The sequence below is a fragment of the Salvelinus sp. IW2-2015 genome, linkage group LG7 (assembly GCF_002910315.2).
Source record: "Salvelinus sp. IW2-2015 linkage group LG7, ASM291031v2, whole genome shotgun sequence".
Lineage (NCBI taxonomy): Eukaryota > Metazoa > Chordata > Actinopteri > Salmoniformes > Salmonidae > Salvelinus > Salvelinus sp. IW2-2015.
Window position 1 is genome coordinate 11245781 of NC_036847.1, and position 132650 is coordinate 11378430.

General features: G+C 42.6%; 5 protein-coding genes and 1 long non-coding RNA gene across 7 annotated transcripts; 2 read left to right on the top strand and 4 right to left on the bottom strand.

The window, feature by feature from the left end:
• Positions 1–2158: 2158 nt before the first annotated feature.
• LOC139028033 (uncharacterized) lies at positions 2159–3251 on the top strand. Its single transcript, XR_011480176.1, has 2 exons — positions 2159–2827; positions 2875–3251. It is a non-coding gene; the product is annotated as an uncharacterized lncRNA (long non-coding RNA).
• A 398-nt stretch (positions 3252–3649) lies between these two features.
• efhd2 (EF-hand domain family, member D2) lies at positions 3650–28244 on the bottom strand. Its single transcript, XM_023990973.2, has 4 exons — positions 27706–28244; positions 4505–4652; positions 4095–4229; positions 3650–3811 (listed from the first exon to the last, which is right to left on the bottom strand). Exons 1-4 carry the CDS (start codon positions 27999–28001, stop codon positions 3680–3682), a joined length of 711 nt encoding a protein of 236 aa, XP_023846741.1. The 5' UTR covers positions 28002–28244; the 3' UTR covers positions 3650–3679.
• Positions 28245–34539: 6295 nt separating this feature from the next.
• On the bottom strand, positions 34540–79596 carry fhad1 (forkhead-associated (FHA) phosphopeptide binding domain 1). Its single transcript, XM_023991863.2, has 26 exons — positions 79501–79596; positions 78930–79136; positions 77443–77701; positions 77150–77247; positions 72724–72951; positions 66177–66300; positions 65956–66086; positions 65479–65550; positions 65248–65352; positions 64748–64837; positions 64496–64582; positions 64028–64180; positions 63508–63691; positions 63120–63190; positions 62526–62624; positions 62273–62359; positions 61712–61976; positions 56263–56377; positions 54907–55013; positions 54114–54273; positions 53646–53772; positions 42081–42176; positions 41477–41703; positions 40827–40995; positions 37792–37872; positions 34540–36664 (listed from the first exon to the last, which is right to left on the bottom strand). Exons 1-26 carry the CDS (start codon positions 79594–79596, stop codon positions 36491–36493), a joined length of 3612 nt encoding a protein of 1203 aa, XP_023847631.2. The 3' UTR covers positions 34540–36490.
• Positions 79597–83247: 3651 nt separating this feature from the next.
• On the bottom strand, positions 83248–86676 carry ela2 (elastase 2). Its single transcript, XM_023990974.1, has 8 exons — positions 86585–86676; positions 86165–86253; positions 85805–85902; positions 85500–85625; positions 85006–85142; positions 84526–84671; positions 83678–83830; positions 83248–83328 (listed from the first exon to the last, which is right to left on the bottom strand). The coding sequence occupies exons 1-8, from the start codon at positions 86619–86621 to the stop codon at positions 83311–83313; spliced, it is 804 nt and encodes a 267-aa protein (XP_023846742.1). The 5' UTR covers positions 86622–86676; the 3' UTR covers positions 83248–83310.
• Positions 86677–95921: 9245 nt separating this feature from the next.
• Positions 95922–99370, top strand: ela2l (elastase 2 like). Its single transcript, XM_023990975.2, has 8 exons — positions 95922–96006; positions 96330–96418; positions 96769–96866; positions 97332–97451; positions 98115–98251; positions 98437–98582; positions 98816–98968; positions 99275–99370. Exons 1-8 carry the CDS (start codon positions 95967–95969, stop codon positions 99290–99292), a joined length of 801 nt encoding a protein of 266 aa, XP_023846743.1. The 5' UTR covers positions 95922–95966; the 3' UTR covers positions 99293–99370.
• A 14228-nt stretch (positions 99371–113598) lies between these two features.
• Positions 113599–130631, bottom strand: tmem51a (transmembrane protein 51a). Of its 2 annotated transcripts, XM_070444434.1 has the most exons (4): positions 130551–130631; positions 128919–129533; positions 122428–122880; positions 113599–118878 (listed from the first exon to the last, which is right to left on the bottom strand). In XM_070444434.1, exons 3-4 carry the CDS (start codon positions 122808–122810, stop codon positions 118470–118472), a joined length of 792 nt encoding a protein of 263 aa, XP_070300535.1. In that variant the 5' UTR covers positions 122811–122880; positions 128919–129533; positions 130551–130631; the 3' UTR covers positions 113599–118469. The 2 variants fall into 2 exon arrangements, with proteins under 2 accessions (XP_070300535.1, XP_023846744.1); XM_023990976.2 differs by lacking the exon at positions 130551–130631 and having other exon boundaries at positions 128919–129801.
• Between the last annotated feature and the right edge of the window lie 2019 nt (positions 130632–132650).

Here is a 132650-nt window from a genome sequence, read left to right on the forward strand (position 1 = left end):
ACACAAACGTGACTTTCAACCCATTGCAGGATTGCTTTTCCAACACTTTCTAGTTTTAACAATTTGTTGTATCCTTGGCCATTTTTAGCATTTGCTTGAATTGACAACCTTGATTACACACCAATGATTTAACAAAAACGGACCAGAACTTGTGCACGAGTTCCTAGAACAAATTACTCTAGAAAGAGGCTGAATTGTTAATTCCCACCTACCTGAACTCTGCCACTGCTTCATGAAGAAGCTCTCGTCTGAAAACAGTAACCATCACCTCTACCTGATTGACAACGATACTGTTGTGTGCAGTCACCTGAGAGCAGTGAACATGCTACTCTCATTTCCCAAGCTGTCCTCAAAACTGCACATCCTCATTATCGACACACGAGGGCACAGTTTCACTCAAACTATGGTTAGAACGTGTAATAAAACAATGACAGACAATTAAACATTTGAAAGGGTAAAGGCTGTGACATGACAGGTGTTTAAGTATACCAGTGTTAAGCATTTTTACTGTGGAAATGAAAAGTTTGTTCACTCTAAAATCCACAGTGAAGATAGATGGCAGATCACATGACGTTGAATAAAATGTCAAATTCAAAGGTTAGTTCAATCTCACTGGACTAGAGAGAAGCAAGTCATACACTAACCATACACTGATGAGAAACAAAGTGAAATAACACAAGTAACCAAGTTTCAAATTGTTTATTTTTATTTTTTTATTGCCACAAGAATAATCATACATTTTAGTAAGAAAATCTAAAATAAAAAGGTGTATTATAGAATAGCCACATTTTATCAGCCTACAAGACAATTCAATAACTTTCATCACAACGTAAAACAGACAAATTTTGAGGATGCTTGCAAGTAAAATTACAAACAAAGGATCAGGAAAAATGGAACCTTGAAAAAAGTAGAACAGATCAAAGCGACAGACAAAAACCTGCTGAAAAATATTCAAATAGCCAAACTACTCCAACTTTTGTCCGCTTAAACCAATAATGATAACTTTTCAAACAGAGGCTGGGTCTTAACATGAAGCCATTGAAGACTGACATTTAAAGTCAGAGACACAGAAGCAAGTGGATGTTTCCCAGTCCTACGGTTACATCACTCCTGCTGTATTATCATTACAGCCCAAAAGAGAGGAGCTAACGTATGGTACATTGTAGCATTAATTTACCATAGTGTACCCATCACCAGTTCATCACGCTAAATCTAAAATGACATGGTCAATAGAATGATTTCTCAAGTGTTAAAGACAACAGTGAAATGGTAGGTTGACAACAAAAAACATTTGGCACAATTTCCCCTGGTAATGATGAAGACAGAAGAAATCAAGAGGAATGACAAGAGAAAATTACAGAAACAAGTGTGGACTTCACTGTGTTCGTTCGCACACACCCAATCTCTGCTCGCTGACACTGCACCCTGGCCTGGTCCCAGAACTGTTTAAAGTGTATTAGCCAACTCCTATTGTGAAGGTTAACAAATTTATGCTGATCTGGGACCAGGCTTATTGCACCCCACTCTCACGTCGTCAGAACAGGGTGAAGGTACATCCGAATATGAGAGGAGTGACGTAGTGTGAGAATGCATCATGGAATCACATCTGTAGTCTAGTTTTCACAGGACAAAATAGGACACAGAGCATGGACAAACCTGCATGTCCAAATGGACTGTGGAAGAAACCTACAGGTTTTCACTATTGACATTTGACACAGAATCACTGTTCACAAACTAGTCTCCACATCGGAAAATAAACCTCTTCTTAAAATCACTCACAGAATTACAACTGGCCAATCTCCCATCACCAGGAAGTGTAGTAACCAGTGAACACATGTATTTATTTATTTTAACTAGGAGACCCGCTTGTGTACAACACCCATAATGCAGAACATTTCACAGAACCCCTCACCATACAAAACTAAAAGCATTTTTTTATTTTTATGTATATTGTCATGAAAAAATATTGTATTCTTTACATACAACCTCTCAGTTGTACTGTGGTGTGCTGCCAGATATCACCCGTTGATACCCTTTAATAACACTACGTTGGAAGCTCGCAAACTTATGCTGAAAACTTACAACCATTTCCCTCATTTTATGTTAAACTCCCATTCTGGTCCTTTTTAAAGTAGCTAGGTTGAGTTAAATGCATTACATTTCCTGGAAGGGTACATGAATGATATGACCAAACAGACTACTTTCTACCCCTGTCCAATAAATCGATTAATAAATGATTAGAATTTAGTCTGTTTAATAAAGCTACAGCTGCGTTTGCATTAAACAAGGTTTAATTTAAGCATATCAAAGCTCTGTAAGTCAACCCTTTGAAAAGGCCAAATTGATTGCATATCTCAAACTATGTTCCAAAACGATAATAGGTAGCCATTTACTATGCTACAGAGCATTAGAATGCCACACACTTTATAATGCAACCTCAGTCTATAGGTCAAAGGTGACCTATAGATCACTACAGACAGCATATTTTCACCTCAGAGTATTGCCATGTGCTCAAAGGGTTGGTGTCTAGTTGACAGCTTGTTGCTTTGAGCAAACATTTATTTGATATCAAGTGCATAAATTTACTTAGTTTCAAGCCATAAGCAAAGCTTTGACAATATGGGATTGTTGGATACTGACTAGTCACAAGCAAGGCTCATGCAGTAAAACCAAGCAGGGGCGAGTGGTCGACCATTGTTACAGAACCCCAAGTCCTCTAGGAGCCCTGTATGTGTTGGTTTTGCAAGAAATCTAACTGTCAATTGTCCTCAAAAACCAGGCTAAACAGAAGAATGAACAAACATACACAGGGGTACCCCAGGACCAGGTAAACAGAAGAATGAACAAACATACACAGGGGTACCCCAGGACCAGGTAAATGGAAGAAAGGTTCTCCGCCACCATTTGCCTTCCCTGCCCCCCCGATCTACTCTTCTAGAATGTGATTGAAGGTCTGGAATTAAGTGTGCACAGATTCTCTCACACCGTAGGTCAAACCCTTGTGTCTTTGAGAAGACTTCCTACAGGAAATGACATGTGTAGCTCGAAATCGTCACTGGTACCAAGTAACACAATGGATTGGATAAGACCTCTTCAGAACACACGCTCACAATTCCGATTCACTGGAATCAATGTAAGTAAATAATGTTTGGTTAAAATGCAATCCTAATTGTTCACATCACTAAAAATGCATTTCTATTTTTATTCACGTTCCCTCAGTCACTACAGAAAACACAGAGCTAAAATCCAGACCTAAGCTAGTGGCACATAACCGCATAATCTACAGGAGAGACATTGCATCACAGATCTATTCTCATCATGTATCCAATCCATTGCATCTTCATTTCGGGCATGGCTATGGCCTAAAATCAGTGCCGGACTTAGAGAGGAGCAAAGGAATATTTGTCTACCCAACATGACAAGAACAGTAAAACGGTCTCTGCACAACCCTGAATGTGTAGTTCTTTAGTTACTTGTCAGGTCAAATCAAACGGGGAATCAGCAGAATAGAACAGCTCCTCTCTCAGGGACAGGGACTAACCCTGGACAGACTACCAGCGCCTTGCATATGATGACCACATTTCAAAATGGAGGCAGAAAAATCACCGGGACACTGATAAAGGGACAGACAGAGAGACGGACAGTGTAGGTGGGACAGTAGGGGCTGAGGAAGAGGTGGTCATTTGAAGGCCGACTGGAGGTTCTTGAAGGCGGCTTGCCTCTGCTTCTTCTCCTCCGCCTGCTTCTTCTTCTCCTCCTGCTCCTGCCGGATCTCCGCCTCGAATTGGCTGCCCGCGTTGACGGCCGCCACCTGTCGAAGGGAACAAATGTATTACCACTGCTCCATTGTTATCCTACCCTTCATTTCATCTCATAGGCCTACAAACATCACTAATCAACCAACGTCTCAAGTCAGTTCAATAAAGTGGCTCTATTTTTCTTGATTATTTATTGAAAAGGATCAATGTGAATGAAAAGGCAGATAGAGGGAGAAACAGTGTAGAAGAGCCATGAGAATGGGATTCTCTCTCATGCTTGTGCTGAGGGCGGTGCACAACCAACCTCGGACACGGAGGATCAGAACTTGAACTCACTTTGGCTTCAAAGAAGGTCTTGGCTCCCTTCACTCCCTCAGTGGACACGTCAATCTCTGATAGCCGAGCCAGAACACTGAGACCGCTGTCCTCTGCTAGTTCCCCTGCTGCCGACTTCCTGAAGATCAGGAGGAACTGGAGAGAAGAAGAAGAAAGGACTGTCACTGGAGTCAGAACAGAATCCATACAGGTTCTCTTTTTGTGATCACTGATCAATATTATATTTGATTGTATGTATAAAAAAAAAAACATGCATACATACATGCAGCAAAATGATCACATAAAAAAATATCACTAAACCTGACAGCTTGCACCACTCAGTCATCTTCCACACAAATACAAGTTACAAGTTATAAGATTTAGTAGGAAGAGCGAGTGCTTGGTGCCATGCTGTTTCATTCTCGTCTCACCTCTCTGAAGCTCAGCTTGTTGTCCAGGTCCTCGTCCACCTCCTTAATCATGTTCTTCAGGCCCAGGTGGGTCTGTGGTGCCCCCAGCTTCTCCATCATTAGCTTCAGCTCCATCAGGTCTATGAAGCCGTCCTTCCCCGCGTCATACCTGAACACATGCACAGAGACAAAGACGGGTTAGCCTTAAAGCAGTTAGCCCGGCGTAGGTTAAACGTGTTCAAGGATTTGTATGATTTCAGCTAGTAGTTTTGAAAGTAGCGCTCAAGATAAAACGGGTCCCCCAAAATTGTGCACAACATCATTAATTTCATGTGTTACAGCCTTTATTCTTTTCATTTTTGCAATCCATATGATATGTTACGAATTTCTAAGTACTTCACTTAATTGAAGCACGTTAACATGTTGAGTATTATGCACTGGAATAAGAGTTGTTTGATTCCAAATTGCTGTCAATGGACTTTTTTTAATTCATGGTTTGCGCGTCATGCTACCGATGACCACTTGAGGGGGGTAGAGCGTAATAAAAAATAGAGCGCCTTTCATGTCAATCTGACTGCTTCCTTCTCCTGAGCAGTGCTAGCCTCTTCACTGTTCCTCTGAAGTTGTCTATTTGTCAAACAGTGTTAGCCAAGCTACATGATAACAATCATCCTCGGGTGAGTTGCATCTGTTGGGAGGCAGACTGTCTTAAAAAGGGTCCTCTGCAGTTCAAACAAAGCAGTCAGTCCCGCCACCTTTTGGGGTAAACAGCTTAGGGATGGGCCTGGAGAAATGTAACCCGTTTCAAATTCAGACATGGCTATGGATGCAAGGACTGACCATCCATGATATCAACATGATAGTTTGAACCATGTTTTGAAGCTATACAGTGTTTGTAAACAAACACTAGAGCTAGAGAGTTGAAAAACTCATGACGTATTTATAAAATTCATGATTTTGAAGTCCAAAAATTGATGTAGCAAATGCAGAATGGTCCTTTAAAGAATGCATTTGACTTGGAAATCTTTGGGGGGGGAAAGCTCTAACTGAATATCCTTAATCCATAACAACAAAAAATGATCTACTGGCTAGTGGCTCATATATGCAGATCTTGGCCACATTGTTAAAATCTTATTTCAACTTTGTGTTAAAGGCCAGTGGTCAGCTGTGTCAGAGGAGTAGCCAGCAGATCAGACCTGCTTGCTTCCAGCTGCACTAGGGTCGGACAGCATTCCTTTGTATAGTAAGACACCGGAGCTGGGGCAAGATATGGCTCGGAAAACATACCTCAATCCAGGGATGAGAAATGCGTTGTACACCGAATTGTCCCATTATCCTAACTGCTACACGAGAAGATTTAATGACTACCATTTCTAGCAGTCGTTCAATCTTCTCAAAAAAATAAAAAGGACATTGAATATCCTTTGGACCATGGTGCAGTTCTTAATTACACTTTGGATGGTGATCAATACACCCAGTCACTACAAATATTCAGGCGTCCTTCCAAACTAAATTACAGGAGAGGAACGAAACCACTCAGGGATTTCACCATGAGGCCAATAGTGATTTTAAAACAGTTAAGAGTTTAATGGTTGTGATATGACAAAACTGAGGATGGATCAACATTGTGGGTACTCGCAATACTAACCTAAATGGCAAAGTGAAAGAAAGGAAGCCTGTGCAGAATAAAAATATTCCAAAACATGTATCCTGTTTGCAATAAGGCACTAAAGTAATACGGAAACAATTTGGCAAAGAAATTAAGTTTTGTCCTGAATACAAAGAGTTACTTATGGGTCAAATCCAATAACACGTCACTGAGTGTCACTCTTCATTTTCAAGCATGGTGGTGGCTGCATCATGTTATAGGTATGCTTGTCATTGGCAAGGGCTAGGGAGTTTTGGGGGGGATAAAAATAATCAAAAATGGAGCTAAGCACATACAAAATCGTGGAGAAAGATTGTCAGTCAGCTTTCTAACAGACACTTTCAGCAGGTCAATTACCTAAAACACAAGGCCAAATATACACTGGAGTTGCTTAACCAAGCCATTGAACGTTCCTGAGTGGCCTAGTTACAGTTGACTTAAATCTGCTTTAAAATCTATAGCAAGACCTGAAAATGGCTGTCTAGCAATGATCAACAACTAATTTTACAGAGCTTGAAGAATTATTTTAAAGAACGGACAAATATTGTGCAATCCAGGTGTGCAAAGCTCTTAGGAGACCCAAAAAGACACAGCTGTAAATCGCTGCCAAAGGTGACTAACATTTGTTGAATACTTATCTAAACAAAATAACACTATTTTCCATGAGTTACAAAAAAAAAAAAAAAGACAGTGTATTGTGTAGATCATTGTCAAAAAATGACAAATCAATTTGAATCTCACTTTGTAACAACAAAATGTGGAAAAAGTCAATGGGTGTATACTTTCTAGTTCACTACTCCCAACACTGGTGTTAATATACACAGGAATACGTTCCGACCCTAGTACAGCTGTAAGCAAGCGAGTCGGATCTGCTGGCTACCTGAGGAGAGGCCTTTAAAGGCGAGGGGGAAATATAATGAATGGGAGAGATGGATAAAGAGAGAAAATCAGACCCCCAGCCATTTTGTCCACTCAGTCTAAGTCACTTACGTTTCCCAATAAGAAACCAAAAATCGTCGCTCAACTGAAAGAGGGAACTAACAAATGGGTGGCTACTTGGAAAAATTTCAAATATAAAATATAATTTGATTTGTTTAACACGTTTTTGGTTACTACATGATTCCATGTGTGTTATTTCATAGTTTAATGTCTTCACTACTTTTCTACAATGTAGAAAATAATACAAATAAAAGAAAAACCCTTGAATGAGTAGGTGTCTAAACTTTTGACTAGTACTGTACATTAACTGTTTGGACAGGGAAGCATACGGTAAGCTGTACAGTCACCATACACACACTTTCAGTCTGACGTCCAGTGAGTTAAACCATGTTGAGTCACACTTTTACAGGAAGCGGTTTGACTAAGGAGGGGTGGGGGTGGTAATCTTACATATTTAAGTCATACGAAAGTTTCCCCACAAATAAGCCAGCCTATACAGCATATCAACCTCTGTGCAACAGAAAGAGCACCTGCTACATTTTACAACTTCCCTGACCTTTACCTTGTCTATGTAGGCTATGCAATCTTTCCTTATCATACCCTGCTGGCCTCTGCTGTGAGTTGTTCTAGACAAGTGCAATTGCACAATGAGGAAATTAACATTTGAGACATGCTGCCTACTAAAAGTGCATTCTAACTAGATTTCAACTGTTAGATGACACACACACAGAAAGAGACAAAAGAGCGCGGACTAAACAAAAAAAGGGGAGTTGGACAGGAGCTAGCTGTGTGCTTATCAGTACATAGAGGCTGGCACTGGCAGCCCCTCTGACCCACCAGCCCAAGAGCGGGGGGCCAGTGTACACTGCTGGGGAAACTCTGGGTCCAAGCCAAGACAGGGTGGGGTTTGGCTCTGTGTGTGTGTGTGTGTGTGTGGAGGGGGCACTCTTCCCTCCAGACATCAATGCCCCAGGGCAGTGAAGGGGACATTGCCCTGCGTAGGGCACCTACCTTCTTTCGGATGAGACTTTAAAATGAGTGTCCTGAATCTGTTTTTAATAAAAACCATCCCATGGCACTTATCGTAAGAGTAGGGGTTGTAACCCCGGTGTCCTATAGTGTTGTGCAGATCACAAACGATTTGTTCTTTTTGAACGACTCTTTTTACTGACTCGGGAGTCATGATTTGTTTTTCTGAGTGACTCGTTCGTTTGACCTGCTAGAGCTGGCTATAATGAGCAGGATTAACACCTCGGTCAAAACAACTGGGAAAATCGGCAACTTCCGACTTAAGTACGTTCAAGAAAACGTACTTAAGAGTAACCAGTTGTCTTGAAAGCACTCTAATACACACACCTCTGGCTCAGTGGCTCCAGAGACGTGCGCCGACCACCAACAGTCTGTCATATGCGCGCAAGAAAGCAGTGAAGGAGGAAGCACTTTGGCTAAAGGATTGGCCTCTCTTTTCCTCAGTCATTGTCTGAAACCACCTTCTCTACGCTCTCGCTCTGAGATGGCGTCGCCATGGCAACAGGCACCTTTCACTGAAGATCGCAGCAGTCTGGGGTGAGGCACCTGCAAGCAAGTCACGCTTTCTTTTCTCCTTCCTCCTCGCTCTTTCTGTAGCGTTAGCACCAACTAGCTAACTGCACATGACAGTCATTGTTAGCCAGAGACATATGCTGTTCTCTCAGAGTCCTTCTTTTCCATCATTCTTGGGTTGTAGTGTAGACTACAATGCGAGTCGTGTCAGCAAATATTGATAGCCAATTAGAGTCCCTCCAGAGGCATACATCCGGTGAAATGGAGGAACGAGTGGCTTTACAGCAAAGACCCCCCCCCCCCCTAATAGTCTAATAAATCCATGTAATATAGCCTAGATCTTCTCAAATCCATTCTTTTTTTTTTTTAGACCGGTCTAAAGAAACATGATAAGAAGAAAATAGTCTATTTCAGAAGAACAGAATAGCATACTCTGAGTTGTTCTTACTTTAGGTCCTGATCTGGCTATGCCATATGGCTGTGGGCTACACTAGTTAATTTAGCAGACAAGATTTGCTTAGAATTCCATGGCATTTGATATTATAGTATGAAGAATACAATTGAACAAAGCTGAATAAAATAGAAAGGATAGTTTCTCCAAACGATGAGGAGTGTGCACATTCTGTGTTGAGCGGTTAAAGAAATAGGTACTTATGCTTCATTTAGAGTTATAAATGCAACTGTGCAACGTTCTACAAACGTTGGGCGATATCCAGGCTGCATCACATCCGGCCGTGATTGGGAGTCCCATAGGGCGGAGCACAATTGGCCCAGCGTCGTCCGGGTTTGGCGTCAATGTAAATGAGAATTTGTTCTTAACTGACTTGCCTAGTTCAATAGAATCTATTAAAAATAAAATATATTTAAGGCTGCATGATGCAACTAATGTTGACTTGAAAAAATTCCCTTGAAAAGCTCTGCTTTGTTATTTTGCGCAGGCTGTACACACTTCGTCAGTCTCTAATTCATCATTTGAGAAGCACTTGATAATTTCTGGAATTTCCCAGCGGCATCCCCTTTGTGTGGCCATAATGCATGCAAAATAAAATCCGTGACTTTTGCAGCCCTTCTCCGTAAATGCTGCCCGCTCCGAAGCACCTCATATCGAACTCACACGGCTCTCCATCACGTGATCGGGTCTTTCTCCGTGGCTACAAGTGAAGACCGACATGTTGGGGACGCAACCTCGCGCGTCCTTATTCAATTTCGAGGTGCATATTGAAGATCTTGGAAGAAACGTCTACATTTACTTCTCGTCACCCAACAAGATTAGTAGGCCTAACGAACAGCAAATGCACTAGCCTATGTCAATCTACTATCCCCATAGTACAAAAGTTGACCTATTCTATTGGAGAAAATAAATATTCCCAACAGTCTGGGACAGTTGTGGGATGCATAGATCCCAAATTAGTACAACCACTAGCATCAACATTTTTTGTTTTTACACAAAATGAGGCTGATGCACCAGATCAGAACAATTAGCTTAAAATCTTGATCACCTAATAGTTTACTTATTCACAATTTAATGCACAGCAATGCACACACGGCAATAGGCTTTATCAGGAAAACACCATTCTCAAAAGTGACCTCAAATGCAATTATTTTATTATAAAGTATATTTTTATGGTGAAAATGATCTTCCCCAAACTTGACTCACGTACTGCCAGTTAGGCTCTACACCCATTGTAAAGCGGATTAATGTGCTTCACTTTAATTAGTTATTTTGCCACATTAGTTAGAGCCAAACCTTAACAAAACATATAGGCCTATGGGCTTGGCTACATGAGATGTGTCACTGATTCAAAAAAGTTAAAAATAAAGGCATTGTTTCTTGCCTTAAGCTGGGCATCATTCACAAGTGATAATAAATATAATTCACAGGTGATAGGATAATATTGTCACCTATCAGACTATTCTTAATTGAATCTTGTTTTCACATAAATTAAATAAGTGTGAGAAATTAATTTTGATTTAGAATGGACCATTATCAAGCACCTGTCTCAAAACAGGAGCAGGGAAAAAAAACAAATGTAATCTCTGCACTTAAATAGCAAAAGGAGGACGGTTTTCCTGTCAGCCAGGTAGGCTATACTCCTGTTGTAAAGACGAGCAATGTACTTAATATTAGGAAAGTTGAGAAATAAATATAGTAGGCCGAGCCTACAGAAAGCTGATGGGATCCTCCTCTTTCTAATAGAGGCCATCACTCTGTTCTCACGCAATTGCATAGCCTCTTGAAATATTGCACAACATGAGCTCATGAAGTGTTTGATTAGATTTGCGAACATTTGCATCAATGTCAGAGTGATTAGAGGGACAATAGAGTGCTGAGTACCAGGCAGTTAGCAAGTTCGGTAGGCTACTAATGACCATTAGCAGCATCAGAGCTTGGAGAAGCCTAATTAAAGTGACTAAACAGTCACGTGGAATTTGACTGCCTTTAATGACTCATGACCGCCAGTGTGGCGGTAATACGGTCACCACAACAGCTCTAGCTGGGGCCTGATCCTTGATCAGCACTCCTACCTTACACACTGTGAATGGGCCCTGAAGTTAAGGTCCAACCAACATTTTAACCCCGCATTCCATTGCAGCTCTGAACATTCATGGCAAACGTCTTGAACACTACGGAAGTGATTTCAGCAACCAACGTCAGTGGCAGGACGTGCACAGCATGCAAACTCTTACCCCGGCCTAGATTCCATTCCTCTTCTCATTAACAGGGTGTGTACCATGACAAGTTCCATTAAATAGCTGTGAGGCTGGTTAATGGGGTGTTTACTGCCATAGTTTACATTGATGAGGAAGTTGAAATGTGTCATTCTGTCGTAATAGTTTTGCTCCGGGCGACAGATGGAGGGAGAAGAGGAACTAGTCTGTCGTGACTGCAGGCAGAGATGAGAGAAGTTGGGGACTACGCAGATCGATACAAAGATAAGAGAGATGATATCGGCCTGTTATTTCCTGTGACAACCCACCCCTAACAGCTTGACTTTGATATTTTTCGCTCAGAATAAGACCATAACATTTTTACGTTTGTGCCTTTCCTTCTGAGAAAAGCACTTAAAATCCTGCCTACGAGAGAGAGATGGTGTATTATGAACACGATCTATTACTAGGTCAGGATGTGTGTAGCAGCATTGCACAGTACTGTAATTGGCATCCAGCTCAAAACGACTGGGTTGTGGGAGTTATACAATAGGCCTTGCACCGGTCAAGGAGGAAAGCAATGAATGAAGGGAGTATTTTAACAGCACTATACAGTAGATTCCCCTTGTCTTATAATGGGAGGGGGGGGGGGGGTTATTCAAAGGCCACTCAATAACTGTGGAATAACTACCTTATTGCTATGTGCTTTATTGAGTAGGCAGCCACAGTCTGAGCTACGGGCTGACTTCTAGAGCCCTGGGAAGCAGTCTGTCAAATTTAATTTGAGCCGATGTGAAGACCAAGGGGATCATCATTGCTCTGTCCGTACAGTATGATGTAATGACTTCTATACATAAGGGAAGGTCCATTTGGATTAGAAGTTTTAGCTAATGGCAAGGACTTTAGAGTTGCTAGTACTGTTTTTGGGCCTGATTGTAGGGCTTTGAAAGTTGATAAGGATTACTTTGAGCTCACCGGACACTAGCCTTGGTTGTGCCTTGTAGTTAGGAATGTAAACGAAGATGTCCGCAGTTCACCTATAAATAATACTGCTATGAGCGAACATGCATGTCACTGGTCATTTTAGGACATAATTGGATCACAAACCACAGGGTAGGCTAAATAATTGGGGAAACCTAAAAGATATACCCGCTTGTTCACTTTTTGCATCCTTCAAGGTACTGTTGTCTCGTTCTCCTATCCCTTATTGTTGCCCTTTATGCTCGGTTACATCATACTCCCTCTATTTCCCCCCTTTCGTCCACGCAAGGCAAAATTGGGCCTATCTTCATGGCACAGGAAACTTTCAGCATATTCTGTTACTGCCCTAAGGGGTGGCCCCAGTGAAAGCTAAACACTCGCTTATTACGCTCATCTCTAGAGACCCATTGCCTGTACTCACGAGAAACTACTGTATAGGCTAACATTACAGGTTTTTAACGGAACGTCCAGGCCTATTGCTTTCCCTCAACTGAACAGACATGTTCAGATTCTTTGCGTTCCATACATGTCCATGCTTGTCCAGCCTGTGTAAAACCTGCATCTAGCTAACTCTATGAACGTATAGTACAGATATGGGTTTAGATTACTCCTACAGTAAAAAGTAAAGCCATTTTTAAATTGGGTGTAGGTTTGCTCTAAGAGTTTCTTTGCTGAACAACGGACGAGGAGAGAGAAAAGGTTGCTTGAGGTAAAAAAAAAAAATCCCAGTGAAACTAGAGGACTTTCCCCAACTCCCCACGGGAAATGGACTTCCTTTTGTCAGCAGGAGTTATCCTCTGAACTGTAGCCCAAGTTATTTATCTTCCATGACAAGTGAATCAGTCAAAATTCATTGAATGAGAACTTATTGCTCAAACTAGAACTTTTGTCAATGCAAGCTGAGGAAACACCATGAAAAGAGGTATGATGATGACGAGGTGGTTGAAGAATCATATGCTGATGATTTAAGCAATGAGCATCAACTTTCAGTTGACTCTCAGACCATGGCCTTTAAGACGTGTCTGAGCGTTCCGGGAAGGAATGAGCTACTTTGGAAATGACTTGTCCTCAGCAAAAGAGGACGTGCAAATAGACCCAACTTCCTTAAATCGCAGTGGTGTTTCTGGCAAATGTGGAAGCAGGAGGTAAGAATATCCATATTTGGGCACGCCCGAGTCCCTCGTCTGCACTTACAAATTTCAAAGGTTTAGTCAACGCCAGGGCTTCACAAAATGTCCACATCCACCATTACCTTTCAGAGCTAAAAAAATGACTAACAGAAGTTTACTACAGTAGGTACTATACTGTAGATGCCTCCAGTCTAAATCTCAGCCTACACTCTTCTCCAACTTAACCAAAGAAAGTTACACACCAATGACTTGGAGCTGAAAGTTTGCCCCAAAAATGTGAGGCTGTGAACAGAGGAGTTCATATGATTATGGTATGTGAGAAGAATGAGAAGTAAATAAGGGTGAACTGAACTGTCATTTACAGTACGTGTGTTACACATTGACCCGTGAGAGGCCTGTAAGTCTAGGTGAAAGCGAAACGCTTTGGCGTGAGCTTGACATACTTAACACCCCTACTCCAAGGAGTTGTGACAAACAGGGAAGCAGTAATCTCTTGGGTAAATCCAGGAAAGTCCACAGACCCTGGTGAATGTTAACAATGTGTTGTTTCAACTCTTACTGCACGTGTTGGTTTAGATAAAACAGGCAAATTACAATAATGTTTCTTGCACCAGACAATAGCGCATGGATGCCATATGACAACCTATTCCTGGAAATGATAAAGCCATGTACAGCTACAATAAGTAAGAAGGCCAAGTATCACGTTTCCAGACTACACTCCAGCTGCTGCCACCTATGACATTCCCCTCTGATGGCGTTTTTTGTAATCTCTATCCGCCATCTATCCGTGAAATATGCCTGTTCCTGAAAGTAGAGAAGTAGTGGCCAAATGAGTCACAGTGAAGGTGAGTATGAATTAGGGCAAGTTGCACAACAATGCATTCAACCGAAATTTGTCTTCCGCATTTAACCCAACCCCTCTGAATCAGAGGTGAGGGGGGATTCCTTAAAAAAAAAAAATTGACGTCCAAGGCGTTGCTTTCCGGGCAGCAGTTGTTGTGGGGGTTAACTGCCGTGCTCAAGGGCAGAATGGCAGGCTCGGGGATTCGAAAAAGCAACCTTTCGGTTACTGTCCCAACGCTCTAACCGCTAGGTTACATGCCGCCCCTGGATAAGGCACGTCAGAGATCTAAGTGTATATGGAGTGGTGTGTGTGTTTGCATGGTGTAAGGTAGTGGCATGTCTGATATTGTGAGGTGTGTGTGTCTGTCTGGGGCTCTAATGAGCCGTGTTCACCTGGTATAGGGGTTCTGCTCGGCGGCAGGGCTGGAGTGGAGTGTTAAACCCTGGGTGAGCTGTGTAGGACAGAGAGCCCACGGTAATCAACACAGCACACTCTCTTAGGAGTGACAGAACAGACACCAGTCAATCACAATGAACAACAACAACCATAAGTTTGAATGAGCAGAGGCCAAAAAAAAGATTTTAAAGAAGAAACAAGACCATATAAAAATGGGTGAACGTCTGGATCTGGGCCTTGTTCAAATTCTAAATAAAGCTGGACATTCTGGAGTAGAAGTACTACTGGTTCTACAACCTGCTTTTAAAAGTACAGTAGCACTTATGCTTGCAACTTGGCACAAAACAAAATCTGGAGAATTTTGCAGACAAAAAACGAAATAAAGAAGGATTAGTTTCTTGTAAGGTTGTGAGATAAGGGGCTTTCTAATTAAAACCTTCATAACACAGCAAATCAACTGGTCAGACACAGACGAATGCCAATGAAGAAAACATAATCGTCTCCATTCTTCTGCAAAACCATGGACAAAATAATACAAGCCGCTTACAACAACTACCGGGCTACATAACAATCCAGTCACAAGTTTACCTTCAAAAACTTTAGTCCGCCGTCCAATAAATTCACTCTGATTAGGTGAAGATATGGATGTACTGTGTCACACATTAGGAATGTGACCAAAATAGCTTTTTAACCACCTGAGGAACATTGCCAAGGTGCGGCCGTTTCTCTCTCAGACTGATACAGAGAGACACATCCATGCTTTTATTACAAGCAGGCTTGACTACTGTAATGGTCTCCTGTCTGGTCTACCCAAGAAAGCCATTGGTCAACTGCAAAACATACAGAATTCTGCAGCACGGGTACTGACCAAGACCAGATGGAGAGCACACATTACACCTGTTTTAATGTGCACTAGTTGCCTGTTTTAGAATTATTTTTAAGATTATTCTATTAGTTTTTAAATCAATCCACGATTGTGCACCCCAATACATGTCAGATATGCTTTTAGGTCCTTAGAGTGCTTTGCCTTTCCTTAGAGTGCTTTTTAGTCGTTCAGTTTGTCATTCTTTCATCGTTTTAATCTTACGTTTGTTGTGTAGTAAATATTTCAGCTTTTATTTTCATCGTTTATTTGCTTTTTTCCCTGTGAAGCACATTGCGTTGCACTCCATGTCAAATGTGCTGTATAAATAAAGCTTGAAGCGAGTAGTCTATGTACTTGCCTGCAAATAAATCATAACGAAGCCAAAGCAGCCTTGCATTTTGCATCTGAAACTGGCTTACGATATCAATACTGCAGTCACAGTAAACCCATGTTTCCTGTGGCTAACCTACCTCAGTGTTATTCTGGAAATAACCAGTTCACCCACATACTCTAAATATAGTCTCAATTAGATGCAAACGTAGCAAAACAGAATGCCATAAAAGGAATGAATTACGCTTCCAATGATACGAACTTCAACATAGTGACAATATATATCCCATTTCTCTGGGGTTATATACCTATGGTTGCAAACCAACTATAAGCTCATGCAAAACCTTGGAATGCATGAAACACCTAAACCAAAATACAATCGCAGGCCTAGTTTAAAGGGTTGATTACACTTTCAAGTGAGGAGCTTAGCTAGACCGTAAAGGACTACAACATTGAGTTGCTAGAACACAAAATCATTCAACTGAAACATACTGTGCAAGTCAAACATAACTGTTACGTAACGGCCTTACTACTCCTAAACCAGCAGTTTACAGAGATCTACTTCATTCCAGGCCACTCCCTCCCTCTGTCTTCTCTCTGCCAATCTTCTTGAGTCCTTGGGGCTTAGTCCCAGTTATGTTGCTAGACAACAGCTAACCGGAGCAGGCTTGGGGAAAAGCCTCTCTCGCGCCACACTACAAGCCCAGTTATGACGGCACACAGACACACGGCATGTCTGATTGACTAAGCATGTATGCGTGCTCGAGCCCTGTACGGGAATTAATTTTAAGTCCAAGCCCTACCCATGCCCGCAACGTTCAGGCCCTACCCAGGCCAAATTGCTTCTACCAGATTTAAAGATGAACAGATTTTTTTTAAAGGTGATTTTGATAACAAAATCTGACTAGTGTGCCGCCATCTTGATAACATGTCAATGACATCACTTGACTGGTTCGTCTGACAGGCAGCCCAGATTACAATGCATGCTAGTAGTTCTCATTGAGTATTTAATTTATGAAAACAAAACACAGGGTATATTTACATCATTGTGCAGTGTCCACAGATGCCAAGAAAGTCTCATAGAGTATCCAGAGCCCTCAGGCTGAGGCAACTGGGCCAGGAGATCAAAATGCAAACAGTGAAGCCTTGAGTGCTCCACATGGCATCACATCCTCCACAATGACATTATGAAGCGCATTAAGACGTTGTATGTCCACAAAATATTTACTGTCGCTGCGGCACAAGACGAGCTAAGACAAGTCTAAGTGGGGTTTTCGCCATACTGCTTTCACTTAGCCAGCTCTTTAAGAAGATCCACGAAGAGGGGAACTCAACAAGGGAATAGATCAAGTTCTGGGATTTAATTTCAGTGTTTGCTATAAAATCGCAGAGACCCGCTTTCGAGTGTCATGTGACTTTGTGGACTTCCGGCCAGATGCAAGCTGGGACGGTCATAGTATGCTTGGTCAGGGTCATGGGAAACTGGAGAGCCCGGTTTAGCTTTGGCCTCCACTCTTCGGCAGCATCTGCATCGAGTTAAATGAGAGAGTGCTTAGTCAGCCTCTAGTGTGACATGACGGATGAAATTGAGTTGGATAACAAACTGAGAAGTAGAGCAAGTGGCTTTTTTTGGTTGGAGTAGAGACAAGTGACTTGTGGTACTCCAGAACCTCTCATATTGTTTAGATGGGGTTCTCTATGGACCACATTTGTGCAGTCAAAATGAAACACTACTGTAGTAGCAAATAATTCTAAGATTGAAGATTATTATTATTTTTTTTTTAAACATCCATGAAGTGGCTAATTGTAGATTTATGACAGTTCAACCCAAGAGGAAGAGTCACGCTCAAGATTAACTTTTACTCTTAAGTATCTCTGGCGATACAATATTGATTTAGCTACATTATTCTTTTGTCTTTGACTAGGCCTTTTCATCCATTTCCTGTCAATGCATAATAGGTTTGAGCTCCAAATCGATCCAGAGTATGCACACAGAATGAAAGCTCTCAAGCTCTCCAAATAGGATCATTTCTCAAAAGACCAGGGGCAGTTCTCTCAGGTAATAGATGGTTTAGGCCTTGGACACGGTTACTTAAAGGCTCTGTGAGATGGACGTACTTCACGTCTGGATTTAGTAGCCAAGATAAAAACAAATGTGGAGGGAGGTTGATCATTAGCCAACTCAAAATATTAAGGCATTCCTACACCGATAATAACACGGACTCAAGAGCATCACTACGGTGCGTTTAATCCAGTGTGCGTGGTGTAAGCACTGCCCTGGTCCCGGGTGAGTTTGGCATCCACTTCATAAAAGGTTAATGATGGGATTAGAGTTGGAAACCTGACATCACCTGTTCTTATAGTCAACCTCTGCCTAGAGTTTCATACAGAATCGCCACCATGAATGTCAAAAGGCAGTACGAGAAAGAGGTTTCTGGCTCCGGTTCCCTTGGTGACAGATGTTCCATGTCACAGCTGGAAATCGGATACGGGACAATCCATTTAGGGCAAGAGAGAATGTGTTTGGGTAATACCCTGGGAATGGCACACTCCTCTCTGGTACCGGCTCTCCCCTCTCCCCCGGATGTCAGGGGATTAATGACCAGGTGACTAATTGTGATGCTGTTAAGCACACCGATTGGATCAGCCCAACGTGGTTACAGATTGACATTATCTGAGTGGTTATTTTTAGCATGGTGCTGGGCTATGAAAGCGTAAATAATGTTGGCATGTGGGATGGTATTGTGATGTTCAGGGCAGGACAGTTAAGAGCTGTGGGCATTGCACTTAGTTGCATCCTATCTCGCAGGGCACTCGGAGGGGGTATAGGTTTGGTGGTTAGCCATTCCCTCTCCATTGTGTTTATATTGCTGTTGACAGGTTACACCATTAGTCTATGTGATAGTGTATCAGTGGGAGGTCAGCTTCTAAAAGAAAATATGCAATGCTGCCATGAACTAACTACCATGTTAAAAACTAAAGCAAGGGTCAGGGATAAAAATAAACAGCGGTCATGGAGAAGTACTGAAAATAAATGGGCCTATATCCCTAGACTCAAAAATAAGACTTTTTGCTCCGCCGGGTTGAAAAAGGGTATATACACTGCTCAAAAAAATAAAGGGAACACTTAAACAACACAATGTAACTCCAAGTCAATCACACTTCTGTGAAATCAAACTGTCCACTTAGGAAGCAACACTGATTGACAATACATTTCACATGCTGTTGTGCAAACGGAATAGACAACAGGTGGAAATTATAGGCAATTAGCAAGACACCCCCAATAAAGGAGTGGTTCTGCAGGTGGTGACCACAGACCACTTCTCAGTTTCTATGCTTCCTGGCTGATGTTTTGGTCACTTTTGAATGCTGGCGGTGCTTTCACTCTAGTGGTAGCATGAGACGGAGTCTACAACCCACACAAGTGGCTCAGGTAGTGCCGCTCATCCAGGATGGCACATCAATGCGAGCTGTGGCAAGAAGGTTTGCTGTGTCTGTCAGCGTAGTGTCCAGAGCATGGAGGCGCTACCAGGAGACAGGCCAGTACATCAGGAGACGTGGAGGAGGCCGTAGGAGGGCARCAACCCAGCAGCAGGACCGCTACCTCCGCCTTTGTGCAAGGAGGAGCAGGAGGAGCACTGCCAGAGCCCTGCAAAATGACCTCCAGCAGGCCACAAATGTGCATGTGTCTGCTCAAACGGTCAGAAACAGACTCCATGAGGGTGGTATGAGGGCCCGACGTCCACAGGTGGGGGTTGTGCTTACAGCCCAACACCGTGCAGGACGTTTGGCATTTGCCAGAGAACACCAAGATTGGCAAATTCGCCACTGGCGCCCTGTGCTCTTCACAGATGAAAGCAGGTTCACACTGAGCACATGTGACAGACGTGACAGAGTCGGGAGACGCTGTGGAGAACGTTCTGCTGCCTGCGACATCCTCCAGCATGACCGGTTTGGCGGTGGGTCAGTCATGGTGTGGGGTGGAATTTCTTTGGGGGGCCGCACAGCCCTCCATGTGCTCGCCAGCGGTAGCCTGACTGCCATTAGGTACCGAGATGAGATCCTCAGACCCCTTGTGAGACCATATGCTGGTGCGGTTGGCCCTGGGTTCCTCCTAATGCAAGACAATGCTAGACCTCATGTGGCTGGAGTGGCCCGCCCGTTCCCCAGACCTGAATCCAATTGAGCACATCTGGGACATCATGTCTCGCTCCCATCCACCAACGCCACGTTGGACCACAGACTGTCCAGGAGTTGGCGGATGCTTTAGTCCAGGTCTGGGAGGAGATCCCTCAGGAGACCATCCGCCAGCTCATCAGGAGCATGCCCAGGCGTTGTAGGGAGGTCATACAGGCACGTGGAGGCCACACACACTACTGAGCCTCATTTTGACTTGTTTTAAGGACATTACATCAAAGTTGGATCAGCCTATAGTGTGGTTTTCCACTTTAATTTTGAGTGTGACTCCAAATCCAGACCTCCATGGGTTGATAAATTTGATTTCCATTGATCATTTTTGTGTGATTTTGTTGTCAGCACATTCAACTATGTAAAGAAAAAAGTATTTAATAAGAATATTTCATTCATTCAGATCTAGGATGTGTTATTTTAGTGTTCCCTTTATTTTTTTGAGCAGTGTAGTTCAACTCCCATTAGCCAGGCAAACGCTGCACTCCTTAACATCAGTGGAAGTCTGGCTGTGGCACTTCAGGGCAGATAACCATGGCAGCCTAACCCGAACCCTAATTCCAATAACCTTCCAGCAAACCCCCTAACTGGGTTGTGTTCATTATGGCATGGAACCGACAAAGTCCTTGGTAGTCCCTCCGTTCCAGTCAGTTTTCAGTTTGGTGCCCAATGAACACGACCCAGTTAGGGGGTTTGGTGCCCAATGAACACATCCCTCTATACTATACGTGGTTTGAGGAGTTAGCAAGGTAACTTTGGTCAACTCAGAGTTCAACTCGGGATAACCAGTACCATGAAAGCGGCTCACTTTTTAGCCAGGTAAACTTATATGGCAACAAATCTTTTAGCCCTGAGTTAGAACTAACCTGCTCCGGCGGCAGGCTAACTCCATCTATCCTGAATGAAATGTTTAAACTGAGAGTTGAGGACCAATGAAACTCAGATTCCCTCCCTATCGCAAAGACTGCATCATCAGCCCCTTAACTTGAGGAAGACGGATTAAATATTTTATTAAATGTTTGTCAGTCATGTTACAAAACCTATTACATTACACATTTAGTCATTTGAAACTTCACGCATTTTAGAAAATCGATAGGACTGGGGGAAAAAAGGTGCTTGTGCATATTGCACACCAAAGACGGCACTTCAACAAGCCTATTTCACACCACAGCCTGGGGAATTTGTAAGATTATGTTTATCATTTTGATTTAGGCACAAATAAAAATGTGGCACTGACTTTCAGAATTGTCTCAGCGTTCAGCATTCGACTAGACACGTGCGACATGTACGAGCAGTTACAGGCCTGCTAGAGTTAGCGGTAGTACGGACAAGTAATAGCCACCATAGTAGAAACAGATGAAGCCTGAGCAGGAATGTGAAGAGAACTGAAGCTGGCTAGCCTTAGAAAACCTTAAGTAGATCTGATCATAGTATACCCCTCAGGTAGGCTGGGAGTGAAGATGAGCTACATGGAGTAGGGAGGGAATTTGGTGAAGGGGTAATATAATGAAACAGCATTGAAAACAGTATTGAGCTAATCTCTGGGGAGTTGGGAGGGACCCCCCCACTTCATTACGGGGAATAGAACCAGCAGGCTCTCCCCGAAAAGACAATAAGCTCCCCTTGTCTCATATGTGGCCACAGCAGGTGGTACAGGACGAGACCCTATTAGACGAGCAAGAAGGTAACGCCAGCTTGACTCTTGTGATGGAGTCCTGAGGCACAAAATGAAATGGTGATCCCATGCCAATGCAATGGATCATTAAGCTAGCAGCTTTCGTCCTCAGGCATTTGTTTTGATTTGACAGCAGCCTGTCATGTGTCAATTGATTTTCTTTTAAAAAAGTAGACAGGCTTGGGAGGTTGCCTTTGGGTTCTATTGCTCCCCACTGGAAAAGGCCTGTAGGTGAAAAAGTTGAAATCTCTTCGGTTTGGGCAAATCTTGAAGGGTCTAGCAGTGAGCCAGTTGAGATCAAGTTACAGAGGTTTGATAGCTAACTACACCCTCATCTTTTGGTTTGCACAATACATTGAGCTACAGCCTACAGAAACTTCTGTTACTCATTGCTGAGGCCACAAAGGCATGACTCATCGTACAGTGCCCTTTTCAGCAGTGCCTTCTATGTATGTATGTATGTATATATATTGCTACAGCATTCTGACAGATCTACCCATACCACCCACTGTTTCAGTACATTTGCTTCTCTACTGGTATAACAGACAGTCTGCCAGCCAGTATTTTTCCTGTCTGTCTATCGTTATCTGCTTACTCTCTGCTAGACAGGGAAGGGGGTTTAATACCATCTATCAATCTAGCGACCAGCCCAGCGGCACCTCCATAATCCCTACCAGATATGTGGATAGAACAGCAGATCAGGGGTGTATTTAGGGAAGTGTAATACTCTGAATGTTTCATATAAAAATACCGTCAGAGCTGAAACGATTCACTATTCTGACAATTTATGTTATACACAATACATTGCCACCTGAACATTCTGTATGCTAACGTTATGTCCATCTGAACAGACCCCAGGTCTCTGAGGCAGGTCCAGTGCTGTTTGGCTGTACTTTGATCACTGGTAGCCGATTACCTGGATTGGTTGCTGGGCGGTAGCAAAGTAATTATCACTGCGAAATAAGATTGAATTGGTGCAACATAGGCTAGCCCAACAGTAGTAGGCTAAAAGGAAATGTAAACCTATACCTTGCAACATTGTGGTCGATGCAATGTGTGCCTGTACAATGAACTGGTACTGTAGGCCAGTGAATAACTGCCTACTTGACAATACAATTAAGGTAAAAGCCTGGAGGCTCATTGATAAAACATTAAATGTAATCACATTTTTAAAAAGTCACTGGTGATCAAAAATTAATCAAGTGAGAATCAATAATGAATATGATTCAAAACGAAGGATATTAATTGTGTTTCGGGATGATACCAATTATGTTGTCACACTTAAAAGCACAGGAAATATAATTGCAGGTGTCAACTTCACCTTACCGGGAAGAAATGGGGGACATCAGAATAGCAGAGGAGCAATTCCACGTTAACAGAGTGATGCTGAGATGGACTGCAAAGTTAAACCATGCTCCTCTATGCACAATGACTACTTTTAACAATTTCCACAGATACATTTACAAAAACACATTTACTTGAAGAACAGTGCAGATGCAAAGTTTGGTAACAGAATGACGGTTTGTGCTGTTGGTGCAGTCATTCTGTTACCAAACTTTGCATCCGAGTCTCAGCATCATTCTGTTACCACAGACATGAAAGGAGAACTGCTATAAAAAAACGTTTTTCTTTTTTTTCTTTTTAAATCACCTGCCACACAGAGCTGTAGGCCATATAGAGAAACAGGAACTCAATTGTAGCCGTGAGTTGCATATAAAGTACCAGTCAGAAGTTTGGACACACCTACTCATTCAACGGTTTCTTAAATTTGACTATTTTCTACATTGTATACTAGTGAAGACTAGGAAACTTGTATACTAGTTTCCACCGGTCTAATGTCCATTGCTCGTGTTTCTTGGCCCAAGCAAGTGTCTTCTTATTAGTGTCCTTTAGTAGTGGTTTCTTTGCAGCAATTCAACCATGAAGGCCTGATTCACGCAGCCTCCTCTGAACAGTTGATGTATCTGTTACTTGGAACTCTGTGAAACATTTATTTGGGCTGGTAACTAATTAACTTATCCTCTGCAGCAGAGGTAACTCTGGGTCTTTCTTTCCTGTGGCGGTCCTCATGAGAGCCAGTTTCATCATATCGCTTGATGTTTTTTGCGACTGCACGTGAAGAAATTTTCAAAGGTCTTGAAATGTTTCCGGATTGGCTGACCTTCATGTTTTAAAGTAATGTACTGTCATTTCTCTTTGCTTATTTGAGCTGTTCTTACCATAATATGGACTATCTTCTGTATACCACCCCTACCTTAACAAACCTGTTAATTGAAATGCATTCCAGGTGACTACCTCATGAAGCTGGTTGAGAGAATGCAAGAGTGTGCAAAGCTGTCAAGACAAAGGGTGGCTACTTTGAAGAATCTAAAATATTGTTTAACACGCTTTTGGTTATTACATGTGTTATTTCATAGTTGATGTCTTCACTATTATTCTACAATGTAGAAAATAGTAAAAGAAAAACCCTGGAAGGAGTAGGTTTTCAAACTTTTGACTGGTACTGTATATGTTCCTAACACTATCATTATCCCAAAGGTGTATTGTCAATCAGATCATAATAAGGAGTGAAAAACAGACTGTTTATTTCTATCTGAAATGTCAGCTGTTTGGCGACCACAAGAGAAGGCTTGGAAATAGTGACTGACGACAAATCAACAAAATGGCTCTCAATAGGGTCTTGCAATATAGTTAGGCCTATGTGGTATTGTAAGTACCAAGCAACAAAGACATTCATGTCATTCTGGTTCAGGTATCACCATGCTTGAGGCAACAATGTAAATTCCTGCACTATCAAAAATAACCATGTGTAATGAAGTCAGAGTTGATGTGTTAAAAGCTTTATATTTCAAAACGGTCCTATTAAGTTATAATCAAAAAGGTGCGAGTGTACCTCGTCCAAGTGTTTTATCAGTCTTAAGTCAAGGACAATGGAATGCAGCCAAATAGGGTTGCCAAAGCTTAAAACGTAGATGAGGGTGAATATAACCTACTGTACTGTATACAGCAACCAATGACAGTGACCGCATATTGAGCACATAAGAAGAATCAGGTAGACATTGCATTGATTGGACTGAAAATATGGAGTACGTAGTGAGTAGCCTACACTGAGTATCAAAGGCGTAAGTGTGACCTCTTTTTATAAAAAAATAAAAAAAAAGTGGTCAGGGCAGTATGCCAGGACTGAGTGAGAGTGTGCGTGTGTACCCCATGCTATCCTATGGATTCCCATACTGTGTCCCCTGTAATACAATTTCCTTCTGCTCTCTAAAATACAGACAAGCCATAAGGTACAGTAGCAATGCTATGGGCTCAATTATTTGCAAATAGCTGTAAGTAAGCAGAGTCTCTTAGACTTTAGTTTTGATTTACTGACCAATTCAATGGTGTCTGAAATGTAAACAAATAGGTGCTGGCTCAGCGCCATTGTAACTGTTAAGTCCTGACAGATCTTGTCAAGCACTGCTTAACCACCCACACAGTTACTTTAATTTTTTGAATAATAAAAACTTAATGCCACTGACAGGCCTGTGAATTTGTTTAGCTGATTCTGCAGTAAGCACAATGGCAATGAGGGCATTTCCATATTAAAGGACCTATGAGCACCAATGTGAAGTTTATAGGCTCATGTCAAATCTGGTGTCAAATGAAAGCTAACACTACTTTATGTTTTATTAAGGCATATAAACATGTTTCAACCATTTCTTATCCTAAATATTTGGAATAAGGTATTCTGGAATTCTGGTAAAACATGGAAAAAGGGTCTTGATAACACCTACAAGAAAAAGTCTTAAGGCATTAGAATTTAGACCCTTGCCAACTAATAAACATTTAATTCGGGGGAAATGATTTGCCTTCTGTAAGTTTAAGAAATATTGCCTAGTGTCTTGTCATTCTGTTACCAAAAATCAACAATTTCTCTCCCTCATGAGGGAGGGTTATAAAAGTAAAAGGAAGACCTACCATTTAGTTCGTGTTTTCACTGATCATTTTGTTTAGGAATTCATAGTAGTCACAAACCACAGTAGAGTACTGTACAGTAAAGAAAAGTAGAGTATAGTTCAGATGAGTAGAGTACAGTATAAAGTAATATACCCCACGCTACGTTTCTTTACTGCGCTCTACTGGGCTGTACTGTGACGCCCAAACTTGTGAAACAGATGTCTATGATTGGTACAGATTTGGTCCATTTCGGACCAACCAAATGTTGTCTTGTTTGGGGGCAGAGCTCATTAGAATAATACCTAAACATGCAAAGGAGGATATTACATTTTTCTACCTTTGTGTACCTATTCAAGATATCACCATGAAGAGAATGCATTTCTGTATAGTACAGATCAAGGACCCATGTTATTATGTTGCCGTCATTAAGTCAAGGTGTCATAATAGCTGACACCCCATTCTGTCTGCACACATCTTTTTAAATCTTCATTCTGAGTAGATATTTAAGAGTTTTGGGGGGAAAAATGAGGCCACAAACTGAGGGACACAACTGTCATTCTGTTACCAAACTTTGATTCTGCACTGTTCCTCAAGTAAATGTATTTTAGTAAAATTTCAGTGGTATTTGTTCAAAGTAGACTTCTGCATATCGGTGTATGGTTTGTTAAAAACTTTGAACAAACCATGTTTGGCATAAATTGAATTGTGAAACAAAGTCTTAGTGTAATTCCATTCCTGTGGAATTGCCCATGGTCCGGTCCACTGTATTTTCCACAATAGGCCTACTACAGATTCCTGGGATAATCAATTTGTAATCATGTCAAAAGGCAGGAGTGGCAGCATTCAGTGATGAGACTGATTTTTCAGGTCCGATCTGACACTCGCATATCTCTTGACCATGTTCTATTCTTGGAACGAGTTCTTCATTCATCGCTGCTCATTTAACAAAGGGGCTGTTGTTGCTGTGGCCATGGGGAAGCAGAACTAAGTAGTGTGGGACAGTTCCTCTCCCAAAGTTCCCCCTGACCAGTGCACCAGCAATCCCTCTCCCAGACTCCCTAGTCTTTGTAAAGGACAATCTGTCATCGGGTTGGCACTGGGAAGTGGGAACCGACGCCTGAACAAGGGACTTCGGGCACCAACCCCAGAATGGCTTTAACCAAAATCCCCCTAGCCCGCCCTCCCCCATTTCAGCTTTCAACTCCCGGTAGGACATTTGTGTGGTTTTCTATTGGAATTAGTCAGACATAATTGGCGCGGCCACAACAGTACCCAGTGCAACAGTGCCGAGGGGAAGGACTGTATGTTTGTCAGCTCCATAGTGCTTTGTGACAATCCCTTACTTACCCTTGTGACATAAGAAGTATAGTATAAGTGCATCAGTATCATAAAAGGCATGTATATGATCATGTACAAAGTTATGGTGTACATTGGCCTGAAAAAGGTTTCAGATGGCATATCTATACAGGTTTTTCACACTAAAGTACATGCATGAACCAAAGTATGCCGATAGTTGAGACTAAATTAGTTAGCATGAAAAATAATGATACTATCACAATGACATCCTATACTATGGGTTTAGGCTGTCATGCTACAACACTCACAAATTGGAGAGGAGAAGAGAGAGAGACAGAGAGAGACTGGGTGGGGCAGCACTGACACAGCTCTATGAATTCATGAAAAACTTGATCACATACACTTGTTCAGAGAATCATAGCTTGAGCTGTTCTAGAGTTTGTTATTAGATAGAGGTTATCTTGTGACCCAATCAAATTTGATTACATTAAATAGACATTCAAGGGGAATTACCAATTGTACAGTGCATTGCTCAACAAGTGTCAATCAACACCTCATACCTGATTGGGAAAATAACTGAGTTTGAGACACTGCACTTCTGACATTCTACTAAACCAAAGCCAACTAGTTAGTCCAGGGGTGGGCAACTTCAGTCCTCGGGAGCCTGAGTGTGACACCACTCTGCCACCCAAGGACTGGAGAAGCCCATCCCTGAGCTAGCCGTTTGTAATTCTAGGGCAGGTTGTAAAATGAAGAAAAATAAAAGTAATGCTGATATTTTGACAACATGAACTCACTGTTTGAACATTTTCTCCATATCTTTGATTTGTTTCCTGGAGAATTCCTTGAACTCAGTGTAGGGGTTGAAGACCTTCATGCTCGGCTGATGGTGTTCACCCACTCCGTCGTTCAACTCCCCCCGCCGCATGAGTTTAGCGCCCAACTCAGAGTCTGCGTTCGCTGTGGCTGCCTTCTCCTCACCCGCTCCATTTTCATGTCCCTGACCACCCTCATCAACGGCCACCGGTTCCTCGGCACCGTCTTCTATCTGCAGCCGACGGCTGAGCTTTGACGACAGCTCGTCTGTGGCCATTTTAATGTGTGTTTCAAACGCTGCTGTATCTAACGTTAACTACAAAACAAATGAGACACCGAGAGCGCATACACCACGGCAATATCTGCGGTCCATAGGCATGCGTCTGTCTCGTGCGTATTTACTCCTGTGTAGACAGTCAGAATGATTCTGGAATGCTAATTACCCTGGAAAATATCAGAATCCTCTTCCAGCAAGCAAGGACAGTGTACGATTGTACAGCGTCAGCGAGGCGCACGAATATCGCAATCGGGTGAATATCTCCACTGAAGTACGCTGACAGCTAACTACGTAGGTTGGCTTTCAATCCCGTCACCACGCCTTTTAAAGGGACGCATGACAAGAATTTCCAACGTCACCAAACGTAGATTATAGCACATTTATTGCATATTCCTGACATATGTGTCAAAAGCTCTTTACCGTTCACAGGGGTTTTCACCTTTTTGCCACAGTGTGCTATGATGACCGTGCGCCTACAAATACAATTCCATGACCCAAAAAATATAAATATAGTCCACGCATTGGATTAAGACCATATCCCCATCCTTTACAATAATAAAATGTTGTGTCAGGCAGATACAGAATGGTTCACTTCGGACCGCCTACTTTACTCACAAAGTGTGTCCTAAATTAAGTTATACCTGCCCCACACAGGTGTTTAATATGGGAACTTTGTCTGACGCTTTACATGCAGGTTATATAGGTTATACCTTTGAATTGTGTCATGGAATCACAACACCAGATTACTCTACTCTGCCTACTCTATTCATAAATGGCCAGCCAAAATGATCACTTAGTTTGAATACACTCACTTTTAGTAGTATACAAATCTCACTGCCCATAAACGTTCAAAGCTACACGCTTGAAATACCTAAACAAAAATAGAAATGAAACATGCAATAAATTCAACTATTTGACTGAGTTGCAGTTCATATAAGGAAATCAGTCTATTGAAATAAATTAAATAGGTCCTAATCTATGGAATTCACTTGACTGGGCAGGGACGCAGCCACAGATTGGCCTGGGAGGGCATAGGCCCACCCACTGAGGAGCCAGGCACAGCCAATCAGAATGATTGTGGTTACACGTGGTCTGCGGTTGTGAGGCCAGTTGGATGTACTGCCAAATTCTCTAAAACAACGTTGGAGGCAGCTTACGGTAGAGAAATTAACATTCAATTCTCTGGCAAAAGATCTCGTGGACATTCCTGCAGTCAACATGCCAATTGCACTCTCCCTCAAAACTTGAGACATCTGTGGCATTGTGTTGTGTGACAAAACTGCACATTTTAGAAATGCCTTTTATTGTCCACAGCACAAGGTGCACCTGTGTAATTATCATGCTGTTTAATTAGCTTCTTGATATGCCACACCAGTCAGGTGGATGGATTTTCTAGGCAAAGGAGAAATGCTCACTAACAGGGATGTAAACAAATTTGTGCACAACATTTGTAGATTTTAAATTGATCTAAACTGGCATAATTGTACTGTGTATTAAACTGTATTATAATATTGCAGCGACCTTAACACAACATCTAGCGACCTCATTAAGCAGTTCCTACCTGATGGCGTAATGGTTAAGGTGTTGGCTTGACAATTGATGGACCTGGGTTTGAGTCCCAGTCAGAGCTACCCTCTGAATTCACCACAATATAGTAACAGATTAAAGAGTTAGCTGCACTGACAACATATGGGAGGTATTGTAAATCTGTCTTCGAGGTTTATAGTCCAATCTCTGTCTGCCAAGCATATTTAAATGACTCAATTACTTCCCCTCGCTCCTTTCAAATAATAGCTTAGATCTGCCATTCAGTAGCTCTGTACACAGAAAATCTGGTCTACATTTGTGCTCACAAGTGGAATTACACATTTTAATAGATCAGCAGTGGTGTTTTGTGCAGGTAAATAATTGAAACCCATAAGCAGACTGAGGTCGTGTTCCCCTGCTCAGACGTTGCATCCATCAACCAATGGTTGCATGCCACTTCATCAACTGTGTCGTCAACTGACAGCTTGCTATAACATTTGATGTGGTTAGCTGATACAATGTCTGGATAGGTATTTTAAGATCTGTCAGGCGTCAGCCACGACTGAGCAGAGGAACGCACCCTGAGTCATGTGATATGACTCACGCATGGGAGGCTTGGCTTCTCTGAATCTCCTCTGTTTTCTGTGAAGGAGGGGCTGCCTCAGCCAGCAACACCCACTCTACCTGAGTCACACCATATATGGAGCGAGACGGGAGAGAATAGAGCTGTATCGCATTAGTGGAAACCAAGACTGTTCTCAGGGCAGGTCTGCCGGTTTTTGAGTAGCACAAGTGACTTTTTGTAGCAGGTTAGGAGAACTTACACAGCAGGTTAGGAGAATTAATGTGGCAGATTAGGAGAATTAACTTGGCATGTTAGGAGAATTAGGTTAAGGTTAGGAAAAAGATTAAGGCTAGATAAAATGCTAATTTTTTCACTGACCCGACTCAAACATAAAGTATCTAGCTACAACCAGGCCTGCCCTGAGAACAATCTTTGTTTCAACTAATGCAATGCAGCAAGAAATAGAGAGGATTTCCGGCAGAGGAAAGGGAGATGGGAGGAAAGATCAAAGCTCTTCATAGCATGGTATCAAAATCACTGTCGGATGAAAAAGGAATTTAGCCATTATGACAAAAAAGCAAGGAAGTCTTGAAATGTAACAGCTTAGTAACAGCTTATAACATATTTAATCAAATGACAGTGATTGTCATTTAAACAATCTCTAAGTGCACCACAAAGAGATGAACAAACAAGTATAAGTACTGATTAAGCAGACAGGGATGAATACTATCAATAAATTGCAATAATAATAGTGATACTAAATGGAAAAACGATAATCATAAATCAACTGAATGAAAAAATGGATCCAAGTACCACAAGCAAATCTAGTATGCATACTGTATTCTCCATGACCCAGTGCAATAACAAACCGTATTTAATTTCAAACAGTAAAATAAAAACTAGACACAGTGATTAATGAACACAACAGGCTGTGCATGTTCCTATATCTTTTGTCTAACAAAGCCAAACTCCCCAAAATCAACAATATCAAGGCACAGAGGAGCAACATGTTCAAACAAATGAATGTAGGAGATTCATTTCTGCAGAGTACATTACACTCTTAGAAGTAAAGAAGCCTGGAAGAACATTTTGGAATTCTAAAAATTGCCACACAGAGGCCACCTTTCCGATTCAAAAAGGTTATTTGAGGAATCCCTGTGTAAAGGTTCAAACCGTAACCTTTTTGTGATGGGAGGGGTTAAATGTTGTACCTTTTTACAATGAACAAAAATATACATGCAACATTAAATAATTTCAAAGATTTTACTGAGCTACAGTTCATATAAGGAAATCAGTCAATTAAAATAAATAAATGAGGCCCTAATCTATGGATTTCACATGACTGGGAATACAGATATGCATCTGTTGGTCATAGATACTTTAAAAAAAGATAGGGGCGTGGATCAGAAAACTAGTCAGTATCTGGGGTGACCACCATTTGCCTCATGCAGCAGACGTCTCCTTAGCATAGAGTTGATCTGGCTGTTGATTGTGGCCTGTGGAATGTTTTCCCACTCGTCTTCAATGCTGTGCGAAGTTGCTGGATATTGGCGTGAACTGGAACACGCCTTCATACACTCTCAATGGTTGACATGTCTGGTGAGTATGCAAGTCATGGAAGAACTGGGACATTTTCAGGTTCCAGGAATTCTGATACCGATTCTTGCGACATGGGGCCATGCATTATCATGCTAAAACATGTGGTGATGGCGTCGGATGAATGGCACGACAATGGGCCTCAGGATCTCGTCACGGTATCTCTGTGCATTCATATTGCCATCGATAAAATGTAATTGTGTTCGTTGCCCGTAGCGTATGCCTGCCCATACCAAACCCCACCGCCACCATGGGGCTCTCTGTTCACATCGTTGACATCAGCAAATCGCTCGCCCACATGACACGCTGTCTGCCATCTGCCCAGTACAGTTGAAACTGGGATTCATCCGTGAAGAGCACACGTTTCTAGTGTGCCAGTGGTCATCGAAGGTGAGCATTTGCCCACTGAAGTCAGTTACGACGCCAAACTGCTGTCCCTGGTGAGGACAACGAGCACGCAGATGAGCTTCCCTGAGACGGTTTCTGACAGTTTGTGGAGAAATTCTTTGGTTGTGCAAATCCACAGTTTCATCAGCTGTACGGGTGGCTGGTCTCAGACAATCCCAAAAGTGAAGAAGCCAGATGTGGAGGTCCTGGGCTGGAGTGGTCACACGTTGTCTGTGGTTGCGAGGCTGGCGGGACGTACTGCCAAATTCTCTAAAATGATGTTGGAGGCGGCTTATGGTAGAGAAATTAACATTCAATTCTCTGGCAACAGCTCTGATGGACATTCCTGCAGTCAACATGACAATTGCACGCTACCTCAAAACTTGCGACATCTGTGGCAGCTTCTTAATATGCCACACCTGTCAGGTGGATGGATTATCTTGGCAAAGGAGAAATGCTCACTAACAGGGATGTAAACAAATACATTTTATTTCAGCTCTTGAAACATGGGACCAACACTTTACATGTTGCATGTATATTTTTGTTCAGTGTAATAATATATTGTTGAAGTGGCTGCTTATCAGAAGATTGGAGGCATGGCTTATTTGAAGCTTTCAAGTAGTTATTTTTGGCCACCAAAATGTATGTAAATGTCATTCCTGTTCATCATGTTAAGTTTGTACACTGCAAATKTGTATTTCCCTTGAATATTTATAAAGTGGTAACTATTCCAACTTTGGGATTTGCATAGGATCTTGAGGAACTCATACACCTCTGTAAACCCAATTGAAGCTACAAATCTGTCAGTGTTCAACCTTAACATTTGATGACAATACAACAGGACACATGAACAGAAGTGACACGGGTGGCCTTACTCCCACCGGTGGCCTAAAAAGATCTATCTGAAAGCCACACCTCTACTTAGCCACGGTTCCAGTCCAGGGTTCATCCAGGAACTCTCTGCTACATTTAAACGTGAAAGGTTCCTCCAAGAAGCCCTCAACAAACCAAAGGTGCCAATATGAACCTTTGACAAGCAATGGTTTCTTGAGGAACTCCAGGGGTTCCTTGAGTCACCACTAATTCTAAGAGTGTATGTCATAATTGAATAGATAATAATATCCTAATTCAATGAAGAAGAAAAAATATATTGCTAATCATATCCTAATTCATTCATATTAGGAGAAAGTACAGACACTTTTGGGTGATTTGGTGAATCGGATCAAATATCATGTAATGAAACCCTTATACCAACATTAAATAAGACAATGTGGACACTATACTGTTCAAAGCGTTTTAAAAATGATATTTTCTATAAAATATTTGTGTACCGCTTCTCCTAACATACCACCTCACTTCTAACACACTCAGCAATGCAGACTGCCCTTGAAAATAGGAATAAGGGTATGTACCTATAGTACGCAGCAGTCTGGAAAGATACAGTAGGTGGTTCCCAAGTGTTTTTGTATTGTGATACATATACAGTAAAGCATTTAGGATGTCTCTTGACCAGTCACAAACACAGTAATATTTCTAGCCATCGCCCCAGACAGGTATACTGTCATATGTATACTTTATACTTATTTATACTGTCAGATGTAGTTCAACTGAACCTCAATGCTTTTACAAACTCTGTGTGAATGAATCTCAACACAGATAGCCTACATTATAATAAAACAAAACAGAATAGTCTTTAAGTAAATGAGCAGTGAGGAGAGGTCAAGCTTGACTCAGCAATGCTAATGGAAGCCACTGAGACTGTGGCTGAGCTAGCTGTTCGCGAAGGCAATGGTGCGAACCAGGGGCACTCTGCTGATTATAAAAAGATGAAAGCCAAAATCTGGTGTTTAGTTTCAGCCCAAACAGTAGCATTGTGACTTAAGCTGAGGAATGGGAGCTGGATGAATGGAACCACTGCCAACTTCATAGGCGCAGCTACGAATGTAAGGACTAACGGGCCATAAAATGTTTAAGTTATATTCCTCAAGAACAAGATCATGAATTGACGTTACCACTGAACAGCAGGAAATATCCCAGATTGTGCCTTTAAGGAACACACTGGAATCTGCACAGTGCCAATTAGCTGGTTGTGTCCACTCAGACTGAGGAGGAGCAGTAATTGTTGAGGTCAACACATATAATTAGCAACAACTCAACACAGCACTGTGGACTGCCAGCTGAAATCAAAGGCATACCAATGCCAGTGAGTGACATACTCATGTTAAAAACAGACATAATTGATCCTGATTAATGAAAGCAGACCACCATTTTCCGTGGTGAATGAAACCCCACCTCTTTAAGGAATACCTAGGATAAAGTAATCCTCCTAACCCCACCCCTCCCCCTTAAAAGAGTTAGATGCACTATTGTAAAGTGGTTGTTCCACTGGATTTCATAAGGTGAATGCACCAATTTGTAAGTCGCTCTGGATAAGAGCGTCTGCTAAATGACTTAAATGTAAATGTAAATGCAGACAAACTATAATGGCGTCTGGAGATAAATCAGTGGTTTTTCTGTGATGGTCCAGACAATAAAAACAAAAGTGCATAGAGTGACAAACATGTCTGAAAGACACCGAAACAAGTAGTATTGGGGTGAAGTTATACTGATGCACATGGCCATAGAGGTAGGTAGACCATGGCAAACATCAGAGAGGAGCAATGATGACGGACTAATGCAGCCTTTTGCCTGGAGGCAACAAAGAAACATTGTACCATCACAAAATTGTACCATCTGCTTGTATGCACTAAAATACCAAATCTGGGTCAGTGAGTGAGGAAGACAAGAAGCTTTTTTAGGAGTAGCCCTCATTATCTCTTACGACAGGGATCATCAACTAGATTCAGCCGTGGGACAATTTTTTCTTGAGCAGACGGTCAGGGACCCAGAACATAATTAGAAATCATTTGTACACTGCAAATTGATCGCAAGAAACCCAAACAGATATCATATTTCACAAAAGCATAATCATTTCAAACCTATATTTGTATATGATAACATATATCTTTCCATTATGCGTGAGATTACTTTGGAACAGATTTCCAAAATTAAAATCACTTCGAGCTGAGTTGCTGGTGTTTTTACAGTCTTTAATGTCTAACAATAAAAACAATTATAAGAGAAAACTTGGGGGGCCAAATAAAATCACTTGGTAGGCTGCCAGTTTGGGAACCTTGCCTTATGGGAATTGAGTCAAACAAATAGAGAGAGAAACCAAACCATGTACTGGCTCTATTATCTGTGGCATCTGCTTTATGTAGAACAATGGAGGATTAATATCCTGAATAATAGATTTTGCACATGCACAAACAGAGACAGACTCACACATAGGCCTACTCACTCAGACACGTCATGAACACTGCCACACGTCACAAACACGCACTCAAAACAACACACTGATGCGCATGCTCGCTCACGCTTGACCCTTTCACACCTTCCCACATACACATACACACCTATACACACAAACCACTCTCTCTCATCCTATGCTCACGTGACTGTGTTTGTGACGGTGTGTGCTGCTGTGAGGAAGAAAAGGCTCTGATGATGAATAAATGAATCAGCTTTTCTCTCTGCCCACTGCGATAACGGACCACAACAACCTCGAGGCATAGCGAGGAGGGCGGGAGTGGGGGAGGAGGTCTACTGCAGATAGAAGGAATAACAGACTCCTTTTTTCATTATATCTGCGGTTCAGGGGCATATTCCTGTTGTTAGTGTAGCACTCACACTCCAGAAATAGCCGCTCAAATGGGCGCCTTGGCTATTTTCTTTACTGCTGAGATATCGCAATGACGTGTCAACCAAAATATTATACTGTATCGGCAGAAAAGTCTGCGGAAGAACGCATTTGTATTGTCGTGCATAAAGACTGCCTCATTTTCCGTGGTGAATGGATGAACAAGAGCAGTGAAGTGTTCCGGCTAAAATAATATAGCTGTGGCAGATATAGCCCGACAGACTTTTTACATTCAAAGCTCAGAGGGAAGCTGAGAAAAGCTGCCTTTGAAACACACATCATTAGCACCCACATGCTCATGCATTGACTATTCCATCATCTCTATAGGTGCATTCACTCATTACGATGTGGTGCAGAGCTATACAGTATATAGAACAGATGGCTCTGATGTGTGGTAATATACAGCCCCCAGCAGAAACTTCCTCATGGCCAGAAGCAGCGGTACAGTACGCGTGATGCAATGAAATAGACTGACGCTGACTTGAATGGGAAGGTGAGTTCTAGTAGACCTGCTGTGCTRTATTTCTAATTCTATGGTGTGACGCACACTAGCAGTGTTCGCTAGTCTCGTCGTAATGAGTGTCCTCCGCTGTTCAAGTCAAAAGGACCCTTGAGCCAGTCTCCTTGCCCCTGGTGTSCAGTCACTCCAGTGTAGCGGGGCAGGATTACAGTACATTAGGAGGGCTCTGTCAGTGGTGGGGCCTGTTGAGGATGCTGCTGTACAATGGCCAGCTCCAGCTTGGAGGCCATGTTGCCAAACTCCTTCTTCCCCAGCTGCCTCTTCAGGGTCTCCACCTCGTACTCCCTCTTCTTCAGCCTCTCCAGCAGGCTGGATGTCTTCGCTGTCGCCTGTTCAGAAGAAGAGTACTTAATTATCCATTTTCTATACAGTCCATGGAAATGTGTTTTTGACAGAGGAAGACAGGGGCCCTGTTGGAATAGCTTCAAAATGTAGCCTTCGTTCCCCTCTTCCTTGAGGTAACCATTCATTTGATTGGATAAGTGAAGGTATGKTTTCCACCCTACTGATTTCTCCAATCCAACCATATCAGATACTCTGAACTAGCCTCCCTCCTTATTAGCATTAGCCGCTATAATTGACACTTCTGGGGGCTGCAATGGTAGTGTGTGTTTGTGTGTGCGTGTGTTATGTGTGTGCGTGCGTGCGTGCAGTAACACAGTTTTGCAAGCAGAGAGAAAAATGTGCAGTTTTATAGCTAATCTCATGCTATTCTATACATTTTGCCATGAGGCTGAGAGAAAATGTCGCAGTTTTAAAGATAATAACGGGGGCTGCTGGGGTGTGTGTTACACCTCTGTGTGCATGTGAATTATTAATAGGTGACCGTGAGATTTCTATTGATCTACAGATTATGCTAGTGTGGTAGACGGACTCACGCAGCCAGTGGTTGAGRTAATGAGGATCATGAAAAGAGATAGCCTACTGGAGGTACAGTTAGATGGGTATGTTAACTTCAAACAACAAACTGGGATTTTTGTGTGGAGTAGCAGCAAGTCAGAAGCACCAATTCTTTTTTTGGTAGGACTGGAGAGGAGAGACCATATAGGATGACTATACTATGTTAAATAATCATTCATTAAATATCACAAAGTTAATCTGAAAGCCACTTCCTTGGAACAGAACCAAGCAGACAAGCAACATATGCTAGTAAATTGTAAATCTAGGATGTTAACGGTTTGTGGACTAAAACAGGGACATCACTGCGTGTAGAGTGAGGGAAAGTATGCTGGGTGGACCAGTATCTGTCAGGAGAAGGATAGGAGGCCAGGATACAGCTGTTTTATAACACCATTGGGTTTCATCTAATGGGTTTTCACAAAGTTCCACAATGCAAACGTGTCYTTCTGTATTGTGTTCATACTGTCAAATAAAAAATGGAATTAAAAAAACAGTTGATATGAGTAGCAGAGGAATAGTGTGTCTGTTTGTCTATCCAGCTGTGGCTCTGGCTCACCTTGTCGCCGGCCTCAGTACGGACACAGCTGTGAGAGGCTGTCTTCCCACTCCTCCTCTGGACTTTCTCCACACTCACTGCCTGTGGAGGGAAGAGAGAGAGGAATGGGAGGTATGAGACAGAGGGGAGGAGAGATGAGAGGGATTTGAGAGGGAGAAAGGAGGGAGGGAGGTTAAGAAGGAATTAGGGAATAGAGGAGAAGAGAGGGGAGGGTGCAAAGGGAGGAGAGCAAACAAAGGCTGCGTTTAGACAGGCAGCGCAACTCTGTTCTTTTTTCCACTAATTGGTCTTTTGATCAATCAGATCAGATCTTTTCACMTCAGATCTTGCCMTGAAGATAGTGCTATTAATATGAAGCTTTTTATGCTTAATTAAGGTTATGCTGAATACTTGCTATATTATGCTGAAAACATGCTGCTGATACCAATCCTCACCCTGATTCATAATGACACATTAAGCTGAGTCCATCTTAATCATGGATATGAGATATTAAGCTTAAACACACAGTGAGACAGACGGGCCCGGGGTGCCACAGTGTACTTTTCAATTACTGATCTGTTYACTTACAGTATATTTACATGAACGGCACTATGCTAACAAACAACCAGAGAATGGCCACTATGATGACTGGAATCAAGGTTGTTTTATTAACATGACTGTGGAAAATAAAAGTTTGGCCACTCTAAAATTCACTGTAAAAGCATATTGCCTTTTGGCACACACAGTATCTGCTGTTGAATAAAATGGCTGTTTTAAACATTAGTTCACAATCACACAGGATTAGGCCATGTCCCATACTACTCATACACAGAGTATAAAGCCTTTTTAAAGTGTCAAGTTATGACACCCTACTGTCCACTGTAAGACATGGCACAAACTGTCATTTGACACATAATTGCTGTTGCATAGAATACCATTTTGGACTACTATATCCTCTACAGGATCTGTGTCCCCCCTGCGGGATGGTTGAGCTAACGTAGGTTAATGTGATTAGCACGAGGTTGTAAGTAACAAGAACATTTCCCAGGACATAGACATATCTGATATGGGCAGAAAGCTTAAATTCTTGTTAATCTAACTGCACCTGACCAATTACAGTAGCTATTACAGTGAAAAAATACCATGCTATTTTTTGAGGAGAGTGCACAGTTATGAACTTGAAAATGTATTAATAATCTAATTAGGCACATTTGGGCAGTTGATACAACATTTTGAACAGAAATGCAATGGTTCATTTAATCAGTCTAAAACTTTGCACATACACTGCTAGTGGCCAAAATCTAAATTGCGCCTAATCTGGAATATTACATTTTGCCTTCCTCTTGCATTTCAAAGATGTAAAAAACACATGTTTTTTCTTTGTATTATTTTTACCAGATATATGTGTTATATTCTCCACTCCTTAAAGGATGGCTGTGTTACATATTCTGTAAGAGCCTTCGGAAAGTATTTAGACGCTTGACTTTTTCCACATTTTGTTACGTTCAGCCTTATTCTAAAATGGATTCAATATTTATTTTTCTCTCAGCAATCTACACACACATACCCATAATGACAAAGCAAAAACGGTTTTAAGAATTTTTATCAATTTATTCAACCTAAAAAACAGAAATACCTTATTTACATAAGTATTCAGACCTTTGCTATGAGACTCGAAATTGAGCTCAGATGCACCTGTTTCATTACATATTGAGATGTTTCTACACTTGATTGAGTCACCTGTGTAATAATTGATTGGACATTATTTGGAAAGGCACACCTGTTATATAAGGTCCACAGCTGACAGTGCATGTCAGAGTAACACCAAGCATGAGGTCGATGAATTGTCCGTAGAGCTCAGAGACACGATTGTGTCGAGGCACAATTTTTATGCAGCATTGAAGGTTCCCAAGAACACAGTGGCTCCATCATTCTTACATGGAAGACGTTTGGAACCACAAGTCATTATGGGGTATTGTGTCTAGATTGATAACGGGGGGAAACGATTTAATCAATTTTTAGAATAAGACTGTAATGTAAGAAAATGTGGAAAAGGTCAAGGGGTCTGAGTATTTTCCGAATGCACTATATATGCTTGTATGAAACACTGGTACTGTAGATGCTATTGACTCATACTGTAATGTAATAATGAGCCTTAGGTTAGGTTCAGCCTACGGTCAATTGCCATTCTGCGTCCAATGAGACACCATCAGCATCTCCTAAGATTGTTCCAAGTTAGCTTTCTATCTACTTGATTATACAGTAATGGAGGAAATTTACTTACTTAAGCACTTACTTGAATTTTGATCAATCCATACATGCTTGAACGCACCACAAAGCCTGAGGAAGGGCCCAATAAATGCTTGTCTGTCTGTCTGTCTGTCTGTCTGTCTGTCTGTCTGTCTGTCTGTCTGTCTGTCTGTCGTCTGTCTGTCTGTCTGTCTGTGTCTGTCTGTCTGTCTGTTCTGTCTGTCTGTGTCTGTTGTCTTGTCTGTCTGTTTCTGTCTGTCTGTCTGTCCTGTCTGTCTGTCGTGTGTGTGGGTGACTTGCTTAGTGGGAAATCGACTAGTCATGTCCATTTTCAATGGACTCAGCATAGCTTGTCTGAGGGTGGGCAAATTACCTGGAACAAAAGTATGAGGTTCTTGTATCTGTTCTGTTAATAATGGCCCCAGGTAAATTACACTATTCCATGACTGGGATTCAACGGCAACGTCCGTAAGAATTTTACCACAGCTGTTATTTTCCAAATACTACCTACGCATGCATACCTGGAAGTAGTAACATTGATGAAGCAGAAACAGTCAGGTACCCAGCAAAGTTTAACTAGCTGGACTAGATAGATTTTAGGTGTTACAAAGCAAATCACCCCGTGGGTTGGACTGTTGAACTCCGTTCTACTAGGCTACTTTCTATACCTTTGCGGCTCTTTACGGCCCTGGTGTTAAGGCCGATCTCCTGGTCCAGCCTATTGTACATCAAGGTGAATATGTGTTACAAAACAAATAGGCCCCTGGGTTTGTTGAGTGTTTCACTCCCCTCTACTACTTCTATACCTTACGGCTCTTTACGGCCCTGGTGTTTACGTCTATCTCATGTTCCAGACGACTCTGGGTGTGGAGCAAGGCCTCGCGAAGCAGGGAGCTCTCTTGGCTCTCCGTCTCCAGCTCGGTCCTCAGCATATCCAGCCTGGACTGGAGTTGCTGGCCCGCCACCTGGCTCTCCCTGGGCAGGGGAGGGGAGGGAAGCAGAGGGGCAGGACAGATGTAATACAGACACTTATCAATGATCAAATCACCCTAACTACAATCCTGTTTCAAGTCACTTGAGGCAGGTGGGTTTTCTAATCATCAATCAAATGAGTCAACACATTACGTAAACATCAACCAATAAAAGTAGGCAAAATAAATAGTTGACTCTTTGTGTTGCTCCAACAGTAGCATCTCTCTTATAACTGAATTACTATTGAAGCAGCTAGCGGGTGATTGGTTGGTAAGAGTGTGGTGCTAGCAATGCCAAGTTATTTGGTACAATTTCTGCAGGGATTACATACACATTATAAAAATGTATGCACTCACTGTACTGTATATTGCTTTGTATAAAAGTGTCTGCAAAGTGGCATATTTGTAGTAATTTAAATGAAAATTCACTATTGAGGAAAGGGATCTATTTCATGGCCCTGTATTCCCTTCTTTTACTTCCCTACCTGAGAGTAGTCATTTCTCTATGCTGCTGCTGCAGTAGGGTTTCACTTCGCTGGGCCTGGCTGTGCTGTCGGGCCATGCAGCTCCGGAGCAGCTCCAGGTCTGCATGACGCAAAGAAGCCAGACTGGCCCTCTCCTCCTGGGGCAGGTGCTGCAGGGACACACAGCCCTGCAGCTGGCCCTCGCTCAACTCCAGAGCATCGCACAGCGCCCGTGCCAGATCCAGGTACTGAGAGAGAGAGAGGGAAAGAGAGAGTGAGAGAGAAAGAGAGAGAGAAAGAGAGAGAGAAAGAGAGAGAGAGAGAGAGAGAGAGAGAGAGAGAGAGAGAGAGAGAGAGAGAGAGAGAGAGAGAGAGAGAGAAAGAAAGAGAAAGAAAAATAGAGAGAGAGACAAAGACAGAATGAGAGGAGTAATTGATGATTATTTGAATCAAGTAGGTGCTGGGCTAGGACAAAAACCTGCACACCCTGTGGCTCTCTTGGGTTAGAATTGAAGAACACTGCAGCCCAGTCACCCGTAGATGGCAATGGGGATACATTCTGCTAAATGTCATATAGCTGTCATAGCCACCCACACTCTCCCCCTGAGAACATCCTTCCACTCACTGTCCTCTCGCTGAGGTCCAGGGCGTCTGATAGGTCCAGTCTGGCTGTGCGCTCCAGGGTCTCCTCCCCGAATGCTCCAGGGAGTGGCCAGCCACTCTAGATTGAAATGATCATGTAACATATGACATTACACAATACGTTGATAATCATAGTCATTGGCATTAAGATGAATTTCTCAGCAGAGTGAGTATTGGGACGTGTTCATTGGGTGCATTTAATGAAAAACTTTTAATACATTTTGCAATGGAAAAAGAAAATAAGTAACCATCTGTCTTATGTAACCATACCAAACGTAACATATCATACTAATTTGAGTTCCCGGATTTACGTTTACTATGTTACGGTTAGTCTATGAGACCAGGCTGGGTCAGGTGCTTACCACTGCAGACCTCGGTGTGCTGAGTTTGCTCGCCTCACTCCCTGCTTGTTTCTTAGGTGCCCCCTGCTGGGTGAAGCGCTCTGAGGGAACAAACAGTTACCCAAATATCAGAGAAGAGGAACACTTTGGAGGACACAAAGTTTTATAGTCTCCTAAGTCATTTAAATACATATGTAGACAATGTACAATGACATTGACCAAGGCATAGAGATAGGGAGCAGCACAAAAACAGCACATWAAAAAAATATATATTTTCCCTACTTAACAAAATAAATTTTTATCTGAGATAATCTGATATGGGGTCTTAGGGCCCCTGGTCCCTGCCCTAATTATTCCTGCAATAGCCTTTGCCGTGTTCAATTATATCACATGGGAGCAAAACATGCTGTGTGCAGGCTTTCTTTCTATATTCATAGAGTTTTGACCTTGCTTACTCAGGGGCCATGTTTGCTCCAAGGCTCCGATCCTGGCCCTCATCTCTGACAGAGCCTCCCTCTGATGCTGAATCACCTCCTTGTGTCGATAACCTCTGGACTTTGACCCCTGCTTGGCATACTCCCCAGGAGCAGTGACAGTGGCCATTTCCTGGACACAAAGGGAGAATAAAATGACATTTGAATCATATTCTTAACTCATGATAGGGTCTAGAGTTTTCCTCTGAGAGGTTCAGCTCAGGATTTCACAACTCAGAGGTAGAGGTGGGGGACAACACTAAGTGGACTATGGTTGTAGCCAAAAAGTCAATTGACATGAAGGAAGAGCTGGATGCATCACCAAATGATTGAGTATGTGTATAATGCTGAAGAGTGGTAAGTACAAAGTAGGAGGATGAGTTGAGCCTCTCACACTGAAAGGAAGACCCCAAAGGTTTAGAATGCAGCTGGACACATATTCAATCTCTCCCTGTCCCAGTCTGTTGTCCCCACATGCTTCAAGATGGCCACCATTGTTCCTGTACCCAAGAATACAAAGGTAACTGAACTAAATTACCATCGCCCCGTAGCACTCACTTCTGTCATCATGAAGTGCTTTGAGAGACAAGTCAAGGATCATATCACCTCCAGCTTATCTGTCACCCTAGACCCAATTCAATTTGCTTACCGCCCCAATAGGTCCACAGAGGATGCAATCGCCATCACACTACACTGCCCTATCTCATCTGGACAAGATAAATACCTATGTAAGAATGCTGTTCATTGACTACAGCTCAGCATTCAACACCATAGTGCCCTTCAAGCTCATCATTAAGCTTGAGGCCCTCAACCCTGTGCAATTGCGTCCTGGACTTCCTGACGGTCCGCCCCAGGTGGTGAAGGTAGGAAACAACATCTCCACTTCGCTGATCCTCAACACTGGGGCCCCACAAGGGTGCGTGCTCAGCCCCCTCCTGTACTCCCTGTTCACCCATGACTGTGTGGCCATGCATGCCTCCAACTCAATCATCAAGTTTGCAGACAATACAACAGTAGTAGGCTTGATTACCAACAATGACGAGTCAGCCTCCAGGGAGGAGGTGAGGGCTCTCGGAGTGCGGTGTCAGGAACATAACCTCTCCCTCAACRTCAACAAAACAAAGGAGATGATCATGGACTTCAGGAAACAGCAGAGGGAGCACCCCCCTATCCACATCGATGGGACAGCAGTGGAGAAGGTAGAAAGTTTTAAATTCCTTGGCGTACACATCATGGACAAACTGAAATGGTCCACCCACACAGAGAGTGTGGTGAAGAAGGCAACAGCGCCTCTTCAACCTCAGGAGGCTGAAGAAACCCTCACAAACTTTTACAGATGCACAATTGAGAGCATCCCGTCGGGCTGTATCACCGCCTGGTACGGCAACTGCACCGCCCACAACCGCAGGGCTCTCCAGAGGACGGTGCGGTTTGCACAACGCATCACCGGGGGCAAACTACCTGCCCTCCAGGATACCTACAGCACCCGATGTCACAGGAAGACCAAAAAGATCATCAAGGACAACAACCACCCAAGCCACTGCCTGTTCACCCCGCTAGCATCCAGAAGGCGAGGTCAGTACAGGTGCATCAAAGCTGGGACAGAGAGACAGACAAACAACTTCTATCTCAAGGCCATCAGACTGTTCAACAGCCATCACTAGCACAGAGAGGATGCTGTCCACATACAGACTTGAAATCACTGGCCATTTTAATAAATAATAATAATACATTTAATAAACACTAGTCACGTTAATAATGCCACTTTAATAATGTTTACATATCTTGCATTACCCATGTATATACTGTATTCTATACTATATATTGCATCTTAGCCGATGCCGCTCTGTCATTGCTCATCCATATATTATATTTATATATTCTTATTCCATTCCTATACTTAGATTTGTGTGTATGAGGTATCTGTTGTGGAATTGCTAGATATTACTTGTTAGATATTGCTGCACTGTCGGAACTAAAGTGGCAAGAAAAAGTATGTGAACCCTTAGGAAATATCTGGATGTCTGCATAAATTGGTCATAAAATTAGATCTGATCTTTATCTAAGTCACAACAACAGACAAACTAATAACACTAATTATTGTATTTTTCTTGTCTATATTGAATATATAATTTAAACATTCACAGTGTAGGTTGGAAAAAGTATGTGAACCCCTAGGCTAATGACTTCTCCAAAAGCTAATTGGAGTCAGGAGTCAGCTAACCTGGAGTACAATCATTGAGATGAGATTGGAGATGTTGGTTAGAGCTGCCTTGCCCAATAAAAACCACTTGCAAAATTTGAGTTTGCTATTCACAAGAAGCATTGCCTGATGTGAACCATGCCTCGAACAAAAGAGATCTCATAAGACCCAAGATTAAGAATTGTTGACTTGCATAAAGCTGAAAGGGTTATAAAAGTATCTCTAAAAACCTTGATATTCATCAGTCCACGGTAAGACAAATTGTCTATAAATGGAGAAAGTTCAGCACTGTTGCTACTCTCCCTAGGAGTGGCTGTCCTGTAAAGATGACTGCAAGAGCACAGCGCAGAATTCTCAATGAGGTTAAGAAGAATCCTAGAGTGTCAGCTAAAGACTTATAGAAATCTCTGGAACATGCTAACATCTCTGTTGACGAGTCTATGATACGTAAAACACTAAACAAGAATGGTGTTCATGGGAGGACACCACGGAAGAATCCACTACTGTCCAAAAAAAACATTGCTGCACGTCTGAAGTTCGCAAAAGAGCACCTGGATGTTCCACAGTGCTACTGGCAAAATATTCTGTGGACAGATGAAACTAAAGTTAAGTTGTTTGGAAGGAACACACAAAACTATGTGTGTAGAAAAAAAGGCACAGCACACCAACATCAAAACCTCATCCCAACTGTAAAGTATGGTGAAGGGAGCATCATGATTTGGAGCTGCTTTGCTGCCTCAGGGCCTGGACAGCTAGCGATCATCGACAGAAAAATGAATTCCCAAGTTTACAAGACATTTTGCAGGAGAATGTAAGGCTATCTGTCCGCCAATTGAAGCTCAACAGAAGTTGGGTGATGCAATGGGACAATGACCCAAAACACATAGTTAAATTAACAACAGAATAGCTTCAACAGAAGAAAATACGCCTTCTGGAGTGGCCCAGTCAGAGACCTGACCTCAACCCGATTGAGATGCTGTGGCAAGACCTCAAGAGAGCAGTGCACACCAGACACCCCAAGAATATTGCTGAACTGAAACAGTTTTGTAAAGAGGAATGGTCCAAAATTCCTCCTGACCGTCGTGCAGGTCTGATCCGTAACTACAGAAAACGTTTGGATGAGGTTATTGCTGCCAAAGAAGGGTCAACCAGTTATTAGATCCAAGGGTTCACATACTTTTCCCACCCTGCACTGTGAATGTTTACACGGAGTGTTCAATAAAGACAGGAAAACGTATAATTGTTTGTGTGTTATTAGTTTAAGCAGACTGTTTGTCTATTGTTGTGAATTAGATGATCAGATCAAATGTTATGACCAATTTATGCAGAAGTCCAGGAAATTCCAAAGGGTTCACATACTTTTTCTTGCCATTGTAGGAGAACAAGCATTTCGCTACACGCGCAATAACATCTGCTAACCATGTGTAACAGTATAACTTTAGACCGTCCCCTCGCGAACCAGGGACCCTCTGCACACATCAACAACAGTCACCCACGAAGCGTCGTTACCCATCGCTCCACAAAGGCCGCGGCCCTTGCAGAGCAAGGGGAACCACTACTTCTAGGTTTCAGAGCAAGTGACGTAACTGATTGAAACACTATTAGCGCGTACCCGCTAACTAGCTAGCCATTTCACATCCGTTACACTCACCCCCCTTTCAACCTCCTCCTTTTTCCGCAGCAACCAGTGATCCGGGTCAACAGCATCAATGTAACAGTTTAACTTTATGGCGTCCCCTCGCCCCGACCCGGGCGCGCACCACCGCTAACTAACTAGCTAGCCATTTCACATCCGTTACACATGTGTATGTGACCAATAAAATTTTATTTGAATTGACTACGACAGTAGGGAGGTGTCCTTCTATTACCCCAAAGATATGACACACATCTACACCCTGTTACAATTGATCACTAGCTTTTAGATAAAGCGATTCATACACGGGTCGCGAACACATCTCACTAACAAATTATTCATTTAGAAAAATGCACATTTATATTTTAATCTATTATATTTCATTCTCCATTCTCTGGTGTCATGGCTATACATCCACTAATATTCCTTTATACAATTAAGGTTTCAGATTTGTGTTTTGGACTCATATCAAGCAATGGCGCTTCTGTTAATGCGCAAATCATTTGACTGCTGGCATCTTGCAGGTTGAGATTCTTTTTGGCTGTGCTTTATGAAAAGATCCAAGCTGTTACTAGACTATGACGTGTGATTTCTTTGTGTTGCTATGAGTGAAATCGAAGGAAATTATATTGACTTGTCAAAAATGCATAGAAATGCACCTCCATTGAGTTCAATGACTCGGTGGACGTTGACTTGAGCTCCTTTCCAGCCAAGTGTCCTTGACTGCAGATCTGTGGCTGATCGTATGAAACACACTCAGGGACACAACGCTTGTCATTGTGGTCTGTTGTGTGAGTCAGCAAGTTCGAATGCATCACCTACTGACACAATGCAATGTTCCCGAGCCTATTGACTATAACACGGGTACTAAAACAAGAGTCTGAATGGCTATTTTGTAGAAGTGAGTGATTGAGTGACCAGCGCACGACTTGCGCACAGGACAGACGGACGGACGGACGGACGCGCACTACGCACGGACGGACGGGAGGACCGGCACACACAGCGGACACGGACAGAACAGACAGACAGAACAGACACACCACACACAAAATACAGTTGTGTAACAACACAAGCCTAAATCAATGTCTGGGCAGTACGAAGCGTTGAGGCCCTCTATTTTCCATTAGAGAGACAAACAGCCAGATAAATGAGTGTCCTGCGGAATACAGAGGAGTCGTATCACTAATCCAAGATGGCGTAGCAGTCGGACGTGTGTTTGTCTTTGTCCATGTAAATAGCCGGTTTCGTCTTTTTTCGTATATATTTTTATCTACTTTCACTATGATCTAAAATATACTTTCCGCAACCCGCTCACCAATGTGATACGGATCTGCTATTTTTATACGTTATAACTGGAAACTCATCAGCAGCTAGCCAGCTAACTAGCTACTAGCTAGTAGTAACTGTTAGCCACGGCTAGCGGTCTTCACCTTCAGCTCGGACACCAGCCAGCTTAACAGCTGATATCAACCAGTTTATTGCGCGATATCAACCCAGAGCATATCAGACTGATTCTTCCACCCACATCACCGGATTCCTGACGCAAGCTCTGGACAATTACAGCCGATCATCGCAGCTAGCTAACTGCACACCGAGTAGCTATGCTGGCTAACGCCTCTGTCCCGAGCAAGCACCAGTTAGCCTTGACTAGCCTCAGAGCTAGCCCACTAGCTGCGGCTAGCGCGAAGAGGTCTACCAGCGAATTCTGGGCTACAATACTCTTTTTGCAATTGGACTGGACTTTTTTTTGGCCGACACAAGAGCCCTGCCAACATCCACAAACTGGTCTAAATCAGCTACAAGCTAATTTAGCCATTTTTGCGCTGCTAGTAGCTTTTACCTCTGCACAGACACCAGCCCTGTTATTAGCCTGGATATTACTCTACCATTTACCAGCATCGGACTGTCTCTCGACAACACGCGCGGATCCTGCCGTAATCCTGAGCACTACTTCTGATCTCACAGCTAGCTTGCAGCTAGCGCAGCTAGCGCCACTGCACGAAGCTAGCACCAGTTAGCAAACACAACCTCTCTTTCGCCACCGCCATCCGGCTTGGATTCTCTGTCGACACGACCACGTCTGAGCAGACCCCTCCGTCTGAGGCAGACCTCCCCCGGGCTACTAACTTTAAACGCGGCGGCGTAGCTGCTAGTGGAGCCTCCCTGCTCCATCTACGGGCTGCCCCTGGACACCTATGATCACTTGGCTACATAGCTGATGCATGCTTGACTGTCCATTAATTCACGTACGCATCTGTTATTTGTGTTTTATCTGTCGGCTTGTGCTTTAACTCAGGATCTGTGTGTAGTAATCCGACCTCTCTGCCTAGTCGTCGCCATTTTTACCTGTTGTTGCTGTGTTAGACTAGCACCTGTTTTTTGCGGCTGTTATCTTACCTGTGTTTTAGCTAGCTTGCCCAATCAAGACTGCAATCACTTTAGCCTTACTGTATGTCTCTCTCAAATATCATATGCCTTGCATACTGTTGTTCAGGCTAGTTATACATTATCATTGTTTTGGTTTGCAATGGACCCGTAGTTCCACTCTCCGTACCTCTGATACATCCTTTGCCCACCCCCACACACATGCGGTGACCTCACCCATTGAGACCAGCATGTCCAGAGATACACCTCTCTTATCAATCACCCAGTGCCTGGCTGCCTCGCTGTACCGCCCGCACCAATACCCCTGTCTGCACATTATGCCCAGAATCTATTCTACACGCCCATAAATCTGCTCCTTTTATTCTTTGTCCCAACGCTCTAGCGCGACCAGTTTTGATAGCCTTTAGCCGCACCCTCATCCTACTACTCCTCTGTCTCGGGTGATGTGGAGTGTAAACCAGGCCCTGCATGTCCCCAGTCACCCTCATTTGTTGACTTCTGTGATCGAAAAGCCTTGGCCTCATGCATGTCAACATCAGAAGCCTCCTCCCTAAGTTTGCCTTACTCACCTGTTAGCACACTCTGCCAACCTGATGTCCTTGCCGTGTCCGAATCCTGGCTTAGGAAGGCCACCAAAAATTCTGGGATTTCTATACCCAACTATAACACTTTCCGTCAGAATAGAACTGCCAAAGGGGGAGGAGTTGCAATCTACTGGCAGAGATAGCCTGCAAAGTTCTGTCATACTTTCCAGGTCTATGCCAAACAGTTCGAACTTCTAATTTTAAAAATTAATCTCTCCAGAAATAAGTCTCTCACTGTTGCCGCCTGCTACCTCGACCCCCTCACGTCCCCAGCTGTGCCCTGGACACCATCTGTGAATTGATCGCTCCCATCTAGCTTCAGAGTTTGTTCTGTTAGGTGACCTAAACTGGGATATGCTTAACACCCCGGCAGTCCTACAATCCAAGCTTGATGCCCTCAATCTCACACAAATCATCAAGGAACCCACCAGTACACCAAATCCGTAACATGGGCACCTAATAGACATTATCCTGACCAACCTGCCTCCAAATACACCTCTGCTGTCCTCAATCAAGATCTCAGCGATCACTCATCGCTCATTGCCTGTATCCGCCACGGGTCCGCGGTCAAACGACCACCCCTCATCACTGTCAACGCTCCCTAAAACCATTCTGCGAGCAGGCCCTTTTCTAATCGACCTGGCCGGGTACCCTGGAAGGATATTGACCTCATCCGTCAGTTGAGGATGCCTGGTCATCCTTTAAAAGTTACTTCCTCACCATATTAGACAAAGCATGCTCCGTTCAAAAAATGCAGAACCAAGAACAGATATAGCCCTTGGTTCACTCCAGACCTGACTGCCCTCGACCAGCACAAAACATCCTGTGGCGAACTGCAATAGCATCGAAGAGCCCCCGCGATATGCAACTGTTCGGGAAGTCAGGAACCAATACACGCAGTCAGTCAGGAAGCAAAGGCCAGCTTTTTCAAGCAGAAATTTGCATCCTGTAGCTCTAACTCCAAAAAAGTTCTGGGATACTGTAAAGTCCATGAAGAACAAGAGACCTCCTCCCAGCTGCCCACTGCACTGAGGCTAGGTAACACGGTCACACACCGAATAAATCTCCGTGATAATCGAAGACTTCAACAAGCATTTCTCAATGCTGGCCATGCCTTCTCCTGGCGACTCCAACCTTGGCCAACAGCCCCGCCCCCCCCCCCGCTGCTACCGCCCAAGCCTCCCCAGCTTCTCCTTTACCCAAATCCAGATAGCAGATGTCTGAAGAGCTGGAAAACCTGGACCCATACAAATCAGCTGGGCTTGACAATCCTGGACCCCTATTTCTGAAACTGTCCGCCGCCATTGTCGACCCCCTATACCAGCCTGTTCAACCTCTCCTTCGTATCATCTGAGATCCCAAGGATTGGAAAGCTGCCGCGGTCATCCCCTCTCTTCAAAGGGGGAGACACCCCTGGACCCAACTGTTACAGACCCTATATCCATCCTGCCCTGCCTATCTAAGGTCTTCGAAGCCAAGTCAACAACAGATCACTGACCATCTCGAATCCACCGTACCTCTCCGCTGTGCAATCCGGTTTCCGAGCCGGTCACGGGTGCACCTCAGCCACGCTCAAGGTACTAAACGATATCATAACCGCCATCGATAAAGAACATTACTGTGCAGCCGTCTTCATCGACCTGCCAAGGCTTCGACTCTGTCAATCACCATATTCTTATCGCAGACTCAGTAGCCTCGGTTTTCTAATGACTGCCTTGCCTGGTTCACCAAACTACTTTGCAGACAGAGTTCAGTGTGTCAATGGAGGGCATGTTGTCCGGTCTCTGGCAGTCTCTATGGGGTACCACAGGGTTCAATTCTCGGGCCGACTCTTTTCTCTGTATACATCAATGATGTTGCTCTTGCTGCGGGCGATTCCCTGATCCACCTCTACGCAGACGACACTATTCTATATACTTCCGGCCCTTCCTTGACACTGTGCTATCTAACCTCCAAACGAGCTTCAATGCCATACAACACTCCTTCCGTGGCCTCCAACTGCTCTTAAACGCTAGTAAAACACAAATGCATGCTTTTCAACCGTTCGCTGCCTGCACCCGCACGCCCGACTAGCATCACCACCCTGGACGGTTCCGACCTAGAATATGTGACATCTATAAGTACCTAGGTGTCTGGCTAGACTGCAAACTCTCCTCCCAGACTCATATCAAAACATCTCCAATCCAAATCAAAAAGAATCGCTTTCTATTCCGCCAACAAAGCCTCCTTCACTACGCGCGCAAACTTACCTAGTAAAACTGACTATCCTACGATCCTCGACTTCGCGATGTCATCTACAAAATAGCTTCCAATACTCTACTCAGCAAACTGGATGCAGTTATCACAGTGCCATTCGTTTTGTTACTAAGCACCTTATAGACCCACACTGCGACCTGTATGCCCTAGTCGGCTGGCCCTCGCTACATGTTCGTCGTCAGACCCACTGGCCCAGGTCATCTACAAGGCTATGCTAGGTAAAGTGCCGCCTTACTCCAGTCACTGGTCACGATGGCTACACCCACCCGCAACACGCGCTCCAGCAGGTGTATCTCACTGATCATCCCTAAAGCCAAAACCTCATTTGGACCCTTTCCTTCCAGTTCTCTGCTGCTGCGACTGAACGAATTGCAAAATCTCTGAGTTGGAACTTTATCTCCTCAACAACTTTAAAAATCTGCTATCCGAGCAGCTAACGATCGCTGCAGCTGTACATAGTCCATCTGTAAACTACCCACCCAATTTACCTACCTCACCCCCATACTGCTTTTATTTATTTACTTTCTGCTCTTTTGACACCAGTATCTCTTCTTGCACATGATCATCTGATGATTTATCACTCCAGTGTTAATCTGCTAAATTGTAATTATTCGATTTATTGGCCTACGCTCATGCCTTTTGCACACATTGTATATAGATTCTCTTTTTTTTTCTTTTCTACCATGTTATTGACTTGTTTATTGTTTACTCCATGTGTAACTCTGTGTTGTCTGTTCACACTGCTATGCTTTATCTTGGCCAGGTCGCAGTTGCAAATGAGAACTTGTTCTCAACTAGCCTACCTGGTTAAATAAAGGTGAAATAAAATWAAAAWAMTAAAATCATGTTGTACTGTACTGTTGTTATGGTTAACGACAAGGTGCTGCTTTACATGCGAGTGTGTTGTCAGGATGCGAGGCACATGCCATTAAACATAGTGATGCACAATGTCATATAATGTATCTCCTGCTTCTCCAGTGTCCTGATAGGAGGGGGAATAGGAGATGGTCTCTTCCTCTGAGTGTTGATTGTACTGAGTAAGAGGCGTGTCACCACAGCACAAGATCATTATCAGCAGAACCTGTTCAAACTGGCTTTTCTTTGAGGAAACAGAGGCACCCTCCAGCGTTTACTGAACCAGACAGCTAAATATCAGACCTCTTTTTTCAGTAACGTATTCAAGTGTATGTGTGGTGAACCTATGATGCTGCAGATGTTTTCCATATTGTTGTGTGCCTCGTGCTTCATTTGATTCCTCTCTTGCCTTCAGTTGATCAATGCGGTTGGAGAGTGCAATCCTCTTAGCCTGGTCCCAGATATGTTTGTCCTTTATAGCATAGTCAACTCCTATGGTTGTTGTCTGGTATGATAACCACCGTATGAGTCGATGAGACAGCACATACACATCTGGGACCAGGCTACAAACACCTGGTGTCCCTGGTCTAAATCTAAATCAACCAGTTCACCAAAAGCCAGGAGACACGGCGGCCCTCGAGGACCAGAGGTGTACACCACTGGCCCTGTATTCCTAAAGCGTCTCAGAGTAGGGAGTACAAGGATCAGGTTCCCCCTTGGGTTCACTCATTATAATCTAAAAGTCAAAACTGATCCTAAATCAGCACTCCTACTCTGAGATTCTTTGTGAATATGGGCCTTTATGTAATTCCACTCGCCTTTGTGTGTGGTGGTATGCAGGTGACAACAGAGTAGTGGACAGGCTGGGTCTGCTCTGGGTTTGTCCTCTGTTCCTTCATCTCTCTCTCTGCCCTGAGACTCTTCTCCAGGTCCACCTGACAAAGCCTGGTAGGACACAACACATTAGATAAAATCAAATCATATCATAAAATATACGATAGGACACAACGCATCAGCCCTTCACTACATGCTGGCTGGCTGCTTGCTATCTTAATGACCCTAATATAGCTACTACATTACTTTGTACTTATGCCATTTCAAGGTAAATATATATTTTTTGCTCAAATTTTATTATATCGTGGTTTAAATGTATTGGTTCTTCACATTTGTACACATATGATATTACATTTGAGGATTCCACATTACAAATCCAATGTAACCGATGGGGATTGGTAACCTCACTCCTCAGATTCAAATGTCTCCCCCCGCACCTACCTCAGACCTACCTCAATTCATCCCTCACTTTCTCAAGCTCCTCCCCTTTCTGCTCCACGAGTTGTGACATCAGCATTAGCTTCTGAGTGAGAATGCTCAGTTGGACCCTCTGATCCACAACCAGAGCCTTAAGCTGCTCCAACTGTAGTTTCTGCTGCTCACTGAGCTCCCCTGCAGAATACACACAGTTAAGCATTCACACACACACACACACGCACACGCACACACACACACAAGCGCACACAATGTGAGACTGCTATGTTATCAGACAAAAATGTGCTTCTGCTGAATGTGATCTGACATATCCAGGTAACTGCCAAAATAAAGGAAACACCAACATAAAGTGTCTTAATAGAGCATTGGGCCACCACGAGACAGAACATCATTTGGTGTTTTGTTGATGGTGAAAAACAATGTCTCAGGCGCCACTCCAGAATCTCCCATAAGTGTTCAATTGGGTTGAGATCTGGTGACTGAGGCAGCCATGACATTTGGTTTACATTGTTTTTATGCTCATCAAGTCATTCTGTGACCACTTGTGCCCAGTGGATGGGGGCATTGTCATTCTATGGGGGCATAGCCTTGGTAGCCAATGTAATGGCCGGCCCAGCATTTTTATACATGACCCTAAGCATGATGGGATCTTCATTGCTTAATTAACTAAGGAACCACACCTGTGTGGAAGCACTTGCTTTCAATATTCTTTGTATCATTGTTTCATTTACATACTGCCACTATTTTTTAATACATTTGAAAACCATAATATACTGAAGGGATGGATCAACAGAGATTGTGAGATTGCACCTGTCATGTCTGTTATCCTGGCATTGGCTGCAGCCAGGTCACGACTCAAAGCCACGATGAGGTCACCCTGGCTACATGTTTCCAGCTGAGACTGGGCCAAGTCTGCCCTGGAGAGATGAGAACAAGGAAAACAAGAGGAGGGTATTTTAGTTAACAAACTAGAAATATGGAATGGTTGAACAAAAAGTAAATCTGTACACGTTTTGACCCCAAACTGGGGCTTCCTCAGTAGAATGTTCGACCATGTTTAGCCTGATTAATCCACTTACTCATAATTCCACAGCTTCACTACGGACACATGCACATGCACCCGCACGCACACACACGCAGTCCCTAACCCCTAACCCGTACCCTAACCCGTAGCCTAACCCTAACCTGAAAACCTAACCTTAATCCTAACCCTAAAACTAACCCTAGTTCCTAACCCTTAACCTAACACTAATTCTAACCTTATCCCTAAACCCCTAGAAATAGCATTTGACCTTGTGGGGACTAACAAAAAGTCCCCAGTTGGTCAAAAAAAAATGGTTTACTATTCTTGTAGGGACTTCTGGTCCCCACAAGTATAGTTAAACACATCCACACACACACACACACACACACACACACACACACAGACACACACAGACACACACAGACTGAAACAAGGCCTTCTATCACCATATTTGAAAGAGATAACTGTGGTAATATAAATTAGCTGTAAAAAATAAGTCTGCATGATCATTAATCTAAGATTTAAAAGACACATGCTGCACTGTAGCTGTACTATACTGTGTTTTCAGAAATGGACACCAGGGACTCTCATAGGCTTATCTTTAACTGGAATGCAGTGGCACACATGGGATGGGATAAGAAGACCTCAGATTACATTTAGGAATCAGTGCCTGGGCCTTCAGAAGTAATCCTCCGATTGGTTTGAGACAAGAGGGTCGTTTCACAGACTGATCCCTATATGGATCATATATATCAGAGTCATTATATAAGAAAAGCATGAGTCGTGACTCACGCATATATTTCTGGCCTCATGCATTATTCATGAGGAAAGCACAGTGTGAGCATGGGGATGTTTGCTGAGTGATGACGTCACTCCTTTGTGGAAGATGGCAAGAAGTACCATGGTGTGAATACACAGAGACAGCATCTAAGGTGAATAACCTTACATTAAAACATTTGGAGGTTGCATACATTATGATTTACAATCAAAACTGTTGATGTATTGCATCAGATTTACTATAAAATGTGGTAAGGTCCCTCTAGTTAAATGTCAGTAATAGTCTGTGCCTATTGGGGAATGTTTCCACTACTTAGTCTCATCAATATTGAGGCCATCTAATAAGTTGAAAACCCCCTCTTTACCTGAGCGAAGTGATATTACCCTCCAGGGCTGCTACCTCTGAGGCCTGTTTAGTATGTGTCTCCAGGGGACTGGTACTCATCACAGGCCTACTACTCTCCAGATTCCCCTCCAACGCTGTGGAGAGTTAGAAGACATTATAAAGGCTCATACATGGTTAAAACAAGTTATAAAGCATTATATCTGCACCCTGTAAGTATTTAAGTATCCGATTCTCTGGGTCTTTCCTGAAAAATAGACACCAGCTGGTCAGATTCAATGTTCACTTCAGCCCTTCCAGAACCACCTGTACAGGATCCCCACAAGGCTCTAWCATCTTGCCGGTGCTATTCACCCTGTACACAGACGACTGTAGGAGCTCGGACCCAGAGATTACGTTCATTAAGTACTTTGATGACACAGTAATAATAGACAGGCAATCCAGAGGGGCGCCTCCAGGCTGAAATGACAGGTTTTCACTGTAGTGTAACCAGAACTACCTGCACCTCAATGCAACCAAAACCAAAGACCTGGTCATTGACTTTAGAAGAGACCAACCTACCATCCCCGCGCTGGAGGTTAACGGACACATCATTAAACAAGGAGAAGACTACAAACACCTAGGAATCATCATCAACAACAAGCTCTTCTTCAAAAGAAGCACTGAACAAATTCACTCAAAATTTCAACAAMCCCTGTTCTTTCTACAGAAATTGAGGAAGTTTAATGTACACCAATCAATCCTYCAATAATTTTATAACTGCTTTATAGAATCCATCATAGCTTTTAATGTTGTAGGGTGGTTTGGTGCTCTAGGGAACACAAGYCTGAACCCACTGAACAGGGTAATACGAATCAGTGGGAAGGTCATTGGAGCAAGCCAGGACCCCTCAGTGACATTTACAAAAAAAGAGTGAGGAAGAAGGGATAACAAATAGCTTTTGACACCCATACAAACTGAAGAGATCAACTTCTAGTTTTGTGCCAAAAACYGGAGAGCAACTTCTGTCTGGTGAAGTCCACAAAGCATATTGCATGTAACAAACAGTTACATGACCTACAACATAGTCAAGCAAGTTCATGTCTACGACATCTTCGGACCACTAATCAACTATTGATTTAGAACCACGGAGAGTTACCGCGAGTAGCAAAGAAAACAGGAGCTGCCTTCACTATTCCAGCACCATTTCAACTTCAATATTTCAACATTATCAAATCACCTATGCTTATTCTAGTACAGTGGCAACTAAAAGATACCAAAACAATTTAGTCCAATCAACTTAAACTAAATAGGATGTGGCTGTCGATGGTTCTGATTTCTGTGTGTCTGTGTTGACGCACCAATGTCTTCCTCCTCTCTTTAATGTTGACGAAACGGTCTATTTCTCTTTTTTGTTGTCCTAGGCTACCTGGCTAAAAATAGCTTAAACCTCTACGGGATCGGTTCCCCCCGCGGGACGGTTGAGCTAACGTTGGCTAATGTGATTAGCATGAGGTTGTAAGTAACAAGAACATTTCCCAGGACATAGACATATCTGATATGGGCAGAAAGCTTAAATTCTTGTTAATCTAACTGCATTGTCCAATTTACAGTAGCTGTTACAGTGAAATAATACCATGCTATTATTGTCTGAGGAGAGTGCACAGTTATGAACTTGAAAATGTATTAATAAACCAATTAGGCACATTTGGGCAGTCTTGATACAACATTTTGAACAGAAATTCAGTGGTTCATTGAATCAGTCTAAAACTGTGCACATACACTGCTGCTATCTAGTGGCCAAAATCTAAATTGTGCCTAACCTGGGATATAACATTTTGGCCTTTCTCTTGCATTTCAAAGATTTTTTTTTTTTTAAGAGAAAAAACTCGTTTTTTCTTTGTATTATCTTTTACCAGATCTAATGTGTTAAATTCTCCTACATTAATTTCACATTTTCACAAACTTCAAAGTGTTTCCTTTCAAATGGTATCAAGAATATGCATATCCTTGCTTCAGGTCCTGAGCTACAGGCAGTTAGATTTGGGTATGTCATTATAGGCGAAAATTGAAAAGAAGGATACGATCCTTCCTTTCATGGGCAACATTAGCCTTCTACTGTACATCTAGTTACATATTGAATGTCCATCCTCTCAGGCCAGGGGCACAATGTATGAATTAATGGTTGGATCAGAATCACTGTTATAATCATTGGCCAGTACAGAGAATTAAGTCCAAATCCCTATCTCCATCCATTTAATTTAGGAAAGGGACAATTTTTGCTAGCTAGCTAGCCAACGGAGGACAACAACACAACGAGATGCAACAATTCAAGTTGTTTCTGTCAGTGACACATGCTCTCAATGTGATTTGATAGGAGTGAAGACAAATCCAAACTGGCTTCCATTGACACTTTTTTTTGGTGTGCTAGGACCCTTCACACTTGAGCTCACTCAGTTTAGCTCAACGCTGATTGGCCAAATGCTCGCTGACTTCCCCTGCATTCAATGCTACGGGCAGCAACAATGTAATGCTTTTTTGGACCAGACAGAATCAGATAGATGGTCTACACATACAGAGACAGAGGGGCACTGTTTCGCTCGCTTGGATGCTTTCCAGTGAGATACATTAATTGAAGGAAAATTATTAAACACAGAGACAAAAGATAAATTATWATTTAAAAAAATTATTGGTCAAATATTTGGGGAAGTCTGGCTTCCCTTGGCACCCATGAATACACACCACTGTTTGTGTCTTGTATGTACCAATTCGTCACCACACATGAAGCTCCCTCCCAGGAATTAAAAGTCATTTGCATTGAATTTTGAATAAGTAAAGTGTTACTGAGTTTATTTCACACCCAGTAACACCAAGTTTAACTATGCGTTGATAATACACTCTCTGGCATTTGACTACAAAGTGTAATGTAATTGAGGAAAATATGTGCTTCTAGCATTGCTCTTAGTSTTGCATTACACGTGACTGTCATCTAGTGACATAAAATGGCACTACCTTGCATTAAGCAAACTACTGTGTCCAGTGSTGTTTAATTTAGACTTGTGGGAACTGACCAACAGTACCTTCAGAAAGTATTCATACCACTTGACTTATTCCACATTTTGTTATGTTACAGCCTGAATTCAAATTTGATTCAATGTATTATTTTCTCACCCATCTACACACAATAAACCATAACGACAGAGAGAACAAATGTTTTTAGAAATTGTAGCAAATTTATTGAAAATTAAATACAGAAATGTACATAAGTATTCACCTYCCTACAATACTTTGTAGAAGCATGTTTGGTAGCGATTACAGCTGTGAGTCTTCCTGGGTAAGTCTCTAAGAGCTTTGCACACCTGGATTGTAAAATATTTGCACCTTATTCTTTGTATATTCAGTGTATATTTGGTCTTGTGTTTAAGGTTAWTGTCCTACTGAAAGATGAATTTGTATCCCAGTGTCTGAGGGAAAGCAGACTGAACCAGGTTTCCTATAGGATTTTGCCTGTTGCTTAGCTCTATTCCATTTMTTTTTATCCCTAAAAACTCCCTAGTCCTTGCCGATGACAAGCATAACCATAACATGATGCARCCACCACAATGGTTGAAAATATGAAGAGTGGTACTCAGTGATGTGTTGTGTTGGATTTGCCCCAAACATAACACTTTGTATTCAGGACATGAAGTTCATTTTTTTGCCACATTTTTTGCAGTTTTACTTCAGTGCTTTCGTGCAAACAGGATGCATGTTTTGGAAAATGTTTTATTCTGTACAGGCTTCCTTCTTTTCACTCTGTGATTTAGCTAAGAATTGTGGAGTAACAGTTTTCTCCTATCACAGCCATTAAACTCTGTAACTGTTTTAAAGTCACCACTGGCCTCATGGTGAAATCCCTGAGTGGCTTCCTTCCTCTATGGCAACTTAGTTAGGAAGGACGCCTGCATCTTTGTAGTGACTGGGTGTATTGATACACCATCCAAAGTGTAATTAATAACTTCACCATGCTCAAAGAAACATTCAATATCTGCATAATTTTTGTATAATAACAAAAATCATATTTAACACTATTATTGCACACAGAGTGAGTCCATGTAACTTATAACGTGACTTGTTAAGCACGCTTTTACTCCTGAACTTATTTAGGCTTGCCAAAATAAAGTGGTTGAATAGTTATTAGCTTTACATTTTTATTAATTTGTAAACATTTCTAAAAACATAATTCCACTTTGACACTATGGGGTATTGTGTAGGTCAGTGACACAAAATCTTAGCTGTAACACAAAAAAATGTGGAAATGTCAAGGGGTGTGAATACTTTCTGAAGGCACTGTATATGGATTGGGCTAAATTGAAATGTTTCTTTCAGAAGAAATATGAAAAGCATATGCATAACCATGGTAGCAATTGAAAGGGAACAGTTAGGAGATTATGGGGAAATTATTAGACCAAAAGGTGAGGACACAACAATTCACCTAACTCGACTGAATACAAACATTACACTGGTGATTTTATGTGCATTTTACACTTACTGCACTTTACGCCGCATTTGTTGATAACGAAATCTGAAAATACTCTGGATACATTCAGTAACATGATACGAGTATTTCTGGAAAATGTGGGGTCGGTGCAACGTAAGACAAAGAAACTACTATGGGTTTGAGTGAGAGGACTAACTGGCGTCTCCAAGTGGCCACACACCTCTCCAAAGTGTGCACAGTTCCTAAGCAATTTCAATGCACTTTTATGACTCATAGAAGAGTCTGAAATATCAGTACACTGGTAGTTGTTTCATTTGGAACACAACCCTGCCATCACACAATTACTGTTGTTGTTTACACAATCCTAAAACAGACCATTATAAATCTCAGTCTGCGTCAGGTGGGCATCAAGCTTGTTCTATTGTCAACATCCCTAGCTAAGTTATACAATACGATCTTACAGTGCTAGACTTTCACAGGGCAATTCAGAGAAACAGATCTTAATTTTGGTGCGCATAGAAAGGATTCATGCGTGCATTCGTGTGTGTTCAGTGGCACATTTTCTTTACAATACACAACAATAGGCTCATTCTGTTCAGAACAACCCAGGGTATGAGGCCATGTCATCTTGTAACTGTACATCAAAACATAGTGATCATAAACGTTGACACTGTATCTGACATGAGTTTTATGATATGGAAATGTGAAGTGCACATTTGGACACGGGTGTTTGGCTTGCTTGTAGGACATAAAAAGGTATTTATTATAATCCTCAACGTCTCATCTTTCAAAATACAGTCCTCTTAATTTACAGCATTTCCCTCACTCAGACATTTTTTGGTGCAAAAGTTGCCCAATTATTTGTTGTTAAAGCACAGAGATGCCCTGTATCCAGATGCCAATCCCCCCCCCCCCCCAGGCTTCTAGGGTTCTCTAGAAGAACAAGACCAACCAGACGGCCAGAACGCCAGACAGCCAGACAGTCCAATCCCCCCCCCCCCACCCCCCTCACCTCTCAGCTGTCCAATCAGCGCTTCCCTCTCCACCTCCTGGGCTCTCTGTCTGCTCTGGACCCAGCGCTGCTCCAGGGCCACGATGGTGTGTGCGTGCTGCCGCACCTGCTCCCTGTACTCGGCCTCCCAGACCCTGTAGCGCTCCTTCTCCTCCTCCAAGATCTCCTTCATCTTATCCTGCCACTCCTCCTCCCTCCTGCCCGCCTCCTCCAGCCTGGTGCACCACTCGGCCTCCTGGGTCTGTGCCTCCTGCTGCAGTTTAGTCTGGGAAGCGAGAGAAACACGTAGAGTCGGTGGATTGTAACGTCTGTTTCCTGGTGGACCACTGTGTATGCTAGTTATCAGTTTCAGGTGTTCTCCTTGTAGATGCATCTTTATGTAGCTTTATCACCGGCTAGTTGTTGTGTTACTTGACTGCTTTAAGGGTGAATCCTTTGACAGTTTAATAACACACTGAATTACAAAACAAACAGACTGATGGAACCAGCATCCACAGTGTTCTCGAAGGACCTGGACTAGGAGAAATTGGTCAAAACCATCCCAGCACCTAGCCCCCTCACCTGGGCTTGTCTGAGTGCCTCCAACTCCCCCTTTAGCTCCTCCAACTCCTTCTTCCTGGCCTCTTCTTCATGCTGTGCCACAGTCATCTACAATGGAAGTAAGGGAACATACAGATGTGCGTCTTTTCGTGGATGTCAACAAAGCATTGCTATTGAATCCATTTTCCCAGTCATGCACATGCACAGTGTGTGTGTATATGTGTGCAAGTGTGCGTGAGTGCCCGCAAGCATGCATGTGTGTGTGGGAGCCAACCTGCTGTCTCTGCTGCACCAGCTCCTCTCTGGTAATGCTCAGAAGCTCCTGCAGCTCTCTGGACTTTGCTTCTCTCTCCTGGAGCTCCTCCAGGTCTATCTGCACCCCAGAAAAGACACAGTGACCCTATGACAACTAAACAACCCTATCAGCCACATCATATGTGCAATCTCGCTATACATCACATTAAAACCACTGATGAGAAAATGAGGCCTTAGATAGGAAAACCTACCACTCAAACTCACTGGAAGTTTATTGATAATGACAGTGATCTTCCATTGGGTTACAAATACATCAATGATTATCCCATTTGTATAAGGGTTCTGGGCCTATTTTCAAACAGTCTCAGAGTAGGAGTGCTGATATAAGATCAGTTGTGCCTTTTAAGAAGACATGTAAGATTATACATACAGGGATATCCTGATCCCAGAGCTCTGAGATGCTTTGTGTATACAGGGCCTGATGTCTATTCTTACTACATTTTCTTATTTGAACATCTACTCCAGTTCTGTGTATGTGGCTTACAGAGCAGGCCATTCACCAACATTTTTGAGTCAGTGCAGAGCAAAGTGATAGGGCACCAATTCTACCTACCTTCAAACGCTGAAGCTCCACTTTGTATCCCTGATGCTCATTGACCAGGGTTCTGATGCCACTCAGGACTCCTATGGGGATACAAAAGGATATTAGATCATATGGACCCCTTTGTGATTTTAACCCATATATGGACCATAGTAGTACTCCAATCCCCTAGTACCCATGTGTGTGTGTGTTAGTTAGTGCACCCTTTATTAAATATTTCTTAATTGAAGATAGGGAAACGACTTTGCATTATTCCATTACTACAGTGTTTTTCATGCCTTGTCCTGCGACTTTCCAGGAACACTGGAACACTGCTTTACCACATAAATACATAATTGACTATGTAAAGAAGTACAAATACAACAGCTAAACAAAATGTAAACAGCCAGATTTAAATCACCTTCAGTGGGATGTGAAGCATCTATCCCAGCTTCCAGTAGTGCCTGGGTGGCACTCTGAAGCAGTGGGAGCTGGGTAGCCATTATGGAGAGGACTGAAGCCTTGACCCAGGCCAGAGCTGGAGACACACTCTCCTCCTGTAGTGAGGTCATGGCCTTCTCCAGTGCATTTGCCGAGCATGCCTCCTGTAATTGACTCTGAGTGAGTGGACAATAGACATACCAGCTGTATCTTGTTTGGTCAAGTGTGTGTGTGTGTGTGTGTGTGTGTGTGTGTGTGCTATTTAGGATGTTTGGGTGACAGTATCAAAGCAGCATTTCAATTTGCTTGGGGAACACTTGAGACAGACAAGTTTCTTGATTGTCTGGTTGAGAGTTGATTTGAGTCACATTTTAGGTTATGTATTGCATTTACCCTAATTTGTAAGCCACTTTGGATTTGAGCATCTTATAATTGACAGATACACACTGTATGACAGTATATCCAAGTGTAGGACTATTCAAATGTGAGGGAGTGAATACCTGACAGGTCTCCAGCCTACTCTTCAGTCTCTCTGTGTCCTCTGCTGCCCCCTCCTGTTCAGTCATGAGCTCCTTCAGTTGTCCTTCCAGCTCCTCTATTTTACTCATCAGGCTCTCTCTCTCTCCTAGCAGCTCTGCCACCTGCTCTAATACCTACAAGGAGCAAAGATCACAGGCAGTGGTTAAATTATGGATGACCACATTCCTTTGGCTAGCATAGCTGTTTAACACCCCAAGTAAATTGCGGATCTGTTTCCCCATGTTTTTGGTCATCACAAACCATCATGGCCCAACCCAATGCTTTTCAATGAGAAAAAAATGGAATTGGAATTCCAGTTTACTTCCTTGACTGAATTGAAATGTACTCTAACCCTGCAAACCTTCACAATACGGAGCTCTCTGGGACATTGATATACTTTTATGTTATTTATCTCTTTTCTATACTGTCAACGAAGAGGTCCCAGTAACCTGCTGGTCTGACAAGGCATCATGGGAAGTGGAGTCAGAGGGTTCAGTGGGTAACATCATCAGCAGCTGGTTACGAAGGTGCTCAATCTGAGACAAAAACAGTATTTCAMTCCCTCACTTTGCGCCATTTCAGTTTAAGTCAATCATACTCATGAAGTCACACTTTAATTTCTATGAGGAAAGATATTTAAATTGATTTGCGTAATTATCGGGGACTATAATTAGAGAGGCACTAGAATTCTTTGAACTTACCTGTGCCTGCACCAGATCCAGCTCAGCTTTGCGCTTCTTTTGTTGTGTGTGCCTCTCTGCCTCAGACTCCGCGAACACAGAAGCTTGCTCCTGGAGCACACCATCATAGGAGTCAACCTAGAGCTTTGGAACTACACTGTATTCAAATTCCACAAAAACTATCCCACTAGATCTAACGACATCATATCCTCCCAATAATATGTTGTATGTGTACAATCAAGGTTACTCGAAAAGGGACAAATCCTCACGTGAGATATGTATGTATAACTCAAATTTCACACTGACGCATCAACATGATATACTGAATGTGAAACTCTGAAACGCTAATCTCACGTTAGGATTTGCCTCTGTAAAAGCATCACATTTCTATACACTCTAATAAAAAGAGTTCTAAATAGAACAATAGAGGCTTCTTCTAGAAGATAGAACCCTCAAAATCCTATTCCACCCCACGATGCCGTAATTTCCCTTAACATAAAACCATGACATGAAGTTCTAACCCCAATCTTCTTCTCCAGTCTGTTTTTTAGCAAGTCGCTCTCTGTTGTTTGGTGCTCCAGGAGCCTCTGCTTATCCCTCAAAGTAACCTCCAGCCTCTCAACGCTCTGCAGATAACACGAGAGAATCTGGATCATGTTCAGTAGGGAGGAGACGGAGTGAAACAGGGAGGTATGCATTCTTTAGCTATTTACTTTGAGGAGTCAAACATGGTCAGAGAAATGGATATCTACCTTCTTCAGTGTCATCACCTCATTTTCATGGTTGAGTAACTCCTCCTGGTGCTTCTTGCTCATTTTGGAGAACTGGCGGACAGAAAGACAGAGAGAGGAGAGAGAAAAGCWGAAATGAGCTACAAAGGGCAAGTGGTTGATTGGAAAAGTGGTTGACAGGAAACCTTGAGGCAGATGAATGTCTGTGGCTTAAATATGGCAGATAGAACAGCAACACCTGCATAGCTACAGCACAGTATTTCTCAGTTCAAGTTATTGAGCCTCACAAAAGATTCTGGTTTCGACACTAAATCATCTCTGCAATCATTCTCAAAGGACATGGATATCATTCAGCCATAGTAAAGTCTTAAAATAATTTTAGTCTATAAAAGTTATTACATTTAATTACTTTAAAGTCAAAGGAAAATTAAGAATCTGGACAGAAAGAACTGATTATATGACTAGATTCTGCGAAATATACTCAAAAACAATGGAGACCTTGGTGGCAGTAGCCCCCAGTTGGATGTCCTTGTGTCGGATGTCCTGCCGGAGTCTGTCCACCTCAGATGCCAGTTTCAGAGCCTGCTTCTCCCTCGCATTGAGGTCTCTCTGTAAGCTCCTTACCAGACCTAAATGGACACCACTTAGTCAGACTGACACTGAAATCCATGGGCACACAGGTATGCACATGCCACAAGCACAAACACACACACACAAACCTGAGGCAGTGCTGCTTTCCCTCTTCAGTCTCTCCATCTGACCTCTTAGGTTGTAGATCTTTAGGTCTCGCTCGGTGACAGAATGCCTAAACACCTCACTGGAGCCCCTCTGCAGCTCTACCATCTTAACAAAGTATAGGTTATAATCAAACAGACAGTCACTATTACAAACTCTCCATACCTCAATGATAACATTGTGGGAAAGATATTTTAGAATGGCACTTTAAGACACTCCCAGAAACAAAAAAAATCATGTGACATTGTCTGGTGTTGCGGCGGGTACAGAGTTTGAAAATAAACTGCAAAAGGAATGTTATTTCCATGAGACAGAGAGAGATTTTTAAAGTGAGACKTCGACAGAAAATGCCACAAATCTCTCTAATTCAGATACCAGGATACTGTCCGTCTGTCTGGGACATGGGCTCAGGGAGAGAGTGGAAGGGTCAGAGAGAGGGACATCAYTCAACATGGTCACAGCGATGGGCGCGAGAGCAGTGCCATTGAGATCGAGATTGCGAGCCCGAAAGACTGAAGCTACAGATACCACCTACAAACAGACGAGTGGCCAGACCACCACCACCACCACCCCTGACATCTAGACTGAGCTGAAGGATCTGAGAGACATGGTGCACAACATGGCAGCCCTCGTGGTGGAACAGAAGACTGAATTGCAATGCCAAAAAACACAAAGTAGACAACCTAGAGAGAGAAAATGGAGGTAATGTCAGAAAACATCCCATTTTGATCAATGTGAAAGAAAAGATTTATGTAAATTGCACTTCTAAGTTTGTTAAGAGATACCAATAGTAATATGTATATTGATAGTTTAGACTGTTGAATGAAGTGATATTGAGAACACAGGTAATAAAAAGAGGACATTGATACAATAATCCTATTTATTTTTKAGCTGACACAAGCCTTCAGGTCCCAGTCAAAGTCATCACAACATGAGCGATTTAACTCAATTAAAGTTTCTGTTACCACAGCTTTGGARGCCAGACTGAGTGTCAGTGAGAAGGAGGTGGAAGAACTGAAGAGAGAGAATGTAGGTAATGAAAAAATGACACGCAGCAGCCAAAAGCACAATGTTAGTTTAGGCCTACTCAATAGGTTGATATTCAGTACAATGCACAATTTTGTTGAACTAATATTGAATTCCCTTTTATTTTTAGTTCAAATTAGCCACTTGATGAATGAGTGATGCTGATCCAATATCCAGACATGAATATACTGTTGGGTGGTGCTCTCGTTAAAATGGAGATAGCCTTCCACGGCATTGTCCTTCCTGTTACTGGATCGTTCCACGAATAGAGTACATTTTGGGTAGTGTAACTTGGTCAAAATAAACTATTCATTTCACCTCCTTTAAACATTCTGTCACAAAGAGCACATGTTCAACTTCATAAAGAACATGTTCTCCCATCTCARGGTGTATAAAAATGGCTATAGTAATGCCATTAAAGTAACAGGGTWGAAAGTAACAGGGTTGAGGTATTCATCCTAAATCAGCCATGAATCCCCTTGTGACAGGGGGAATGGAAGCTTGTTGTRACGGCCGTCTGAAGAAGAAGGAGTGGACCAAAGCGCAGCGTGATAAGTGTTCATGATTTATTAATAAAACTGAACACTAAATAACAAAGAGAACGAACGAAATCGAAACAGTTCTGTCAGGTGCAGAAACACAAAACAGAAAACAACTACCCACAAAACACAGGTGGGAAAAGGCTACCTAAGTATGGTCCTCAATCAGAGACAACGAWAGACAGCTGCCTTTGATTGAGAACCACACCCGGCCAAAACCAAAGAAATACAAAACATAGAAAATGAACATAGAATGCCCACCCAAATGACACCCTGACCAAACCAAAATAGAGACATAAAAAGATCTCTACGGTCAGGGCGTGACACTTGATGTGTTGAACAGGGGCAATTGAATGCAAGCTTGTCACTTCTTTACATTTATTGTTAAAACATTTCTAGCCTTACTATCTATGGTAACATGGTTGACGTGTGATGCTCGACACGTTCAGTTTTCCACCACAAAACACCAGAAAATTGCCAAAAAGAGTAGAACCAGCTCAACTGCGTTTACACTATGAAAACATTGATGTTCAATGTTTCGTTTGAAAAAATATTTTCAAAGGAATAGTTTCACCAAATTAAAATGATAGTTCGGTTCACGTAACAGGGTTGACTTTAAAATGAGGGACAGACAGAAATGAATAACTAATCATCAATAAATAATMATCTTCAGAAATKACTTTGTCAAAGCAAGAACATAACTAGGGCTTTACAAAGAAATCTTGGGTTTAAGTGGGTTAAAATCTCCCTAGAATTAGGAAAAACTCATATTTATCCAGATATGGGGAACTTTAATAAGTATTCATTCATATTAAAAATCGGATTTATTGAATTTTGTATACGGTTTATATTAAAGGGCACTACATTTAATATAACAGGCTTTTGATATTCAATATTGGTGCACAATTTCTACATAAAATATCAAAGGTACGCAAAATGTACTCTATTCGTGTAACGACCCAGCCACCAATGGCAAAGACAGGAGGTGTGCCCTCTATCAAAGGGACGCAAAATGTACTCTATTCGTGTAACGACCCAGCCACCAATGGCAAAGACAGGAGGTGTGCCCTCTAACTTTGTTACACTAGACAAAAAGTAGGCAACACAGACACTACATTGTTTCTTTTCTTTGTGTATTTACGTTTTCAACTTTCAAGTCTAAAGTGGCAGCCAGTGAGAGTGGGAAATAGGACATTGATCTGGCATAACGCAAYTGTTTTGGGCATAGAATAGTTTGCYTGTTTTAAACGGTAAAACTTAAAAATGTATCAGTGTGTCTTTTCATTCTGATTTAGCCTTTGAGGCCAGACTGAGTGCCAGTGAGAGGGGAGTGGAAGAGCTGAAGAGAGAGAATGCAGGTCAACAGCAGGGTTGGGGTCAGTTAGGAATTTCCTAATTTAATTAAATTCATCCCAACTCAGAGACATCTCAATTCAAAGAAATTCAACTGAGACATGAAACGTGAAAGTCTCATTGCTTTGACCCACTGGGCACAGACAACATTTATTTTTAGTCTAGTTTTGATTTACATTTGGTTGAGTTGTCAATTAACGTGAATTCAATGTCAAATCAACAAAACGTTTCACCATGTCATTGGATTTATGTTAAAAGTTGGGTAAATCAATATGAAACTATTTTACGTTGATTACTTTTTTCAAATCCAATCAGTTTTCCACATTGATTCAACATCATTACATTGAATTGTTTGGTTGAAATTACAAAGATACAGGTGTCCTTCCTAACTCAGTTGCCAGAGAGGAAAGAAAGAGTTTAATGTGATAGGAGAAAACTGAGGATGGATCCACAACATTGTAGTTACTCCACAATACTAGCCTAATTGACAAAGTGAAAAGAAGGAAGCCTGTTCACAATAAAAATATTTAAAAAATATGCATCCTGTTTGCAACGAGGCACTAAAGTAATACTGCAAAATATTTGGCAAAGCAATTGACTTTTGTCCTGAATACAAAGTGTTATGTTTGGGGCAAATCCAATACAACATATAACTAATTTTCAAGCATAGTGGTGGCTGCATAATGTTATTGTCACGATCGTCGTCAGGGTGGAAATGACTGGACCAAGGTGCAGCGTGGTGGGTGTACATTTCTTTTTATTATGAATGTCGCCAACAAAAACGAACGTGAAGCTGACTAGGGCTATACAGGCCACTAACACAGACAACTACCCACAACTAAGGTGGAAAAACAGGCTGCCTAAGTATGATTCCCAATCAGAGACAACGATAGACAGCTGTCCCTGATTGAGAACCATACCCGGCCAAAACATAGAAAAAGAAAACATAGAAATAAAGAAACTAGAATGCCCACCCTAGTCACACCCTGGCCTAACCAAAATAGAGAATAAAAGCCTCTCTATGGCCAGGGCGTGACAGTACCCCTCCCAAAGGTGCGGACTCCGGCCGSAAAACCTGACTCTTTAGCGGAGGGTCCGGGTGGGCATCTACTTCGGTGGCGGCTCCGGTGCGGGACGCAGACCCCGCTCCACCTCTGGCTCCCCCCCACTTTGGTGGCGCCTCTGGACTRGGGACCCTCGCTGCAGGCCCCGGACTGGGGACCCTCGCTGCAGCCCCCGGACTGGGGACCCTCRCTGCAAGCCCCGGACTGGGGACCCTCGCTGCAGGCCCCGGACTGGGGACCCTCGCTGCAGGCCCCGGACTGGGGACCCTCGCTGCAGGCCCCGGACTGGGGACCCTCGCTGGCGGCCCCGGACTGGGGACCCTCACTGGCGGCTCCGGACTGGAGGCCGTCGTTGGAGGCTCYGGACTGGAGGCCGTCGATGGAGGCACCGGACTGGAGGCCTTCGTTGGAGGCTCCGGACTGGAAACCGTCGCTGGAGGCTCTGGACTGGAGACCGTCGCTGCAGGCTCCGGACCGCGGATCAATACTGGAGGCTTCGTACCATGGATCCTTATTGCAGGCTTCGTGCCATGAATCATCACTGGAGGCTTCGTGCCATGGATCATCACTGGAGGCTTCGTGCCATGGATCATCACTGGAGGCTTCGTGCCATGGATCATCACTGGAGGNTGCCATGGATCATCACTGGAGGCTTCGTGCCATGGATCATCACTGGAGGCTTCGTGCCATGGATCATCACTGGAGGCTTCGTGCCATGGATCATCACTGGAGGCTTTGTGCCATGGATCATCACTGGAGTGAGGAGACGTATGGACAGCCTGGTGCGTGGAGCTGCCACAGGGCTTACCAGGCTGGGGAGACATACAGGAGGCCTGGTTCTGGGAGCAGGCACAGGACTCACCAGGCTGGGGAGACATACAGGAGGCCTGGTTCTGGGAGCAGGCACCGGATACACTGGGCCGTGGAGGCGCACTGGAGGTCTCGAGTGTAGAGCCTGCACAACCCGTCCTGGCTGGATGGTTACATTCGCCCCGGCAAAGGCGGGGCGCTGGCACAGTACGCACTGGGCTGTGCAGACGCACCAGAGACACAGTGCGCAGAGCCGGCGCAGGATATCCTGGGCGGTAGAGACGCACTGGCGGCCAGATGCGCTGAGCCGGCACCATCCGTCCTGGCTGGATGCCCACTCTAGCCCGGCCGATGCGGGGAGCTGGAATGTAGCGCACCGGGCTGTGAACGCGCACTGGAGACACCGTGCACTCCACCGCATAACACGGTGCCTGACCAGTACCACGCTCCTTACGATAAGCATGAGGAGTTGGCTCAGGTCTGAATCCAAATTTTGGGGGGGGGAGTGGCCTCCCGGTCTTTCGTGCCAGCCGTGACCCTGTGTAATCCTGGGCCCTTTTTCTCGCTGCCTCCGCTTTCCTCGCTGCTTCCACCTGCTCCCAGGGCAGGCGATCCTTTCCCGCCAGGATCTCCTCCCACGTCCAGGATCCTTTCCCATTCAGGATGTCCTCCCATGTCCATTCCTCCTTACCACGCTGCTTGGTCCGTTTGTGGTGGGTAGTTCTGTCACGATCGTCGTCAGTGTGGAAATGACCGGACCAAGGTGCAGCGTGGTCAGCGTACATTTCYTTTTATTATGAATGTCGCCAACAAAAACAAGAAACAACAAAAAACGAAYGTGAAGCTGACTAGAGCTGTACAGGCCACTAACACAGACAACTACCGACAACTAAGGTGGAATAACAGGCTGCCTAAGTGTGATTCCCAATCAGCGRCAACAATAAACAGCTGTCCCTGATTGAGAACCATACCTGGCCAAAACATAGAAACAGAAAACATAGGAATAAAGAAACTAGAATGCCCACCCTAGTCACATCCTGGCCTAACCAAAATAGAGAATAAAAGCCTCTCTATGGCCAGGGCGTGACAGTTATGGGTATGCTAATCGTTAAGGACTGGGGATTTTTTCAGGAWAAAAAAAAACGGAATGGAGCTAAACACAGGCAAAATCCTAAAGGAAAACCTGGTTCAGTCTGCTTTCCACCAGACACCAGAGWTTAATTCACACTTCAGCAGSACAATAGCCTAAAACACAAGGCCAAATCTACATTGGAGTTGCTTACCAAGAAGACAGTGAATGTTCCTCACTGGCCGAGTTACAGTTTTTACTTAAATCTACTTGAAAATATGTCAAGACCTGAAAATGGTTGTCTAGCAATAATCAACAACCAATTTCACAGAGCTTGAAGAATATTGAAAAGAATAATGAGAAAACATTGCACAACACAGGTGTGGAATGCTCTTCGAGACTTAGCCAGAAAGCTGTAATTGCTGCCATCGGTGCTTCTACAAAGCATTGACTCAGGGGTGTGAATACTGAATGTAAATAAGATATTTCTGTATTAAATTTTTAATACATTTGCAAATATGTCTAAAAACATGCTTTCACTTTTTCATTATGGGGTATTGTGTGTAGATGGGTGAGAAATTCTTTTTTTAATCCATTTTGAATTCAAGCTGTAACACAGCAAAATGTGGAATAAGCCAAGGGGTATGAATACTTTCTGAAGGCACTGTACCTGCTCCTTCATCCTTTCGATCTGCTCCCTCTTGTCATTGATGTCCCTCTCCAGACTGAGCAGCCTGTGTTTGATCTCCTGGTCGGTCTGCTGGCTCTGGGTCAGCTGGTGTCTGAGAGCTRACATCTCGTCCCTCAGCCCTGCAATCACCCTGTCCTTCCTCTGGGACTCACTCTCAAACACAGCCAGCCTGCTGATCTCGTCTCCTAGCCGCAGCAGCCTCTCCTCCTAGCCAGAGCACAGGGAAGAAAAAKATTTGCCAGTGGGTAACCTGCTCTGGGTGTATGTTCTTAACTTTTTATTTTACATAATGTCTCCACCATAATTTCCGATGACCGATTTGGATGAAGACTTCTACTTTAACAAGTCAGCAGCTCTGGACATTCTGCTTACTCCAGATCAGGCACTAATCCCCGTGACTCGAAAGAGGAAGCAGCGGCGAAAAAGAGGCAGGTATGGTAGCCTCCTAACGTGATTACGTCGACCAACAAATATACCACAATTTCCCCTGTTCTTTTGGCGAGAACCAACTGGATGCACTCCATTCGAGACTATCCTATCAACGGGACATGAAGAACTGTAATATTCTATGTTTCTCTGAGTCTTGGCTGAACAAGGACATTGATAATATTAGGTACACCCATCTAGTACTGGGTTGGACCCCCCTTTGCCTCCAGAACAACTTGAATTCTTCACGGCATGGACGTCGGAAACATTCCATAGGGATTTTGGTCTATGCTGATGCAATGGCCTCATGCAGTTGCTGCAGATTGGGCAATGGTACACAACTGCCACCAGTGGTGTAAAGTACTTAAGTAAAAATACTTTAAAGTACTACTTAAGTATCTTTACTTTACTTTACTATTTATATTTTTGACAACTTTTACTTTTACTCCACTACATTCCAAAAGAAAATAATGTACTTTTTACTCCTGACACCCAAAAGTACTCGTTACATTTTGAATGCTTAGCAGGACAGGAAAATTGTCTAATTCACACACTTATCAAGAGAACATCCCTGGTCATCCCTACTGCCTCGGCTCTGGCAGACTCACTAAACACAAATGCTTAGTTTGTAAATTATGTCTGACTGTTGAACTGTGCCCCTGGCTATCCATAATATTTTTTTTTTAAACAAGAAAATCATGCAGTCTGGGTTGCTTAATATAAGGAATTTGAAATATTTTACTTTTACTTTTGATACTTAAGTATATTTTAGTGATTACATTTACTTTTGATACTTAAGTATATTTAAAACAAAATCCTTTTAGACTTTTACTCATGTAGTATTTTGCTGGGTGACTTTCACTTTTACTTGAGTCATTTTCTTTTAAGTTATCTTTACTTTTACTCAAGTATGACCATTGGTTACTTTTTCCACCACTGACCGCAACCAGGCAGGATGGGTCCATGGACTCATGCTGCTTATGCCAAATTCTGACTCTGCCATCAGCATGTTGCAACAGCGTCCGGGATTCTTCAGACCAGGCAATGCTTTTCCATTCCTCAATTGTCCAATGTTGGTGATTGCATGCCCACTGGAGCCATTTGTTTTTAGCTGATATGAGTGGAACCCAATGTGGTCGTCTGCTGCATTAGCCCATCCGTGATAAGAATCGATGAGTTGTGCGTTCCGAGAGGCCGTTCGGCACACCACTGCTGTACTGTGCCGTTATTTGTCTGTTTGTGGCCTGCTTATTGCACGATTCTTGCCATTCTCATTCGATCTCTCTCATATATCAAATAACATTTAGCTCAGACACCCCACAAGAAATGCCATCAGGGGTCTCTTCACAGTCCCCAAGTCCAAAATGAATTCACGGCAACACAGTTTTATACAGAGCAATAATATTATGGAACTCCCTTCCATCTCCAATTACTCAAGCCAACAGCAAAATTACCCTTTAAAAAGCGGATTAAAAAACAACTCATGGAACGGCGGGGTCTGTTAATGCACACACAAACTCACACACCATTTTTTAGATGAATTGTTTGTATTCTTTTTTAGTTGCATTGTTTGTACAGTATATCGTTGTATTTTTAAATATGTGTGACTTTCCTTGTCTATCAGTGTATCAGTGTTTTGGTACTTGTCATTTTTTGTGGACCCCAGGAAGAGTAGCTGCTGCTTCTGCAAAAGCTAATGGGGATCCATAAACAAATAAAAAATCTAATAAGCTAAAGGCTAGAGTTGCCGCTTTCAAGGAGTGGAACACTAATCTGGATATTTACAAGAAATCCCTCTACAACCTCCGACGAGCCATTAAACAGGCAAAGCACCAATACAGGACTAAGATTGAATCCTACTACGCCTGTCAGATGTGGCAGGGCTTGCAAACTATCACAGATTACAAAGGGAAACCCAGCCGTGAGCTGCCCAGTGACGCTAGCCTACCAGATGAGCTAAATGCCTTCTATGCTCAGTTCGAAAGCAAGCAACACTGAACCATGCATGAGGGCACCAGCTGTTCAGGAAGACTGTGTGATCTCGCTCTCCGTAGCCAATGTGAGTAAGACATTTAAACATGTTAGCTGGAAGTAGAAGCCTAAGTATTGTTGTTCATTAGTTTACTCCAATTAGGGCAGGGGTGGTACGGTTACGGGATAATAATAAAAAAGGAAAATATGTTACAAATATATATATTTAAAATAAAATATATATTTATAAAAAATATATATTGGGTTTTGGAAATGATGCAGACAATTACATTGATAGAAGCCACAATCTATCGGCAATATTAAAGCTGATCTACCCCCTAAAAAAATGTATATACATATTTATAAAACAGGTTAGYGGGTCAGATGGATTACCAGGACGTGTACTCAGGGCATGCGCTGATCAGCTGGCAAGTGTCTTCACTGACATTTTTACCTCTCCCTGACCTTCTCTGTTGTAGCTACATGTTTCAAACTGACCACCATAGTCCCTGTTCCCAAAAACGCCAAGGCAACCTGTCTAAATGACTATCGCCTCGTAGGACACATCTGTAGCCATGAAATGTTTTGAAAGGCTGGTCATGGCTCACATCAACACCATCATCCCAGACACCCTGGGCCCACTCCAATTTGCATACCGCCCCAACAGATCCACAGATGACGCAATCTCTACTGCACTCCACACTGCCCTCTCCCACCTGGATAAGAGGAACACCTATGTGAGAATGACTACACCATAGTGCCTTCAAAGCTTATCACTAAGCTCAGSACCCTGGGATTGAACACCTCCCTCTGCAACTAGATCCTGCACTGGTGGTAAGGGTAGGTAACAGAACACCAGCCTACAGGGTTGAGGCCAKTGACCTGGCTGTGTGGTGTTAGGACAACAACCTTTCCCTCAACGTCAGCAAGACAAAGTAGCTGATCGTGGACTACAGGAAAAGGAGGGCTGAGCATGCCCCCATCCACATCGACATGGCTGTAGTAGAGTGGGTCAAGCGCTTGAAGTTTCTCAGTGTCCACATCGCTAAGGAATTAACATGGTCCACACACACCAACAGTCGTGAAGAAGGCATGACAACACCTCCCCCTCAGGAGGCTGCAAAGATTTGTCATGGGCCCTCAGATCCTCAAAAAGTTCTACAGCTGCACCATTGCGAGCATCTTGACTGGCTACATCACCGCTTGGTATAGCAACTACGTTACAGAGGGTAGTGCATCCACCCCAGTACATCACTGGGGCTGAGCTCCCTGCCATCCTGGACCTCTATACCAGGCGGTGTCAGAGGAAGGCCCTAAAAATGTTCAAAGACTCCAGCCACCAAAGTCATAGACTGTTCTCTCTGCTACAGTACGGCAAGTGATAAAGATGCACCAAGTCTGGAACCAACAGGACCCTGAACAGCTTCTACCCTCAAGCCACAAATCTGCTAAATAGTTAACCAAATCGCTACCTGGATTATCTGCATTGACACCCACACCCCCTCCCCATTTGCACTAACTATTTTTACTCATCACATACACTGCTGCAGCTGCTTATTATCTATCCTGTTGCCTAGTCACTTTACCCCTATCTATATGTACATATCTACTTCAATTACCTCGTACCACAACACATCGACTCGACCCCAGCACATTGACCTGTGTATATGGCCAAGTTGTCGTTACTCATTGTGTATTTTTCCATTTTTCCATATTTCCATTTTCCTCTCTGCATTTTACTGATAGTCTACACTTCTTGTTTACAAAGCATGTGACAAATAACATGTTATTTTGTTAGTATTCTGTTTGGAGAGTTATTCAACATTTTTGGCTGTACAAGGCAAACAGGGAAAGKACTGGATAAATGTAAAGCAGAGACACATTTCTATTTTCACTGGGGGAACAAAGGCTTGGGTGCACTTCCACATTGGTATTTTATATAGCGGCTACACAATCACAAGACCACCACAATACCACCAACAAGACCACTAACCAGACAGATGCCCACCTTCTCCTGTAAGAGGTGCTGCATGGTCTGAGAGCTTTCAGATGCCACTGCTCCGGTTCTCTGAGGGGGCCCGCTTCCTGTGTGTCCAGTCCAACTTCCTGCAAAAACCAAGAGTCTCATGTACAAGTGATGCATTTACACACACCTTCACCTATTGAAACCAACTCGAATGTAAACTGAGGCTCGTTCAATAAGGCATACTGTTCGCAAACATTAGCTAGTACACAGTAGCTAACATGGCATGTACGTTGTGTGCACAGTGAGACACAGTATAATTCAGCCACCTGGTCTGCGTGAGGTTGTCCCTTGTTGTTCAGAGGGGATGCTCTGCCCAGTCCGTTTGGTCCCAGCACTGGCTGGTCGAGCSCGGCTAGGGGGATGAGGGGTGACAGATGATCGCCCCCATACCCACGCAACAGGGGCAGAAGTATTGCCAGGTAGGAGAGGGAGCTGGGAGGAGGGGGAGGAGGGAGACTGGGCAATGGGGGGCTCCTCTATCAGCTGCAGGGAGTTCTGACTGGCTGTCCAGATGCTCTTGGGAGGGCAGGGGAGCTGGAGAGAAATAGAGAGATACATAGAGGCACATATAACACCTCAACACCAATGAGGCCATGCAGCTTAACAACAGATTAACACCACTGACCAAATATATAGGGAATAGTGATAGGTTCCCTCCTGTTGTGTTCGTTTCATGTAAATTAATTCTGTGTTCCCGGTCCAAAATGACCACCCCATTATTGCTGATTATAAATCCATAATAATACATATATTATCACATAATGTTGTGTTAGATCTTTTTATCAACTTAAGTTCTTGTGAACATTATTATTTGCTATTTATGACCTGTAGGCTTCATTGACCTGAGCTCATACAACTCGTTTTTGAGTAATAAAAGCATAATGTATGGACTATTTTGACTATAACAAATGCTCAGATGAAACATATTGTGCTATTTATCACAGACTACTTTGTGTCAAAGTTTAATAAGGACTCTCTCCTTCTCACCAGTGTCACGATCAAAGATATGATCAAGAGCCTCACATACAGTATATCGTTTGGCCATTGTGCTGCCACAGAATGAATTGTGAACGAGGCCTCAAAAAAACTTTATATACCAGAGTTGCGAGAAAAGTTCTATATATTATTGAAACAATGTTGCGATTGTTTGTGAGAATGCCAACAAGTGTGGTTCCTGTGGGGGAAAGATTCTATTGGGGAAAGGTTCCCATGGGGGTTGCGATGGAAGCCAAAAAGGGGAGTGAGGTGTGTGTGTGTGTGTGTGTGTGTTCAAACACAGATACATGTGGGGGTCTGGGAGAGGAAGTGTGTCCATCTGATGAATGGGCATGTGCCTGAACTCAATTGTATACACTAATTGTAGTCTCATTCATTTCTAATGACCGGTCATTTTTGACCGGGAACACCACAGGTGTACCAAAGTTAAATGAAACACGCAAAATTTAATGAAAATCATCCAAATGTATTTTGTGTGGACAAAGTCATGGAACCTTACGACAATCAGATTAAATTAACTACATTTTTCAGAGAGAAAACTTGTAAATTGGTCCAATTCGACCAGAACACAGCAGGAGGGTTAAAGCAAGCAAAGAGTGGATAACTTCTTACTGCTGCATTGGGAGATATCTGGTAGATAAGACAGTATGGCCTATATGCCAGGTCGCAGTTGTACATTTGAACTTGTTCTCAACTGGCCTACTTGGTTAAATAGAGGTGAAATAAAATGTAAAAAAATATGCACTACAGACTACATAAATCATACCATAGATGGGCTTTCCACAGCTAGCTGGTAGGTGGAGCCTCCATAGCCAAAGTGCAGTTCATCTCCTGGGGTTAGACGCACAGCTGCATTGTGGATACGACAGTCGTTGACATATGTACCATGGGCAGAGTTCAGGTCACTCAGCACAAAGCATGGCTCTGATTTGCTCCATTCGATCAGGGCGTGATGCTCCTCAACTCCTCCATTCTGTCAATTATGAGCATAAAGCAGTCAATATAATAGTAACTCTGTACAGAAGATCACATTTAAATATTGATAAAGCCAGCACACATATTCCAATACCAAGATAAGGACATATTTACTGTATTGCTCAGTTCTATATTCTTCAATACAGATTACTATTAGTATTATTAGTATTATTACCATCATCAATACAGACGACTTTACCACAATCAATCTAGTTTTGGCTGATAGGTGTGTGTACCGGTAGCCTATCGTTATATTAAATTATATTATCGTTATATTAAAAGAAAATAATAGCATTGTTTGCATTTTATCTTTTTGTACAGACATAAATTTGCAGTTTGTGGATGCAGCATCATGACCTTACCTGTAAACATAAATCGCAATCCCTATGTGTTCCTACTGTAGTGGTTTCGGCCTGGAGTTTAAATACCCACCCCGTTGTTTTCAGGTAACCCCTCATATCCACCTGTAAAGCATTACCAAATGAATAATCTTACCACATATGCACGTAATTGCTCCCTAAAAAATTGACATGAGACGTGTCAGCAACTTCAACTTGGCAGTGGCACACTATGCTTGATAAGTACGACGACTGCTTAAGTTGACTTCGTTTTAAGATATCATTCGAATTAATGGTACATTAACATGTTACAATATACATTATTCTCTCATACATTAAAGAGACAAACACGTTTTTGAGGCGTTTTTACAATAAAGTGTAAAGGTTTAAATGGAGTCCACCCAAAACAGTTCTATTCAACTTCAGAAAATATATGATTTTTGGGACAACATTTTTACTTTCCTTAAAACSAGGCAGACAGTCCGAAATGTATCCAATTCATTCAACAGCAGAGAGAAAAAACATTGTAGCCTACAGGTTTGTATATGGAAATCAGCTTGACTTCGGATTGTATATCAGCGCCATGGAAACTATACTAGACTCCGCCCTTGGTGTATTTAACCATTTGTTGCATCTCATGGGTGACTTCGGGGAATCTTTAGTCCATGGGAAAAAACGATTTGCTGGAAAACATGTGGTTCATACGTCTATAATTTCTGGAGAAATGTATTGTAAAATGGTTGACAAAATCAATATTTGATAAATAAAGTAATACATATTTTATCCAAATACTGTAACATGAATCAAGAATATAAATATTTTCTCATTATGATTTATAATACATATATAAAAGTGCATACTCTGTTGTTATCATCTATGCATAGTCACTTTAATAATGCTGCCTACATGAACATATTACCTCAACTAACCTGTGTCCCCGTACATTGACTCCGTACGGATACCCCATGTATATAGTCTCGCTATTGCTATTTTACTGCTGCTCTTTAATTACTTGTTACTTTAATTTCTTATTCTTATCCGTATTTTTTTTAAACTGCATTGTTGTTTAGGGGCTCGTAAGAAAGCATTTCACTGTAAGGTTGTATTCGGCGCATGTGACTAATACAATTTTATTTTATTATATATAATTTGAGCAACAACAAAAAAACAGTTGTTGGACATAAAAGACTAAGAAGACCAGCAAATCCGCTCCAWGTGATTTTGATTTCGAAATCTGTTCCAAAGTAATCCCACGCAAAATAGAGAGATATATGTGATCTTATAAAAATGTAAACCAGATTTGAAATGATTATGTTAAAGTCAAATATTATATTTGTTTGGGCTTCTTGTGGTGAAATTGCTGTCCACAAATTATTTGTAATTATGTTCCGGCCCACTTACCATCCGCCCAATAAAAAAATCTGCCCGGGCTGAATTTCATTGATGATCCCTGTAATAGTGTAACAAAAGTATACATAATTGCCCAATTATTTTCTTAAAATAATATGATATAGAGTTACCCTGTTGTGTATTTTATCATCACCTGTCTGTGCATAAGCACTTATCTCATGACTGCCTAGGTAATCCAAAACCTCTCAAAAGCAAAAAAATAAAGTGAAATAATTTGATACGTTCAAATAAATTCAAAAAGAGCTGGGCAAAATATATAGCAAAGAAAAATCGCAGTCATGTACAGTGCCTTCAAAAAGTATTCCCACCTCTTGACTTTTCCACATTTTGTTGTTTAAAGCCTGAATTTAAAATGGGTTGAATTTAGATTGTTTGGTCACTGGCCTACACACAATACCCCATAATGTCAAGTTGACATTGTCAACGTGGAATTATGTTTTTCAAAATGTATACAAATGAATAAACAATTTAAATCTGAAATGTCTTGAGTCAATAAGTATTCAAACCCTTTGTTATGGAAAGCCTAAATAAGTTCAGGAGTAAAAATGTGCTTAACAAGTCACATAATAAGATGCATGGACTCACTCTGTGTGCAATAATAGTGTTTAACATGATTTTGAATGACTACCTCATACGTACAGATAATCGTAAGATCCTTCACTGAGCAGTGAATTTCAAACACAGATTCAACCACAAAGACAAGGGAGGTTTTCCAATGCCTCACAAAGAAGGGCACCTATTGGTAGATGGGTAAAAATGAATGCTCCTTTGAGCATGGTGAAGTTATTAATTACACTTTGGATGGTGTATCAATACACTCAGTCACTACAAAGTTGCAGGCTTCCTTCGTAAACTCAGTTCCCGGGATTTCACTATGAGGCCAATGGTGGGTTTAATGGCTGTGATAGGAGAAACCTGAGGATGGATCAACAACATTGTAGTTAGTCCACAATACCAACCTAATTGACAGAGTGAAAAGAAGGAAGCCTGTACAGAATACAAATATTCCAAAACAAGCATCCTGTTTGCAACAAGGCACTAAAGTAATAATGTAAAAAATGTGGCAAAGCAATTAACTTTTTGTCCTGAATACAAAGTGTTACGTTTGGGGCAAATCCATTACAACACATTACTGGATACCACTCTCCATTATTTTCAAGCAGTGTGGTCAGTGGTGTAAAAATACTTGAATAAAAAGAATTTGAAATTATTTATACTTTTACTTTTGATACTTAAGTATATTTGAGCAATTACATTTACTTTTGATACTTATGTATGTTTAAAACCAAATAATTTTWGACTTTTACTCAAGTAGTATTTTACTGGGTGACTTTTCACTTTTACTTGAGTCATTTTCTATTAACGTATTTTTACTTGTACTCAAGTATGACAATTGGTTACTTTTTACACCGCTGAGTGTGGTGGCTGCATCATGTTATGGGCTATGCTTGTAATCGTTAAGGACTGGAGAGGTTTTCAGGATAAAAAATAAATGGAATGGATCTAAGCACAGGCACAATCCTAGAGGAAAACCTGGTTCAGTCTGCTTTCCACCAGATACTGGGAGATTAATTCACCCTTCAGCAGGACAACAACCTAAAACACAAGGTCAAATCTACATTGGAGTTGCTTGCCAAGAAGACGGTGAATGCTCCTGACTGGCCGAGTTATAGTTTTGACTCAATACTACTTGCAAATCTATGGCAAGACCTGAAAATGGTTGTCTAGCAATGATCAACAACCAACGTGACAGAGCTTGAAGAATATTGAAAAGAATAATGTGCAAATGTTGCACAATCCAGGTGTGGAAAGCTCTTTGAGGCTTACCCAGAAAGACCCACAGCTGTAATCGCTGCAAAATATCGCTGCAAAAAAAGTATTGACTTAGGGATGTGAATACTTATGTAAATGAGATATTTCTGTATTTCATTTTCAATAAAACTTGCAAAAATCTCTGAAAACATGTTTTCACTTTGTCATTATGGGCTATTGCGTGTAGATGGGTGAGATAACATATTAATTGCATACATTTTGAATTCAGGCTGTAACACAACAAAATGTGTAATAAGTCAAGGTATATAAATATTTTCTGAAGGCACTGTATATGGAGCCATTAATGCAAGTGAGTAAATTCCCTGCAAATTTCCAACTGATCATAATTTTGATGAAAATKGATGCAATTTGATGGAAAACATTATGAAGACTTTTCAATGTTTTTGAAAATATTTGTGTTTATAAAATCTGAAAGTCCATACATGCATTTCTTTATGGTACCAGAAACTATTCTACTAACGTTTCACATAAACTTAGATTAATTTGTAAAACCATTGTGTTTTGAAAAAAGGAAACCAAAGAATGAGATATTTGCAATACATGTATTTATTTACTGACAGCTGCCCACCACGATACAACCAGATCCATCATTTAGTTGCTGGTCATCACCTGCAAAATAGAAAAATAAAAAAGAGACAAAAAATGACTTCATATGCCAATAGGGAGTATACTTGCATATACTCCAAGGTGATAATTAAACATTACAAGTGTTTTTTTTCCATGGATAGGCTGTTCCAATATTCACACCAGCATACCACTTAAAATGCATACCCAAAATATTACTTCATTATAAATGTATATCTAGCTTGGTTTGGATACCACTTAAAACGCACAATACATTGCTTCAATCTGAGCAGTATGCAGTATAGATATTTTAGCCCTTGTGTGGCGGGAAGGGAATAAGTGTGGAAGTATGGTGGGAAGGGATATAGTGTTGAAGTGTTGGGTGTGTACTCACGTTGTTGATCCAGGAAATGTAGGCACTGACGCGGGTGAAGACGGAGGGCTTCTTGGGGTAGTTGCAGCCCATGCTGGAGCCGAAGCTCACCACACCGTGAACGTCCCAGGAGCCATCAGAGTTCTGGCAGTTCAGGGGGCCACCGGAGTCTCCCTGCAGGGAAACAGAGGAACACATAGCAGTGGTAAGCTCAGGACCACAGTGTATGACTGTGTCAAATATATAGTTGACTATAACCTTGTTAAACTTTAATTTGTGGAATTKCTTAATTTCTTAGTAATGATGGACTGTCATTTCTCTTTGCTTATTTGAGCTGTTCTTGCCATAATATGGACTTGGTTTTTTACCAAATAGGGCTATATTCTGTATACTTCTACCTTGTCACACAGCATTAAGAACGAAAGAAATTCCACAAATTCACTTTTAAGAAGGTACACCTGTTAATTGAAATGCATTCCAGGTGACTACCTCATGAAGCTGGTTTAAAGAATGCCAAGAGTGCGCAAAGCTGTAATCAAGGCAAAGGGTGGCTACTTTGAATTTGTTGAAGAATTTGTTGAACACTTTTTTGGTTACTACATGATTCCATATGTGTTATTTCATAGTTTTGATGTCTTCACTATTATTCTACAATGTAGAAAATAGTAAAAATAAAGAAAAACCCTTGAATGAGTAGGTGTGTCCAAACTTTTGACTGGTACTGTACATCAGATATTCTGAAACAATTCCTTTCACAAAATAAAGTATCATTATTTTTCCTCAAGTGGCATTTCTTAGCTCTAGGTCTGTTCATCACTCCATGATAGTGGAATGACAAAACATCAACAAGCTGTAGTAGCATGACTCACGTTGCAGCTAGCAAGGTCTCCATTACCACCAGCACAGACCATGCTGCTGGTAACAAGGCTGCCCCACCAGTCGGGCTTGGTGCAGTTGGTATGGCTGACCACGGGCAGGAGGGCCTGCTGCAGTGCGTCAGCGATGGGGCCTCCGGCTGAAGAGATTAACAAATTCAACAATCCGATTAGTKCCTCTATTGATTCTCATGAAATGTCAATAGTATCTTGAAGGATATGTTGAATGCWCAACGCTCATTTACAAACACTATATATTCAAAATAACTATATTTTAACTATACTCAAAATAACTACCATACTAATTAGCAATTGGKTCATCATCATTACATTTGTTTATGTAAAGTTATTAGTAGTACGTCAGAGTTTGTGGACATTCATATCACCAGCAAATGAGGATGAAAAGATGAAATAATACACATTGATATGAGAGAAAAGTGCAAGGGAAACTGATTCATGGTCAACATGACCTACTCCAGAGGCGTCCCCAGCCAGTGACGTAGCAGGGAGCATTGTGGGGCAGGACGATGCCGGAGTCAGGCAGACAGGCAGCCATGATAGAGTCAGAGAAGGTGACAGGGCTCTGAAGCTTGATCAGGGCAATGTCGTTACTGCAGAAGACATGATGAGCGACTGTATTAGAGATTAGTACACAGTCATGAATCAACCAAATGCATTAATAAAGCCCTTTTAACATCAGCAGATGTCASAAAGTTTAGGAAATATTACWAATCTCATTCACTGAGGAAAAGGCAGCACTACTTTTCTATCTCCAATTCCCAGTTAGATCACATCATGCATCCCGTCTGTACGAAAAACTTTGGCCAACGCATAGCTATGAGAATTGATCATTCATCCATAAATTATCTAAYGGAAAATAGTTCAAACATATAAGCATGTGAATGTAAACAGACATGGGGCCTACARGGATAGATATAATTTGAGGTAGAAAAAAGTGAAAACCCCACCGGATTCTGTAGGAATCCCAGAGCTCATGGACGATGATCTTGGCGGGAGTAAGAGCCATGGAACCCTCCTCGTTGTTGTTCTTCAGGTTGTGCTTGCCCAGGTACACCCTGTAGGTGTTGCGGCTGCTGTAAGGCCACAAGAGAACCCACACACAAAGGGTCAGGTCATAACACTAACAMAATGTTAAAAGTCCATAGATGATACAGTAAGTGAAGCAGTGGCGGCTGGTGCCTTTTAGATAATGTAGGAAATTAAATAAAATAAAAAGTTAATGGGATGACAATCTTGGACCCATTTGTTATACCTGATGCAGTGAGCAGCGGTCATGACCCACTGGCTGGAGATCAGAGTGGCGCCACAGGTGTGGTGGAAACTGCTACCAGACTGGTACTGAAGAGACACCTGGAGAGAACAAAGAAACAAACATCAATGTATTTAAATTCAACACAATTCAAATAAGATTTGGTAAAGTCAATTTGAAGAAAAATACTACTTTACTACAACTTTAGGACACCCAGGGCTTGTTAATAGAGAAGGGCTTGTTAATAGAGAATGGCTTGTTATTAGAAAAGGGCTTGTTAATAGAGAAGGGCTTGTTAATAGAGAAGGGCTTGTTATTAGAGAAGGGGTGATAATACATGTAAACATGTAAAGTGGAACCTACCTGCCAGGGCCAGCTGTTCTCACGGACATCCTCTCCTCCAACCACCCTGGTGACGATAGGGGGGAAGGTGGGCAGCCCACATCCGTAGGCTGAAAAATAACGAGAAACACACACACTATACAATTACACTTTTGCATCACTGACTTACTCTTCCCAGAACATCATATTGTATGTCTAAGGTTAATTTTGAAATTGCAAATTTCTACCAAAATGTGTAACTTCTGTATTTCATGTACATGATACCTATACCCAATATATTTCAACTTAAATCTGAGAGAATTTCTAAATGAAAACAAATAGGTGGTAATTTAAAATTGCATACAAAGTGGAATTATGTGTTCCCTGACAGTAAGATAAGGCGAGGGACCAACATATTGTCAAATGTTCAGCAAAATCTCAAATCTGGTCAGGATAGCTTACCACCAGCAACAAACAAAGCCAAGATCACAAACTTCATGATGACAGTTTCAGTGAATGTCAGCTGAACCTGCTTCCTTATATAGCTGAGGAGTAGTGGAAAAAAACTGTCAGGGACATGTTGCACAACATGGTGTCTAAAACCAGCCAGTAAAACCTGGGAAAAAATCTACCTTGCAGATAATGTGATTTTGGATGTTTATCTTCTCAACTGGGTTACCCAGGTTCTGTGAAATTCACAGTGTTGGAAAAGCTACTCTGAAAATATAGTTTACCAAGCTACCAATTACTTCATACTGGAAGAAGTTAAGCTATACACTAAATCTACCCTTAAGAAAAATAAAGCTACTTAAAGAAAAAAAAGTTCTCTACTTCCAAACTACTTCATGAAAACATATATCTAAATCTGAAATGTCATAGACTACAGATCATTCTGGGGTCAGACGTTAACAGCAAGAACAGATCACTCTGGAGTCAGACGTTAACAGACAGTGTGATTTAGCCTATTAAACATAAAAAGTGAGAATTATGTAGACAAAAAGTGTTTGAAGTGAGATTTAGGCAGGTCTGATGAAAAAGAAAGGAAATTCTTGCGTACTTCACCCATATTCTATTTTCTTTTTGCAAAGAAAGTAGTGTGTAGTTCAGTCATCGACCATGAAATAAAACATAGTACTAATATAACACTATAACAATGAACAATGCAAAAAAAAACGAACTAATATAGACTTATATTAAGACTAGAAACGATTACATTAACAACGGAACGACTTGATTAGTTGTTAGTGTTAGCTAAGCTACATAGTTGTCTTTGCTATTTTGTATCTAAAGATAATTGTGTAGCTATAGAGTAGTTTAGATGTAATTTATTCGGTTAGCTAGGCCAAGCTATTTTCGGGTCCAGCCCGCGCTGCCGTTCTACCTAGTGTGCAATCGCTCCACTTGCTATTGCTACACAACTGACATGGTGCTTAGCCCAGAACTAGTCTACCTTGCAAGACAGCAGACACGATAAGGAAACTGCGAGGCATTAACAACTGTGATAGCGGGATTAACAGAAGACGGAACGACTTGATTAGCAGTTAGTGTTAGCTAGCGTACATAGTTGTCGTGTTGCATGTGCGCTTAGGGTATACTCTCAGAGTGAGTGTGTGTATAGGTTTTGGGAGGAAATTGTCGGGTATACCTAGAGCGCAGTGTTTAGAGGTGCAATTGACGTACCCAGTCTTACCACTTTCAAGACAAGTTGTCAACGAAACGCCCAGACATGGTGCTTAGAGATTCCAGCTTAAGCGTTCGACCTGTGAAAGGGGCTTTAGCAGCAGAGACAGAAGGGAGAATGTAGAGAGGAGGAGTGAAAGTGGATTGTGCCAGGTCCGCAGGGAGGCGGAGGTTTTCCTCCATTTCCGCTCGGCTGGCCCGGAGCCCTTGTTCTGTGAGCTCGCAGTGAGTCGTCGAGCCACGAGCAGGGGGGAGGACCCGAGGCCCGGCGCTGGAGGATTAGGGACTAGAGAGTCCATAAGGATTGTGTGAGAGGAGGAGAGGAGGTGAGGAGGCAGAATCAGAGGTGAGGGAAAAGTGAGGCAGAGAAGAGATGGATAGGATGGAAGGTGGGGAGAGAGTAGCGGGGAGAGAGAGCGACAGGTTGGGACGAGCGATACATGCGGAGTAGGGTGGCAGTGTGGAAGGGTTGATGAGAGCAGAGGGAGAAGGATACAAGGTAGTGGGTGCGGGACTTGGAGGGGAGTTGCAATGCAGATTGAGGTGGAAGAAGAGCATCTAGTAAAGTTGGAGGTCAAGGTATTGGCCTGCCTTGTGAGTAGGGAAGGTGAGAGGGTTTGAGTGCAAGAGAGGAGAGAGTGGAAAGGAAGGAGGCAGAGAGGAAGTGGAGGTCGAAAGGTAGAACGTGGCGGATAAAGTCACCCAGAAGCGTGTGGTGAGCATCTCAGGAAGCAAGCTTATCAAGGGCGTCAAGCTCAGTTGATTGAACTCTTCAAGGGAAAACCTGGAGGGGCGATAAATGGATAAGGATGTTAAGCTGAGAAGAGGCTGGTAACTGTGGACAGGCATGGAATGTGCTGAGGAGGCGATTAGACAGATGGGCAGAGAAAGAAGAGAATGTCCACTTGGGAGAGATTAGAGATCCAGTGCCACCGCAACCCTCGCTGACCAGAAGCTCTGGGTGTGCCGAACACGTGGGCAGACGAAGGAGAGGCAGTAGGAGTGGCCAGTGACAGTCAAGATAGCTTAATTTCTCATTTTCAGATTTTGGTCATATCCAAGAATAAGTGACCCCAGAATTACGGAAGCGAGGGAAAACGCTTCTTTATATGAGCTTTAGCAATCGAATAAGAACTCCTACATCGTTTCCCGGAACCTTCGAGAACCGTGTAGCATGCACAGTTTCGTCTATCCTTGAATCATCCTTTGCACTTTAGGAGTCGGCCTCTTCTCGTAGCCTTGCTCAACTGTAGTGGCGTTGTCGCGCTTGGAACTCAACCAGGTTTAGTGTTAGCAGTCATATCACAGTCTCATCGCTCTGCCGTCTCGTGCGAAAGCTGGGTACTCGCATATGCGGTTAACATGTCGCCTATGCAACGCGCAGCCGCGTGGCGCAGACATGCTACCCAGTAACGGGACTGGTTTAGGACAGACACATTATGACAGTCAAATACACGACTAGCGCCTGAAATCGAAACGTACCACACGTGGAGTTCCAGGTCTCCGGCAGCCTCTGGAACTGCCGATCTGCGGCCAACAAGGCAGAGTTCATCTCAGCCTATGCCTCTCCTCCAGTCCCTCGACTTCTTGGCACTGACGGAAACATGGATTACCACTGATAACACTGCTACTCCTACTGCTCTCTCCTCGTCTGCCCACGTGTTTCTCGCACACCCGAGAGCTTCTGGTCAGCGGGGTGGTGCACTGGGATCCTCATCTCTCCCAAGTGGACATTCTCTCTTTCTCCCCTGACCCATCTGTCTATCGCCTCCTTCGAATTCCATGCTGTCACAGTTACCAGCCCTTTCAAGCTTAACATCCTTATCATTTATCGCCCTCCAGGTTCCCTTGGAGAGTTCATCAATGAGCTTGACGCCCTGATAAGTTCCTTTCCTGAGGATGCTCACCACAGTTCTGGGTGACTTTAACCTCCCCACGTCTACCTTTGACTCATTCCTCTCTGCCTCCTTCTTTCCACTCCTCTCCTCTTTTGACCTCACCCTCTCACCTTCCCCCCCTACTCACAAGCAGGCAATACGCTTGACCTCAACTTTACTAGATGCTGTTCTTCCACTAATCTCATTGCAACTCCCCTCCAAGTCTCCGACCACTACCTTGTATCCTTTTCCCTCTCGCTCTCATCCAACACTTCCCACACTGCCCCTACTCGCATGGTATCGCTCCGTCCCAACCTTCGCTCTCTCTCCCCCGCTACTCTCTCCTCTTCCATCCTATCATCTCTTCCCTCTGCTCAAACCTTCTCCAACCTATCTCCTGATTCTGCCTCCTCAACCCTCCTCTCCTCCCTCTCTGCATCCTTTGACTCTCTATGCCCCTATCCTCCAGGCCGGCTCGGTCCTCCCTCCTGCTCCGTGGCTCGACGACTCACTGCGAGCTCACAGAACAGGGCTCCGGGCAGCCGAGCGGAAATGGAGGAAAACTCGCCTCCCTGCGGACCTGGCATCCTTTCACTCCCTCCTCTCTACATTCTCCTCTTCTGTCTCTGCTGCTAAAGCCACTTTCTACCACTCTAAATTCCAAGCATCTGCCTCTAACCCTAGGAAGCTCTTTGCCACCTTCTCCTCCCTCCTGAATCCTCCTCCCCCTCCTCCCCCCACCTCCCTCTCTGCTGATGACTTCGTCAACCATTTTGAAAAGAAGGTCGACGACATCCGATCCTCGTTTGCTAACTCAAACGACACCGCTGTTCTGCTCACACTGCCCTACCCTGTGCTTTGACCTCTTTCTCCCCTCTCTCTCCAGATGAAATCTCGCGTCTTGTGACGGCCGGCGCCCAACAACCTGCCCGCTTGACCCTATCCCCTCCTCTCTTCTCCAGACCATTTCCGGAGACCTTCTCCCTTACCTCACCTCGCTCATCAACTCATCTCTTGACCGCTGCTACGTCCCTTCCGTCTTCAAGAGAGCGAGAGTTGCACCCCTTCTGAAAAAACCTACACTCGATCCCTCCGATGTCAACAACTACAGACCAGTATCCCTTCTTTCTTTTCTCTCCAAAACTCTTGAACGTGCCGTCCTTGGCCAGCTCTCCTGCTATCTCTCTCAGAATGACCTTCTTGATCCAAATCAGTCAGGTTTCAAGACTAGTCATTCAACTGAGACTGCTCTTCTCTGTGTCACGGAGGCGCTCCGCACTGCTAAAGCTAACTCTTCTCCTCTGTCTCATCCTTCTAGACCTATCGGCTGCCTTTGATACTGTGAACCATCAGACCTCCTCTCCACCCTTTCCGAGCTGGGCATCTCCGGCGCGGCCCACGCTTGGATTGCGTCCTACCTGACAGTCGCTCCTACAGGTGGCGTGGCGAGAATCTGTCTCCGCACCACGTGCTCTCACCACTGGTGTCCCCAGGGCTCTGTTCTAGGTCCTCTCCTATTCTCGCTATACACCAAGTCACTTGGCTCTGTCATATCCTCACAATGTCTCTCCTATCATTGCTATGCAGACGACACACAATTAATCTTCTCCTTTCCCCCCTCTGATAACCAGGTGGCGAATCGCATCTCTGCATGTCTGGCAGACATATCAGTGTGGATGACGGATCACCACCTCAAGCTGAACCTCGGCAAGACGGAGCTGCTCTTCCTCCCGGGGAAGGACTGACCGTTCCATGATCTCGCCATCACGGTTGACAACTCCATTGTGTCCTCCTCCCAGAGTGCTAAGAACCTTGGCGTGATCCTGGACAACACCCTGTCGTTCTCAACTCACATCAAGGCGGTGACCCGTTCCTGTAGGTTCATGCTCTACAACATTCGCAGAGTACGACCCTGCCTCACACAGGAAGCAGCGCAGGTCCTAATCCAGGCACTTGTCATCTCCCGTCTGGACTACTGCAACTCGCTGTTGGCTGGGCTCCCTGCCTGTGCTATTAAACCCCTACAACCATCCAGAACGCCGCAGCCCGTCTGGTGTTCAACCTTCCCAAGTTCTCTCACGTCACTCCGCTCCTCCGCTCTCTCCACTGGCTTCCAGTTGAAGCTCGCATCCGCTACAAGACCATGGTGCTTGCCTACGGAGCTGTGAGGGGAACGGCACCTCTGTACCTTCAGGCCTGATCAGGCCCTACACCCAAACAAGGCACTGCGTTCATCCACCTCTGGCCTGCTCGCCTCCCTACCTCTGAGGAAGTACAGTTCCCGCTCAGCCCAGTCAAAACTGTTCGCTGCTCTGGCACCCCAATGGTGGAACAAACTCCCTCACGACGCCAGGTCAGCGGAGTCAATCCCACCTTCCGGAGACACCTGAAACCCCCCTCTTTAAGGAATACCTAGGATAGGATAAAGTAATCCTTCTAACCCCCCTCCCCCTTAAAAGAGTTAGATGCACTATTGTAAAGTGGCTGTTCCACTGGATATCATAAGGTGAATGCACCAATTGTAAGTCGCTCTGGATAAGAGCGTCTGCTAAATGACTTAAATGTAATGTAAATGACTATAGACCTTATTCATTTAGTCAGGTCACTATGCAATGGCATACTAAAATGTATGAAACATACTTGTACTTTAAAGGTGCAATTTGAAGAAACAGATATTTACAGTATGTTCTTAAATTATTAGAAAACACATGTACATATGCAATCAATATTTTCTATAATGGTTTGTGATTTTTAAATGAATTTCAAAGTTACGGGCATTTCAGTATTCCGAACGACCTCCATTCCTGACATGTTAGTACCTCTGAGGTCCTCTTACTATATATGATCATGGAAAATGGCACAAATTGCATTGGCTATTAACCAACATTGTTTTAATTATTAATAGCATGAACATTTCATTACGGTGGGCCCCATTCAACTATTTATCAGAGTGTCTAGCATTATAAACTCATTATCATATGCCTTTGTTCGAAAAAACTAAGGCAACGCCAAAAAAAGTGATACTGGTCTAGAGATTTAATGCAATAATATGCCATTTAGCAGACACATTTATCCAAAGCAACAGTGAGTGCATACATATACGTATTGGTGGCCCCAGCAGGAATCAAACCCATGACCTTGGCATTGCTTGCACCATGAGATAAAGTGGTATTGAACTTGTTTGTTGATCTGGTTTTGTTATGACCTAGGGTGACCATGGTGCCCCCCTGAACCATCAGACTGCTGATGGAACTGGGAGATCCACACTGTGCTGAGCTTTTTCGATTTAGGTGGTCACTGCACCTACAACCGCAAGAGGCCCTCAGTCTTAACCCAAGTCAGTGCCTACATTGACTGGATCAACACTGTCAGTGTGTAAYGATGTGCGCTGAGAGTCGGGAAGCAAGTTCAGGGAGTGAGGGTTTTAATAAATAAGCGCAACATAAAACAAAACACGAACGCACAGAACACTGGAACAGAAACAATAACGCCTGGGGAAGGAACCAAAGGGAGTGACATATATAGGGAAGGTAATCAGGGAGGTGATGGAGTCCAGGTGAGTCTGATGACGCGCAAGTGCGCGTAATGATGGTGACAGGTGTGCGCCATAACGAGCAGCCTGATGACCTAGAGGCCGGAGAGGGAGCACACGTGACAGTAGCTCCTCCCTGATGCGTGGCTCCAGCCGCAGGACGCCGACCAAAAAGATGATCCCGAGGATCAGGAGCCGACCGGTCACCTCTGCTGAGGTGCGGGAAACCTGTCAATCTTGCTGAGACGCAGGAGCATGGCGACCTAAAATTCRGCTCCAGCCGCAGGACGCCAACCCAAGGGATGATCCCGGGGATCAGGAGTGGACCGGTCACCCCTGCTGATGCGCGGGAACCTGTCGCTGGCTGAGACCCGGGAACCTGACAGACCGGCTGAGGCAGGGGAGCCTGGCGAGCCGGTGGAAGCAGGGGAGCCTGCCAATCCGGCCAAGGCATGAAAGCCCGACGAGCCGGCGGAGGAAGGGAAGCCTGGCGATCTGGCTGAGGCATGAAAGCCTGTAGCGGCTCCAGGACCCGAAGTCATTCTACCTGACACAAAAAAAAAACACTACCTGATGTTTCCCTTAGGTGAGGAGTTTTTCAGTAACGATGTGCTGAGAGTCGGGATGCAAGTTCAGGGAGTGATTTAATAAATAAACGCAACAAACCACAAACACACAGAACACTGGAACAGAAACAATAACGCCTGGGGAAGGAACCAAAGGGAGTGACATAYATAGGGAAGGTAATCAGGGAGGTGATGGAGTCTGTTACTAGAACTATGGCCRAACGCTACCTCAAGTTCACCATGATTTAGAGATGAAAATCACATCTACCACGCTGAAGGGAAGAGTCATTCATTTCCCACAGATCTTGGCCAACAACTAATGAAACACAGCTACCTATTGGGACACCAATGTTTCTATATGGACGTTTGCTCATAAATACAATTCTAAGATAAGAATGCTGCCGCTCTTTCCTTTATGTCTTGAAACATTTTTAAATGAACCAGCATACCCATAGCATAGGCCTACACTCATACCATAAGCATGTCTCTGATTAATGAGAAGAACCTTTCCACAGTTAAGTTGTCTGGATGTCCTTTGGGTGATGGACTGCTCTTGATACACACGGGAAACTGTTGAGTGTGGAAAATATACTACTGTGCCATACCCTGTTCAAAGGCACTTAAATATTTTGTCTCGCCCATTCACCCTCTGAATGGCATACATGCACAACCCATGTCTCAATTGTCTCAAGGCGTAAAAATCCTTCTTTAACCTGTCTCCTCCTCTTCATCGAGACTGATTGAAATGGATATAACAAGTGACATCAATAAGGGATCATAGCTTTCACCTGGATTCACCTGGTCAGTCTATGTCATGGAAAGAGCAGGTGTTCCTAATATTTTGTATACTCAACATATAATGTACAGCCATTTTATTATTATTAGATATGTGGACATGTTTTGGTGAATTAAGTAGTGATGGGCAAAATCTAGTCTTCAAGTATTTTTMATTAGAATGTGTTTCACATGGCATTCTCGTTTGAACCCTTTTCTACTAGTCTTTACTGTAAGACAAAGGACACTATTTTAGTCAAGTATCCAACAACCTTCCAATTCTTCCATGCCCATGAATGTAGTTTTAAAGCAAAAGGCTTTGCTAAACATTGGTTCAACACACATTCTATTACTCCACAGAGAACTATTTGGCCTTTGTGGATTTTAAAGTGATATCAATAAGGGATCATAGATTTAACCTGGACTCACTCAGTGTATAGCTGGAGAGTGACATAGAAAACCCCTTTGGACATGTTGCATAACAACCAGCCTGGAAGCAGTTAGGAAAACTTTTTTTTTTTTTTATCAACCTTGCAGATAACCTTCTTCTCAACTGTGTTTCCCAGGTTCTGTGAAATCCACAGGTGTCATGGAATAACTCCGGTTGCCTAAGTTGACTCCTAAGGAACAGTTGTCTACTAAAACAGATTTGTTGAAACAAATATTAACCAACATTATTAATTACTATCATGAACTATATATTTGTGTCTTGACCATTAAAAGAGTGGACAAAGAGAGGTAAAACATATGAACTAAGTCAGAAGCAGTACCTCGGAATCTGCATCTGAAACTAAAATGTCAAGTGAAATGTTTATAAAAGGCTATTGGTCATTGAAAAGGGCTTTCAGACGTTTTGGACCGTAACGTAGCCTTTCAATCAAGTATCAACTCTTTAAAGGCGTAGTCCGGGATTTTTTTTATTTTACCTTTATTTAACTAGGCAAGTCAGTTAAGAACAAATTCTTATTTTCAAACAACATCCTCACATTAGCATACAATATGATTCAATGGCATATTACCATCACACCTGAGTCCATATATTTTTTTAGATTGTGCAGTACCGTACTTACWTTATTTTATCTAGGTAATCATGCATTGGTAATCTCCAATGCATGAAACATGCTGCTTTGAGAAGCTGTGAGAAAAGCTTGCCACTACACATATGTTCAATCCAAATCTTTTTGTGTTAATATTATACTTCAAGGGGAGTGGAAAAAAGGGGGGTGGGCAATTTTATCAGTGTGGCTGGGCTAGCTGTCCTTAGCTTCACCCCCAGCTTGGTTTTCAGAGTGGGCTGACTGATGAAACATTTCCCAGAATCTGTTGAAATGTTGTCTTACCTGTCAAACGTCATATACAGTAGCCTACAGTATAAAGGCATCCCTGGTGTGAAGACACATTTTGAAGATACAAACATGATGAAGTTTGTAGTCCTTGCTTGTCTGGTTGCTGCTGGTAAGGATTCTACTTATTTGTTTTACCAATAAGAACAGAACACTATACAGTAGCCTATTTCTCTTCCATCTTCAGTTAGAATATTGATAGAATGCTACATTGCTAAACCTATTGAAAGGATTTTATAAAGTGGCATTGCAAATGAAATACATAAATGTGGATAGTGTATTCATAAAAAAAAAAGATTCATTTCTAACATAATCAAAATGATTTAAGCTCAAAATGTGACTCAACAGTGTATTGATACTATAGTAATGTATGATAGCTAACACCAGTAGACGGAGATAATATATGAGAGTTTTGAGTGTGTTTGTGTCCAACAGTCTACGGGTGTGGCATGCCCACCTTCCCTCCTGTGGTGACACGAGTGGTGGGAGGGGAGGACGTCAGGCCCAACAGCTGGCCCTGGCAGGTACTTTACGTTAAGTCAATGCAGAACATACATAGTGACTGTGACAAAGCTATCCAGTCCTCTCAGATCTGCATAAAGTACATAGGGGGAAGAGGCTAGGCATTGATTTGGAATTGGGCAGATTTAAACAATCTTAACAGCAATGCATCAATACTAATCATTGCTTGTCAGTCATCAACAGTTGTTATCAAACATGTATCACAACCATGTTATATCTTCTGCAATCATTTATTCTGAATTGTTATTCTTATATCAGTGAGATCGAGATTTTACCACAATTAAACCTTAAAGTGTAGGGRGCTTCAAAATTGAGAAATACAAATTATTCTCTAATTTCTTGTGTCTTTCAGATCTCTCTCCAGTACGAYAGGGATGGMGAGTGGAGACACACCTGTGGTGGAACTCTGATTTCAAGCGAGTGGGTCCTCACCGCTGCTCACTGCATCAGGTGAGAGGACRGTAGAATAATAATGTTTAAGAGAGGGGGGACTTACGGGCAGTCATGATGAGCAGGAAACATAAAATGGGCCACAGTTCTGAAATTCAACCTACAATRATAATGTAAAAGGAAGAAAARGGGAAAGGGGGATACCTAGTCAGTTGTACAACTGCATGCAATCAACTGAAATGTKTCTTCCGCATTGAACACAACCCCTCTGATTCAGTAAGGTGCGGGGGGCTGCCTTAATCGACATCCACGTCATCGGTGCCCGACGAACAGTGGGTTAACTGCCTTGCTCAGGGGCAGTAGTGCTTCAATTGAAAATATATATTTTTTGTCTTTTCAACAGATAACAAGAGCATGCTAGAGAATCAAAGTTTGACAGATTATTTGAATTTGGTGAATTGGATATTCAGTGTCACTCCCTCATACTGTGTTTTGTATCTGTTCTCCTCTGTTATTCTTGAGCAGTAGCAGGACCTACAGAGTGAACCTGGGAAAGCACAACCTGGCTGAGACTGAGGAGGGTTCTCTGGCTGTTGGTGTTGCCAAGATCATCGTCCACGAGAAATGGAACTCCCTCTTCATCCGGTAGAACCAATGCTAACTTTGCTTTACAGTGGTACAGCTTAATTAGACACAAGGATGGTGAACAAGAGTAACACAGCAAAAATGGTAGTCTATGACTGAATAGATAGCAGTCCAAAAGGATGAACTCTCTTATGTAGGACGGTCGGGATTACATTTCACAATTTTGATTTGTAATACAGTGCAAAAACGTACACTACAACCTTAATAACTGATTGAACTTTTCAGTTAGCATACTTATGCTAACTGCTAATTACAAGTCTACATGCAGTGCATTCGGAAAGTATTCAGACCCCTTGACTTGCTCCAGATTTTGTTACATTACAGCCTTATTCTAAAATTGATTAAAAAAAAAAATCCCTCATCAATAGACACACAAAACCCCATAATGACAAAGCAAAAACTGAAATATCACATTTACATATGTATTCAGACCCTTTACTCTGTACTTTGTTGAAGCACCTTTGGCAGCGATTACAGCTTTGAGTCTTCTTGGGTATGGCTCAATTTCAAGTCGCATAGCAAAGGGTCTGAATACATATGTAAATAAGAATAAGGATTAGAATAAGGATGTAACGTAACAAAATGTGTAAAAATTCAAGGGGTCTGAATACTTTCCGAATGCACTGTACGTCATGTTGACTGGTGTCTGTGTGTCTTCTRCAGTAATGACATTGCCCTTATCAAACTGGAGACTCCCGTCACCTTCACTGACTCCATCATGGCTGCCTGTCTTCCTGAGGCTGGCTTCATCCTGCCCCACAACGAGTCCTGCTATGTCACAGGCTGGGGACGCACCGTCAGTGAGTGACTGCACCTCTTGCACCATCCTCTCAWCATGCTAATTAAAATGCAAACTTCAAGGAAACATAATTTCCTAAATCTGGGGGACGAGTGCTCTAATTCTCTCTATTTAAAGAGTCGGACTTYAAAGGGAATATCTTTACCTGAGGTAACATGTTGTGTCGTGTTTCCCTCTCCTTAACAGCCGGAGGTGCCCTCCCTGACATTCTGCAGCAGGCCCTCTTGCCTGTCGTTGACCACGCCACCTGTTCCCAGAATGACTGGTGGGGCTTCCAGGTGAAGGACACCATGGTGTGTGCTGGAGGAGATGGCATTGTGTCCGGATGCAACGTAAGTTCCATAGCGGACCTTTGCAACAGTGCCCCATAACTATGTGATTATGCAAGGCACTAGCACATAATTGCAGAAATCACAATAATGAGTGTTTAATAGTGACACTGGGCCATCCAACATGAAGAGAGGGCCACAAATGGCCCTAGGGCCACATTTTTCAGACCCTTAGTATAGCGGAAGATAGAGCTGCACTGAACTTTTTGAATTTCTGGTTTTGTCCTTTGACACAGGGTGACTCCGGTGGCCCCCTGAACTGCCAAAATGCTGATGGAGCCTGGGAGGTCCACGGTATTGTGAGCTTTGGCTCTGGGCTGAGCTGCAACTTCCGCAAGAAGCCTACTGTCTTCACCCAAGTCAGCTCCTACATGGACTGGATCAACACTGTAAGTGCATTCAGCTACACATTGGAACACTTTGACTAGAACTGTTATTACATAACCAAACTTTCAGTCGACAACCACATTTGTGTCCACAATGATTCAGATGTAAAAGGTGCCATGGTAAAAATGTTGCTGTAAAATTTTTGGAGAGAGTTTGACAGTTTTGTTGATATTTCAAGTCAAGCTGCATGATATAACAATTAAGAGACTTGTAATCTTTGTTTTACAGTATAACTACAGATGTTGTACAGTACACATGAATCATGATGAGGGCACATCTAATGTTTTTCCTTCTCATATTTTCCACAGGCCATGATGAGCAACTAAGGCAACAGAGCTAATTTTTTGGAATCCACTGTCACCATGTGGAGGGTCTGCTCGTAAATAAAACATTGAAAATAAGAACTGTGCTGTTGCTTGATTTAGTGAACAATGCTCAAATGTCATACATTGGGAAGTTACAAAATAATAAGTACTACCACACTTGATACTGAGCCACAACTTTTAAAGAAGTAACCTGAATCACACACTCAAACATAAACACATTTTTGATCAGCTGATGCAGATTTTTACCAATGAGCAATAATGGCTAAGAAACATCTTGATACAATAGAAGCTAAACTATTTTCTTTGAAAGGAATGACTGTTATCGCCCTGTAGCCTATAACAAGAGACCATAACAGGGGGAGGAGCCATATCTGCCTATATGAATAACTGAGCAACAAGTTAGTATAAGACTGTGTATTCAAGAAGAAAAGTCATCAAATCCTGTTATCCGTAGTTTATGTTATAAGGAGCTATAGTTTTTATTCATAGTCATCTTTAGGTTGCCTTGTGCGCTGTTTTTTAAATACATGTAAAGAATTGTGAAAGATTCTGCTTTGAGTAGCAATGGGAAAGTTTGAAAATATGTTGTGTCCCTTGCCCCTTACATATGTGGCCAGCTGTTGTGTCTGGTGTCCTTTCCCGCCATACCCGTAGACTATTCCCCGGTATTGAAGATGGGTCGTGGCTGGGTCTTCCAGCATGACAACGACCCGAAACACACAGCCAGGGCAACTAAGGAGTGGCTCCGTAAGAAGCATCTCAAGGTCCTGGAGTGGCCTAGCCAGTCTCCAGACCTGAACCCAATAGAGAATCTTTGGAGGGAGCTGAAATGCAAATGAATTACTTAAAAATCATACAATGTGATTTTCTGGATTTTTGTTTTAGATTCCGTCTCTCACAGTTGAAGTGTACCTATGATAAAAATTACAGACCTCTACATGCTTTGTAAGTAGGAAAACCTGCAAAATCGGCAGTGTATCAAATACTTGTTCTCCCCACTGTAGATACTTTTGTACCTGTTTCCTCCAACATCTTCACAAGGTCCTTTGCTGTTGTTCTGGGATTGATTTGCCCTTTTCCCACCAAAGTACGTTCATCTCTAGGAGACCGAACGCTTCTCCTTCCTGAGCGGTATGATGGCTCCATGGTCCCATGGTGTTTTTACTTGCATACTATTGTTTGTACAGATGAACGTGGTACCTTCAGGCGTTTGGAAATTGCTCCCAAGGATGAATCAGACTTGTGGAGGTCTACAATTTTATTTCTGAGGTCTTGGCTGATTTCTTTTGATTTTCCCATGATGTCAAGCAAAGAGGCACTGAGTTTGAAGGTAGGCCTTGAAATACATCCACAGGTACATCTCCAATTGGGTCAAATTATGTCAATTAGCCTATCAGAAGCTTCTAAAGCCATGACATCATTTTCTGGAATTTTCCAAGCTGTTTAAAGGCACAGTCAACTTAGTGTATGTAAACTTCTGACCCACTGGAATTGTGATACAGTGAATTATAAGTGAAACAATCTGTCTGTAAACAATTGTTGGAAAAATGAATTGTGTCATGCACAAAGTAGATGTCCTAACCGACTTGCCAAAACTATAGTTTGTTAACAAGAAATTTGTGGAGTGGTTGAAAAACGAGTTTAAATGACGCCAACCTAAGTGTATGTAAACTTCCGACAAATTTACCAAATGTTACAGTAGTTTTGAACAAATCCTACCCAATACAGATGCATGCCTTAAAGTGAACTAAAATGTCAGAATATGTCAGAAGTAATAGTGAGACCAATTCCCAATTTCATGTGTGGCATTTAGCAAATACATTTTACTGGATAATACATCATGTATCCTTAAATCCACAATAGTAGTTGTAATTCTCGAACTTTAGACAACGTTGGTTTACTACACCCTGTCCTTGAGGTGGACTGAAACGCCACACTGAATCCACTGCTGTATTATAGCCATTAATGCTTTACTTTCTTACAATGTGAAAGTATCTGTATCTTGTAATTTGGCTGCTCGTAAGTTTATTTGGCTGCCTTATCAGACCACCCCATGCATTCAAAATAACTGTACCTTCTGTTTATAAGAACATTATCTCCACTCTCCTTGTATTTACTGTTCCAYAGCCTACAGGTACGGCCTTACCACCTTTCCTCTGGTGGTAACACGAGTTGTGGCGGGAAAGTACACCAGACACAACAGCTGGCCCTAGCAGGTGAAACCAAGGCTAGATTTGATTCAGAAAGCTGACATCCTTTCCTCATACAAAAAACTCTTCCCCTTGCTTGGTAGGTGTTTAATCTCTATTCCTGTAGTGTTTTATCTCTTATTACTTTATGGATATAATAAGGAAGACTCCAAATACAAGGATGTGAACTTGAGTTATACATTTACTGAAGTAGCTAGTTAGCAATACAATAATAACGTGGTGCAACACTACGCATGACCAAGGGCGCTCGCTACTTAAAAGGGAAATCAGTAATTAACAAAAATGTTCTCCCTTGTACAATCACAGTTCACTTTTACCAAACCATAACCCAACACATTTCACAAAACGTGTATTCTTCTTTGATATGAACTTGAACGGATGTGGAAGGGCTTGCAAACCATTACAGACTACAAAGGGAAGCACAGCCGAGAGCTGCCCAGTACCAGACGAGCTAAACTCCTTCTATGCTCACTTCGAGGCATATAACACTGAAACATGCACGAGAACACCAGCTGTTCTGGAAGACTGTGTGATCACGCTCTCCGCAGCCGATGTGAGTAAGACCTTTAAACAGGTCAAAATTCACAAGGCCGCAGTGTCAGACGGATTACCAGGACGTGTACTGTGAGCATGCGCTGACCAACTGGCAAGTGTCTTCACTGACATTTTCAACCTCTCCTTGTCTGAGTCTGTAATACCAATATGTTTTAAGCAGACCACCATAGTGCCTGTGCCCAAGAACACTAAGGTAACCTGCCTAAATGACTACCGGCCTGTAGCACTCACATCTGTAGCCATGAAGTGCTTYGAAAGGCTGGTCATGGCTCACATCAACACCATYATCCCAGAMACCCTAGACCCACTCCAATTTGCATACTGCCCCAACAGATCCACAGATGATGCAATCTCTATTGCACTCCACACTGCCCTTTCCCACCTGGACAAAAGGAACACCTACGTGAGAATTCTATTCATTGACTACAGCTCAGCGTTCAACACCATAATGCCCTCAAAGCTCATCGATAAGCTATGGACCCTGGGACTAAGCACCTCCATCTGCAACTGGGTCCTGGACTTCCTGACGAGCCGCCCCCCAGGTGGTAAGGGTAGGTAACAACACATCCGCCATACTGATCCTCAACACAGGGGTTGCTCAGTCCCCTCCTGTACTCCCTGTTCACTCATGACTGCACGGCCAGGCACGACTCCAACACCATCATTAAGTTTCCCGATGACAACAGTGGTAGGCCTGATCACCGACAACGACGAGACAGCCTATAGGGAGGAGGTCAGAGACCTGGCCGTGTGGTGCCAGGACAACAACCTCTACCTCAACGTGATCAAGACAAAGGAGATGATTGTGGACTACAGGAAAAGGAGGACCAAGCACGCCCCCATTCTCATCGACGGGGCTGCAGTGAAGCTGGTTGAGATCTTCAAGTTCCTTGGTGTCCACATCACCAACAAACTAACATGGTCCAAGCACACCAAGACAGTCGTGAAGAGGGCACGATAAAACCTATTCTCCCTCAGGAGACTGAAAAGATTTGGCATTGGTCCTCAGATCCTCAAAAGGTTCTACAGCTGCACCATCAAGAGCATCCTAACTGGTTGCATCACTGCCTGGTATGGCAACTGCTCGGCCACAAGGCACTACAGATGGTAGTGCGAACGGCCCAGTACATCACTGGGGTCCCTGTACCACCCCACTGCCCTCTCCAGCTGTGCCACTTCCAGGAGTTCTCTGTGCCTGTTCTCTCTCAGTTGTTGTCCTGTTTCCTTAGGAATGCAGTTGGTTAATGTGACGCCGCCACATCATGTTTGGGCTCACTTGAACTTGGTAAGTTCTTTATTCCATTTGTGTGTGTACGGTCCTGCTTGTTCATTTCCCTCCTCTTCAGGAGCGGCAGATAGCCTCGAGGTTAGATCGTTGGGCCAGTAACCAAAAGGTCGCTGGTTTGAATACCGGAGCCGACAAGGTAAAAAATCTGTTGCTGTGCCCTTGAATTACTCCAGGGTTGCTGTACAATGGTGACCCTGGCTGTGACCCAACTCTCTGTGGGTGTCTCAGGGGGAGTTGGGATATGCAATAAACACATTTCCATTACACACTTGTGTGTAAAAGGACAAATATATGCACCCCCCATATTATTCTGTAGTCTCGCACCATCACTCCCTATCCTGTTTGGAGATTGGGCTCCCAGCCGCCAGAGAGCATCTTTGTTCAGCACTTCATTGCACCTGTTTGGCTTCACGATGTCCAGCCCTGTGTGGAGAGGCCGTCCGAACATCAGTTCTGCTGGGCTTTCATTTGTTGTGGTATGTGGGGTATTTCAGTACAAGGCCAGGAACTTGGTCAGTTTTGTTTACAAAGTCCCTTTGTCTCGTTTTGCTGTGCGTAGTCCTTGCTTTAGGGTTTGCACAAACCATTCTGCCAGCCCATTGGTGGAAGGGTGAAACAGAGTAGAGGTTGAACGTTTGATTACGTTTACTGACATGAATCATGTAAACTCGTCACTTACAAAAGCTTGCTCGTTGTAGCTTACAGCTGCAGAGGCAATCCGAAGTGTGCATACTTTGTTCTGAGACACTCTATAGTCTGAGCTGAGGTGGAGGAGTCAATGCAAAACACCTCTGGCCACTTGGAATGGGCATTAACTATGAACATGTGCTTTTCAAAGGGGGCGGCGGAGTCCACATGAATTCTCTGCCATGGCTCTGTGGGCCATTTCCATGGGTGGACTGGGGCAGGAGCAGGCATGTGAAGGGTTCCCAAACATCCGCTACAGTTCTTTGCCAATATTTTCTGTTGATCCAGACCGGGCCACCAGAAGTGGCTCCTCACGAGCAGCTTCTATTTTACAATTCTAACATGCCCTTCATGTAGTTGCTGCAAAACCTGATGTTGGCATTTCTGGGGTATCAAGACTCTCATTCCCCAAACATCCTTGGTGTGTTGTAATTTAGTTTCTCAGCTGGAAATACGGTGCAGCTTCTTGCTGCCCTTAGCTGACCATCCTGACATGGTGTAGGTGTATACTTTTGACAAGGTCACATCTTTCCTTGTCTCCCATTTGATAACTGTTCTTGACAGGTAGTGCCTTGAGCTGAAAAGGTATGGAAAATGTCCACTGCATCTATTCCCCTTTGTTTTTATCTTGTACAGGGCAGTCTGGACAATCCATCTGCATTTGTGTGGAGGGACGTCGGCTTAAACTCTGTCATACATACATGGCAAGGATCAAGGTGTAAAAAGCTGTAACCCGGCTGCTGTTATGGCCGGAAACACATTTCTTTGAACTGAAAATGGAAAGCAACAGCTGGTGATTCATAACCAGCAAGAAACGCTCAACATATAGGTATGTGAAGAATTTCTTGATGCGCCACACAAGCACCAGTGCTTCTTTGTCGATTTGTGAGTAGTTCTTCTCTGCATCATTCAAAGTTTGTGACGCAAAGGCCACTGGCCTCTCTGACACATCTTTCAGTGTGTGTGAAAGAACACTTCAATGGCAGTACGGGGTCGTAATGCACCAGGACCTGTTCTGATGTGAGGAGCTGCTTTGCCTCAAGAAACACATTTTCACACTATGCTGTCCACTGCCATTTCCTTTTATTTTCCGGGAGCTAGTTGAGAGGTTGTACTGCTGAAAGGTTTGGGAGGAATCTTTTGTAGTAATTGATCAGTCCAGTGAAAGATCTCACTTGTCACATCGTTTACGGTCGTGGTGCCTGAACAACTGCATCGATTTCGTGTCCATAGAAGATCATCTTGTCTTTGAAGAACTCACACTTCTGTAAGTTTGCGTGTAGTCCGTACTCTTTCAGTCTTCTCAGRACCTCTTTCAGGTTAGCCAGGTGCTCTTTGTCTGTGTGCCCTGTTATGATCATGTCATCCAGGATACACTGGGTTCCTGGGACTCCTTGCCAGATTTGGTCAATGGTTTGTTGCCAAAAGGCTGGGGGTTATACCTGTATAAACCTTTGTGTGTGTTTAATGTCAGGTACGGTTTGGAGCTCTCTTTTTAAATGATAAAAAATGTAACGTTTATTTAACTAGGCAAGTCAGTTAAGAACAAATTCTTATTTACAATCATGGCCTACACCGGCCAAACCAGGACGACGCTGGGCCAATTGTGCGCCGCCCTATGGGACTCCCAATCACGGCCGGTTGTGATACAGCCTGGATTCTAACCAGGGTGTCTGTAGTGACACCTCTAGCACTGAGATGCAGTGCCTTAGACCGCTACGCCACTCGGGAGCTTCAACCAGTAGCTGCAGGTAAGCCTGTTTCAGTCGATTTTACTGACGTGTTTCCCACCAGCTAGTGCAGCAAAGATGTCATCCAGACGGGGCAGGGGGTATTGGTCCACATCCAACATTGAATTCACAGGGACCTTGAAGTCCCCACACTTTCAAACAGACCGTCTTTCTTTACAATGGGAGCAATAGGTGTGGCACATTCACTTCTGTCCACTTTCGTCAGGATCCCTGTATCCTGCAAGCAATAGATTTCTGCTTCCACCTTTGGTCTCAAGGACTATGGAACAGATGTGGCTTTGCAGAATTTTGGGGTTGCATCATCTCTCAGTACGAGTTTGGCTGTTAAAACTTCTTAGGGCTGCAATCCCGTTGACGGGATTGATATGACAACAGCCAGTGAAAGTGCAGAGCGCCAAATTCAAACAACAGAAATCTCATAATTAAAATTCATCAAACATACATGTATCTTATACCATTTCAAAGGTAATCTTGTTGTTAATCCCACCAAAGTGTCCAATTTCAAATAGGCTTTACAGCGAAAGCACCACAAACGATTATGTTAGGTCAGAGCCAAGCCACAGAAATACACAGCCATTTTTCCAGCCAAAGAGAGGAGTCACAAAAAGCACAAATAGAGATCAAATGAATCACTAACCTTTGATGATCTTCATCAGATGACACTCATAGAACTTCATGTTACACAATACATGTATGTTTTGTTCGATAAAGTGCATATTTATATTTAAAAAACTCATTGGCGCGTTATGTTACATTGTATACATAGTATACATTGGCGCGTTATGTTCACTAGTTCCAAAAACATCCAGTGATATTGCAGAGCCACATCATTTTACAGAAATACTCATTATAACTGTCGATGAAAATAGAATTGTTAGACATGGAAATATAGATACACTTCTCCTTAATGCAACCGCTGTGTCAGATTTCAAAAAAGCTTTACGGAAAAAGCAAACCATGCAATAATCTGAGTACAGCTTTCAGACAACAAAGCAGCCAAAAAGATATCCACCATATTGGGTAGTCAACATTAGTCATAAATAGCATTATAAATATTCACTTACCTTTGATGATCTTCATCAGAATGCACTCCCAGGAATCCCAGTTCCACATTAGATGTTTGATTTGTTCGATAATGTCCATCATTTTTGTCCAAAGAGCTACTTTTGTTAGCACGTTTGGTAAACAAATCCAAAGTCATGAAGCGTGTTCCCTAGCTGCAGACGAAATGTCAAAAAGTTCCGTTACTGTCCGTAGAAACATGTCAAACGATGTATGGAATCAATCTTTAGGATGTTTTTAACATAAAACTTAAATAATATTCCAACCGGAGATTTCCTTTGTCTTCAGAAAAGCAAAGGAGCGTGAGCTACCTCTCATGTGAAATGCGCATGACCAGCGTGTGACTGCTGGCAGACCACTGACTCATTCCTCTCTCATTCGGTCCCACTTCACAGTAGAATCCTCAAACAAGTTTCTAAAGACGGTTGACATCTAGTGGAAGCGACCAACCTCAGATTTCCTACTTCCTGTTTGGATTTCTTCTCAGGTTTTTGCCTGCCATATGAGTTCTATTATACTCACAGACATCATTCAGTTTTAGAAACGTCAGAGTGTTTTCTATCCAATACTAATAATAATATGCATATATTAGCAACTGGGACTGAGGAGCAGGCAATTTACTCTGGGCACCTTTCATCCAAGCTACTCAATACTGGCCCTGCAGCCATAAGAAGTTAAGCCTTTTAGTATTCCCATCTGATCACCAAAAGCGGTGTTGTAATTCTTCAGCAAATGTTCCAGTGTTTGGTCTGTGCCTTTCTCTTCAAGCTGGGACGTTTAAAGCATTTTCAAGTCACACCAGTTCAGCTTTATTTCTAACAGCCATTCACTGCCAAATAAAGTGGGACCAGTTTCAGGCACCACATACAGCTGCAACTGCTGTGTTCGCTCCCCATAACTCACTCTGACCTGCAACGCCCCCTTGGTCTCAATCTTTCTCCTGAGTATGTCTTCAGCAACACATTTGTTTTCTTCAGCTTGATAGCCTTGATGTGCTCATTGTAGACAGTCATGGAAAATATAGACACTGCATTTTGAATGGTATGCCTTCAATGTCTGGTGTCACCCATATTATGCTACTGCTGGGAGAAGTCACTGTGTTTAACTCCATTGTACCATGAATTGTTCATCTGAATCCCTGCCACTCTGCTCTGCTAGTGCACAGACCATTTCTCAGTTTCCCTGTTGTGACTATATTTTGCTCTACATGCTCTTTTAATGTGCCTCTTCTATTGCATTTTGGACAGATTTCATTTCTGAAAAGGAAGTCCTCTGCCTTGTGGCCATCTCTGGCACCCCTGTTGCATTTTTCAGCCACAGGGGACGCTGTCGGCTGCGTGAAAACCTGTGCAGGAACGTTTTGAAAGGAGGTCAGTATTTATTTTGCAACTCAATTGCATCTTTGGTAAGGATTTCCAAAGCTAGTGAGATCTGTCTCTGTGAGCAATCGTTTCTGAATGTGTTCATGTTTCAGTCCACAAACAAATCTGTCCCTTAATGTCTCCAAACTGGCAATGCTCATACAGTTTCTTCAACTCTGCTGCATATGTATTAACACCCTTGGGGGGAAAAAATATTCTCCTTGCTTGGTAGGTGTTTAATCTCTATTCCTGTAGTGGTTTATCTCTTATTACTTTATGGATATAATAAGGAAGACTCCGAATACAAGGATGTGAACTTGAGCTTTGTATTTATTGAAGTAGCTAGTTAGCAATACAAGAATAACGTGGCGCATCACTGCGTATGACCAAGGGCGCTCAGTCCTTAAAGGGGATGCAGCCCTGCAGTAAGATAGCTCACGCACTCATAATATCGGGGTTACGCAAGTAACCTTATGTTATCAAGAAATGTAAGGGAGCATTTTTTTCTAAATGGAATCAAGCCCCTGCACTTTACACTTCAACTTAACCGTGGTACCCAGAACTAACTGTCACAAGAGACTAACTTCAACCTGACAGCAGAGATGCTAACTATCCGTCCCGTCCTCTGGATTCCAGATCTCTCTCCAGTACAATGACATTGGTGCGTGGAAACAGGTGTTTAGTGGCACTCTGATCAACACTGACTGGGTTGTCACGGCTGCCCACAGCATTATGTACTAAACACATCAACACAAGCCATACAACACTTTGGTGACCTTACCTTAAAAAAACACAACATTGTTTGCACGTGTAATAGCCCTCAATAACATTTGGTGTCAGTAGATGTTTGACTATTCAGTAGCTTAGCTGTGGTTGGTTACACATGCAGCAGTAGCAGGACCTAGAGAGTAGAGTTGGGCAAGCACAACCTGAAAGAGACTGAGGAGGCCTCTGTGCCGATGGGCACCTCCAAGATCATCATCCACCAGAGCTGGACCCCCATCCTCAGCCGGTAAAGTAACTGCTTCCCCTTGGGAATTCGGTGTGTGACTCAATGCACACAACCATCGAGCTACAGTACACATCAGGTCTATCTATGACCATATGACTATTTCGCTATGAAGCAACAACAGTAATTCCAACCAAATACCAGCAGCAGTAGTTAGCTCACTGCGCCAGTAAACACCAACAGTAACAATACAATCACTGCTAGCACACTAAATTACCAGACTTACTAAACCTACCGTTCATTTTGGGAGATCGCCTTCAGACTATACGTATATAGTATCTGTATTGGGAGCTCATTGGGGGTTATAACCGTGTGTCTTCTGCAGTAATGACATTGCCCTGATCAAGTTGGAGACCATGTCACTGACTCCATCATGGCTGCCTGTCTTCCTGAGGTTGGCTTCATCCTTCCCCACAACGAGCCCTGCTACGTCAACGGCTGGGGACGTCTCTACAGTGTCTGCACCTCCTCCTCATTTTGTCTGTGTGGAAACCTAGTTATATGTTTCCCGGTCCAACCCTGTGGGCACTATGGTCCAAAAACTCTTACCAGGGTAAGGGTCAATTCCATTTCAATTCAGTCAATTCAGGAAGTAAACTGAAATTTCAATTCCACATTTTCCTCATTGAAACGCATTGAAGAAAATGTGCATTTCAGTTTACTTCCTGAATTGAAATGGAACCGACCCGAGTCCTGGCTCTTACCTGAGCTTCTGTGATTCTGTTGTAATCCTCAGCTGGAGGCCCCATCACTGACATCCTGCAGCAGGCCCTCGTGCCTGTCGTTGACCATGCAAGCTGTACACAGCCTAAATGGTGCAGCGTCCTGACCACTGACATGCTGGTCTGCACTGGAGGAGATGGCGTCGTGGCCGGGTGCAACATGAGTCATAACAAACCCGTATTCCCTTTGAAAAATGTTTATGTTAAAAAAGTTTGAGAATAATTATACAGTGGCAAGAAAATGTATGTGAACCCTTTAGAATTACCTAGATTTCTGCATAAATTGGTTATCAAATTTGATCTGATCTTCATCTAAGTCACAACAATAGACAAACAGTGTGCTTAAACTAATAGCACACAAATTATTGTATTTTTCTTGTCTACATTGAATACATCATTTAAACATTCACAGTATAGGTTGGGGAAAGTATGTGAACCCCTAGGCTAATGGCTTCGCCAAAAGCTAATTGGAGTCAGGAGTCAGCTAACCCTAACCCAATGAGCCAAGATTGGAGATGTTGGTTAGAGCTGCCTTGCCCTATACAAAACACTCACAAAATGTACGTTTGCTATTCACAAGAGGCATTGCCTGATGTGAACCATGTCTCGAACAAAAGAGATCTCAGAAGACCTAGGATTAAGAATTGTTGACTTGCATAAAGCTGAAAGGGTTATAAAAGTATCTTTAAAAACCTTGATGTTCATCAGTCCACGGTAAGACCAATTGTCTATAAATGGAGAAAGTTCAGCACTGTTGCTACTCTCCCTAGGAGTGGCTGTCCTGTAAAGATGACTGCAAGAGCACAGTGCAGAATACTCAATGAGGTTAAGAAGAATCCTTGAGTGTCAGCTAAAGACTTACAGAAATTCTGGAACATGCTAACATCTCTGTTGACGAGTCTATGATACGTAAAACACTAAACAAGAATGGTGTTCATGGGAGGACACCACGGAAAAAACATTGCTGCACATCTGAAGTTTGCAAAAGTGCACATGGATGTTCCACAGCGCTACTGGCAAAATATTCTGTGGACAGATGAAACTACAGTTGAGTTGTTTGGAAGGAACACACAACACTATGTGTGGAGAAAAAAAGGCACAGCACACCAACATCAAAACCTCATCCCAAATGTAAAGTATGGTGGAGGGAGCATCGTGGTATGGGGCTGCTTTGCTGTCTCAGGGCCTGGACAGCTTGCTATCATCGACAGAAAAATTAATTCCAAAGTTTATCAAAACATTTTGCAGTAGAATGTAAGGCTATCTGTTCGCCAATTGAAGCTCAACAGAAGTTGGGTGATGCAACAGGACAATGACCCAAAACACAGAAGTAAATCAACAACAGAATGGCTTCAACAGTAGAAAATACGCCTTCTGGAGTGGCCCAGTCAGAGTCCTGACCTCAACCCGATTGAGATAATGAGGCATGACCTCAAGAGAGAAGTGCACACCAGACATCCCAAGAATATTGCTGAACTGAAACAGTTTTGTAAAGAGGAATGGTCCAAAATTCCTCCTGACCGTTGCGCAGGTCTGATCCGCAACTACAGAAAAGGTTTGGGTGAGGTTATTGCTGCCAAAGAAGGGTCAACCAGTTATTAAATCCAAGGGTTCACATACTTTTCCCACCCTGCACTGTGAATGTGTACACGGTGTGTTCAATAAAGACATGAAAACTTAGAATTGTCTGTGTGTTATTAATTTAGGCAGACTGTGTTTGTCTATTGTTGTGACCTAGATGAAGATCAGATCAAATGTTATGACCAATTTTTGCAGAAATCCAGGTACTTCCAAAGGGTTCACATACTTTTTCTTGCCACTCTATATACACATTTAACAATCAACAAAACTAACAACTAACAAATTCACAACATGCAGATTCATTATCATTGTACAAGAATTCTGAACAAAACTATAATCTATTGTAACTGCAGATACTCAGTGTCAGCCGTGTCAGCTCGCAAGGCATTTTACTATATTGATACCACATTTCGAATGTACATAGTAGTAATCATTTACAATGTTATTCAAAAGCTATAGGGAAGTACTGTGTCACTTACGGTCTTTTGTTTGACATTTTCTCAATGAATGTGACGACATATTAAAAGGGAAGCCACTGCCTGATCAAGAAATACTATGGTCCCTAATTATCAAATGTGTATTGAAAAGGTTACAGCACTCTACCACTAGAGGGAAGCAAGGTCAAATCTGTACATGTAAAAGCCAAACAGAAATCCTTATATTGAGTTAAAAGGCTCCCAAACACAAAAGTAATTATGTTAACAGCGTTTAAGTACAATAATGACTAACACAGAGTTTTATGGAACTTTTTAAAAGCCAGCACTTTGAAAATGAGTGTCTTTCTCACAGAGAATGACCTTGAGAACACAACAAAGATTCAACACTGACAAGAGAAGAAGCCAACATTCTCAGGCTGTTTCCTCTTCATCCAGCTTCACAGTAACAAAGATAAGGTGAATAACATAGTGGAAAAGTACAAATATCACCTAGCCTGGTCCACGATCTGTTTGTGCCTTATTGTCAATTCCTATAGGCTAAATTCCTATAGGCTAAATAGAATACTAGAAAGTATTCAAACCCCTTGGCTTATTCTGCATTTTGTTGTGTTACAGCCAGAATTAAAAATGTTTGAAATAAAAATGTTTCTGTCACCCATCTACACAGAATTCMCCATAATGACAAAGTGACACCTTTTTAGAAATGTTTGCAAATGTATTGAAAATTAACTACATATATATCTCATTTACATAAGTAATCACATCCCTGAGTCAATACCTTGTAGAAGCACATTTGGCAGCGATTACAGCTGTGAGATTTTTCTGGGTAAGTCTCTTAAGAGCTTTCCACACCTGGATTGTGCCAAATTTGCCTATTATTCTTTTCAGAAATCATGTTCTGTCAAATTGGTTGTTGATCATTCCTAGAAAACCATTTTCACATCTTGCCATAGATTTGCATGTAGATTTATGCCAAAACTGTAACTCGGCCACTCGGGAACATTCACTGTCTTCTAGGTAAGCGAACACCAGTGTAGATTTGTTTTATGTTATTGTCCTGCTGAAAGGTGGATTCATCTCCCAGTGTCTGGTGGAAAGCAGACTGCACCAGGATTTCCTTTAGGATTTTGCCTGTGTTTAGCTCCCTTCCATTTCTTTTTTATTCTTAAAAACTCCCCAGTCCTTAATGATTACAAGCCTACCCATAACATGATGCAGTCATCAATATAGTTGAAAATATGGAGAGCGGTACTCAGTAATGTGTTGTGTGATTTGCCCCAAACATAACACTTAGTATTCAGGACAAAAAGTTTCTTGCCACATTTTCTGAAGTATTACTAGTGCCTTGTTGCAAACAGGATGCATGTTTTAGAATATTTTTATTCTATAGAGGCATCCTTCTTTTCACTCTGTCAATTTGGTTAGTATTGTGGAGAATCTACAATGTTGTTGATCCATCCTCAGTTTTCTCCCATCGCAGCCATTAAACTCAAAATGTTTTAAAGTTATCATTGGCTTCATGGTGAAATCCCTGAAATTCCTCTCTGGCAAAGGAGTTAGGAAGGACACCTGTATCTTTGTAGTGACTGGGTGTATTGATACACCATCCAAAGTGTAATTAATAACTTCACCATGCTCAAAGGGATATACAATGTCTGCTTTTTTATTTGTACCCATCTACCAATAGGTGCCCTGCTTTGCGAGACAATCCTACCTGGTCTTTGTGGTTGAATTGGTGTTTGAAATTCACTGCTCGACAGAGGGACCTTTCAGATAATTGTATATGTGTGGGGTACACAGATGTGGTAGTCATTAAAACAATCATGTTAAACACTATTATTGCACACAGAGTGAGTCCACACAAGTTATTATGCAACTTGTCAAGCACATTTTTACTCCTGAAATGAATTTAAGCTTGCCATAACAAAAAGAGTTGAATACTTGACCCCAGACATTTCAGCTTTTCATTTTTAATTAATTTGTAAAAATGTCAAAAAGGAATAATGTTTTTAGACATTATGGGATATTGTGTGTAGGCCAGTGATACTTTTTTAATTTCACCCATTTCAAATTCAGGCTGTAACAAACAAAATGTGAAAAGAGTCAAGGAGTGTGAATACTTTCTGAAGGCACTATATCACCTACAATATCTCAACCATACTGTATACAGTGCATTAGGAAAGTATTGAGACACTTTGACTTTTTCCACATTTTGTTACGTTACAGCCTTATTCTAAAAATGATAAAATTGTGTTTTCCCTTCATCAATCTACACACAATACCCCATAATGAGAGAGCAAAACCAGGTTTCTAAACATTTTAGCAAATTTATAAAAAATGTAAAACTGAAATATGACATTTACATAAGTATTCAGACCCTTTACTCAGTACTTTGTTGAGGCACCTTTGGCAGCCTCGAGTATTCTTTGGTATGATGCTACAAGCTTGGCACACCTGTATTTGGAGAGTCTTCTTCTCTGCAGATCCTCTCAAGCTCTGYCAGGTTGGTTGGGGAGCGATGCTGCACAGCTGTTTTCAGRTCTCTCCAGAGATGTTCGATCGGGTTCAAGTCCAGGCTTTGGCTGGGCCACTCGAGGACATTGAGTCTCGAAGTCACTCCTGCGATGTCGAGGCTGTGTGCTTCATGCTTCACCATAGGGATGGTGCCAGTTTTCCTCCAGACGTGACACATGTTTCATCAGACCAGAGAATCTTGTTTCTCATGGTCTGGGAGTCTTTAGGTGCCTTTTGGCAAACTCCAAGCTGGCTGTCATGTGCCTTTTATTGAGGAGTGGTTTCTGTTTAGCCACTCTACCATAAAGGCCTGATTGGTAGTGCTGCAGAGGTGGTTGTCCTTCTGGAATGTTCTCCCATCTCCACAGAGGAACTCTGGAGCTCTATAAGAGTGACCATCGGGTTCTTGGTCACCTCCCTGACCAAGGCACTTCTCCCCTGATTGCTCAGTTTGGCCGGGGGCAGCCAGCTCTAGGAAGAGTCTTGGTGGTTCCAAACTTCTTCCATTTAAGAATGATGGAGGTGACTGTGTTCTTAAGGAACCTTCAATGCTGCAGAAATGTGTTGGTACAGATCTGGGGAAGGGTACCTCGACACAATCCTGTCTCGGAGCTCTATGGACAATTCCTTCGACCTCATGGCTTTTCTCTGACATGCAGTGTCAACTGTGGGACCTTATATAGACAGGTGTGTGCCTTTCCAAATCATGTCCAATCAATCATATTTTCTACAGGTGGACTCCAATCAAGTTGTAGAAACATCTCAATGATGATCAATGGAAACAGGATGCACCTGAGCTCAATTTTGAGTCTCATAGCAAAGGGTCTGAGTACTTACATAAAGTATTTATTTTTAATACATTTCTAAAAACCTGTTTTCACTTTGTCGCTATGGGGTATATTGTGTGTAGATTGATGAGGAAAAACATTTTTTAATCCATTTTAGAATAAGGCTGTAACGTAACAAAATGTGAAAAAGTGAAGTGGTCTGAATATTTCCTGAAGGAACTGTATACTACAGGAAGTAAGGTACTGCCACGGTTAATGATTTCCCAGAAACACGTTAGTGTGGTTGCTGAAAATCAGTAAGTCGTCACAGGACCTATTTGCAATAAAACTGTGTGGTCGGAATAGTTTGAATTTATTTTTTACATTATTCATACTCAACTCCTTTACTGTACACAATAATGCATTGTTCTGAACTCGTCGAAGTCAACATAAACAGACAGAACTCCTCATACAAATACATACTTTCACAATACATACAAAAAGGAAATTTAGTCATACAAGCCAATCATATAGTTTACAAAGTATTTGAAATGATGTGAATAAATGTTATACATACAGCTGGTTGAGAGAAAAGTCCATTGAACTCATGAACAATGTTTCTGTTCCACATAAGAATATTCTTAAAAGGACAATACACTCCAAAATCTAAGTTTGTTAGATGTTTTTATACCTCAAAAGAAGTCTAATGTGAAGGTGGATCCATGTCCAACACCATTGATTGTATAGATACAGCTGTATTCCTCAATCCCAAATGAATGGAAAAGATGGACACCATGGTGCTTATCTCGATGCTGATCTGTTTATGAATGGAAAAGATGAGAACTATGGGCACAATTTTTCATTCATAAACAGATAAGCATCTCTGGTGCTCATTGTTATCATTCATTTGGGGTTGTGACATTATCGTTGGATCTACAAAACCAATGGAATGGGATGTGTACGTTGCTTAACATAATGCTTCTTTTGAGGTTTGAAAACGTCTGACAAACTTTCATTTTAGAGTGCAGTGTCCCCATAAGTACAGAACATGGTATGAAGCCACGGATTCCTCACAGCCAAAACTGGTCGCCCCCACACACACAGCACTGCCTAGGCATCACAACTACAAATACCGTCAACAATATTGTACAAAATCAATGTATAAAACTAAAATGTAGATGATGTGCATGCTATTTTACATGTATAAACTGTACTGAACAAAAATATAAAAACGTAACAATTTCAGATATTTTACTGAGTTACAGTTCTAACAAGGAAATCAGTTAATTGAAATAAATTCATTAGGCCCTAATCTACGGATTTCACGACTGGGCAGGGGCGCAGCCATGGGTGAGCCTGGGAGGGCATAGGCCCACCCATTTGGGAGCTAGGCCCAGCCAATCAAAATGAGTTTTTCCCCACAAAAGGGATTTATTAAAGACAGAAATACTCTTCAGCACAGATGTGGAGCTCCTGGGCTGGCGTGATTACGTGTAGTCTGCGGTTGTGAGGCCAGTTATCTAAAACGACATTGGAGGCGGCTTATGGTATAGAAATGAACATTTAAATTCTGGCAACAGTTCTAAAGGACATTCCTGCAGGCAGCATAATTGCACGCTCCTTCAAAATGTAACATCTAAGGCATTGTGTTGTGTGGCACATTTTAGAGTGGCATTTTTATTTCGTGCACCTGTGTAATAACTATGCTGTTTAATCATCTTCTTGATATGCCACATCTGTCAGGTGGATGGATTATCTTGGCAAAGGAGAAACGCTCACTAACAGGRATGTAAACAAATKTGTTCAGAAAATGAGAGAAATATGCTTTTTGTGCATATGGAACATTTCTGGGATCTTGTGTTTCAGGTCATGAAACATGGGACCAACACTTTACATGTTGCATTTATATTTTTGTTTAGCATAGTAATTCAACAATTCAATTCTAATTAAAAAAGCCTATTCTTGTTCTGTGTGCATAGGTATACATTTGCTAGTTTATTAAGTGTTCACTTACACAAAAAAGGCTACTATTGTGTACAGTTTGTGTTCCCATCTAAAAAGTAGTGAATAGTTGTTGAACAGGTTCATCAACATGACATCAGAAAATAGCATCCGTATGATAAGAAAATAACATTCTTAACTTCCAAAAACTTCATGGACTCGCTAATTTCCATACTCTCATAAGCATAAAACAAACAGGCTAGAGAGATAGGTACTGATGTATTTTCGCTCCACTAAACAAAACGGGGTCAAACCATGGACACCAGAAGTTCATTCTCTGAATACTCCTAATGAAAGTGCTGCCAGTCAAGGAGCTAGTGAAGAATAGTTCAAGAGTGATGAGTGAGTGAGCAATGCGTGCCATTATCCCAGCTGCTCAGAGAAAGTCCCCCTTGTGTTCTCCTCTATTGAGCAGAAGAAAAAAAAGTCAAGGAAAAGAGCTGGACTACACTACTGCCTTCAGAGCCCAACCCCATTTCACCATGGCTACAGGGTAAAGGCTTCTAACTACCCATGAGCCTCGGTCTCTCGCAATTGTCCTCTATTGACGAGCAACACAGGCAGCAACACACAAACACTGTCTGTCTGAGCAAGGCGGCCATTGATTCAGTCGCCAAATAGCACTTCTCCCAAAATGTGAGGAGCAGCTGTCTAAGTAGCTGTACAGAATACAAAAACACAGACATGAATAATACATCTATAACACGTGGCTGACTGGACTGAGGATGAAGACGGAACTTGAAATAATATATCAGACAGACGAAAATAAAATATGGTCAACTGCATACAAAAGGAGATTTGGACCAGAGTAAGTACTCGTTGTAAAGGAATAAAAGGCATCAAAGACACACCGAGTATTTCCCCCAATAATATTGATCCTTTGAACCGAGCTTCAATGTCCTTGTAAGCTTCAATGTCCTTGTAATCATAGTCGGAAATTGGATGTACTCTCTGTCCAAGTGTTCCCTCTGTCCAGCAACATTAGAGTTGCCCCAAAGATCTACTCAAATGCCAGTGCCTCACATATGGAAGTGCTCACTGCCCTTGAGTTGCAGGTCTAAAGAAAAGTCCTCAGCCAGGTAGGCATGACAAGTGCCATTGAGATGATTTAACCACAGATGCATGACAAGGGCCATCTGATCACATCTATAGTAGCACTGCACAACCAATCCACGCCTAGTGGGACGCAGCGGCTTCAGTAACCTGCTTTGAAACCTAGAAGGTGCCAAGTCTCAGAGCTGGGGTGCTTTGTCCTCATACATTGGTGGCGGAGTGAGCGGCTCAATAGAGATCCCTCCCGGTGGCTGAGAGTTATCCGTGTTATTCATAAAGAGCTTCTCCGATTTAATCCTCCGGATCTTAAGGGGAAGGAGCTTTAGGCCCGTTCGCCCAGGGCGGCGGTTAGGCACAGCAGAGGAGGCAGGGTTAGCGGAAGCAGGGTTAGCGGAAGCAGGTGACATCACCCATGTCTGGGTGACATCTGACCCTTCCAGCTCAATCTGCACACCGTCCACCAGGTCGTCGTAGGAGGGCAGCTGGGAGGAGCTGTGGCGCAAGTTGCTCTGGCGTATGGGGTACTCGCCGCTGCCTACCACCTCCTCGTAGCTGGGCACAGTGTACCTCTGGGATCGCTCCTCTGCCCTGTGGACATTCATACAGAAACACACAGACAGACATGAGTAACTATGCGCTTTCAGAATGGACTGTGTTCGTTTCTATATTGTTGATTCCGTGTGTACTCTAGGCTATGCCGTGTGTACTGATAAATACAGTCCTGATGGTTTTACATTGCTTTATTGCAACAGGTGCCCTGTTTATGTAATGGGGCTTGAACTTAAAAGTTACTTAAAGCACTAAAACATGGGTAACCAATGTTAATAGCAAAGTACCAGTGTCGGTGCAGGATTTTGCTCCAGCCAAAGCAAAGCCATTCACATGATCAAACGAAACAACTAACCACAGTGAACAAACAAACAAAACATGCAACAATTTCAAAGAATTTACTGAGTTACAATTCATAAGGATATGAATCAATTTAAAGAAATTCATCAGGCCCTAATCTATGGATTTCACATGAGTGGGAATACAGATATGCATCTGTTGGTCACAGATACCTTAAAAAAAAGGTAGAGGCATGGATCAGAAAATCAGTCAGTATCTGGTGTGGCCACCATTTGCCTCATGCAGCGCGACATCTCCTTCACATAGAATTGATCAGGCTGTTAATTGTGGCGTGTTGTCCCACTTCTCTTCAATGGCTGTGGGAAGTTGCTGGATATTGCCGGGAACTGGAACACGCCATCGTACCCGGCGATCCAGAGCGTCCAAAACATGCTCAATGGGTGACATGTCTGGTGAGTGTGCAGGCCATGGAAGAGCTGGGACATTTTCAGCTTCCAGGAATTGTGTCCAGATCCTTGCGACATGGGGGTCGTGCACTGGTGATGGCGGTGGATGAATGGCACGACAATGGGCCTCAGGATATCTAAAATTGCGCTGAGATAAAAATGGGGGCACTCTTTACATCTACCCGGTACAGTTGAAACTGGGATTCGTCCGTGAAGAGCACACTTCTCCAGTATGCCAGTGGCCATCGAAGGTGAGCATTTGCACACTGATGCCGAACTGCAGTCAGGTCAAGACCCTGGTGAGGACGACGAGCATGCAGATGAGCTTCCCTGAGACGGTTTCCGACAGTTTGAGCAGAAATTCTTAGGTTATGCAAACCCACAGTTTCATCAGCTGTCAGGGTGGCTGGTCTCAGACGATCCCGCAGGTGAAGAAGCCGGATGTGGAGGTCCTAGGCTGGCGTGGATACACGTGGTCTGTGGTTGTAAAGCCGGTTAGACGTACTGTCAAATTGTTTTAAACAATGTTGGCGGCAGCTTATGGTAGAGAAATTAACATTAAATTATCTGGCAACAGCTCTGGTGGATATTCCTGCGGTCAGCATGCATACACTCCCTCAAAACTTGAGACATCTGTGACATTGTGTTGTGTGACAAAACTGCACATTTAGAGTGGTCTTTTATTGTCCCCAGCACAAGGTGCACCTGTGTAATGCTAATGCTGTTTAATCAGCTTCTTGGCAAATGAGAAATGCTCACGTACAGGGATGCAAACAAATTTGTGCACACAATTTGAGACCGTGCAATCGGAAAGTCTTCAGACCCCTTCCATTTTTCCACATTTTGTTACAGCCTTTTTACCCACTTTTTCCTCCCCAATTTCTTCATATCCAATTGATAGTTACAGTCTTATCCCATCCCTGCAACTCCCGTACGGACTCGGGAGAGGCGAAGGTCGAGAGCCGTGCGTCCCCCGAAACATAACCTCGCCAAGCTGCACCAATGTGTTGGAGGAAACACTGTATACCTGGCAACCATGTCAGCGTGCCTGCACCCGGCACGCCATTGGAGACGCTGGAGCACGATGGGACAAGGACATCCCTGACCGGCCAAACCCTCTCCAAAGCTGGACAACTCTGGGCCAATTGTGCATCGCCTCATGGGTATCCCGGTCGCGACACAGCCCAGTATCGAACCATGATCTGTAGGAACACAGCTAGCCCTGTGATGCAGTGACTTAGACCGCTGCGCCACTCGGGAGGCTCCAGTTGATTGGACTCCACCTGTGGTAAATTCAATTGATTGGACATGATTTGGAAAGGCACACGCCTGTGTATATAAGGTCCCCCAGTTGACACTGCATGTCAGGGCAAAAACCAAGCCATTAGGTAGAAGGAATTGTCCGTAGAGCTCCGAGACAGGATTGTGTCGAGGCACAGATCTGGGGAAGGGTACCAAAAAATGTCTGCAGCATTTATTAAGGTCCCCAAGAACACAGTGTCCTCCATCTATTTTAAATGGAAGAAGTTTGGAACCACCAAGACTCCTCCTAGAGCTGGCCGCCTGGCAAAATTGAGAAATTGGGGGAGAAGGGCCTTGGTCAGGGAGGTGACCAAGAACCTGATGGTCACTCTGATAGAGCTTCAGAGTTCCTCTGTGGAGATGGCAGAACCTTCGAGAAGGACAATCATCTCTGCAGCACTCCACCAATCAGGCCTTTATGGTAGAGTGGCCAGACAGAAGCCACTAACTCAGTAAAAGGCACATGACAGCCAACTTGGAGTTTGCTAAGTATCACCTATAGACTCTCAGACTATGAGAAACAAGACTCTCTGGTCTGATGAAACCAAGATTGAACACTTTGGTCTAAATGCCAAGTGTCTTGTCTGGAAGAAACCTGGAACCATCCCTATGGTGACGCATGGTGGTGGCAGCATCACGCTGTGGGGATGTTTTTCAGCAGCGGGGACTGGGAGACTAGTCAGGATCGAGGGAAAGATGAAGTACAGAGAGATCCTTGATGAAAACCTGCTTCAGAGCTCTCCGGTTCACCTTCCAACAGGACAACGACACTAAGCACACAGCCAAGACAACGCAGAAGTGGCTTCGGGACACGTCTCTGAATGTCCTTGAGTGGCCCAGCCAGAGCCTGGACTTGAACCCGTTCGAACATCTCTGGAAAGACCTAAAAATAGCTCTGCAGCAACGCTACCCATCCAACCTGCCAGAGCTTGAGACGATCTGCAGAGAATGGGAGAAACTCCCCAAATACAGGTGTGACAAGCTTGCAGCGTCATACCCAAGAAGACTCGAGGCTGTAATCGCTGCGAAAGGTGCTTCAACAAAGTACTGAGTAAAGGGTCTGAATACTTATGTAAATGTGATTTGTTTTTTATATTTGCAAAAAACATTTAAACCTGTTTGTGTGTATGGAACATTTCTGGGCTCTTTTATTTCAGCTCATGAAACATTGGACGAACACTATACATGTTATATTTATATTTTTGTTCCGTGTAGTTGAATCAGCTGAACATGTGTTAGCCCTCATAGGTTAAAGGGCAATATTCATCTCCAGCACCACCACAAACATCAATACATGTGAGAACGGCAAGTTTCTATTTTTTGTAGTCAAAAATATAGAAATAAGTGTTTCTGATGACATCATCCGGAAACACTGATGGCGCCATCTGGTGTGCATCATGCAATGTTACACATCTAGGAGCAGTCAAACGGTTAGTAAAGTAATAAAGGGATTGCCCACCCCTGCACTGAACCCTGAGCAAACAAACCTGCTGAGATCATTAATTAGCGTACAAACTAACTCAGTAGCTACAGTACTCACGCCTCTCCGTCGTCCTCACTGGCAGCTTCGTTGCCTGCCCCCAGAGTCTGGGCATCTAGGAGCACCTGCTGCTCCCGCTGCTTGTTCCTCATCCCCAGGCACAGAGACAGCAGGAGCATGGCCACTCCAGCACCGACCAGTACAAAGGCCACCGATGAAGTCCTCCCCCTAGTGTCCGGTTTCGGGTTCCCTCCTCCATTGCCACTGCTGTTGTTCCCGGCCATGTCGGAGGGCACCACACTCCACACGATCATGACAATGCCCAGGGCCACCAGTCCCACCCCCAGGGCACACAAGGCATACTGGGAACCCGAGTTTCCGGGACTGTTGTTGTGGTTGCTGGTAACATGGGGGTTTGGGGGCACCTCAACGCTGGAGTGCATTTTCCCCAAAACGTAGGCCCACCTAGTGTTCAGCTAGGTCAGCTAGCTGCTTCACACCTGGGGTCAAAGACTGAGGAGAGAAACGGTTGATTAGGGCACAAATAGAACACTGATACAGTAAAGAGGTTAATATGTGGGGTTAACAAGAGGTCGACCGATTAATCGGAATGGCCGATTAATTAGGGCCGATTTAAAGTTTTCATAACAATCGGAAATCGGTAATTGTGGACGCCGATTTTGCCAGATTTTTTTTTTTTTTTTACACCTTTATTTAACTAGGCAAGTCAGTTAAGAACACATTATTTTCAATGACGGCCTAGGAACGGTGGGTTAACTGCCTTGTTCAGGGGCAGAACGACAGATTTTTACCTTGTCAGCTCAGGCATTCAATCTTGCAACCTTACGGTTAACTAGTCCAACGCTCTAACCACCTGCCTCACGAGGAGCCCGCCTGTTACGCGAATGCAGTAAGAAGCCAAGGTAAGTTGCTAGCTAGCATTAAACTTATCTTATAAAAAACAATCAATCAATCATAATCACTAGTTATAACTACACATGGTTGATGATATTACTAGTTTATCTAGCGTGTCCTGCGTTGCATATAATCGATGCAGTGCGCATTCGCGAAAAAGGACTGTCGTTGCTCCAACCTGTACCCAACCATAAACATCGACGCCTTTCTTAAAATCAATACACAGAAGTATATATTTTTAAACCTGCATATTTAGCTAAAAGAAATCCAGGTTAGCAGGCAATATTAACCAGGTGAAATTGTGTCACTTCTCTTGCGTTCATTGCACGCAGAGTCAGGGTATATGCAACAGTTTGGGCCGCCTGGCTCATTGCGAACTAATTTGCCAGAATTTTACGTAATTATGACATAACATTGAAGGTTGTGCAATGTAACAGGAATATTTAGACTGATGGATGCCACCCGTTAGATAAAATACGGAACGGTTCCGTATTTCACTGAAAGAATAAATGTTTTGTTTTCGAGATGATAGTTTCCGGATTCGACCATATTAATGACCTATGGCTCGTATTTCTGTGTGTTATTATGTTATAATTAAGTCTAAGATTTGATACAGCAGTCTGACTGAGCGATGGTGGGCACCAGCAGGCTCGTAAGCATTCATTCAAACAGCACCTTTGTGCGTTTTGCCAGCAGCTCTGCTGTTTATGAATTCAAGCCCATCAACTCCCGAGATTAGGCTGGTGTAACCGATGTGAAATGGCTAGCTAGTTAGCGGGGTGCGTGCTAATAGCGTTTCAAACGTCACTCGCTCTGAGACTTGGAGTAGTTGTTCCCTTGCTCTGCATGGGTAACGCTGCTTCGAGGGTGGCTGTTGTCGATGTGTTCCTCGTTCGAGCCCAGGTAGGAGCGAGGAGAGGGACGGAAGCTATACTGTTACACTGGCAATACTAAAGTGCCTATAAGAACGTCCAATAGTCAAAGGTATATGAAATACAAAATGGTATAGAGAGAAATAGTCCTATAATAACTACAACCTAAAACTTCATACCTGGGAATATTGAAATCTCATGTTATTAAAAGGAATCACCAGCTTTCATATGTTCTCATGTTCTGAGCAAGGAACTTAAACGTTAGCTTTCTTACATGGCACATATTGCACTTCTACTTTCTTCTCCAACACTTTGTTTTTGCATTATTTAAACCAAATTGAACATGTTTCATTATTTATTTGAGGCTAAATTGATTTTATTGATGTATTATATTAAGTTAAAATAAGTGTTCATTCAGTATTGTTGTAATTGTCATTATTACAAATACATTTTAAAGATCGTCCGATTAATCGGTATCGGCCTTTTTTGTCCTCCAATAAATCGGTATCGGTATTGGCGTTGAAAAATCATAATCGGTCGACCTCTAGTTAACAATATTATTTCAATACAAATCCAAATATAAGAGTAAATGGGGAAAATTATGGCACTCAAACTGTAATGGAATTTGGATAGAGAATCATTGTTCCAATAACTTCAATATAGTCCAATTTAAAACAAATTGGTGAGAGAAAAAAAGCACACACTTGCCCTACACCTCACCCTACACCTCACCATTTCACTATTCCCTTGCATTTGAATAGGCTTCTCTATCAATAGATCCTACAGCTAGAGTTGGGTGGGCAATATGCCTTTCCTTTGTTTAAGATGATGCGACTGCCAGCAGCTTCTGTCTCCTGTGAACATTAGCACCTACTTGCCATTGAGCCAAAACTTACACGGAGTTGGAAAACTCCCGCATGCAGACTTTATAATAATAAGGTGTGTTTTTATGGCAAGATTTAACAGCACAGACTCCTAGGTACAGGAACATCTTGCACAATGTCAAGTTGTTCAGTAGAATTAAGAAATGCCATTCAAAGCCGTTTTACAGGGATTTTATTTGGAATGTCACTTTTCTGGAAACGGGATGAAGTCAGTATATTTTGAGTGGCTTTCATTTAAAAAAAAAATAATAATAAAATAAAACACTCCAGGACTATTCAGACTGCTGATAAACACTCTTCTCATCTTTCTATCAAAAATAGAACTGCCATGTACGACAAATGCATTTCAGAATATATTTTCCAAGAGAATCTTAGAATACATCATTTAAGATATAAAATGTTTCTGAAAAGTTTGAAGAACATCCCAGAACAAGCACACAAAATGTAGTGAATTCACAATCTTCTGAAGCTAAGATATGATACATTATTATCCATCACAACTGTTATGGATGTCATAACGCTGAAAAAGGATACTGACAATGAAGAGGGAAACCAATACTAGACCATGTAAAACCTTGATTAAAGTTAGATTTACAGAGAATGTTTCAAGATGATCCAATGGAATGTGCATGTTTTACAAAAACTTTTCCTAAAAAATGTAATGGATGTTACATTGTCTTTCCCAGTCTTCCCCCTTATATTTGACCTTCCCACGGTATTGCCTGAATATGGGTGCTCCTGTGTGTTTATCTTTACGAGAGCAAGAACGGTTACTCATAAAACCAGACATGCATTTTGCAACCCGAATCACCAGATTAGAAAATACATTTACCCCCATGACAATTACCTGTCTCAGTTACAGTATGGTTAACTAACTGCTAAGTCCTTAACGGTTATAAATCAGCAGTTATTCATTTTACAGGCCTAACCGCCAGCGGGCGAGTGGCGTTTTACAATTCAAGACGTGATTTGCATCTCTTCCGGGTAGCCCCCATTCAGAGGACTGCTATAAGCCCTCGGCAAGCCATCTAGCCATGAGTTCACTTGAAAGACAATAGCAAAGCATTTTTTTAAATCACAAATATGGCCTGCCACCTTTCAGGTAACCACAGCAAGCTGTTTTTGTTGTTATAAAGGGTGCTATTCAAATAGCCACCCTTTTCCTTGACAGCTTTGCACACTCTTGGCATTCTCTCAACCAGCTTCACCTGGAATGCTTATCCAACAGTCTTGAAGGAGTTCCCACATATGCTGAGCACTTGTTGGCTGCTTTTCCATCACTGTGGTTCGACTCATCCCAAACCATCTCAATTTGGTTGAGGTCGGTGAATTGTGGAGGCCAGGTCATCTGATGCAGCACTCCAGCACTCTCCTTCTTGGTAAAAATAACTCCAGGCTGTGTTGGGTCATTGTCCTGTCGAAAAACAAATGATAGTCCCACTAAGCGCAAGCCAGATGGGATGGCGGATCGCTGCAGAATGCTGTGGTAGCCATGCTGGTTAAGTGTGCCTTGAATTCTAAATAAGTCAGACAGTTTCACCAGTAAAGCACCCCCACACCATAATACCTACTCCTCCATTCTTTACGGTGGGAAATACACATGCAGAGATCATCCTTTCACCCACACCGCATCTCACAAAGACACGGCGGTTGGAACCATAAATCTCAAATTTGGACTCGTCAGACAAAGGACAAATTTCCACTGGTCTAAATCTCCATTGCTTGTGTTTCTTGGCCCAAGCAAGTCTCTTCTTCTTATTGGTGTCCTTTAGTTGTGTTTTTTTTGCAGCAATTCGACCATGAAGGCCTGATTCACACAATCTCCTCTGAACAGTTGATGTTGAGATGTGTCTGTTACTTGAACTCTGAAGCATTTATTTGGGCTGCAATTTCTGAGGCTGGTAAATCTAATGAACTTATCCTCTGCAGCAGAGGTAACTCTGGGTCTTCCATTCCTGTGGCGGTCCTTATGAGAACCAGTTTCATCATAGCGCTTGATGGTTTTTGCGACTGCAGTTGAAGAAACGCTTAAAGTTCTTGACATTTTCTGTAATGACTGACCTTCATGTCTTAAAGTAATGATGGACTGTCATTTCTCTTTGCTGATTTGAGCTGTTCTTGTTCATATTATGGCAAGATCAAGTCCATATTATGGCTTCATSTTTTACCAAATAGGGCCATCTTCTGTATACCATCCCTACCTTGTCACAACACAACTGATTGGCTCAAACGCATTAAGGAAAGAAATTCCACAAATTAATTTAAGAAGGTACACCTGTTCATTGAAATGCATTCCAGGTGACTACCTCATGAACCTGGTTGAGAGAATGCATAGAGTGTGCAAAGCTGTCATCAAGGAAAAGGGTGGCTATTTGAAAAATCTCAAATATAAAATAGAATTTGAATTGTTTAACACTTTTTTGTTTAACACATGATTCCATATGTGTTATGTCATAGTTTTGATATCTTCACTATGATTCTACAATAAATAGTACAAATAAAGAAAAACCCTTGAATGAGTAGACGTGTCCAACCTTTTGACTGGTACTGTACTTTAGAACGATTTAGACATGATTTGCGGGAAAATTAAAAGAGGGACCTTACATCAAAACCTCATCATGGTGAGGACATTAACAGTGAGATGTCCAAAGCCATTTTGTTAAATATTGTATTTCTTTGATTAAAATAAGTTACCCAGACTTGAGCTTTTAAGAGTTAATTAATCATCCACATTACCAAACTTTGCTTTGTGTCAGCAATTGGACATTGTTCTTATGGGGGGGGGGGGGGGCTAGTTACCCCACATTATCCTATGCATGCCTTGATACCCTCAATCTGACAGATTACAAATTGCTAGGGCCAGCAAAATAATACTTTTGTGTGCATGTCTGGACTTGCTAAGAGAGAGAGAGAGCAAGGAACAACTGATATAGAATTACTAGCACACTGAAGAATGTGTGGTATGACCAAAACCCCACCCCACCCTGTACAACTAGGCCTAAAAGTAATTTCAAAATAACAGCTGTTATTTTTTTAGGGGGACATTTTCTTGAACAGTCAATATGTAACCTAGCCTCATACATCTGGCTGGTTGTACACAGTTGTGTAACCCAAACGTGCACAAAACTGTGCCACAATGACATAAGGAAAATACTTGGAATAACTTTAAAAGCCTTGTAGCAATTTCAGAATACCATTCCAGGTGCCTACTCTCAGCAGCTTAAAATGTTCAGAACTCTATTGACAGCCCATTGGAAAATGTTAAATAACAGTGCCCACGTTTGTGGAAATAAAAAAAAGTGAGAGAGTGACAAGTCGACCTAAGCAACGAAAAAGTTAAATCTCCTTTGCAACTGTATTCGATTTGTTCTGTTTTTTACAGAATTACATTTTGGCAGACATTTGAGGTAGCATTGATTTGTCAACTTGTGAAGTTCTGTATCCATTACAACGTGCATGTATTTCTAAAGATGTGTAGAAGTTAGAACAGAAGTAGCTAACACATGCATGCAGTGCCCTGTTGAAGTTGAGAAGTACACGAATGGAAGTGTGATGACATTACGAAGTATTTCAGCACAGTCACATTCCAGTGCATTGATAGCCCACAAAATGCATATGTCGATGAGAGAGGTAATGTCTAGGGTAGTAATGTGTACAGACGCCACATTCTACTAAATTAGATACTTAGCCCAGCTATCACGCTGGCTACACAGGCGTGTTCTGCAAACAAATAGATTAACCCATAACATTATCGCTCTAATATTCAGACTATAGCCTACTACTACGCGAAGTATGAATCAAAGGTACTGAACTGATAAAAACAACGGTTTGTAAAAATGAAGACAATATGATACAATGGGTGGAAAATAGACGCCCTTACCTTTGCATGCTGACGATACATTCCAAAGTGTTTTCTTTCTTCGAAGTTGATCACCCGCGATCAAGGGAATTACTGTACGTAGCCTAACTATTTCTTGGAAATATACTAACCAAGCCACATTTCTAACCAGAAACTTTCTTCGACGGACCTATAGACGACTGATGTGATCACGTCACAAAAACAATGCGCGCGCTTCAATGGGGCAAAAGGCCGTGTGCCGATTGCGAGCAACATTGGGCGGATTCGATTATGCTGAACTGCGGGGCGCTGGTCTATGGCCCGTGATGTGAACGAGGGAAGAGCGCTTTCTCAAATGAACAGAAATCTGCGTCAGTCATGTTGTCAACAATGCAACATGGTGCATCGTCCCAAAAAAATACAAGCTACAATCCCTTTACGATAAAATATAGACTATGTTTCAATTTTCAAACAAGGTTTTATTGGCAAGGTAGATAAAGCGTGTATATCAAAAGCAATCACTTTTGCATGGGAAAACACAGAATCGTACTCATAACTACACGTGCTTAATTAAGTCCCCTTGATTTTGAGMCAACTTCGCAGTCAGACAGAGTTCACGCCTGGGAGGCAGCTCCATTCAGCTAGTTTTATCTTGTTCTGTATATAAACAAAAATAATACACATAAATCTTGTTATTGATACCATGTCTTCTTTTGAGGTGTTTTGACTAATGTCACGTCCGTGCTAATATGGCAAAAATGCTCTAGCTAGCTAACCAACAAAGGTAACAATGTATTTGAGAGACAAGTGCTCATTGTGCAAATGTATTTATGTTTTATATAGTTAATAGTTAATTTGTTGTCAACAATCTAAGCCTGTGGAATTCAAACTTTTTCAGCCAGGTCAAAAAAAAGACCCCACCCACCCCAAAATCTCATGACACAACCTAAAATCCTTACATTTCGATTTGTACTCCAACAAATAACCTTCAATTCATAACATTTTCATAACATACATTGTATTTTCATAACATACATTGTATTTTTCAAATCATCTTTCTTGAAAACGTGTGTGTATTGGCTCATGCAATAATCTGCACTCTTAATGCTTTGGAGACCCGACTCCAGTTTCCTGCAACGTCGCGGCCCCGACTTTGAATACCACGGATCTAAACCAACTCCTCTGTATTCGCCCATATTTTTGCCAGCCTGGTTTCATATGACATGGCAAATTTAAATCCGGGACACTCAAACTAGTATATGTTACGTTTAATGTGGTTAGATAAAACAGATGGTTACTTCAGGCAGAAACGAAAGTAGGGTGGGCGTATAACATGAACATCTAGCAACCCAAAGGTTGCGAGTTCGAAACTCATCATGAGCAACTTTTCAACTACTTGCTACTTAGCATGTTAGCTAACCCTAACTTTAACCCATTTGGCTAACTCTTCCTCTAACCTTAACTATTTTAGCTAACACTTCACCTAACCGGAACCCTTTAACTTAACTTCTAAACTTAACCCTAACCATTAGCCTAGCTAACATTTGCTGCCTAGCCACCTAGACAGAATTTGTAACATATAGGGCTCTATTCAATCTTTATCGCTCAAGTGTTAGATTGTGAAATACAATTGTAAAAGTAATTTACGGTTGAGCTGACAAATGCAGCGTTTACCGTGAATGTAGTTTCCGCTAATGAAGGAACATTGCCTTTACATTTTAATCACGCTGTAACGCTGAACTTCCGCAATATGGGGTGCACCGGTCTATGGACCGTGACGTGAACGGGCAAAAGCGGTGAGGGAGAGGTGCCCTTCTCAAATTTAACAGTAATCTGCAACTCTCAGTCATGTTGTCAACAAGGCAGCATGGTGCATCGTCCAGAAACATACAACATCTAATTTCCATAAAAGATGTTATACTTTTCGAACTCGTTTTCATCAAAGCGTTTTTATGAAAAGCATTCTCTTTGCATGTGAAAACACAGAAACTTACTCATTACTCCACATGCTTAAAATCTATCCTAGGTAACGTAACTTTTGTTTTGAGCCGACTTAGCTTTGGGCTTTGAACAAGGCACCTGGTTCATGCCCAGGGGCCTGTTGCACAAAACTAGGATAAGGGATTAAGCCAGGATATCTTGGTGATCCTGGCTCAATTGATCCGTAATCCGGTTGCACTAAAGATGGATAGGGGGCAGGAGGATATGTTATGGTATAAATTACCATGGAGATTTATTMTGTGGAGCTAGCCTGCTCCAGACCAGGCTAAATTCCAGGATCTATTTAATCTCATCCCTAATGTCAGTCAGCAGTCACCACAAATGGAAACCAATAGTTATTTCACTGCTCACTATACATTGTTATCACATATAACTAGACCCACTGTTATTATTTAAACGTTTGTGATCTTTTGTTGGTCTTGTAATAGGCAGCGACAGTTGTTTCAAATGACGCACTAGACATGAGGTGTGCCATTTTCGTGATTGTGTCGAAGGCTTGACAAGTAGGAGGTTTCCCAGGAGGCCACCTCATAACAAAGACAATGCTGACTGTGCCAGAATATTAATTCAACATTGGGCTCATACCATTTAGTGGAACTTGGAAGACTGTCAGGAACAATTTCTTTATGTACCGTTGATCTGGTACTGACCTAGTGGGCATTTGCAAGGAGAACCAGCCTCCATAATTTATGACTTTCACTCCTTGGTTCTTGGAGGCTTCAGTGTGGCCCTAGTACTGGACCAAATGTGTTTTTGAATTTATTTTAGGGTTAGGTATGTGTGCTTTTCACTTTTTGGGTTTATAATCTTATGATTCTATAAGCCCGGTTGCAGTAACAGCGGATAATCTCTTGCAGTGATTGAATATTTATTTATTTGGGTATCCGATGTGTAAATCATTTTATGTTTCTTTTGGACGAATTTGTATCTGCATACTAGGTTAAAACATGAAAGCTAGGTAAGATTCGTCTTATGGCGAGTACTATCTTTTCGAACTTGAAGCCATGATCATACAGAAGATGGAACAGCACAGCAATCCATGGTTTGGGAGCATAATCAATAGGGTCCTTGCAGGAGGAGGACAAAAATGATACATACTTGACTGGGCACCATTTCATTTGTTCTGTTCAGTTGATGTGTATGGATTTCCTGCATTTTATTTAGGTGTGCAGACATGCAGGGGTGTGTTATATACAGACCTTTGAATGTGTATGTATCATTTTGTATAATATGCTTGGATCTGTGCTTTCTCATCTTGTAGAGTCACTGTGACTTCAGTTTCGAAAGGAGCTGATGGTTTACCTGCTTTGTTTGTCCTTATTCAATAAAGGAACATAATGTTACACATTGTGTTTTATATTCATATGGAATGTGTATTTGTTTATATGACAGAGTACTAGGGCCACACTGAAGAAAAAGGATAAAGTCATAAATTTATGAGGCTGGTTCTTTCTGCAGAAAAGCTACATATTGTTTTTACAGTTTTGATACTTATGACAATGTGATACTTAATATTCTGGCACATCAGCATGTCTTTGTTTATGAAACCATACTGAAGTACAATTTCACGAAATGCCCCACATCTGTCATTTTAACAACTGTCCTCCTTTAAAACAACTGGTTACAATATTATGACTTGTGTTTTTTTCCCCTCTGTGGCCCTAATATTCTATCATTTATATATAGCCTTATAGTCTATGGGAAACTGTAAATTATCTAATGATAGCAACATCATCTAAAAATCATTTTTTATCCAAAATCATTGAAATTAAT

What these genes read in the sequence shown, in the direction of transcription:
- efhd2 (XM_023990973.2), bottom strand. Translation starts at nt 28,001, where the DNA reads ATGGCCACAGACGAGCTGTCGTCAAAGCTCAGCCGTCGGCTGCAGATA. An exon ending in ATGGAGAAAATGTTCAAACA is followed by an intron (nt 4,653 to 27,705) that starts GTGAGTTCATGT and finishes GCATGTGTTCAG; the next exon opens with GTATGACGCGGGGAAGGACG. An exon ending in AGACCTTCTTTGAAGCCAAA is followed by an intron (nt 3,812 to 4,094) that starts GTGAGTTCAAGT and finishes TCCCTTCGACAG; the next exon opens with GTGGCGGCCGTCAACGCGGG.
- ela2 (XM_023990974.1), bottom strand. Translation starts at nt 86,621, where the DNA reads ATGAAGTTTGTGATCTTGGCTTTGTTTGTTGCTGGTG. An exon ending in ACCGCTGCTCACTGCATCAG is followed by an intron (nt 85,626 to 85,804) that starts GTATAACAAATG and finishes GTGGCCTTACAG; the next exon opens with CAGCCGCAACACCTACAGGG. An exon ending in GAGACCTTGCTAGCTGCAAC is followed by an intron (nt 83,831 to 84,525) that starts GTGAGTCATGCT and finishes GTTTCCCTGCAG; the next exon opens with GGAGACTCCGGTGGCCCCCT.
- tmem51a (XM_070444434.1), bottom strand. Translation starts at nt 122,810, where the DNA reads ATGCACTCCAGCGTTGAGGTGCCCCCAAACCCCCATGTTACCAGCAAC. An exon ending in AGTGAGGACGACGGAGAGGC is followed by an intron (nt 118,879 to 122,427) that starts GTGAGTACTGTA and finishes GAATGTCCACAG; the next exon opens with GGCAGAGGAGCGATCCCAGA.